Raw genomic sequence first — 130311 nt, 5'->3', positions numbered from 1 at the left:
AGTTTCTTCCCATGTGCCCCTTTACATGGTTTTCTTCCTTCTTTTCCAAGACACTAACCTCTCTCAGTAATAATAATAATAATAAATGTTCATTAATACTTTTTAAGTGTCTTCTATGCCTAAGCACTGTGCTAAGCACCTTCATGTATATTTTCTTACGTTATACCAATTGAATGAATGATGTCTCACTAATGAATAATCTCATAACGAATGTCTCACTATCCATTTCAGAAATACCCAGTGTCATACAGCTGGTAGGTGTCATCAGAAATCCGGGCCCATCCAAATGGAAGTTGGTGCTTATCCTACCAAGCACCCGTCAGTTGTGATGAGTCCCCTTGGTTTTATTTGTAAGTGCAAGCCTTTTTGCAGCACAGCATGGGTGGGCAGGATTCACAAAGGAATCCAAAGAGAGCTCATCACCAAGGAAATAATCTGCTACATTCTGATTTTTCAATTCTTCCCCCAAACCCTTCAGTCCAGAAATTCTTAGAGGAAGCGAAAGTATAAGCAGAACTCAGAACTTTAAAACAAACAGAACCTCGGGCTCCACTCTTGTGTAACACTTCACAGGACTACCTACCAGGCATTTGAAACAAATGCTACTACATGTCCTCTAAAGGATTCTTAGAGGAAAAACAGAATATTCCACTGAGAAGGCCGCCCCTACGGGGTAGGGACTGTCTTATACATCTTCTAATTCTGTGACACTATCCACATCACTGTATGAATAACAATTAGATCATGTCAACTGTTTTTAACTTAGACTTTTAGGCCATCTTTGATTTGGAAGCTGATAGTAAAAATGACTTAAACAAAACATACATTTTATTATGTGCAACTTTCAAACAATATTTTTCTTCTCTATATAAAAGCCATCTATGGTCACTAATTTAAAAAACCTACAGAAAATACTTAAGAGTATATTAAAAAAAAGATGCTCTCTGTATTATATCTGTGTTACCTTTTAGTGTATCTTTTTATTATTTTCCTCATTTGGATTATGTTATGTGCGTAACTTTAAAACTCATCATTTTCCCTCATTATCTTGTGTCAGTCTTGCTGGAAATGGATCTATTTTATTAGTCATTTCAAAAATGCACCTTCCCATTTGGTTTTGATGAATCCTCACTTATTGCTTGTTTTCCGTGTCCTTAGTCTCTGTTCTTTTTATTTTCCCCCTTCCTTTTTCTTGTCTTTCCGTGGTTCTTTTTGTGAGAACAAAGCTTTGAGTGGCAGACTTTATGAGGCATCTACCCCACGTCCATCCCTCCTCTTTGCATCTGTTCAAGGCAATCGAGGACCCAATGAGAACCCCTCACTTTGTTCCAGACTCATGAGAAGTGAGGCGCATGACCCAGATCTGAGGTGAATGTGGGTGGGAGTCTGCCGGGGATGCTGAGGGAGCATCCTGTCTGGAATGCAGAAGTGACATTGAGTGTGGCCCCAGCGATCTGAGGAGCAGGTAGCCAAGGTCCTTCCCACTCAAGTTGGAGAGGCAGGAAGATGGAAGAAGGAGTCTAAAACACTAAAAGTCCAGCCAAGTCACCACAGGAACCCTGGTGGCCCCTCCCTAAAGTTTGGGGCCCTGACCCAAAGCTGGGTCCATTTCACCAAGGCTTCTGTTCCTTTGTGCCATATGCACACGCTGGTACCCCTTGAGACAACAGGGATACCTCTTGTCATCTTCTTCGGTTTCTGGAAATGACATTTGCAGACAGGGAAAAAGCTAATAGAAATGGAGAGTGGGTAGAAAGAGGCCTGCTGACCACTCAATTTCACAACGAGTTTCTGACTCACTCTGGGTGAATCACTGTGTAAATAGGTGTATTAGTCATCCGATTCTGCATAGTGGAGTCACACACATCGAGGCTCTAGACAGGAGACATTTATTATTTCACAGTTTCTGTGGGTCAGGCATGGCCGTCGTATGCTCTGCATTTGGGAGCTCCATCAGGCTGCAGCCCGTGTTTCCAGCAACACTGAGGTCTCTCTGGGAGTCTTGTGGGTGGAAGGAGGGCCTTTCAGACTCACAGGACTCACTGGCAATCTTAGGTTTTCTAATCAGGAAGGGGCATTTCTTATTTCACCTGTCAGAAGGGAGTCACGTGTTCCATCCACAACTAAGGGTGGGACAAGGAGGGGGGACCAGAAGGAGGTGAATACCAGGATGTGGGGATCCCTGGGGGGGGGGGCATAACGTGTCAGCAGGAGAAGCTTGGGGAGTTACTACAGTTCACATTCCAAATCGTTGTATTTTTCATCCATACTCTTTTCTGGGGAAGTGGAGACAGTGGAACATCTTTCTCCATTTTCAGTCGCGCCCCAACTTCACTTGTTCCCAGGCCTTTCCGGGGTTAGCCACAAATATGACAAAGAATATATTCAACATCTAATATTTACCCAGCATCTTTAGTACCAGTCTAACACACTGGAAATTTGTTCCTTTTTAATTTAATGTCTTCCTCGCTTGTTTCTAAAATGAAGAACTAATCCTTTGTAATTTGAGATGAAAGGATATTAAGGTACATAACCCTCGAACTTATTTTTCACTCCACACACCAAAACCATTGAAGTTTCTAGAATATTTTTAGGAAAGTGGCAGAATCCTGGATTAACATTTTAGCCCGCTCTTAAGATTAAGAGGTTGGTGTCAACAGACGGGTATTTCAGAATTATGTGACGTGCTGAAATTTCTATCTTTTGAATATCCTGTAAGTTAATGACAATTTAAAACATTTTTTTGTACTCAACTATTGCCAGAAAGAATGATTCAACACTATTTATATTGACTTAACTAATGGTCTTCACAAGAATTGAAATAAATTGTTCAGTGTTTATTGCTTGGTAGATTTTTATTCTCAGTAGGAAAGAGATCTTTGCAATATTTATCCAGTTATTAGGCAAATTGTATAATAAGCAAAAGTTATTTTTGCACATTTGTGTATAATGTTATAGCGATCATAACTATGGCAAATATATTCATGGCAAGAATATTACTATAAATTAAGTAGTAATATTTCCTCACTGGTGGTAGGAATATAGGTGACTTTTTCCTCCTTTTTTATGTTTTCCACATTTTTTATAGTAAACGTATAATTTTGCACAATGGGGGAAATCATTTTTAAAAAAAGGATTGGAATAAATCAAAGATTTTCCTTTTCTCATTCATTTATTTTAGCATCAAAATGTTTCTTTTAGAGGAGGAAGTCTAATATATGAATCTGAGAAGAGTGATAATTATGTTTTGGAAAGTATTTTTTATTGTTTGTGGAACTCCACAACAGCTGAGGGCTCTTTGAAATCCTTTTTTAAAACCACCAGCCAGGATGGTTTTAGAGTTCTTTAAAGCAGGGTGTGGTGATAACAGGAATCAGACAGACCTGGGGGAAAGAATACTGGCCCCATGTCGGATATGTTCTGGGCCCTTTGAGCCTTCTCCTCACTTTTTTTCCCCCAGATTTTATTTATTTATCTGAGAGAGAGAGAGAGGGAACACAAGTAGGGGAAGCAGGCAGAGGGAGAAGAAGTCTGCGTGCTGAGCAGAGAGCCCTGGGGCTCGATTCCAGGACCTAGAGATAATGCCCTGAGCTGAAGGCAGTCGCTTAACGACTGAGCCACCCAGGTGCCCCGAGCCTTCTCCTCATTTTTAAGATGGGGATATCACCTGCCTTTATGACATTTTGGTAGCTGGCACAGCTGTGAGTTCATTAAATGGACTGTCATCGCTCTGCAATTATTACGCAAGCTCTACAGTAATAATCCCACGGAAAGTCCCTCGCTAGCCTCTCTTTCTTCGGTTTCTTCTCCAGGCCACCGTCCTTCACTTCTCTTACCTGGAGCTTCTCTGGCTTCTAGTATTCATGCTATTCTGTCCAGCGGAAATGGCCCTTTCTCCCCTCGGCTGCCACATCTTTGTTCCTTCTGTTTGGGTCGCTTTCCCTCAGACCCAGCTCAGACACCCCTTCTTGTAAAAGCCTCCCGTGATTCCCACGCTGTCGTAGAATCCTCATCACCTGTGCCTGATACACTTTGTTTTAAATCCTACTTGTCCCGTGCTGTGGTGATGTACATGTTTCTCTTACCACCTTTGAGGCAAAAGGGCACTGGAATTCCAGCTTCCGGTTGAGAATAGGGGAGGGAATAGAGAGGGTTGTTTGGGAGGAAAAAAAAAAAAAATCCCGGAGGAGTTAATGTTAGAAAACAGAAGTTGTCCTTATCGTTTCCTGAGAAAATGGTTCCCTGAATAATTAATTTTCTAGAGATAATTTCCAGAAAACCTTGAAATCAACACATGATAATTCAGTTCAGCTAGCACCTGTTTACAATCTGCTACGTGCAAGTTACCATTATAGTTTGTGTGAAATACAACAACCTCCACTCTCCGATTGACCCGGCCCCTGTTCTGTTGAGACAGCTCAGCCCAGCCCCAAACAACAATACTACAACATGGTTTAGGGCCTGTCCTCTGTTCTCGTGTGTGGAGGAATCACTCAGCTCTGATGAAGGAGAGAGGGTAGGACTTCATTTTTAATGGACTACATCCAGTGAGAAAAATAACTCCATCCAGCCATCTCCTTCTTAATTAAACTTTGCAGAATTGAATGGAAAATTAAAAAAATAATAATAATAATCTCAACTAGGCGTTTGTCAAGACTGGGAGCTAAGAAATGGGGCAGTCTCACCCCGAGCATGGCCTTCCCCTTTGCTCACTCTATACCTTTTCACTCCTGTACCTTCTTGCACATGCTCTTCCCTGTCCACGCCCCCAGTCCTCCAGGGATCAGTTTCCCTGAACTCTGACTCATTCCATGCTTTTTTGTTTTTCTCAAGCCTTCTCTGACCCCAATACGTATATTCATGACTTCCCACAAGTTCCTTCCATTATGCTTGCTTTGATAATAAAATCATTTTTTAAAATTCTGTCTTTCCTACAGTCCACCAAGGTCCGTAGCTGAAAGGACTATATCTTCCTGTCCCTGCTGTATCCCAGTTTTCACACAAAGTACCTTGCATATGGTGGATGCTGAATAAATATCTGATGAAGGAATCAATGAATAATTGAATGAATGAGCCAGAGAAGGAAAAGTAGATTAGAACTGTGTGATTCCTGTATGGATAAAAGAAAATGGATGTGATCAGGAGACTTGCCACCAGGGAAGGAGAGGACTAGCTTAAAAGAAATGAGCTCAAACACGGAAGAGAAAAAGTCATGGTCAAGGTGATAAGGTGATGAAAAGGTGCTGAGAGGAGGAAATGGTATCCTGGGGAGCCATGCTCCTCTGATCTCTTGGTCTACTTACAATCCTCCTCTTCTATAGATAAAATGAAGAAAACAAGCAAACAAACAAAACCAAAAACCCTCCAGTTAAGGTCTGGGCCTCGCTTGATGAACTGAACACCTTTGTTCAAATAACTGCTGTGTCCCAGGATTCCTACTGTGAAGGGTACGTTGCAAATACCTAGATCAGACCTTCCTTGAGAGGGAGGGCATTTCTGTATTATAAAGAGAAACCCCGTTGGGATCCCATGACTGCTGGTAAAGAGCCCTGGATTCATGAGAGTGGAAGTCTCAACTTCACTTAGTAGCATTCCCATAATCCTTGAGGTGAACAGTGCCCCCTAGGGCCATGCAGGGAAGTGGCCTTACTCACAGTATTTTGGGACCTCCCATCTCATTAGATCAGTCACTTTCTCCAGAGAAACAGAGCCAGTAGGAGATACATAGATAAAGTTCAGATAGATGATGGATGGATGGATAGATAGATATTGATTGATTGATTGTAAGGACTTGGCTCATGTGATTATGGAAGATAAGAGGTCCCAAGACACCTAGTCCAAAGGCCTTAGAACCAGGAGGGCTGATTGTATAAGTTCTAGTCCAAGTCCTAAGGCAGGAGAAAACCAATATCCCAGTTCAGAGATCCTCAAACTGAATGAATTCCCCCTTCACCTTTTCCTGTTCAGGCCCTCACCTGGCTGGATGAGCCCTACGTTAAGGTGGGCCATCTGCTTTACTGGGTCTACTGATTTCAAATGCTAATTTCATCCAGAAACATCCTCACAGACGCTTCCAGAATTTATGTGTAACCAATTATCACTGAGCCCAAATTGCCCAATTACCTGGGCAACCCATGGCCCTGTCAAATTGACATATAATATTAACTATGTATTAATATAGTATTATTGAAACCAGTTTCCTGTTATTTTAAGAACTTCTGGAACCTCAGCTTCTTTTTGAAACATGCTTCTTTTTGAAGCATGTCCCACTTGCACTCCTTTAGACTTCAGAGTTTGAGAGTGTAAAAAGATTAAGGCTAAAACCGGGGGATACTGGAGGCAAAGGGTGGAATGTCTTCAGGTAGAACTAAAACAGGTTCTCATCAACCAGTTTCTAAGATAATTAGAATTATCTTATTTTTCAAATGACATTTGAAGAGAACAATAGACCCTGGAAAATCACATTCAGCATATCCTGTCCTCATGGGCATACATTCATCCACAAAACTGAAGTTTGAGTCAATCTATTCATAGTGGTCAGGAATTAGCCAGAAGAGTATATAACAAGCATCCCCAGGAGTTAAGAGAAAGGTTTCAGGCAGATGTTAATTTAAATCCTGGACTCTGTCCTTTGTGAGATGTGTGACCTTGGCCAGTTTACTGGATCTTTGTAAGCTTCAGGGTCCTTACCCCTGAAATGCTGCTGATGATTTAGTACCTATTTTGTGTGAGGATTAAGTGAGAGAGACTGTGTAAAGTATCAGCTAGCACTGATAATGTGAAATGAACATTATTGTTATTATTATTAAAACCAGGATTTTGGGGCGCCTGGGTGGCTCAGTGGGTTAAAGCCTCTGCCTTCAGCTCAGGTCATGATCCCAGGGTCCTGGGATCAAGCCCCATATGGGGCTCTCTGCCCAGCAGGGAGCCTGCTTCCATTCCTCTCTCTCTGCCTGCCTCTCTGCCTACTTGTGATCTCTGTCAAATAAATAAATAAAATTAAAAAAAAATCCTGTGTTATAAATCAGCAAGAGTAAGTAAACTCTTTAAAAAACAAAACAAAACAAAACAAAAAACCAGGATTTTGTTAGATTGCTTTCTTTGAGTTGACCCAGCTTCCCATCGATCATCTGTGACTGCCCAGTCCTGGGTCTGTCTCAGCTGTGCTCCATCATTACCGTTTAACAACACTTCCGGTTAAATGTGGTATGTGTTTGTCTCAGAGCTCTCCTCCAAACTCCATTATAATGACAACAGAGGATTTTTTAAATAAAAGAAGCATAATACATAAAATAAAGACAACAGAGAAGGGACAGCAGTGTGAGAAAAAAAAAAGGAAGAAAACCTTAGAAGGATGAAAACGGATGAGTGGACACTCCTATATATACACACACACACGTGTGTGTGTGTGTGTGTGTATAAATACTACTGTTGAAAGTTTCTTATATATTCTTCCAGAAAAATGCTGCGCATATATAAATAATGTGTGTATGTGTATCTATACATATTTGTGTGTATGTATATATATTATATATATATATACACACACACACATATATAAATATATATATATTTGATCTCTAGAAGAATACACAAGAAATGTCCAGCTGTGGTCGCCATTGGATAAGGGAGGGGGTTGTAGGGGTGGGCAGTGTGGGGGTTCACCATCCTCTTGAATCTTTTCATTTGTGTACCTTGTATATGCATTATCTATTCATTCATGATGATGACAAATGTAACGAACACAGTGAAATACCTGACTCGTTGTTCTCAGAACTGAAATTGGAAATTCAGCTTGAAATCCTTGATATCACACCCTACCCAATGGCCCCAGGGGGAAGAGTCACCTGGAAAAGGAGGGATGGGTGGAGCTTGGACGCCCGCCAGCCTTGCACCCCCACCACTATGACCCCTTGCTCTGGGGGGCTGTCTCTGGTGAACACTGCTTTGCTGCTGGTGCCTTTGGGCCAGCGCACGGGCCTTCCCTTTGGGTTTCCACCCGGGAGCCACCTCATGGCCAGTTCCTAGTCTGCCTTTGGTGACCTGTGCTGCCTCTTGCCCAGGAAGGGAGTTCAGACAGATAAAAACCCTTGTTTTCCCTAGTTCCTTTCCTTTTTTATTTTTTTCAAAGTCATCTTATTGACTCAAGTGCCAGACTGCCCAGGCTCCATTCCTTGTTCAGTTACTTGTTAGCTGTGTGAACTCGGATGACTTTCCTAAACTTTCTATCAGTTTTCTTAGTGAAGAGGATCAGCTCTTGCCTTCATAGAGCTGTTATGAGGGTTCACCCAAATTACATTAAATACTAGTACAATTAATGATTGTACATGGCACATGGAAAGTGCTCAATGAGCATTGGGCATTATTTGCATATTTACATCATATCATACTCAGATATTTATTGAGCATGCCTACTTCACCATATGCTGGTGAGACAATGACGAATGGAGCATGATCTCTGCCCACAATCACAGTTTGTCAGAGAAAAGCCTGACAAAAAGTCCAACAGCATGCTGCAGGCTAAGCACTATGACACATACAGCATGTTCTATGGGAATCCCTTATACTCTGTGGGTGCCAACAAAAGGCAAGTTGACTTGGGCACGAGTAAAATAGAGAGGTCTGTGTGAAATAAAGTGGAGGAGAGAGACTGGAAATGCCCTTGAACAAAATAATTATCACTGAGCCCAAATTGCCATCTACCTTCAACTCTCAAGGTTTCCTTGGATGACATATAAATAAGACTTCTGAAGTGACCCCATGGGGAGTCACACCTTATTCTGGCTCATTAGCAGACAGAAGCCTTCCAACACTTCCTTGGTCTAATAGCTTAGCCTGTGCAGGCTTCTCTGAGAGGAAGGTAAGAAAGTGTTGAAAAAGGCAAGGGCAACTCAATTTTTTGCAACAAAAGTTAGATCCTAAATGCACTGGGGTTCACATTTCTGTAATCTAAATAGATATCTGATAGTCAGATTTCATAGTCTCTTGGGTACAAAAAATTTCATAACACAAACTTAGTATTTTCCTTCCATTTTTTCATCAAATATGTCCTGCTTGCTGAAGTCAACAGGGGTATAATAGAGTAGTAGTAAGGTACATAGATTCTCAAAAAATATTTAAATTTTTAAAACCTCCAACACTGAACTCAGCAGACATCATGATTTTCTCTCCCAGACTGACACTGTCCTCTACAGATGGGGCCAGAGAAAGGAGTCAACAGCTTGGTCTGTTTCCCTTGCACACTTTGTAAGCCTCTGGTTATCTTGAATCATGTAAAATGAGCAGCAAAGATTTGTCCAGAAATGAGCAGCACTGAGAAATAGAATCTGCCCTCCTCACACTGGTCTAGGATTCAGAGTGAGAGAAACCTTTAGACAAGGCTGTTGCACATGTCTTCCCCAGAATGGAAGAACCCTATCGGAGGACATGATTTGTAACTAAGTTTTTCTTTATTTTCGAGATGTCAAAAAATTCTACAAGAAAAGGAGAGACAGAGCCTTGCTAAAATCTGAGTTACCCAATCCTAGTCTCCCCCAGGGTGGAGATCCGTAGAAAAATCCAACACTACCTGTTATAACCTCACTTAAGAAGTTCTCAAATAAAACAGAGCTACCTTATGACCCAGTAATCACACTGCTGGGTTTTTACCCTAACGATACAAATGTAGGGATCTGAAGGGGCATGTGAACCTGAATGTTTATGGCAGCAATGTCCACAAGAGCCAAACTATGGAAAGAACCTAGATGTCCATCAACAGATGAATGGATAAAGAAGATGTGGTATATATATACAATGGAATACTATGCAGACATCAAAAGAAATGAAATCTTGCCATATGCAGCTACATGGATGGAACTAGAGGGTATTATGCTGAGCAAAATAAGTCACTGGAGAAAGACAATTATCATATGATCTCTCTGATATGAGGAATTTGAGAGGCAGGGCGGGGGGTTGTGGGGGTAGGGAAGGGAAAAATGAAACAAGATGGGATTGGGAGGGAGATAAACTATAAGAGACTCTTTTTTTTTTAATTTTTTTTAAAAGATTTATTTATTTGACAGAGAGAAATCACAAGAGAGGCAGGCAGAGAGAGAGGAAGGGAAGCAGGTTCTCCGCTGAGCAGAGAGCCTGATGTGGGACTCAATCCCAGGACCCCGAGATCATGACCTGAGCTGAAGGCAGCGGCTTAACCCACTGAGCCACCCAGGTGCCCTATAAGAGACTCTTAATCTCACAAAACAAACTGAGGGTTTCTCGGGGGTGAGGAGGGTAGGGATAGGACAGTTGGGTTATGGACATTGGGGAGGGTGTGTGCTATGGTGAGTGCTGTGAAATGTGTAGGCCTGATGATTCACAGACCTACTCCTGGGGCAAATAATACATTATATGTTAATAAAAATAATTTAAAAAAAGAAGTTCTCAAATACAGTGAAAGCGGGGGCACCTGTGGGGCTCATTTGGTTCAGTGTCTCATTCCTTTTTTTTTCCCCCCAAAGATTTTATTTATTTAAGAGAGTGAGCGAAAGAGAGAGCACAAGTGGGTTAAGGGGAAGAGGGAGAAGAAGACTCCCCCCTGAGCAGGGAGTCCAACACCAAGCTCAATCCCAGAACTCTGGGATCATGACCTGAGCTGAAGGCAGATACGCAACCAACTGAGCCACCCAGGTGCCTCAGGTGTCTCACTCTTGATCTCGGCTCTGGTCATGATCTCAGGGTCATGGGATCGAGCCCCATTTCAGGCTCCATGTTAAGGGTGGATTCTTTCTCTCTCTCTGCCCCTCCCCTACCTCCACTCGCAGGCACATTCTCTCTTTCTCAAATAAACAAAGATCTGAATCTTTTAAAAAAAAAATACCAAAATTTGGGTCATCATCTCAGGATTGTGAGATTGAGCCCTGTGGGATTCTCTGTGCTCAACAGGGACTCTCCTTGAAGAGTCTCTCCTCTGCCCCTCCCCTCCACTCATCCATGCCCTCTCTCAAATAAATAAATAAATCTTCAAAAAAAAATGAAACAAAAAATAAACAATAGCAAAAGTAAAAATGAACAGTGTAACCACCTCACATATTTTAGGTAGCTATTATCAAAAAATAAATAACAAAAAACAGTTTTGAGAAGGATGTGAAGAAATTAGACCTCTTATGCACTGTTGGTGGGAATATAAAATGCTGTATTCACCGTGGAAAACAGTATGGTGGTTCCTCAACAAATTAAAAATAAAATTACCATAGGATCCAGCAACCCCACTTCTGAGAATTACCCAAAAGAATTAAAAGCAGGGTCTTGAAGAGATATTTGTATACCCATGCTAATTACAGCATTATTTACAATCACCAAGAGTAGAAGCAATGAAGTGTCCAAAGACCAATGAATAGATAAACAAAATGTCATCTATACATACAATGGAATATTATTCAGCCTTTAAAAGGAAAGGAATTCTGGGGCACCTGGGTGGCTCAGTTGGTTAAACATCTGCTAAGTCATGATCTCAGGGTCCTGGGATGGAGCCCTATATCAGACTCTGCACTCAGCACAGAGTCTGCTTCTCCCTCTGCCCCTTCCTCCCACTCGTGCTCTCTCTCTCTCTCTCAAATAAATAAATAAAATCTTAAAAAAAGGAACAAAAGGAAAGGAATTCTGACACATGCTACAGTATGGATGAACCTTGAGAACACTATGCTAGGTGAAATAAGGCAGTCACAAAAGAACAAATGTGCATGATTTCACTTATATGAGCTATTCAGAGAAGTCAAATTCATAGAGGCACAAAGTAGCATGGTAGTTTCAGAGGCTGGAGGTTAGGAGAATGGAAAGGTATTTAATGGGCATAGAGTCTTAGATTTGCAAGATAAAAGAGTTTTGGAGATTGGTTCCACAACAATGTAAATATACTTACTACAAAACTCCACACACGAAAATGGCTACAGTAGCCAATTTTATGTTATGTGTATTCTACCACATTTTTATAAATGAATGTATCCATGGATTTAAAAAATTCAGCTGGATAAAGGTAAAGGTACCCACTAACTTCTTCATCCCTTCCTGCTGACACCTGTCAGCTACCCTAACGCAGTGTTTGCCCAACTAGGAAACCTCCCCCAATTGCAAGTGCTATTTCAACACACAAAAGAAAGAAAGGTAAAAACAGTTAGTTAAACTGGCATTTCTCAACCATGGTCTGTACATTCGAAGAGTCTGGGTGCTTTATAAAAATATCGTATCTAGACCCCATGCCTACAGATCTGCTTCAATTGAATTAGGGTAGGGCCAAGGACATTGGTACTTTTAAAAGCCTCCCAGGTGATATTTGGGGTGCCTGGGTGGCTCAGTGAGTTGGGCCACTGTCCTCGGCTCACATCGTGATCTTGAGGTCCTGGGATCAAGCCCCACATTGGGCTCTCTGCTCAGGAAGAAGGGAGCCTTCTTCCCCCTCCTCCTCTGCCTGCCTCTCTGCCTACTTGTGATATCTCTCTGTGTGTGTCAAATAAATAAATAAAATCTTAAAAAAAAAAAAAAAACCCTCCCAGGTGATTTTCACAGTGACTCTAGAGAAGTCTCTTCTTTCCTCCACTTGGGCTTTGGGTTCCATGGAAGTGGATGATGGGGGGCGGGGAGATGTATTTCATTGGTCATAGCCTCTCACTGCTGGCTCTTACACTTTCCTTCACTCCTAGGTCCTTTCTTTAACTCAATCATACTGAAATCTTTCCCTCCAGTAACTTGTGCCTAATTTCTCTTCTCCTTCACCAGTCTTCTTGAAACTGCTATTGCCAAGGTCACAAATGACACTTGTAATGCTAAATACCGCAGACAGCCTCACCCTATATTTCGCCTGACATCTGGCAGCATCTAGGCAAGCCTACTCCTCCCTAGCCCTCCTTCTTGAAATGCATCCTTTGTTTGGCTTTCAGAATATTCTAATAGAATCCTTCCTCTCTGATTGCTTCTTTTAAATTTCCTGGTAGGTTTATATCCTAACCCCTCAAAGTTGATGTTAGCTTTCTCCTGGATTCTGCCTGATGCTCTCTTTTAATATTTTAATATTTAAATTCTTCCATTGATTCAGTCGAGTTAACAAATGTTATTGAACACCATCATGAGCCAAGGACTGTGGAAGGCACCAGGAATTCACTGATGAATCAAACTAGACATTTGTTCCTGCCTTCATTACATGGGGTGGGGGAGGAGGGCAAGGAGGAGAAAGGAAGAAACAAATAAAGGAAATATTAAAGAATTATGAGTGTTATGGAAACAAGCAGGAGGCTGAGTTGAAGACCAACAGAATCAGAGACTACCTTAATGAAAATGACCTGAGGCATCTAATAGCTCTAGATCCTGAAGCTGGGAAGAAAGCACATTCTATATGGAGGGACCCATATGTGCTAAGTCCCTGGGGTGAAAGAGTTCTATTTCCGAAATGCTGAGAGAGGATTAGTTGGTTGGAGTATGGGTGGTGAACATGTGGCAAGTCAGGGGCAGATCACATGGGTCCTACCAGTCATGGTAAGAATGTTGAGTGGTCTCCTAAATGAAATTGAAAGCTATTGAAAGGTGTTGAGTTGTGGAGTGACATGATATGACTCACATTTTAATAAAGCCACTTGCTGCAAAGTAGAGGACAAATGGAGGACAACAGAAACAGAAACAGGGAGATCAGGTAGCAGGCTTTTGAATTTTAGGCAAGATATAATGAGGGCTGGACTAGAGAGCAACCATAAAAAGAGAAAGACATAGATAAGACCAAGGGCTTATTTGGGGAATTGAATTGAATAGACTTGGTGACAGATACAGAGCGTTAGGGATAGAGATGAAGTAAGAATGGCTCCAAGTTGTCTAGAGTGAATGGTTGGGTAGCTCACCTTGCCATTGACAAAATGGAGATCAGAGTGGTAATAGCGTGGGGGCAAGCCTGTGTTCTATTTTGGTTAAATTTGAGCTATCTATGAAACATTCAAATAGAGCAGTAAAGTAGGCAAGTTAAAAGTTCCAAGCAGAAGTTAAGGCTAAAGATACATATTTGAGAATTATCAGCATGAACATGGTATTTTTTTTTAAAGACTTTTAAAAATCATTTGAGAGAGAGAACAAGCAAGAAGTGGGAGGAGCCCGAATGACACAGGGCTTGATCCCAGACCCTAGGATCATGACCTGAGCTGAAGGTGGATGCTTAACTGAGCCACCCAGGCGCCCCACGAACATGGTATTTATTCATTTTCATGCTTATTTATTTTTCTAGGATCTTATTTTTCTTTTCATTAAATAATTAGTTATAAAAACAATACTAATTACTCACCATACATTTCACAAAGTTTCTAACTAGAATGGGCTATAAACATAATATTGTTTTAAAAGGGAGAAAAAAGTCAAGATCCACAGGAATTCTCTCTTTAGATCTGATCAAGTTGAAAAATGACCCAATAAACTAATTCTGTGATGAACTTGGGATCGCCTACTTCTATGCTGACAGAGTTAGTACACTTCCCTGGTCTATAACATGACATTTTTTTTCAATTTCAAAAAGAAGAGGGAGCTTTTAATTATAACATTAGTTTTATAACAAATCTAGTAAGTATCTGGCATCTCTCTTCAAACAATGTATAAAATAATACCTGATTCAGACTTAACAGATCACAAAGGAAGGAGAAATGTCCCCCCAGATTTCCAAGCACACATAATACAGAAATTGTTTTTTGTGTAAGTATCCTTCCAGTAATTCCTTCATAATCACCTAAAGTCTATTAATTAAGCACTTTGTGGGTATAGTTCTTCTTGAAACTTTTAAAAATATTTGACAAGAGAAATTTAAAAGGGGCACCAAGGGTAAAATCTGTTTAGGGTCACTGAGAAGCTTTGTGACAACAAGCACATATGACCCAATGGATCTGTGCTGTCTTGAGTTTGTTGTTGGCATCTTCAGCATTTTTATAAGCTCTGTCAAGACAGTACTGACAAAAGCCTCAACTCTAGATTTTTCTGTCACCAGTAATCAGCATACTGTCTCAACCACCTTCTTGAAAGTTGTAAGGTTTCATATTGTGCATGTGTTGGGTGTAGTCTTCAGCCCCATGGGTGGTATGGATGGTATCCTCATTTCTGACTCAACTTTTCGTGCCCTGATGGTGATCATTGCTGTCTTAGACAGGACTCCTTAGGGGTGATGGGTGATGGTGTTGATCATCCTTGTGATGGTACTTTTGACCTCAACACTCAACCAATGGATGTAGATCAGCTTTCTGTACTAATACAGAAATGACCTGCCAGAATTGCAGGAGTGACCAGATTCACAGATCTGTCAAATATCTGGGGAAGTTGTCATGTTATGATTGGTGTGTTCAGAAGAACAGGGTGTGTCCATTTGACCATTTACCTCTGGCTAGGTCCCAGCAATAGGTTTTGAGTTTGTAGCTTATATGGTTGTCATTTTTCTGTTGTGGTTCTTTATAGCACTTGACCCCTGGACACTTCTATCAGATACAATGGAAACTGAAATACCATAGAATGAAGAAAACAAAGTGAGGGCTAAAAAATGCATGATTATGGATGTTGATGGCTACCCAAGTGTGGTACCAGTTATGGTCACTGAGGTACAACATTTCCCATTGTTTTAGGCATTTTTGAGGGACACAGAGGAGGTGGCATCCACCAAAGTAGCTTAGGTTGGCTGATCACAGGAACTCTTGGAAGTGGAGTGACTGTGTTCTTCCCACTGAAAACTCACTCTCATTCTCTTTAGGCCTTTTTTAAATCTTTTTTTTTTTTTTTTTACTGTCTCAGTCTATGTGATATGTGTTGGCAGAAATGTTCTCTTAGAAAAATCATTCTGCTTCTTCTGACAGATAGAGAATATTTTGTGAGTGGTTCTTTGATATCCTGAGGCTTGGCACTGTGGGAAATGCTTGGTTGAAGACAGTCCAAAAGAACACAGTGGCTTGGATACTCTAAAGATCGACTTCAGAAAAGGTTACCCGATACCGTCCTGGCCTCCCCAAGCTTGTTCTCCCTGTTCCTCTCTGCCCTTATGGCAACCCCAGAGGACTGAGATTTTGCTGTCTGTCCAGGGAGAAATCTGGCTTTTAAACAAGAACAGGGAGGAAGCAAAACAAGCGCAATGACTATACACATCTTGAGGGGGAGCTCAGAAGAAAGCTGTGGCTTCCAAAGTTCCAGTTGGCTGAGGCTCTTCAGAGATTGTGCCAGATTCTCCGTTACTTGGCAGTGGACTCTCTGTCAGCTACTCAAGCAAAGAAGGCCCCACACTGGATCTGCTTCCTTCTTCATGCGCTGCAAGGTTGGTCTGGCGGTCCTCACTGGGCGAGGAGTGGCCCCCTGGATGGTAAAAGCAAGAGTCCCATTACCTGTCTTGTGGCACACACACCACAGGTGCTCCCGTCTGGGGTTTCCCGCAGAGCTGCCACGCAGGTGGGGAGGTGGCCCACAGCAGTCAGGGGCCGATGGGGTACCTGGGATATGGAAGCAGACTCTGACAAAAACAGTTCTTCCATAATCCATGTGTATTCACAGTCTACTGACACATGGGGGCAAGGCCCAGAGAGAAGTCCAGACACAACCAGAGAAAATCAGGACTCTGTATTGAGACCCAAGGTCAAGAACACAAAACACATAAAGATTTTGCGCATCTCTTAATCTGGTATTTCCTCAAGGAAGTTAAATCTTGCCTGATAAGCAAACTGTCATATTCAGAGAGTGGATACCTAGAGACTGTCGATCCCATATCCTTCCTTCTTGTCTGTTAGAAACTTCAAATCTCCTCTTCTGTCCCCACAGCTCAAGAGCCAGGACTTGGGGGTTTTGGAAATAACCCCTCAGGTGGAACATGGCAGTTGACAGAACACCATTTAGGACCATCTGGAATTCATTCAATTACAGGCCACGGTGTCTAGCATGATAGGAAATTATCCCTATTACCTTCTTGCCAAGAGCTGCTCCTGATTTCCAGGAAACTGAGGGAAAATAAGAGACAGAATCCTCTTTGAAATGTTGCAATTTTTATCAAAGCTGATGAGGTTTCTTTTCCACCTTATCAAGAAAATAAATGTGAATTACAGAGTTCTGATGGTCACAGCATTACAAGATTTCCATGTACTCCCTTTTATAACATGAGCAAACCCTAACCCATCACAACTGACATTTTCATGAGACGGGAGTCTCTCTAGGGACAATTTCTTTGCTTTCTCCCACAGCAAAGAGAAATGATGCTTTTCACAAGGATCTAGGGTTCTGTCCAGGACCACATAATATCTAGCTTTTCCCTTCCCTGAGTTAATATTCTAAGATTGGACAAGAGAGACAAATCATCAACTCACACATATTTGTTAATGGTTAACTATAAAGGGGATATAGGCACAGGTTAGTGTTGGGAGAATGTCTTAGACCCTTTGGACTGTTCTAATAGAAAGCCGTAGGCATTCTAGTAGATTCTAGTAGCTTTGGTAAGCCAAGAAACAACAAACATTTATTTCTCACAGTTCTGGGAGCCTGGAAAGTCCAAGATCAAGTTACCAGCAGATTCAGTGTCGGGTGAGATCGGGTGAGAACCTGCTTCCTGGTTCATAGACAGTAGTCTTCTTTCTGTGTCTTCACGTGATGGAAGGGACAGGAAGCTCTCTGGGGTCTCTCTTATAAGGGCACTAATTCCATTCACAAGGGCGCAACTTTCACCACCTAATCACCTTCCAAAGACCCCCACCTCCTAAGACCATCACACTGGGAATGAGGTCTCAACAGTATGAGTTGGGGGGGGTTGGGGGAGAGGCAAACATTCAGTAGAGAGCAGAGAGTATAAGGGAGTTTATGAAAAGTAGGGCAGGAAGATTTTAGCATCAACAGCTCCTGGTTAATTAACAGAAAGAATGGAAAAACTGAAACTCTGGTTAACTCCCATGCTATTTGGCTATCCTGCTTTTACCTCAGGGATTATGGGATTATGTGAGATTTCTAACAGCTTTAAGGAAATGCTATCTCAATGCAAAATGATTCTGAAATTGAGCTCATCAAAAATCATAGCCCGAGGCCATCAGAATCTCCCGGGATGCTCGCTGAAAGGCAGATTCCAGGACCTCAACCCAGCTCTTCTTAATCAGAATCAGAACCATGAGCCCAGAGGAATCTGTATTTTTGAATACACTCCCTATGTGGCTCTTACGCCCATCACAGTTTGAGAACCCTGGCCAAAGCCCCAAATCAGGAGCAAGACCGCGGAGTCTCGAACTTTCCTGTCCTTAAAGAAAACATAAAGTTAACAGAAAAGAGAGCATGATCGCTTTGCGGAGTTCTCTCAGACTCCGGGAGAACTCTGTGTACATGAACTGTAATCAGACCCATAAGGAGAAAGCTGTGATAGGAATGGTTTTCACTCAACCCACAGAGCTCATTGCATGAGATCAACAATCTTTGCCAGAATCTAATTGTGCAGGGACACCATGAATCACTCTTAATATTTTAAAGCCCCCACAGCACAGCCAGAACCCCCAGCCAACTCAGGGAGCCTTTCCCATGTCAGTGCCATCGTTCAAAATTGCTGCCTGTCAGGGACCCTTCCAAATCAGAAACTTTATTTACAGAATGCTAAGGAAATTCTAATACCAAAATATGTGTTGCACCAGTTTGCATAAAAGTTCCAGTGGAAGAAATCTCCGGAAACATTTTTATGACATCTATTTAGCCTTGACCAAAAACAGTGTTTTAAGGAAATTTTCATATTTGATATTTGGATACAATATGAATTCTCTAAGAAAAACCAGAAGTATGCAAGGGCAAATTGTAATATTACTATTTTTGGTTATATCTTCTTTTTAGTAAAAAAAAAAAAAAAGTTATATTAAGGGCAGCCATCCTACATCATGAAATTCACCAACTGCCCTCTGCTGATTTTGAAAACTATTACCGTATTCCTGTTCTCAGGAATTCTGACCTACTAGGGAACCCTGAGGAACAATTAACACCTTCAAACTTATACTATTTAACCTTATTGTTCCGTTATCCAGTTCATAAGGTCACTTGGGCAGTTTTTATTGGTTTGCCGTCTTCCATGCTGCTGGTCAAGCGGCCAGTGCCTGAGTCTCCCTCCCAGATTCTCATTTTACAGGTTCAAGGTGAGGCCCAGGCAATTAAAAAGGGCAATCTGGGTGGAGATGCCCATTTATACCTAATGGAATAGGTTTTCCCTAAGATATTAGCAGAAAAGAAGTTCTCACTAATACAGGGGCCTTTATTCTTCATAATTCAAGGGTTTCTAAATTAACATGTTTCAGCCTCCAATTTTGCCATGCCAACAAGCTTGTTGTTTTGCGCATCCCATAGTTAGGTAACCTAAGTCCCCAGCAGTCTCAGAGCCTAATGCTTCCTGCATCTACTAGGGTAACTTAGTGGCTCCAAACACAAAGGTGTGAGTAAAAAGGAGTGTGAGTTCTGAGGACCTCTGGAAGCGAGGCCAGGTTACATATGCAGCTTTTCGTGTGTTAAGGCACCGAACTAGCGAGACACGTGTCCTTGGTTAGGTCAACTGCACCGAACCTGACACATTGAGGTGCTCTGAAGGTAGGGGCGTCTGGTGGCTCAGAGCATCTGACTTCGGCTCAGGTCATGATCCTGGGGTTCTGGGATCAAGGCTGCAATCCAAGCCCCTGCCCAGGGAGGGGGCCTGCTTCTCCCTCTCCCTGCTTGTGCACCCTCTCTCTCTTTCTCTCTCTCTGTCAAACAAATAAATAACATCCCTAAACAACCAAACAAAAAAGGCGCTTTGAATGCAGATGAAGGGAGGGAAAGACCAAACGGAAGATGCCAGCTGTCTGTGTTTGAGGGTGTGACTCCAGAATTCTAGTCTCTACCACGTTCACCCCACTTTACTCCCTATCTACAACTAGTGGGTTCTCTCTGGTTTTGCTTCAGATTTCCTCTGTCTGGCATCTGTTCCTACCTTCCCCCTCCTTACCGAGATACTCTTTTCTCTCATCTTATGGGACTGTGCTCAGGTCTTCTCTCCGGTGGCCCCTCTCTCAGAAACTCGTCCCCATATTCAGGGTGGTTCTCTGATGAAGCTTTCAAATGAAGCATAATTTGGGGGCCTTCCCTTGCATGCGTCCCTTTTAAGCTCTTGGACAGGGTCCTAGCCGTGTTTTCACACAGTTGTGTTTTTTAAAATAAGATGTGCCAAAGAAAGATATTCTAACCCCAACTGACTCAGACTCTCTATTCCTACTACCCTTCCATTAAACTCCTTCTTGTGTTGTGAGCCCTTTTGGGAATCAGGGTAAAGGGACATTGAGTTCAGAATGTATTTGGTTGGTTTAATGGAATAATAGGTTTATGTGGTTGTCGGTATAGGTGTATCAGTCAGGGTTCAGGCAAAGAAAGGGGACCAGTAGGAAATATTAACATGATAGATGGATGACATAGATAGATAGATAGATGATAAATAATGTCTCTAGAGACATAAGGAATTGGCTTATGTAACGGGGTAGACTATCTTAGCAAGTCTGAAGTCCACCAGGGAGGCTATCACAAAGGGAAGATCTGGAGCAAGCTGGAACTCCATGGGCCAAAACAGTTTCCTAAAAGCAAGAGTTTGCCCCCAGCCCCACCCCAGGGAAAGCCTAAGCCCAATTCTGAGAGACCATTTAACTGATTAAGCCAGGCCCACACACGATAATATCCCCAACTTAAAGTCACCTGATTTAGGGACTTCAGTGACTTCTGCAAAATCCCTTCACAGAGCAGCTAGATTCACGTTGGACTGAGTACTGTGGTTCAGCCTCGTGAAACCATCATGTCAGTCAGCCACCTCGCAGCTTCAGGGAACGCACCTACCATCCACTGTATTGGATTGTCCAGCCCCCTGGAGAACCAGAATTGATTCAGTAGTGCGAGCATATCCTAATGTGCCCAGGATCCGTGTAAGTGGATTTAGAAACACTTGAAACATTTGGAACCAGAGGCTTGTCTACAGAAATTCCTCCACTTACCACAGGGAAGAAAACTGAAGGAGAAACTTCAGTTTTCATGCAACCAATTCAAAATGGAAGGGTGAAGTAAGGTAGCATATACACTTTACCTTTAAGTTGGAAAAATATTTTTGGAACATCTCAGAAAAACAACTGAGAAATTCTTTTATAATTCCTGGCAGACTGCACATTTGGATGTATAGACAGTATACCTTATTTTGTCATTTTAAAATTTATTCGTCAAAGGAGGCACCTGGGTGGCCCTATCAGTTAAGTATCGGCTTTCAGCTCACGTCCTAATTCCAGGATCTTGGGATCAAGCCAAACCTGGGCTCCCTGCTAAGTGGGGAAGCTACTTCTCCCTCTCCCTCTGCCTGCCCCTCCCCCTACTTGTGCTCTCTCCTTCTCTGTCAAATAAATAAATAAAAATCTTTAAAAAACTGTTAAAGAGGGGCGCCTGGGTGGCTCAGTGGGTTAAAGCCTCTGCCTTCGGCTCAGGTCATGATCTCAGGGTCCTGGGATCGAGCCCCACATCGGGCTCTCTGCTCCGCGGGGAGCCTGCTTCCTCCTCTCTCTCTGCCTGCCTCTCTGCCTAGTTGTGATTTCTCTCTGTCAAATAAATAAAATATTTAAAAAAATTGTTAAAGAATTAGAATAAAATACAAGTCCCATTTAAATTATTAGCTGATTTGATACAAAATACCAAACTCACCAAGCACTCATAATACACCATTATAAAAATGTCAACAAACTGATTAGTGATTATGACCAGATTCAGAGGTATTCACAACTACTTGTTACATACACATGCGCACGCACAGGAACTCAAATGAATGCCCTAAGTATTAGTGCTTATAGATGAATGAAATTCAAGAGGTTTTCCCATAGTTGACCTTAATCCTAAAATTTATACCACATTATCAATCACAAGTTAAAGAGTTAAACTATAAACTATGAAAGAATTTTTCAAAACTTTGCTCTATCATGCTGAAGACTGCATTATGTTTCTATTCTCTCTATAAAAAATACTGCACAACCATTGCCATTTAAAGGGGTGTGGTGGTTAATTTTACGTGTCCACTTGGCTGGGCCATGATGCCGGATATATGCTCAAGCATTATTCTGGATGTTTCTGTGAAGGAGTTATTTTGGTAAAGAAATGAAACAACTCACCTCCAGCAACCAAGACCCAAACTACATACAACTGCTCTTCTTCACCCTAGCTGTCTCTTCCCCACCAAAATATCCCTGATATTTTACTACTGTGTTTGGATATTTGTGTAGATACAACTGACTTAACTATTTGATTAATATAATTGAGTAGATAATGTGAGTGCAAATCTCATGCTCAGAACTGTGCCAAATGCGGACTGTCTGTCAGAAAGGCAAGACGCTTCATTCTGAGATACGTGTTTGACGTCCAAAATGTTTTCTGTGAATATGTGGCTCTGAGTTTAATGACTTTTGTAAATAATTTTTAAATCATGTTCTTTTATGTATTTCTCCTTATTTTATATTTCTAGTTCTCTCCTGTATCTTATGGGGAAAAAATGCATGTATTAGGAAAAGGAAATATACAGAGACTATACAGTGTATACATATATAAGGAATATATATGGCATATTATATATATGTATAATATATCTTAGTATGTGTAGTATATATGTATATATACTTATTATACATTATACAATATACAGTATAGTGTATATATAGCATATATATATACTATGTATAGAGATAGTATCTATATATGGTATATATCTTTCTATATAGGGTACATATACTATGCATACTGTATGTATACTATATATAGTATTTATTATAGATACTATAATATCGATTATATATAATATATATACTACAGGGGCGCCTGGGTGGCCCAGTGGGTTAAGCCTCTGTCTTAGGCTCAGGTCATGATCTCAAGGTCCTGGGATTGAGCCCCACATGGGGCTCTCTGCTCAGCAGGGAGCCTGCTCCCCCCTCTCTCTCTGCCTGCCTCTCTGCCTATTTGTGATCTCTCTTTCCATGTCAAATAAATAAATAAAATATTTTAAAAATATTTAATTACTATTATATATATATAAAATAGGCCTCTTATATATAATATAGACCTCTCTGCCCACCTGTGATCTCTCTGTGTCAAATAAATAAAATCTTTAAAAAATATTTACACAGTATATATAATATAGTATAAATATACACACTATATATCTATAAGTTATTATATATGTACTATGCATATGTATATCTATAATATATATCTGTATCTATATGATATACTATATATATAGTATCTGTAATACACTATGTATATATAGTATATGTCTATATATACTATATAATATATATAATAGATACTATATATGGTATATATGTGATATATGTATAGCATATATTAGTATATATGATATATATAGCTTATATTCCTAAAAATATATCCTAATATATGTATTATATTAGGAAAGTCATTCCTTTAGCATAGTTCACTACATACAGCTGTGATTCTACAGTCTTTGTTCCCACTGAAATTTCTTCAGATGGAAAATGCTTCATTCTTACCAAGAAAATAAAAAGCAACTTGTCTTCTACTGTTTCAAGTACGAGAGGGAATTGTTTGTGCTCAGCAACCTTTTCCGCAACTACCTGCCTCTCACTCCTGTTCCACCTGTTACTCATCTGAGTTGCAGTATTAGAAATTCCATCCTCATCCTACTCAATGTTCAGCTTCTTCATCTGTTTTGAATTACAAACTTACCTGGAAATCTGCCATTTTTTCCCCAGAAAACAACAACAAAAAAAGAAGGCACAGACACAAATTAGCACAGCATTATGTGTGTAATTTTTGGACGTTCCCAGACCTCATGATGCCATCTGAGTCCAGCCCTGGGACTGCAGGTCTTGACAAAGGCCAGGATGAGCTGACGGTGTGGTAGCTGTGTGAGATACGAAACCTCCCAAGTATTACAGCAACATTTTTTAAGACAAAAAGGAATGATTAATTACTAAAGTGAGAAAAAGATATTTAGAGACCTAACTTTCAGCAACAGCACCTTTGTTGAATTCTGACTTGAACCAGTGTTACAGGAGAAGATCTGGGGAAATTATGCAAGTCACTGTGGGGAAAAAATTCATTTTACACCAATTTGAGCAACACATCTCTCCCAAATAGATGGAGGGTTTAAAGAATTTCTCTACTAATCATATTATTTATTTTCAGAGTAAAGCATATGGTAAACAGATAAATAAGTCTTACTTAAAAGAAAATTGACATTTACCAAGATCACCAAAATACACATATATTAAAAATAGACCTTGTCTTTGATGTTTATTTCACATTATCTAAGTACATCCAGTTATGCAAATTTACATTTTTATTTCACATCTTTGTGTTCCTGATATACATATCACAGGACAAAGAACACCTTTGCAAGATTCAGCCCCGGAAACCCTGCTCAGAAAAAACAAGATTCTCAGCTGCCTCATTCTTTCTGCATGTGTACAAATAAAATTCTAAGTAACTGAAGTAAAAATCAAGACTGGTAAGCAAAAATAGTGACTACATTTTCATGCCACCTGAGGTTACCTGTACCTGAATTTTTAAACGGTCTTCTAATTATCAAACATTGCTTTGGGAGCTCCTTGATCTATTTCAGGAAGCTTAGGTCTTTGGGGTTCTTCTAACCCACGTGCAGTTGATCCTGGTTACACACCAGTGATGCTTAAATTTTAAGTTGGCATTCTTGCGCTCTGTGTTCACCTAAGCTATTTTTCAAGTGGTAGTCTGTATCCTTATCCCTCTTTCGTGAAAATCCCTTGCCAGACTAGAACATGAGCAATTATTTCTTCAGTTACGCAAAGAGAAAGGACAGGCCAGTTCACTACAGTACAAATTTTTAAAGAAACAATCACATTGCATTAAAGACCTTAACATTTTAGGTATAATGTTATGAAATTCAAATATATCGAAATCCCATTAGGATACTAGATGCCTGCGTGTTCATTCTGTTCAATGTTGCCCATGAGATCTTTCATATCACTAGTTCCTGGACTTGATCTGCTGTTAAAATAGAGAGTGTTTTCAAAAGTGCTTTCTTGAGGTAAAGGCACACGTCTTTTCTTATAAAAGAAATACGCTGCAAGGCCAGCACCCGCCACGATCAGGAGGACCACTATGACCACGACTCCTGCCACGCTAGAAGACGGTTTGGAAGGATCCATCTTCCTTGGGTCAGCTAGAAATAAACAAAATCATGAGGAAAAAGATGGAGAGAGGCAAAAGGTAGAATGCTATGGAGAATAAGACAACTTTCTTTTTGGAAAAGCTAAAATGCATAAATCTGCTTTCACGTCAAATATTCCTTGACATTTGTCAGACAGAAATGCAGGACATGAAAACAGAGTCCACGTGACCTAGAGGATTGTTTTAGGTGTTAAGATTATTATTCAGTTGCAGGAATATTCCATTTGTTAATCAGTTTTTTGTTGATGTTTTTTAAGGATTTATTTATTTACTTGAGAGAAAGAGAAAGTGAGAGTGTGAGTAAGAACAGGGGGAGGGACAGAGAGAATCTCAAGCGGACTCTGTACTGAGCATGGAGCCCTACACAGGGCTCAATCCCAGGACCCATGAGACTGTGATCGAAGCCAAAACCAGGGGTCAGGTGCTCAACCAACTGAGCCATCTAGGCACTCTGTAAACATCAGTGTTTTAAAATATGTACACCTGTTTCAAAATAATTTAATGGTGCTTACAAATACATCATATGAAGATAAATAGGTAATCATCATGATAATGATTTTTAAAAAGCAAAGGAGAAAACTAAGGAAAAGAGAAAAATAAGAGTGGAGGGAATCTGAACTCATGAGTATAATTAGTTAATAAAGAGCACCCAGGAGGCTGATAAGGAGATTGCAAGCAAACCATTAACGTCACTCTGAGTTTTTCTAGCTGCTGACAAAATTGGTGAAAGAAGATCAGTTACCTTCAGTTACCTGGTTCAAGTTGTCTATAAAAATAAAATTTAAAATATTGCTTAAAAGAAAAAGAAGAAAACCACAGGGATTCTGGAGAGGAATCTCTCCTGTGGTTTCCACAAGACACTTCTGTAATACAGCAATATTTTCAATAATATCTATGGTAAAAACCCCAACCTGACTCCCAGGCCCGCTTTCCTAGAGCATCATTCAAGGGAGGCTGATGACGTATTGACAAAGGTTAATGTAACTCAAGCAATTCTACTGAATACAAGGGATATAGGAAGGTATTATTAAGGTTTTTAAAGCAAACAAACTGTATTGGTATATCACCAGTACAGAACTTAAAATCTCATAGTGGTCTTACCTCTTGTTGTAATTAACGTATGTGTAGGTTCAGCGTCAACAACTGTTGGTGAAATAAAAAAAAATTAATCAAATACTTATAAAACCCCAGAATAATTGCATGCAGATAGTGACTATTATTTGGTTCACAGACCCATGGAATCCTCCATATTTGGTCCATGGTGATATGATAGAGGTAGATGATAGAGGATAGATAAAGAGAATTTAGAAGACCTATGTATGTATCCATCCATCCATCCATCCATCCTGTATCAACATCCTACAACTGTAGGGAGAGTTTGAATACAATGAAATTTCTGAAAATACAATCCACTGAGTTGCATTTGACCCACTGATACCCTCAAAATCTCCCAACCCATCCAAAAATAACGTACTCTAGGCTGTTTTGAAATTGGTCCACTGAAGCCTAAGGTACCACAAGGCACTTGAATGAAAAGTAAAATAAAACTCCAACACTCCACTGAAGTGTCTCAAATAGAGTTTTAGAAGACCAAAGAACAACATAATTCCTACATAATAAAATCTACTGGGGTAGAGTGTTAATTTACCTAATTTATTTATTTAATTATATTATCTAATTAATAACTTGATCTCTTGGGAAGGATATTATGTGAAGTGGAATGGCATGAAAATATTATTAAAGTCTAGAGAGTACTACATCGTGGGCATAGAACACTATTAATTCCCCCAGTTCCTGTATTTACATGATCTGCTGCTTCATCTCAGAAGGAGATTTAATTGGTCTTACACGATTTATTCCACAGTGAATTCTGATCCCTCTCCAGAACCCCAATCCCTTCTGGTTTGGTGGAGAGGGCAAACTTTACCCCTTCTTCCTTTTATGCCATAAGGCTTTGCAAGCTGACTCCTCAAACCACCTGCAACTCTACAGTCTATATGTCTGGGGATACCATCATAAATGCATGGATATATCTAAATCATTATGTCAGCTTCGCACACAGAGTTCGTCCCCTCAGAGCTGTGGATAACTGATCACCGGGGATTTATCACTTACATGGGGGAGAGCTTGTATAACCGGACCCGTAACCACATTATAATCCCACACCTGAACCCTTAATATTTGAAAGAAACTAGGATGCACTGTAAACACAGGTACTGCAAGGAGAATTCTTACTTACTTTTTGGTCTTTTACAAATATATCCTTTGTAGGAAGAGCAGTGAATATTATTCCAAAATCCAGAAGATGCAGTTAAAGCTACACAATCATTTCGTTCACCGGAAGGATCTCCTGTGTTCCAGTTCACGAAGGAGACTGGATTGTTGTTTATCCACAGCCATTTTCCTGATGATCAAATAAAGTCAATAAAATCAGACGTTAAAAATCAACCATCTTAAAATAAATTCCACTTATTCATGCAAAATTTCTCAACATATTATTTTATGCTATAATCAATTGTTGTTGACAACCAGACTTTTAGTATGCAAGATTATAATAACCAATTATTACAGAGAAAAAAGACTGAAAAGATTATGTTTCTTATTACCATTATTTGAAAACTGATTCCTAATTAGTACAAATATATATACTTAAGCTTCCCTATTTTTTTCTTCCTGGCAAAAGAGAGAAATTATTTTTTAACTCTTCTTAAACTAACTTAGCTACAAAAAACACTTTAAATCAACAGCTTTCAAGATAGCATAATATAGAGTCATTTAAAATTTCAGTTCTTATTTTAAATGAAAGTGTAAGTTTGAATTTCCAAACTCTTCACAAATTTATCATTATTTAAGGCAAGACTTTCCGGAACAGAAAACTTTTTTGGCACAGAACATTTTGAAATATTTGTGATTAAATAATTGTTCTGCAAACTTACCTTCAACATTTCTAAACAATCCTATCCAAAAATTGGTTTTGCTTTGAAGTGGCTCTACTCGATAAGACAGAAAACTTGATTCAGCAGCACTTTCAATGGAAACCAAAGAGGAGCCTGCAAAGCATAAAAAAAACCAGATGGAATGACATTTAAGTAGCTAATAATATTTTTATAATGACAGTATTGATAGTAAGAGCAATAAAAATCACCCAACATCTCCACTTAAGGGGAAGAATGTCAAAAAGTGGACATTTATCTTCTCAAAATTTCACTTTCCCTACTAAAAGTAAGATTTGGAGTGGAGGGTGCCTGGCTGGCTCAGTCGATTAAGTCGCCAAGTCTTGATTTGGGCTCAGGTCATGACCTCAGGGTCATGAGATCAGACCCTGCACTGAACTCTATGCTGAGTGTGGAGCCTGCTTAAGATTCTCTCTCTCCGGGGCGCCTGGGTGGCTCAGTGGGTTAAAGCCTGGGTGGCTCAGTGGGTTAAAGCCTCTGCCTTCGGCTCAGGTCATGATCTCAGGGTCCTGGGATCGAGCCCCACATCGGGTTCTCTGCTCCACAGGGAGCCTGCTTCCTTTCCTCTCTCTCTGCCTGCCTCTCTGCCTAGTTGTGATTTCTCTCTTTCAAATAAATAAAATATTAAAAAAAAAAGATTCTCTCTCTCCCTTTCCCTCTTCCCCTCCCCTGCTTATGCTCTCTTAAAAAAAATTTTTTTAAGCATAATTTATTTTTTGAATTAATTTTATTAACATATAATGTATTATTTGCCCCAGGTCCAAGAATCATCAGGTTTACACATTTCACAACACTCACCATAGCACATATCTTCCCCAATGTCCATAACCTAGCCACCCTCTCCCTAACCCCCACTTCCCAGCAGCCCTCAGTTTGTTTTGTGAGATTGAGTCTCTTACAGTTTCTCTCCCTCTCAATCCCATCTTGTTTCATTTTTACCTTCCCTACTCCCCAAAGCCCCCACCCTGCCTCTCAACTTCCTCAGAGAAATTTGAGGAAATTATGAGAGAGATCATATGATAACTGTCTTTCTCTGATTGACCTATTTCACTCAGCACAATACCCTCTAGTTCTATCCATGTCAGTTGCAAGTGGCAAGATTTCATTTCTTTTGATGGTTGCATAGTATTCCATTGTATATATATACCTCATCTTCTTTATTCATTCAACTGTGGATGGACATCTAGGTTCTTTCCATAGTTTGGCTATTGTGGACAATGCTGCTATAAACATTCAAGTGCACGTGCCCTTTCAGATCACTATGTTTGTATCTTTAGGGTAAATACCCAGTAGTGCAATTGCTGGGTCATAGTGTAGCTCTATTTTCAACTTTTTGAGGAAGCTCCATGCTGTTTTCCAGAGTGGTTGCACCAGCTTGCATTCCCACCAACAGTGTAGGAGGGTTCCCCTTTCTCTGCATCCTCGCCAACATCTGTCATTTCCTGACTTGTTAATTCTAGCCATTCTGACTGGTGTGAGGGGTATCTCATTGTGGTTTTGATTTGTAAAACAGAATGACCTTTGATTGTTCAGCCATTCTGACAGGTGTGAGATGGTATCTCATTGTGGCTTTGATTTTTACCTCCGTAATGATTAGTGATGCTGAGCATCTTTCCATGTGTCTGTTAGCCATCTGGATGTCTTCTTTCGAAAAATGTCTTTTCAGTTCTTAACAAGGTTATGGCTCAGGAGATAGCATAGATAGATGGATGAATTTGAAGAGAAAATAGGTATGATATGTAACTGACATGTCAAATGGAGAGAAGATTTTTTTTAAGTGGAGCTACTAAAGGAGAGCATGGAGAAAAAGAATTTAAGATATTGAGAAGTATAGGATTTCAAGTAGAATGAATAGAAAATAACTCCAAGAAGAGAAGGTATGAGAGAGGAGACAGAGAGAGGGAAGCCTAGAGCTTCTTCAAGAACGTGGCATGCAGATACATGGATTCTTCCATATTTGGTTCATGACGATATGACATAGACAGAAAATGGATAGATAGACCTATCTACTGGGAGGAACCTAGAGTGTTACTAGATGGCTCGTTTGGATGGACTACTCTGGTCAACATGTGAAAAAAGACTTGGGTTAGGCCTCTCTGCAGATGGAAAGAGATTGGTATTTAAGGTAGTGATAAAGAATACTTAGTTTTTTTAGGCAGCAGGATTAATTATTAATCTTGCTCTTAGGTATAGGACTGTACAAAGTAAAAAGAGAGAGGAAAACTGAAAGACTGGTTAGATTACTATGACATCAACATCTCTCATTACATTAGAGTTGATTCAGCATCAGCATTAGAGTTTATAGTAAAAATCTATAGCTTTATAATAATAACTAATATATTTTAAACACTTTATGCCAGACATTTCACATTGTGCATTACAAGTATGATCTCCCTAGAAATTTACAACTATCTTATTAAATGAGCACTACTGTTACCTCACTTTATAGATAAGGACCCCAAAGTACAGAGGGTAAGTAATTTGTCAAGATCCCAATGATAGTAGAGTACATGATGCAGGCATTCTGAATCTCAAAACCCTACACTTAACTGTATGCCTGCATCACATGGTACTGAGTCCTGGATGATCCCCTTGATGATTGTTTTTATTGCATGATTACATATTCCATTGTTTAATATATTTCAAAGATAACAACCAATTCAAAATATTTTGGACATGTTTTGATAAATGAGACTCATTCATTTTATTTATGGGAAAACATAGTCACTTAAATTGAAAACAAAATTTCTCCATATTTTTAAAAAACAAAAACTTGCATTAAAAGTTTGGATAAAGAGTAAGCTTCATGGTGTTTTAACTTGTTCTAACTTCATTGTCTTATCCTCAGCTCTCTGTTAACCTTAAAAACAAAGAGCACCCAAATCACAGTGAAACCAGCAGCCTAGAAGCCACCAGAATACTCAGAATGGGGTTGGAGCTCTTTCAAAGTCCCAATTCAAAGAATTTCCATTATTTTATCTGACAGTTCCATGGAAAGTCTCACTTGCAAAGTTTGGCTTTATTTATTCAGAACTAATTCAGAACTCAACAGTGTAAACAGCCTTCTTCCTGATGGCGTTTTTCAAAAACTTTCAGTGGCAATTGTCTAACATCACAGATGCCCGAGGCAGGGATAACAGCTGAGGAAAAGAGGATAACAAAGAAAAAAACTTAAAAGGAAAAATGGGAATAAGCAGTCCACAGGGAGTTCCAAAAAACTTCAATCCATTCTTGGGAATCCAGAAGGCCACAGACATGTACTGGGGCATGCATGCTTATGAAAATCTGAGGGACTCCTAAGCTCTCACCACTGGCTGACCTTGAGTGTCTACAGAAACAGGAAGGGAGGACTAAGGTAGAGTTTTAAACTACTTAAATGAATGTGGAAGGCAGTACCTTTGGGCAGAGTCCCTCAGGAAATCCTGGGAGACTTATTGGTTCTAGGCATTTAAGGAAATCTGTTCCCAATCATGAGCTGACCACTAAATTAAGTAAGCAGTGACTGCAGTGACCACACATGAAAAAGAATACAAGCTTTACAGAATTAGTGAAGGAAAATCACTAAACGAGAGAAAAAAACAACAAACAGGAACAACAGCATATTCTGTAGAATGGAAAGAATATCATTTTGAGAGTTGCCCATCATGTTATTTAAAATGCCCAGTTTTCAACAAAAAATATAGGAAATGGAAAAACAAACAAACAAACAAACAAGAAATTATGACCCATACCCAAGAAAAGAAGCATTTAATACCGACTGTTTCTGAGAAAGCCACACCTCTGATTTACCAAAGACCAAATCATGTATGTTAAAGAAATAAAAGAAAACATGTGTAAAGAATGGGGAAAAAAAATAAGTATGAGTAATATCTCACCAAATAGAGAATATTAAGAGGGAAACAGAAATTATTTCTTACAATTTTGGAGTTGAAAATAACAATAATTGAAAGGAAAAATTTACTAGAGCTGCCTAAGAGCAGATTTCATTAAACAAAAGAAAGAGTCAAAAAAATATGAAAGCAGGTAAATTGAAATTATCCAGTCTGATAATGGGGGGGCGGGATTGACAGAGCCTCAGAGATTTGTGGGACATCATCAAGTGTATCAAAATATACATAATGCCCCCTCTGCCCCCCTCCTCGCCTCCTCTGCCCCCCTAGACCACAGGCCTGGGTCGGGTTCTCTCGGAGGCCTCCTGGAGGGACATTTTGTAAATGGAATTCTGTCGTGTGGGCGTGTGACTTGATGTTTGTACCGCGATTTTGGTAATACCAAGCTTTATTAAACATACCGAGTTCATTTTTAACTAAAAAAAAAAAAAAATATATATATATATATATATATACATAATGGGGGTCTGAGAAGGAAAAGAGAAAAAGGCAAAAAGAATACTTGAAGAAATAATGATCAAAAATTCTGAAATTTGGGGTGCCTGGGTGGCTCAGTCATTAAGCATCTGCCTTTGGTTCAGGTCATGATCCCAGGGTCCTAGGATCAAGCCTCATGTTGGGCTCCTTGTCCGACGGGAAGCCTGCTTCTCCTTCTCCACTCCCCCTGCTTATGCTCCTTCTCTGTGTGTCTCTCTTTGTCAAATATATAAATAAAATCTTTTAAAAAATAAAATTTTAAAAATTCTGAAATTTGACAAAAAACATTAATGTAAACATCTAGGAAACTCCACACTTATCCAAACTCCAAGTAAGATAATTGCAAGGAAATTCACACCACAAACTGTCAAAAGAAAGAGATTCTTAAAATCAGCAAGAGAGAAGTGACTCATCATATACAAGAGAACCTCAAAAAAAACAACACTGATTTCTCAACAGAAACCATGAGGGCTAGAGGGCAGTGCATGAGATACTCAAAAGGCTGGAAAAGAAAATGATTGTTGACCAACAACTTTCTATCCAGCAACACTATCCTTCAGTAATGAGGGGAAAAAAAAATTTGTATTTAAACAAAAATGGAGAGAAATTGTCACAAGCAGATATACACTACAAGAAATACTAAAGAGAGTTTTTGAGGCTGAAGTGAGAGGATGCTTGACAGAAACTCAAATCCACATGAAGATATGAAAAGCACTAATAAAGGTACCTATCTAAGTGAAAATAAGAGACTTAATTTATTTTTTGTTTATAACTCATATTTTAATAACAAGGAAATTAAAATGGTACACTAGAGATTATCTATTTAACATGAAAGAAAGTGGAAATGGAGAAATAGAGGAGCCAAAAGACTCCAGATATATGGCAAATAAGTAAAGTGGCAGATGTAAATCCTACCCTATCAACAATTACATTATATATAAATGGATTAACTGCTGTAATAAAAAACAGATTGGCAGAATAAATTTAACAATTAAAATAAGAAAATAGAAATAAACTTTTTTTTAAAGATTTTTTTTTTTTGGTCAGAGAGAGAGAGAGCGAGAGTGAGCACAGGCAGACAGAGTGGCAGGCAGAGACAGAGAGAGAAGCAGGCTCCCCACCGAGCATGGAGCCCGATGTGGGACTCGATCCCAGGACGCTGGGATCATGACCTGAGCCGAAGGCAACCACTTAACCAACTGAGCCACCCAGGCGTCCCAAAAATAAAATTTAAAATTATCTAATTATATGTCATCTGCAAAATACACGCTTGAGATTCAAAGACACAAAAAGATTGAAAGTAAGAGCATGGAAAGAGATATACCATGCAAATAGTAACTTAAAAAAAGTTGGGGACGCCTGGGTGGCTCAGTGGGTTAAGCCGCTGCCTTCAGCTCGGGTCCTGATCCCAGGGTCCTGGGATCGAGTCCCGCATGACCTCCTTGCTCGGCAAGGAGCCTGCTTCTCTCTCTGCCTCTCTGCCTGCCTGTGTGCTCTCTTTCTCTCTCCTTCTCTCTGACAAATAAATAAAGTAAAAAATATTTAAAAAAAAAAAAAGTTGAAGTAGCTATACTGATACTGGACAAAATAAACTTTTAGACAAAAAATTGTTGTTAGAGACAAATAAGGACATGTATAATGATTAAATTTTCATTTCAATAAGAAGACATAACAATTATAGGCACATACATAACATACATATGTAAGAAGACAGAACAATTATAGACATATATATGTAACATACACATTATGTATGTTCCATACATATATTCTATATATATAACAGCTGTATATATATATATATATATAAACATATCTATAATATCTCTCTATAACATATCTATAACAATTATAGACATATATAATGTTACATAGATATGAAAGGAGAAATGAAGAAATAAAGAAACTAAACATATGATATATATGATATATATACCCTACGATAAAGCCCCCCCCACAAATGAACAAAGAACAGTCAAAGAGACTTCACTTGACTCAGAATTTGAAATCAAAACTTACAGCAAGGGACTAAGATGACAAAAGGAGGTTCCTGAAATGTCTTCCTTCAAAGACACACTAATGAACAGTTACACAGGGAGAAACTACCTCAGAGAAACCCAGAAACAATTGAGTTACTCTGACATATGGGGTAACTAAGAGTATCTCTACATCTAAAGGAGTAGGAAAGACCGAGACATGGTCTCTAAAGCCTCTCTCCAGTAGAGCACCACACAATCAAGAGGAATAGCCCACTCCCAGCTTTCCCCTGAAGAGAGAAGGGTTTGGACCACACCTCTAGCACTCCAAGTTTTAAAGCTTCCCCCTAGGGGCCAGGCCACCAAACTACCTTGCTCTGAAAACCAGTGGGGTTTGCAGCCATAAGACCTACAGGATGACAGAAAAACAAAGAAACAGTTCTTAAATGGGCACGCAAGACTTCACCACAACTGTCCCCATACCCACACTCAGGACTCAGCTAAGAGGAAACAGCAAAAATGTCAATTTTTCAGCCTTTTCTTGGAGAGGGACTGGGTGTATATTTTACAACCCACTGCCTGTGGTCCAGCTGCTAATTTGCATGCACGTAGGGGCAATGTGTGATCTTCCATGAAGTCTGGCGTATCTGGGGGGTACTGCCACCACCTTTTTTTCTCTGACCTGCCACAATGACAAAAGCAGGTCACCAATATTTCTCTGGAAGGAGCATGTGTACACACCTGGCTTACATATTTTCCTAGCTGCCACTTGAGAGTCCGGCTTCTAATAAGCCTGCATTTATGTGCTGACTGTGATTTTCTCCTTTGGGACATCACAGGGTCCTTGCACACCCTCAACTACTGGGAGCCACTGAAAAACAAAGATGGTGGCTCAGACCATCACAAAGGGTTGAGGGACAAACAGGAGGTTGGGTTGGGTTGATTGATGTGGTTCATCTCCTACATGACACCAGGCTTTCAAAACTGGGAGAGAATGTATTCGTTTTATCCAATGTGCAGCAACCAACACAGAGAGTCAAGGAAAATGAAGAAAAGGAGAAATATGTTCCAAACTAAAGAACAAGATAAATCTCCAAACGGATCTTAATGAAACAGAGGTGACTGATTTACCTGAGAGAGTGCAAAGCAACAGTTATGAAGATGCTCACTGAAGTTAAAAAAGCGATGCACAAAGTGAAAATTTCAACAGAGAGAGAGAGAAAAAATCAAGTACGAAACAGAAATCGCAGGGCTAAAGAATAATGGAACAGAAACATATAGGAGTGGGATTCAACTGCAGACCGGTAAAGTGGAAGCAAGAAATGGTGGCCTCCAAGAAGAGCCAATCAAATACACCCAGAGAAGCAAAAAGAAAACAGGTGGCAAGCTACCTGTTTTAGGTATCTATCTATCTATCTATCTATCTATCTATCTATCTATCTAATCTATCATCTATCTATCTCCCCAAGAACAATGACTACAGACACACACACACACACACGTATGTACACATATATACATATATGTATATATACATAAGTGTACGTGTGTGTGTGTGTGTGTGTGTGTATGGTATTTGACACCAAAAGCAAAAGCAACAAAACCAAAAATAAACAAATGGGATTACCACAAACTAAAAAGCTTCTGCAGAGCCAAGGAAACCATCAACAAAATGAAAAGGCAATCTATGGTAGGTGATAAAATATTTGCAAACTGCATATCCTAATAGAGGTTTCACATCTAAAATGTACAAGGAACTTATACAATTCAATAGCAAAAAAAAAAAAAAAAAGATTCAATTAAAAAATAGACAAACAGACCTGAATAGACTTTTTTTTTTCCCAAAGAAGATTTAAAAATGGCTAACAAGCACAGGAAAAAATTCTCAATGTCACTAATCATCAAGGAAATACAAATCAAAACCACAATGAGATGAGGTATCACCTCAAACCTGTTAGACTGGATATTATCAAAAAGACGAGATAAATATAACAAGGATGTAGAGAAGAGACCCCCTGTACGCTGTTGGTGGGAATGCAAACTCATACAGCCCTTATGGAAAACAGCATGGAGGTTCCTCCAGAAATTAAAGATAGAACTGTCATATGAGCCAGCAGTCCCACTTCTGGGTATCTATATATGCGAAGGCGATGAAATCACTTCTCAGAGGTAGCTCTGTACTCCTCTGTTCCCTGCAACATTATTCACAATAGTCAAGGTACAAAAACAACCTACGTGTCCATCAACAGATGACTGCATAAAGAAAATAAAGTGTGTGTGTGTGTGTGTATATATGTGTGCGTGTGCATATGGGATTGAATGGATGACAGGGTGACTATAGCTGATAATGCTGTACTGTAAAAAAAAATTGAGATTTACCAGGAGAGTAGAACTTAAGTGTTCCAACCAGAAAAGAAAAAAAGGGAAATATGTGATAAGTGATATGATGTATTAATTAACTTGATGGTGAGAATCCCTTCACAATGTACACCTGTATCAAGACACCACATTGTATACTTTAAATGTCTTGTAATTTTATTTATTGATTATACCTCAATGGAACTGAAGAGGAAAAATGCCTAAAAGTAAAAAGAAAAGGTCAAAACTCAAGGTCAACTTTTCAATGAATTTGAAGGAAATGAGAATATACCTCTTGTTTATACATCGCTGTTGGATAAAGAACACTGACTTAGAAGATAATCAAAATTTAGTATAAGAACAATTCAGTAATTTTTTAAGTAGGATTTAATTTAGTGGGGTTTTTAAATGCACTCTGACAAATTAACTTTATTTAACATTTTTATTTTGAGAGGAAAATGATCCATCTATGTCAGGTCTATTTGAGTTTTGTCTTGTTTTTCTTCACACATCAGATAACCCAGGCTACATGCTTTTCTATTCACAGTAAAGCAAAATGGCCCCTGGGCACTGTGGGACCTTGAGCTGTTGGGAGAAGAGGGGACAACTGAGAATGACAATCCTAACAATTTAGAATATTAGGGCAGAAAATAAGAAAGACTTGTTCGGCAAATGATTACTTTCTACTGTATTTCTTTAAAATATTGAGGCTACAGTGTTGTAAATTACACTGGGGGGATAATGTGGAGCATTTTGTTACGGTACAAATTATGGAGAAAAATAAACAGGTATCTTCACATTCCATATGGTTTAATGTACAGTGTTATTTGTATGGCAGTAGTCCAGAGTAGAGGATGATGGCATTTTCTGACATCAATGTGGCACTTACCCATCCGGAGGCATTCCAGAGAAGCTTGACCCCAGTTTCTTGTGTACGAAGATTCGATATAGTAGCAGTGACCATGGAAAGGAATCCAAGCCGTGTGTTCTGACTCTGGGCATCTGCCGGGCAGCTGTGGGGGCTCAGTGGCAGGGATTTCTGTTAATAAAAAGACAGTTCGAATAAAATAAAATGTAAAGTTTCTGTGGAGTGATAGAGTAGCAGCTAAGGAAAAGTCTATTGCCGATTATTTTTAAGAAGTTCTAATGGTTGGGGTGCCTGGGTGGCTCAGTGGGTTAAGCCTCTGCCTTCAGCTCAGGTCATGATCTCAGGGTCCTGGGATCAAGTCCCGCATCGGGCTCTCTGCTCAGCAGGGAGCCTGCTTCCCCCCTCTCTCTGCCTGCCTCTCTGCCTACTTGTGATCTCTGTCAAATAAATAAATAAAAATCTTAAAAAAAAAAGAAGTTCTAATGGTAATCACTTGGATCTGATGTTTTTGTTATTGCGTGTTCTTTTTACTTTATCTTTTCGTTTTCATTTTAAATATATTTCAATAGACTGCATTCCGATAGCGTACAAATCAATCACAGTCATCCCGAAGAAGGCAGATAGATAAATACTTACAAAGATGTTTAGTCCCTTAAAAAAAGTTCACCTAAAAACAATTTGCCAAGAAAGTCCCCCTTCAAGTCACTCTTTTCTGGAATCCTAACGCCTAGTAACACTTGTTAGCTATGACTCATGTCTGTGATATAACGAAATGGGGCAATTAAAACTCTAGGAATGTATCCTTGTCCACTTCTAGGACTGTATTCTAGGAAAGCTAAAACCATAATCTCACTGCCTCTGATTAATTTACATGCACCCTGATAAAAATTACTCTGATACAGATATGCTGTTGATATAAAAGGTAATCATAATTTCCTGACAAATCTGACAGAGGATAATCTCAATAATAAAAATTCAAAAATCGGGGCACCTGGGTGGCTCAGTGGATTGAGCCGCTGCCTTCGGCTCGGCATGATCTCGGGGTCCTGGGATCGAGCCCCGCATCGGGCTCTCTGCTCTGTGGGGAGCCTGCTTCCTCCTCTCTCTCTGCCTGCCTCTCTGCCTACTTGTGATCTCTCTCTCTGTCAAATAAATAAATAAAATCTTTAAAAAAATTCAAAAATCTAAAAAATGCAAATAAACTCTAGCACTGAAGAAAATTTTCTCTATCATTCAGATCTCTATACATTTGTTTATTCCCAAGTCAGTCTTTTTTTTTTTTTTAAAGATTTTATTTATTTATTGGATAGACAGAGATTGCAACTAGTCAGAGAGGCAGGCAGGGAGAGAGAGGAGGAAGCAGGCTCCCTGCTGAGCAGAGAGCCCGATATGGGGCTCCATCCCAGGACCCTGGGATCATGACCTGAGCTGAAGGCAGAGGCTTTAACCCACTGAGCCACCCAGGCGCCCCAATTCCCAAGTCAGTCTTTTGTTAGGTGAAGGGATAGGTTTTATTATCTTATTCTTAAATCTCCAAAACATGTTACTGTTTAATAATATCAATAGCGGTATGTATTAGCTTATTGAGAAAATGTCAAACCCCTTGATTGTTTTTGTGTATTCAATTACCATCTGATCTTTTGCAGAGAAAATAAAAACTTTCATTGCAAGATGCGGTCTTCCAGTAGCCATCGGAATCCAGATAAACGCATGCTGATTTCAGTCTGGGCTCGTCAGCAGCCCAGTTAGTGAACCTCATCTTCCATTTGTCAGTCCAAGCATACTCATTATTGGTCTGCAAGAAGAAAAGCCACCATTAACAGAAAGTCTCGCCTCATTTAGAAAACACCAAAAAGACCCAGTGAGGAGCAGAAATATATTTGAGACTACGATTTGACAGTCTCCAACATTTGGGAACAAAAAGTACATTTTCTAAATAAGTTCTACAAATTTAAATTCAGTAAATGTCACCTTTCTTTTAGAGAGACTCTCAGAGTTCCCCATAACTATACCCTTGGAAGCTAATTTGAAAAACACAGACTTCACCCACGTCTTATTCTATGAAACTCTTTCTTCACAGGTTTTCAGCTTAATACAAATTTTGTCTTTGGAACAAATAAAATGTTTATTATATTATTAATGAAATGATAATGAAAATTAAGTGATTTTCATTGACAGACGTTGGAGAGAAACACTAATCTCTTCTGATCTTCTCATTGGTTAGCTTTTGAAAAAGTATACATGACCAATGACAGGTGAGATCAGGTGGATAAGTAACAGAGGAGCCTAGGTGTCTTGCTTTCCAGTAAGGTGGTCTTCCAGCAAATCATGAGAGTAATTTTTACACAGTTGATTGTTTTATTCAATTTGTACACTTACTTTCTTATTAAATTTAGTAGAATGAATTTATGATCACATATAAATTAATTAATAACATAAAAATATTATTTATCAATAATATCCTCTTAACAGTCTGAGAGATTTTACAAGTAATGCCTAAAAATATGATATATAGTATTAATGAGATAAATGAATTTGAAATAATTCAAATAGCTCCCATTTTAACCACATTATTTCATTTACCAAGTCAATTACCAAAGATTTAATGACAAAATCAAAAGCATGTGTTATTCCAAGATAGGATTTTGTAGTATTCTATCACGTTTAATCACATAATACTTACATTGTCATTAATTCCACAGACATAAGGAAGTTAATACTACTGTTTTAATTATAAAGGTTGGTATAGTGGAAAATCTACTTAATCTTTCTAAAAATAAATAAAAGCCAGGGCGCCTGGGTGGCTCAGTGGGTTAAGCCTCTGCCTTCCTCTCAGATCATGATCTCAGGGTCCTGGGATCAAGCCCCACATCGGCTCTCTGCTCAGCAGAGAGCCTGCTTCCTCCTCTCTCTCTCTCTCTCTGCCTGCCTCTCTGCCTACCTGTGATCTCTGTCAAATAAATAAATAAAATCTTTTTATAAAAATCTGTTTTAAATAAATAAATAAAGCCTATTTTAAACTCATGAGAGATCTGTGACCACGTCTATAAGAAGAAAATGGGTCTCCCTCCCAATCCCATCTTGTTTCATTTATTTAATCTCACAAAACAAACTGGGGGTTGCTGGGGGGAGGTGGGATTGGGAGAGGGGGAGGGGGCTATGGACATTGGGGAGGGTAAGTGCTATCGTGAGTGCTGTGAAGTGTGTAAACCTGGCGATTCACAGACCTGTACCCCTGGGGATAAAAATACATTATATGTTTATTAAAAAAAAAAAAATTGGAAGGGGAGGCGAACCATAAGAGACTATGGACTCTGAAAAAAACAACCTGAGGGTTTTGAAGGGTCAGGGATGGGAGGTTGGGGGAACAGGTGGTGGGTAATGGGGAGGGCACGTTTTGCATGGAGCACTGGGTGTTGTGCAAAAAGAATGAATACTGTTACGCTGAAAAAATAAAATGGGGAAAAAAAAGAAGAAAATGGGTCTATAAAAGAAAATGAACTATCAAGAAAATTCATCACTAAAATAGAATCAACTAGACACAAAAATGTCTTGCCTAATTTTCATCACAGAAATCATTATGGAACCACTTACTTTTAAATGTTCACTTCCCTACTCAGGATTTACTCTGCCCATGAAGCGCGCCTTTTTATCTCTGCAGCACAGAATGAGAAGCTCTCTCAAATCCGACACCAACCCACTTTCCGTTTCTAACTCCTTCTGCCTTTTGTCTCTTCGTGGTACTCCTTCTCTATGGCCAACCATCCCAGACCACATCTATAAAGCCCATGTTCTCTGAGAAGCCTTCTTGACCTTCTTCCCTCACTCAACCCATCCCTTTTGTCTCCTGTTAGCACTTTTATACGCCTCTCTTCGACATTTTCGATCTTGTCCCTTAGTTACTTGCAGTCACGCTATTCTATTGGGAAGTCTGCCGGCTGGCTAGCTAAGTAGATGGAGGACAGATGACTCACAGGGCATCAGAGAAGACTCACTATCGGGATAGTTTGGCAACTTCATCACCACTCTTCATTCTGGGCCCACTGCCTCCGCCCACCACTCCAATACTCCACCAACCTGCCTTTTTCTTTTATGCAACACAGAGAATTGACTGCAGTGAAATTCTTCACACAACTTTAGGACTTATAACTCTAGGGCTTGCCTCGACAAAGAAAAAGTGCCTCGTGATCCAGGAATCATGCCCCGATCTGCTTTCTTAATTCCGATGGCATAGTTGTAATTGGGACACCAGGGAAGAGTAAGTTAATAAATAAAAATGCTTAGATGCAGAATCTAATTTTAATATTCAAAAGCAATATTAGAGTTAGTATAAGCTCTATAAATCTTAGTTTGATTTCTGACAGATATCACCAGCTTGCTAGGTCCTTGAAGGCACTGGGGTCCTTGCAAGATTCGGTCTAGTTCACGTTCGCATCATTCACATTGCCCGGCACAGTGTCTTACATGTAACAAATATCCAACAGAATGAACAGAAAGAGAATCGTATTTAATCACAATTTACCAATCACGTCAAGTCCCACATGTTCCCGGCATCTTACCAAGTTACTGTTCAGGGCGATCCACACGGGTTCATTAAATTTTTGCATTTGCATCCATGCAAATGCGTTACTATAGGGATCTAGAATGCTAGCAATAAGGGAACTGTGAAGCTTGCAATATTTCTCTGCTTCATGCCACTCTAACTTCAATTTCATGAGTGAATAGTTACTTTCACCATATTTAACAAAGCCATCTGTTGGAATTGTTGTTGGAGGATTAGGCAGGGAAGAGTCTGGAACAAAAAGATTCATTTTTCATTAGCATTATCAATAACCACTTCTTTGAGGGTTAATGGTACACGTCATCTACTACCATATCTCATACATTATAAAGATAATCAGGATAGCATAAATCTAAACCATCAGCTGTTAAAAATATTTTCATGAGTCATTTCACACCAAAAAACAAAGCTCTGTTTTTTAATCAGTATGGCTGGTTGAATGAAATAATTTCCAAACTGTATTTAGACCATTAATATAGATACGTAATCAAGTTTCTAAATTAAAAAAAAAACAAACCAAAAAACCAAAAGGTGAAAAAAAAACTAAAACCAAAGGCTTGCAAATTCAATGAGATCTGGTATCTGAATGAAAGAAACGACACAGTTTAATTCCATCGATTAAAGAATATCTACCATCCTGTCACTACTAATCTTTGTTTTATCATTTTGGTCATATTTCAAGGTCACCAACAGAGCTTCCTCCCTCTCCTCTGTCTGCTGCACCCTCTCCATGAATTTGCATCTCTTTGTATTTATTTGACTCTACCTGTTAGTAATGGACCTTCCAGAGCCTGCTTTAAGTTTTGGCATGAAGCCAGACACCAGTCCTGGGTCCTTTAACCCTTATCTCAGGATCAGGCTTTTCTCCTACTGATGATTGCTCACACCCTTCATTCAGAGCTCCGATATCTTGCCCAAACTGACTCAGGGGGTAGAGCCTAAAACAGAATCACTTTGGCTTTCTGAACTTTTTCCCTCAGTCTTCCAGTATGCGTTTCTAATGGCTGTTTAAACCCCACCCATCCTTTGTGCCCCTTACTGTCAACACCCCAAAAAGAGTTTCTTTCTGTGTCTCTTAATGGATGCCCTAAAGTGAGAGGTTAGCAAATGAGAGCCAGAGGGTGAAATCTGGCCTCTTGTCTGTTTTTGTAGCCAGTGAGCCAAGAACGGCTTTTAAATGGCTGACAAAAATAACAACAATTAAATAAAAAATAATATTTTGTGACATGTAAACATTGTATGAAATTCAAATTTGTGTCCATAAATAAAGTTTTATTGGAACCCAGCCACATTCACTTGTTTACATGTTGTCTGTGACTGCTTAGCATCATGTCAGAGCTGAGGAGTTGCAACAGAGAATGTATATTTGCAGCCTAAAATATTTACAGTGTGTCTCTCTACAGAAAAAAATTGCCAACTCCTGTTTTAGGGTTCTAGATGTCCTTGCCTACCAATTTTGTCTCCGCTAATTCTCAGACGTGTTCCACTATAATACCGACCTAATATACCATCTGCCTTGTTCTGTCACTATCCAAATGCCAAACGCGCTTTTGATTATGCCTAGTATGGTAATGACTTCATTTCGGCCAAGGCAGCTTCCCCTTTCTTCTGCGGTTGCTGCCACCTTGTGTTGGTAGAAGAATCTCAGTAAACCAAGACACTCGACCAGCACCCTCACGTGGTACATACAGCCTGGAGAGACTGAATAATCTTAACCATTTCCCAACTTGTGGAGGTCTGGGTTTGTCTTAATACCTGTGGAGAATTTGGGGACCACTAAAAGTGCCAAATGAGACTTCAAATAAAGCTTAAAAAAGTTTCACGGAAGGCTATATGCAATTAGGAAATAGCTCATCTGTCCAATTTGTTTATTAAAACATTCATAAAATGACTAAGGAAAAATTAAACTATTGAGAAGTTATTTTCAGGTGGTTGGACTGTGGGTAATTTTTCCTCCTTCTTTATGCCTTTCTGCATTTTCTAAAATGTCAACAAAGAACATGTGTTACATATTTTTTAAATGGGGGGTTTTATTCACATACATACATGAATATATATATATATATGAATAAAATCATTAAGGTATATGTGGATGATGATAAATACTTTTTATTTTTAAATAGTTGGAATAAGTGGAAAATATTCTATCACTTATGTTTATAATAATAAGAAAAAGATTTTCAAAAAGCTTGTGAGTCAGCATTCACTCCTGGAAGGATATCCTGGAAGGATATTCCCTCCTTTCCTCAAAACATGGGCACAGATGGCATGTGTACTTTTCTTGTGGCCTAAAATTCTGCAGCCATAGGACAGAGCGTAGAGGGAAAAGCAACAGGCCCTAGACCAGATTTTGAATTAATGAAAGCTTAGAATTTCTGCAGCACTTTTCAATCACCTGAAAATATTATCAAGCGATTTTCACTCATGGTCATGAGTTGACCGTAGTTGCCCGATTCCCTGGAGAGTGTAGAAAGTCAGTTTGATGTATCAGAACAAGTACCTTCTAGTTCAAACTCAAAGAGCTGTTCTCAGAATGAGAGCAGCCCACCCCACTTGCACCCTCCTCTCTAAACCACCTTTTAATTTCTGGCCCTCTTTTTGTGTAACTAGACATTTGTATTCTTCTTTCACCGGACACTAAAGAGTGTCCAACCATAATCTGGGCTCTCAGCAAATATGCACATTTTCTGTTTTATTTTTGTTTAACCGCAGGGCTTCCTAAGATACAAAGTGAAACACAAATCAGGTATTTTTAGGGGCATCTGGCTGGCTCAGTCGGTAGAACATGTGACTCTTGATCTTGCGGTTGTGAGTTTGAGCCCCACACTGGGTACAGAGATTACTTAAAATCGTAAAAAAAGACATCGACATTTTTAAAGGCACAGAATACAGAACCAATGAGGCATATACAATGTTCTGTGCCAATGGTTCTCAAACTACGCAAGCAGAACTGAAGTATTCTTACTGTGACATTGTTAAAAAGGAACAGGCAGGCAAATATCCTACATTTCTTATGAAGTTAGAAAAAGTTCCAACTTCAAGGGTAATCTGCACAAATTTTTTTGATAATGGATGAAGGGTTACACTCATGAATAGTTTCGAGAAAATGTCACCTTTTCTCTCGATCACAGGTTGCGGTGAGAAACAAACAATGTGCTTGGGGATGGCCATTCTTTAAATAAAATTTTATGTTTTTAGAGCAGTTTAAGGTTTAGAGCAAAATTGAGAAGGAGGCCATTTTTTTAAAATATATTAAGGGGCACCTGGGTGGCTCAGTGGGTTAAGTCTCTGCCTTCAGCTCAGGTCATGATCTCAGGGTCCTGGGATCAAGCCCCGCATCGGGCTCTCTGCTCGGCTGGGAACATGCTTCCCCCTTCTCTCCTGCCTGTCTCTTTGCCTACTTGTGATCTCTCTCTATCAAATAAATAAATAAAATCTTGAAAAAAATATATCTATATAAAACCACCCAGCTCTATGGGCAGACAAGGTCTGGCGGAACCTACCTGGGAGTGTCTGGCATATGTAACCTCGTTTACTGTCACACGTGTCGTCCATCCATTTTCCTGCATCCCTTGATTTCCCTCCAATAATAACCACACAGTCAGCCTGTACATTTGTGGAGAAAGGAAAATAAAAAGTAGTGTGACTCAATAATTGTTTTAATCGATTCATTAATAAGTCAGGAAAAAGCCTCACTCTTAACCACCAAATTTAAAGATGATCCTGATTCATTTACAGTCACGTTCAATTCATCCTTTTTTCCAGGAAACTGCTCGCACTTTCCAAGTGAATCTCTCACACTGAATTCTTGCTATTTTTAATTAAAAACCAGATAGATTGGGATGATTTTAGAGACAGGTCTGAGAAACTTTGCTATCAGAAATGGTATACATCTCTATCAAAGTTTAGCAATCAAATGTTAGGAGATACAATATCTTCTCCATATAAATTCTCATGACTCAAACCCCAAAACATGTATCCTACTGTTAAAGAGAAATGAGTATAATCTATATTTCTTCATTGTTAGTTTAATTTATATGATTATCATTATGGATTCAGAGCAAATGGCTGGTATGTAACTAGAAAGTTTCACATGTTATTTGCAAACGTACACGGACATATGCCAGGCTAGAAAGACTTTTCTATTTTTTGTTGTGGATATGTTTGCAATATCAAGCTTCCAGAGGACAGTCCATGAGCCAAATCAAGTAAAGAAAAACTTGCACCTGCCAGAGTTTTCATCCAAGGTCAGATGAAGTCTTTGATTTATCATGTGTTGCACTTCTTTACCTATAGGCTCTAGCAATTAGAGCTCACATCTATAATATCTGACATTGTACTAAGTGCTAGATGTGTATTAATTCCTGTAAACTCACAGCTATCCTTAGTGGTTGGTCCTATGCGGATGCCCAGTTCCCGGATGAGAGATATGAGGTGCAGGTTCATTGAGGCACAGGCTAACTTGCCCACAGTTATTCAGCTAATGAATAAGAGTCAGAATACAAACTGCAGGCATTCAGTCTCCTGGCATAGACCATAGCACTGCACTATCTTGCTTCTCAACAAATGAGGAATGCGAAGCGCACTGTGAGCAGGAGTGCTCCCCAGGAAGGTTTTCTTTTTGGTAAAGAGCCACAAAGGAAGGAAAGATTGGGTATTATCTTGAACAGACAGGATGACCTAAACTTCTCTCCCATGCCGCAGTGAAAAGCTAGGCCAGCAGGCCAGTGATGCAGAGGAGAAAGATGGAAAGAGCCCCAGCCCTTTGCTTTACCCCCTATTCCCTGATCCACCGCTCGTGCTCCTCTAAATGCCTTTGCAACCTCCCTGCCCCCAGCCTCATTATCCCATGAACTTCAACTCCTAGGAACTCCCAATCCCACATTTAGACGCTCCGTTCATTCCCATCTTCCCTCTTGGCTATTCTTATCTTCCATGATGCTAGCTTACAGCCCATGCTCTTCTCCAGAAAACCTGTACAGAGCAAGCATGTTTCCACTACAGAACCTGTACGAAGAGTTCTCTCACACTCTCTTTATCACACTGTAGTGAATCCTTGTCACTTTTCAAATCCTGAAATTGTAACAACACAGTATGTGTGTTTTGATTCCATTTTTGCGAAATAAACTTTCTATTTTTCACGCACTAAGAAAAAGTCTAGAAATAAATTCAACAAAAAATTAACAGTGTTTCTTTCCCAGGTGGTGAGATTGCAGATTTTTCCTTCCGTTATTTCTGCTTGTCAGTAGGTTCTCAAAACAAAACAAAACAAACTTGGGCAACAATAATTTTTTTTTTCTTTACACAAAATTCACCCCTCACACAAATTTTTCTAAGAAAATCTCACCTCACTCCATTCTACTTTAACTTCTTCAGTAAGTTTTTAGCCCTCATGAATGTAATGAAGATTCAAAGAATTTCTTGACAGAACATCACTGACCCATCATCTAAATGTATCTACCCTACACAGAGCTCACCCAATTAACTATCGTAAAGGTACCATTTTGATTAGGTCATTTTTCTGCTCCAACCTTTTCTCATCTGACAAAGTCCAAACTCACTCCTGGAGCAACTAAATTTCTCTCAATTCTGTTGTCAACCTTTCAAAGTTTACACCTACTCCTTTTCTGTATAAAAGCCCTACTATATCCCAAGTCATTTACTCCTACCCAGACCCACCTGGTGCTCTTTTTTTTTTTTTAAGATTTAATTTATTCATTTGACAGACAGAGGTCACAAGTAGGCAGAGAGGAAGGGAAGCAGGCTCCCCGCTGAGCAGAGAGCACGATGTGGGCCTCAATCCCATGACCCTGAGATCATGACCTGAGCCGAAGGCAGAGGCTTAACCCACTGAGCCACCCAGGCTCTTTTCTTGAAGACTTTATTCACCTTGCCCACTTTGCATGGTCTTCCCCACCCCACATACCCAAGTTCCCTGATCACTGTCTTAAGCCTCTTGAGGAAAAGACCCAGAGCTGATTTTTTTTTTTTTTTTTTTTTTTTGCTCTCAGATTCCTTCTCTTCATTAAACGAGAGCCTCCCTAAGTAAGTACTGACTGACTAGACCCCTCCATCCCACAGTAAGCTTCTTTCCTCCTGCCTACTACAGGGCTTTATAACTGATCCTGACATCATACAATCACACTTTGTACTCTCTTCTTTCCCATATCAGACTTGCGGTCTAACATAAACCTACGCTTCTTTAATGTCAGAACAGAAGCTGCTGTTCCTTCATGTTTTTCTCAATACCTAACATGGTGTTTAACATGGACCAGTTGACTGTTCAATGATGCCAGATTAAAAGTAAGAAAATAACCACCCCTCTGTCTCTTAGGTTAACGTGTAAGAGCAGCTAGCAGTGTTTGGCACGTGGTAAATCCTCTATGAATGGCAGATAACTTCTACCTTTAGAAGGAGTCGTAGTTGCACTAATACTACAAGCTTCAAGAGTTTCGAGGCAGCTGATACGAATAAAATTGGCAACTCTGGGCTCAAGTGTACATCCTGACCCAAACACAAATCCGGAATGGAGGTGGTTTTCCCATCCCTTGAGACCGCCACCACCTACCCCACAAGTCAAAGAGTTTGTAATTGAATTTATACCCTTTCCCTCAAGGCAGGCTGAGTCTGAAACACTTAAGATCTACAAGAGTGAGCCAGAGCAAGAACTCTGGGGGATGTTCCGCAGATGAATCAATAATCCGCTGCCCTTCAGCAGGCTGACCGTTTGCAGAGAGGTGACCTGAAACTGATACTTACGTCTTCATAGGAAAGACTGCTCCTTCTTCCTCCAGGATAACCCTTCCCCCAGTTTGTATAATGAACTCCTCGCCCATCCGTCCAAAGGAACGTGTGCTCTGAATTCACATCATTCAGCCCAGTCCAGGCATTAAAAGTGGAGTCCTTCATATGATAGGTAAGAAATGCTGAAAGAAAGTTCCACAAGATAATTTTAATCTTTGGGGGGAAATACTCAAAATACAGAAAATATTCAAAATATGTAAGTTTAAAATACTGAGTACGTGATTAAGGTCTTTATTACTGTTTAAAACCACTTACCATGAAAACAAACACATTCTAACCTTACATTCACCTTATCACTTCAGTTTGTTTAGCTGGACAGGCTAGGCCTTGCCCAGGGGGAGTGGGGAACTGGGACAAGGGTGGCTGAGTCCATCCCTTGCCCCGAGAGTGCCATGTCATGCCCCCTTCCCCCAATCTGGGCTGGGGTTGCCTGCCAGCCTGCAGGAAGAGCCAGTGTTTCTAATTCACACACACTCATCCCATGAGTTAGTGGGTTTGCTGATTGTTTAGATAAGATAACCCCAGGGAGGCAAACAGCGCTCTTAACCCAGAAAACGCCTAAAAATTAAACCTACTTGTCCAAACAAGATGCTTGAGGCTGTCAAGTTATCACTACACTGGATTTCCAAACCAAAAGAGCTACCCAATTAGAACTCCCTTTGGCAGCAACCCCTAAGGGCCAGCGGCATCCACCCCATGTGCTTGAACCCGGAGGTGGGGCGGGGAGGCGGGGGGGCATCACTCGCATCATTAAGAGAGAAGATCTAGAAAAACGCAGCAAATGTAGAGCTAGCGTGGCCTTTTGCTTCCTTGACTGTTCTGTGGCAGAGAGGATGGTGGCAAATGCCCAGAAGCTGTAAAATGCTTCAATGAGCACGTGCCCCATCCCATGTGCATTTGTCTGTGCGCATGCACAGACCTCCCGGCCGCCCACAAGGCCAGCAGCCTCTCGGGCCAGGAGCCAAGGCTGCCCAGGTGAATGAGCACCAGCTGGACACAGCAATTTCCCAACACCTCTGCTTACACCCAGGCTCCTGAATGCGAATGGGAAATGGAGTGACTAAGACTTCGGGTTACTCAAAGAAAACGCAAAACCGAGAGAAGCTGTTTATTCATGAAACAAACAATTCCACGGAAGGGCCACTGTTACATGTTTGTTCTCCTCTTAGAGTATATTCTCCCTCTGCTCAGGGATTTGCTTATTTCTAAACTAAAGGTTAAGAAAAAAAAATTTTTTTCAACATTTTTCAGGGGGAGAAGAGCATGGCTAGATATTTATTTTGGTTTTGTTTTATTTCCTAAATAAGATCTTAACTTTCCCCATCCCCAAATTAAAATGAATGTGGAAAAGCACTACCTGCCAATATTTCAGCACTGACTTTTTTTTCTGCCAACAACCACAATAAGAATTCAACAACGTGTGCCGGTTTTGCCAGGAATAATGTTATTGTATCTGAAAATTGTTTCCTTCTGCACATCTCTATTACCCAGGTTCTAATTCTGTGATGCCAGGAATCAGCACTTTGTGGTTAAGAGAAGAAATCAATTATTATGTTTCTCTGCTGGGTAGTTAAGCCCAAAATATGGTAGTCCAGTTAGAGAAATATTCTATTCTATTCTATTCTGAAAACGTATCTATTGTGTGTTATGATTTAACCCTTTTCTTTCAGGGTCTGGCAAGTTGCTGAACTTGAGAAAGGCTCTCAGTGAAACCTTGGTTGATTTATTGAATCTCATGTTCCAAGAGAGACCATGACGGCATTTATAGAGGAGAGGAAACATTTGAGTGAGGGCTATAGAAGTTCCCTGGGTCTTTCTTCTTTGTATATTTTCGGAGACATGTAAATGATTCTGGAAGTCAAAGAATCCCAAAACCAAAAGGAAGCCTGAAATTATGCAGTTCCTCATCTCCCCCTCAAGATCTCACATAAATTCATTCGTAAAAATATTTACTGAACATCTTTCATACTACGTACCAGTCAGTCTGTGTGACTCTACAGCAGCCAGCTGAGAACTTTCCAAGGTAAGCTTTTTCACAGCCCTTTAGAGAACTTAGAAAGCAGCTCATTTAATCAGTTCTAATTATGGGAATGGCCTCCCGATTTGGAGCCTAAATCTATTTCTTTGTAACAGCCCTTCAGGGGTACTAAGTCTTCATTCTGGAACAATACAGGTCCACATTCTTCTCTTTTCAAAGCCCGCACCCTCTCTTTTCCAGGCTGTGAAAACTGAAGGTCTTTCAAACATGCCTCACTTCCTGCTGCTGTGGCTTCCAAACCCTCTACAGATTTAGTAACATCATCTGGCTGGTCTGCTGGTGGTTAGTATCGTCCTTCAGGTGACGAGTCACTCATTTAGCTTAGTCTCTATTTCCGGTAAGGTGGCCATGAAAATACCATGCAAGATTGGTCAACTATCTTTCTCTTGACCCGCTATATGGATATGGTCCGTTTTCTCTTTCAATATTTTCTTCAAACTTCTGGTTTATCCTTAATGTTTTGGGTTTTTTTTTTGGGGGGGGGAGGTCTCCATTTGTTCAATGTTCCTATTTAAAATTAGTTTTATTGCATTTTAAGGTATGTGATTAAGTGGTTAGAAGTACAATAAATTAGCAATTTTCCATTTCACTCCTAGAACTACTCTACTTCCTTGGCTCTTTGGGGAATAAACCAGTTTGGCCAAAACAGAACAGAATGTAAGTCGAAGAGCCAGTCTGATTCCTTAACAACGGGCTCCCAGAACACCACTTCCTCACTCAGAGGTGGGGTGATGATAACCGGCTTCACAGAATTGTCCTAACAATGGAAAGGTTCTTTTCAATGCCCAGGGCGGTGACTACAACTGAATAAAATTATTCTCCCTGTGTGCTTCGGTTTTCTCCCCTGCCTAGTGTTCACTCTGGAAAACCAAAGTATCATTTACTATCAGCACGGGGAAAATTACATATTTAAATGCATCACTAGATGTACAAGTCTGCATACCTTGCTCTTTTTCATTGCGGATCGATACCAGATTTCCCCCAAATCCTATGCAAGCTTTCCGTGCCTCTTGCCAATTTTTTCTTTCTTCTTCAACAAATCCAAAGATTCTGAAACACTTGGATGAAAGAGGAGAAAAAGGGACTAAATAAAGATACCAGTGTTTGTTCTAAAGAAATGAAAATTTTTCATGAAGCTGATAGCTACGTATAAATTTTCTCCAACCAAATAGAGATCCAAAAGGTTAAGTGAGATTTGTCACCCATGAACTTCCTTTGCAAAGTTTTTTTCTTCCTTAGAACCAAGGACACACCCATTTGGAGACTCTCTCCAAGCATACTCTCCATTTCCATAAGAAATTTGACATAGGAACCTCTATCTATTCCTGCCTAAAATTTTCTGAAGTCATTGGATAAGCCAGTTACCTCTGAGCTGAAAGATGTGCACTGTCGCTCTCTGTATTGATCAATGCCAACTCTACTACTAATTTTCTTCGTACCTTGTTATTGTAAAAACTCCAGCCTTCCTTGCAACCTCCTGGGACTGAAGGCACCGTTGGAATAACCGTGGCATTGATGCTGCTGTTATGTCTCTGGCAGATGAAGGCATTTGGATAACCACAATTAATGTCATTCCAGAACCCTGGCAAAGGACAAAGTAGCCAAGTTAGACTTACATATTTGCATTTTAAAACATTCTTGTAAAAAAACATACTTATGTTTTATAAAGATTCTCAGAAATGGCTGAGACTACAAACATTTTTACACAAGTGACTAGAAAGATCTATGCCCTATTCTTTTGTTCTTTCGCTTAAACTGGTAATAGTTCAACTTTCTAGAGAGCTTCCTATGGGAACAGAATAAACTCAGTGTTGCAGATGTATTATCTAAATAATCATTAAGAGCTAATAACAATAATCTAATAATACCTAAAATTAGATATACCAAGCATTTGCTTAGTGTTTTGGGTATATTACATCTTTAATCTACTCAACAACAGGTAAGTTCTGCCATGATTCTCATTTTACAGACAAAGATATGGAAAGAGATAGATAAATATTTTGGATATTTTGCTCAAATCAAAATATGAAGAAATGTTACATAAAATGAGAAGTGAGATGTCTGTGTCATATAGTAGAGCAAATGTCAAGCTTCCATTCTCACAAACCAAACAGTGATGCTACTGAAATTAAACTTCTTTTTCTCTGCTTTTCTTGCCTGTTTGAAGTGCACGACTTGCTACCTTTAGCCTAGGATTAGGGTAGGGTTGACACAACATGCCATAAGGCAAACTCAAGATTTTTATAGTTTACCTGAATTTGAATACATGGTCACACAGTTTTCATCGTCATTTGCAAAATTAGGTTCACCTGTGGCCCAAGCCACATAATCCACTTTGCTTCCATCCATCCAACTAGAAAAGAAAATTCAGGCAGTTAGTAATAATTATCCAAACATTAGGATAACTGGCTACAGCTTGGTGGGGTGAATGGATTAGTCAATGAAGATGAATAGGGCACAGTATTTTAAGCAAACAGAAGAGAAGATTCTAGAGAGACCAGCAGGAAAACTCCCAAGTGGTTGGTGCTTCCTGTGGCCTTTTGCTCCTCTTCAGTAACCCAATGTTTTGGCTAGTCTGTCTTCTTTTTCCCTCTCTGGAAGAAGCTACCTTTAGTCTTGAAGTGAGAAAGGTCACAGAGATCCCAGTTTCTTTGGAAGGGGACCAGAAGCAAACAGCCTCTCCAAGTACTTATTAGGCATGATTCCCACAAAACAAAACCACCCATAGAGAGAGATCAAGAATTCAGAGTTTCTCATTAAGCCCATACTCTGATTTTCATGTTTATTGTAGGTTTCTCCTAAGGTATGTGGGCTGATGTTTATTTTCATAAATTATGGAAATTCAGGGACTGTGAGCTGGAAAGAGAGCAAGAGATCATCAAATGCGACCCTCTCATTTTAGAGATGATTAAAACAGTACTTGCCCAAAGAAGCATCAAGCATTTCTGATGCTTAAAAATAATGAGTGTGAGTTTGGATCTCTATCTCAAAAATGGCACTTAATGGTCACACAGAATGTGGCTAAAACATCTGTGCCTGAGCCAGGAAGACATATCTCCTCTTCAAACTCAGGAGAACATGTGTATTAATGAACAAGGAAAGAAACCCCAAAAATGTACTAATTTCCTCCCTCCCACAGCTTTTCCTGGCCCCTGTATCTAATAGAAAACAGTACAGTCATTCCTTTGAAGGAAAAGCATTTCAAGCAGTTGAAAGGGTATTTCAAAGTAATGCTGTGAAAACATAAGTGGGGCAACATAAAAGGACCCTTTAATTCTGTGCACCAAGGATGGTCCAAATGGGAATCATAATTTTCCAAAATTAAGTTTAGTATTCATATATGTATAACACATCTTCTTAGTAGATTACTGGCTAACATGTGATGATACCCTAAAACAAAGATAGGTGGAATTATGCAAGATTAAATCTTGAGTTAAATTTGAGTTGTTTGAGAATTATGATGTTGAAAATATTTAACAGGATTTTAAAAAAATTATTTTCATCTTTTTAAAGACACTTTTTAGGCAAAATAGATTCTCTGCAGACTGACAAAGAGGTCACAGTGAAGAGATCAGCCCCCTCCAGTCACTCTTGGCAGGATCCCATCAAAATGGTGTCACCAGCTGGGCTGTGTGCAAGCAACCTAGATGAGGGCCCCACCACTCCAGAGTGAGTCCTGCTCCAGGGAGAGGGGAAGAGAACCACATGCCAGTCTGACTGTCACCCCAGCAGTGGGCTGGGAGCAGGCAGCTGGTCTGACTACAGGTCCCACCCAGCACCCAAAGCTTCTCAGGGGACCACACGGGGAGAGTGCCTGCAGTTTGATGCTACGTCATCTCTGGTAAACTCCCAGTCTGACTCAACTCAAGCCCAAGGCAGCCCCCAACTGGCCCACTAACAGGGACCAGACTCTGCCCACAACAGGCAGAGAGCCATCACAGACTGGACCAAAGGCAAATATAGCTCCGCCACAATGGTAGGAGCCCCTGTAGTAATACACATAGGCGACACCCCCGAAGCACCATTTTCTGGTGAAAAGGAGACATTGCACTGCGGGACCTCTTCTTCATAAAGCCACTACTTTCAAGTGTGGGAGGCAGAGCTGACTCTCCTAATGCAGAGAAACAGACATAACAATAGACAAAATGAGGAGAGAGAGGAATATGTCCCAAATGAAAGAGTGGAACAAAATCACAAGAGACCTAAACAAAATGGAGATAAGAAATATGTCTGATAGAGAATTTAAAGTAATGCTCAAAACAATACTCAATGGACTTGAGAAAAGAGTGCAAGACCTTCATGAGATCCCCTGCTAAGAGACAGGAGATGTAAAAAAGAACGAACTAGAGCTATTGGACTCACTAAATGGAAATAAAAATAGACCACCTGGAATAAATAGCAAACAAGAAGAAGTAGAAGAATGGATCAGCCACCTGAAGGACAGAGTAATGGAAAATAATCAAGTTGAACAGATGAGAGGGGGGAAAACACACAAAATGAGAATAGATCCAGGGAATTCAGCAACACTGTCAAGCATAACAGTCACATGACAGGGATTTCAGAAGGAGAAGGGCAAGAAAAGGGGGCAGAAGATTTGTCTAAAGAAATAATAGTAAAAACTTCCTGGGAAAGGAAAGAGAAATCCAGATCCAGGAGGCACAGATAACCCCCAACAAAACTAACCCAAAGAGGTCTGCACCAAGACGTAAAGTAAATAAGTTAGCCAAAAGTAGTGATAGAGAATTTTAAAAGCAGCAAGAGAAAAGAAAGCAGTGACATATAAGGGAAACCTCATATGGCTATCGGTGGGTTTTTCAGCAGAAACTCTGCAGGCCAGAAGAAAGCAGCATGATAAATTCCAACTACTAAAAGGAAAAAAAATCTACAGCCAAGAATACTCTATGCAGCAAGGCTTTCACTTAGAATAGAAGGAGAGATAGAGTTTCCTAGGAAAACAAAAGTTAAAACCAAAACCAGCCATGTCACTGTCACACATGATGCCATCAGTCTGTGGGTCCCAAATTCACAATCCAGCTGCCCTCCTGCCCGAGTCAGCATGCACAACCTGCCACCTACTCAATGCCAGGTTAACACACCTTCACCTCAGATTGCCAAGGGCTCAAACTGACACTCTTTCCCTCAAATTCCAGCCCCTATGCTCAAGTTTGTGCACAAAAGTCAGCCTTATTATAATGGCAGAATGAAGCAACCCAAACAGTGATACTAATTCTGTGGAATATACAATGGATAAAAGGAGTGTGCTAGGCTGAGAACATTGCCAACAAGCACACCAAAGAACAATATATGCAGTATGATTCTGGTTAGTAAAAGAAACAAACCTGGGGGGGGGGGGGGGAACGGACAAAACAGGATGAAACCAGAGAGGGAGACAAACAGTAAGAGACTCTTCTTAAGCAAAGGAAACAAACTTTGGGTTGTTGGAGGGAAGGTGGGTAGGGGGATGGGGTAGCTGGGTGATGGGCATTAAGGGGGTCACTTGATGGAATGAGCACTGGATGTTCTATGCAACTGATAAATCACTGAACTCTACCTCTGAAACTAGTAATACACTACATGTTCATTAATTGAATTTAAATTAAAAAAAGGAAACCCACAAAAAAAAATAAAGATGCTTTTCAGATTGAGAATTCAGTAGGATTTTTAAAAATGTATTCAGCAAAACTAGTCTCAAAGTAACTCTTAGATGTTTATCAAATCACTCTCTGAAGCAAAGTTGTTTCATTTTGATGTACTTACATAAACTTTTTATCCAAGCTGATCCGTAAGCCAATAAAATATGCTGGTTGTGCATCATTCCTGTTTACCTAAAAGGCAGAAATTTACATATAGTTCATTCCTGACTTATACAGTAAGTAAATTCTTTTTTTTTAAGATTTATTTATTTATTTGAGAGACAGAGAGAGTATGAGCAGGGGGATGGGCAAAGGGAGAGGAAGAGAGAGAATCTCAAGCAGACGTGTGCTGAGTCAGATCCTAGTGTGGGGCTTGATCTCAGGATCCCAAGATCCTGTGCCAAAACCAAGAGTTGATGCTCAACCAACTGAGCCACCCAGGCACCCCTATAATAAGAAAATTCTTAAGTAAACCTTACTTATTAATGAGGCAGCCCATTTGGGACATTTTCTAAGGGAGGATTCATGCAGAAATTTTGTTGTACATTCAAAGTTCTGTTTTTCATAGAAATAATAAGAAAAATATTGTGGTGCTTGGTTAAGTCAGAGGAGCATGTGACTCTTGATCTTGGGGTTGTGAATTTGAGCCCCACGTTAGGTATAGAAATTAAATATGCTTTAAATAAAAGAAAAAGAAAAATATGCACATCATATAAGAACCTGAATTTATAAAACAAATACCTCAAATCATTCTCTATAATACCAAATTCTTATAGTAATTAAATTATTGAAGATATTCTTTTTATTTTTTTTTATTTTTTTCCCCATTTTATTTATTTTTTCAGCGTAACAGTATGAAGATATTCTTTTTAAAACAAAGTAATCATTTGGTATTTTGCTTCTAAGGAAAGACTTCATATGCATATATATTTGTACAATATAAGGAAATATCCTAAAAATTCCAAACCAAGATATACCCACAAAGATGAAAATAAGTCAGGCTACTCTTTAATACCTTTGTAAGCAAATGAATGTTTATTCATTCATTATGTTCACCTTATTTTTTGTCTGCTCTCTCTCTTACCTCCCTTCTGGTAAGCAGCAAGGATTCCATGAAGATTTTAAAAAAGAAATACTGAGCTAAGTACCTTTGGAAAGAATAAACTATGCTCTACTATGTGACAATTTTGGTACAACAAAGAAAGATGTTTATATGAATAATCAAGCTGTACTTTTAACCAACAATTTGGTCCAGCTAAGATAGATATTTAAGTAATCAACCTACACTAGACACAAAGGGTCCAGGATTGACATATAACAACTAGTTAAGAATTATGATCTTCGAAAATCAAATTAGTGAACTCAAAGCCATCATGTCTGGGTCCTCACAAAGCCTCAACTAAAAACATTCCAGGTTTTATGATTCTGCACTGAATATTTAAGCCATCAGGTCACTCATTTCTGTTACAGCACCACCCCTCCTCCTTTGGGATGGACATCTTTCTCCTGACCTGAGAAAATTCAAATTCAGCCCATAATTTGAAACTACACCATCAGGTACCAATAGTAGACATTATATATTTTTTAATTATGTCACTGTTTCATTCTTCAATTGATCAAATTCTTACATATTTCCATAGAAACTTCTTTTTACTTTCACTTTGAATAGAAACAAGATCACCAAAATTCCTCTTGCAAAATTCTCGGGCATTGTCCATGGTTTCCTTCTCTTTGCTAAAATAATACTGGTAGTCTTTGTAAATAACCCACCCATCTTCGGTGACTGGTGGATCTGAAAAATTAATGAAAAAAGGATGATGAAGTTTACTTAGACAAATTCCAGAATCTGGTTCTTGTGGTACACAAAAGTGGAAACGATAAAGTAGCTTTGTCAGCAATATCTGCAACTCTGAGAGACCAGAATAAGCAGGATAGCTATGACAAATACAGACTGAATTACTGAAGGCCAGATAGCTGCTTGGCACCAACTCCGGAACTTTTTCTCCTCAATTAAGTTCCATGTATGGTCATTGGGTAAAAGAAGTCCCAATGTTACTTTTATCAATGGGATCGCATAGCTGGCAGGACTTACATACCTGCACCTAATATGTTCTGAGGTCAAGAGGTGGAAGCTGGGAGAAATCAACTTTCGTCTCAATATAACAAAGAGCCTGTAACAGATGGACTTGGGCACTTCAGCGTATAAATGGAGAACAAAGGAATTCACACACCAGGCGGGCTCCTAAGCCTTCTTCCAAACCATGGTGTTCCACAGTCTGGGCTACTGTAGGCACAATATGAGACCCCAAAGATATCCATATCCTAATCTCTGGAATCCATAAATGTTACCTTGTATAGAAAAGGGCACTTTGTACACGTGATTAATTTACGGGTCTTGAGATGGAGAGATATCCTCTTATTATCCGGTGGGCCCTAATGTAATCACAAGCATCCTTTAGGAAGGACATCTGACTACAGAAGAATGTAATGTGATAAATGAAGCAAGGTGTTACACTGCAGGTTTTTCAAGATGGAGAAGGGGTCCACGAGCTAGCAATGCAAGGAATGCAGTTCTAGAAGTTAGTAAAGGCAAGGAATCAGATTCTTCCTTAGAGCCTCTGCAGAAAGCACAGTCCTGCCAATGTTGGCCTGGTGAAACTGACTTCATATTTCTGAATGAGTGTGCGTTGGTTTAAGGCACTGAGTTTCTGAGGTGTGCCTGGGTGGCTCAGTCAGTTAAACATCTGCCTTTGGCTCAGGTCATGATCCCAGGGTCCTGGGATCGAGCCCCGTATCTAGCTCCCTGCCCTGCCAGAGGCCTGCTTCTCCCTCCCCAATGCCCCTGCTCATGTTCCCTCTCTCACTGTGTCTCTCCCTGTCAAATAAATAAATAAAATATTTTTTTTAAAAAAAGGCACTAAGTTTGTGGTAATTTGTTACAGTAACCAGTGGAAACCAATACATTACTAAAAAGAGGAGATCTGCCCCTGGGATATGATTCAAGAGCCCTTGAGACATTGTATTAAAATGGCTTAGGTTTGTGCATAAGATCCACACTTCCTGTCTAGAGGAAAAGATCCACACTTCCACAAGATTCTCAAAGATACTGAAAATTCTGTTCTTCCTAGGTATAAGTACATTTCATAGAGAGAGGAGAGAGAAAAAAAACAGATTATCAGTATGCAGATCACAAAATAAGGAAACACCTACTGTCTTGAGGAGCTGGTGTTGGCTCAGGTTTGGGTGTTTGTCCTGGAAAACAAAAGGAAATCAGATTTTAAAGTGTGCTTGAACTTCTGCAATCACATGTCCTTCTAATTTTACTATTTTCATGGGTCAAATTATCTAAAAACATAACTGTTCTCTCTTTCTCTTTCTCTCCTTCTCTTCCACTCTCCATTTCTCCCATCATGTCATGGAGTTGGAGAAGGAAGGACAGAAGAACTAGGTAAGTCATTGCCACCAGAAATTGGAAGATACTTTTCAGGCCCAACAAATGGTGTCATAGAAAGGAAAGAAAGGAACACAGGTGTTGGATTCAGAAAGCTTAGGTTCAAATCCCAGATGGGGTTTAAATTGCCTACCTTCAATTCTGTCAACAGCTAAAAGGAATTAGTCATATGTGTAGAGAGGTGGGGTAAAATGTATGTGTTACTGGTATGCAGAAGGTACTCAAAAGATGTTTGGTTGAAGTTACGCATCTTATAATTCTCTGTGAAACTACTTAAAACTTTATTATAGAGATGAACTTTTTATTTATAAAATATTTTCTTCAAAGAATCTTATTTCTATTAAATGTATGTTTTACTAAACCTGAACAAAATATTTTTCTTTGTAAGTAGTCAATATATCTGGATGTTGCGAGAATCTGATAAAAGGCAGGTTCCCCAGTTTGGCTTCATGCCGTTAACACCCGTAAATATAGAGCTACCAACAGTACGTAGAGAAGCTAGTCATCGGTGGCGTGGAGATCTCTAAAGAAAAACTGGCCACTACTTATGTCTTCATTCTGAAAACTGTGAAAGCACTAATCTGTGAGAAGTGAGGAAAAGACTCAGATGGACAGTCCGAGAGCAACAGGGTCTTTAGCAAGTAGCCAAGGTCCCCAACAGCAGAGGGCAATGTGGTTCCACCGAACTGTTTACAAAAGAGGAAGCTTTTGTACATGGTGGTTCCAGGCAAGATCTGTTTATTCCTTGATCCTAACCTAACAACCTGGATCCTTGGACCTCAATGCCTGACTTGGGTTTGTGGAACTTTCTGAATCTCAGATCATGACTGACAGCATGCAGTGATATTTTTGGGCCACCAGTCACATGCTGGGAATCACAGCACCAGATGTCTCAAAATGGTGCTTGTTCTTTGTGCTAAAAACATTTATTTAAGAAATCCATATTTAGACTATTTGGGAAACTTTCACCTATCGAAGGGCTGACATAGGTCAGAGAGTAAATATTCCAAAAAAGGAATGGCGTTTCCATGACTCTGCTTGCCGAGTAGACTACCCACCCACTTCCGCCCCCTATAGAACCTGAGCCAGAATCACAGCTTGTGAGAACAACTTTAGAGGACGTGACTCTTGTCCAGGATTCCCGGGTGGCCTTTTGATCTTCTGTTCCTTTGGAACATTTATCTGTACTCAGTGACTTCATTCTTATCCTGTGAAATGATGGCCCCTGCCAGTTCCCTTATTTAGTTATTTTGTTTGTTTGGTTCTGCTAATAAAGGGAAAATACTGGGATATCAGGAGGTTAGTTCTCCAACCTGAGATAAAATAAACGACAGGTTACCATACCTTTTTGTATCTGGCAAATCCAGTTGTTAAGATGTTCACAGTTAATATCATTCCAGGACATACCAGAGTCCCCTTTCAACTCACCACAGTATTCGACATTTTGATAATTGTTAGGTTCTCCATAAGCCCAATTTTCATATGAAACCTATGTCCAAAATATTACATTGCAACTATTAATCATTTTTATCAGGCCATTTCCTATCATTTATCCAAGTAGGAAAGGAAGGTTTATTAATATTTTGTTTTAATTCCATTTACTTTTCTTTGCAATAGCTTTGTTTTGAAAACAAGGTTTATGAAAATGGATGAGAAAGAAATAGCTTGCCTTACATGGAAATTCTCAAAGTTGAAGAGAATATGCTGTTACTATACTATAAAATCCTCTTTGGTCTTATTCATAGAATGGATCCAGGGTCACAAAAGTGGGATTTACATATGGGAAAAACTTGGCAAAAAAAGCCCCACTTCTCAGTGTTGGGAGATCCTAAATCTCTAATATCCCTAATTCTTAAGGGCTAATATTTCAGTGTGTTGTTGGAAACTTTTCTCTTCATTAGACAGAGAAGTACAATTATTTCTTCTTTTAAAGGAAAAAGACTTATGAAATACTGCTAACCAAGCGACCAGCTTTCATGTAAATTAACAGTGGAAATCAACGGAGGGCTGGGTTCTGGTCCACTTTGCAGTTTTCAGTGTGGAATCAGAGCCAACCGTTTTAGACAAAGTATTTTCCAGAAATATCAATATGAAATCCGAGTGTCAGTGGAGCTATCAAATAAATCACTTTACTCAAGGGCCTTGAAAAGTTGCTGATGGTTTAGAAGAGGAGGTAGAAGTGAAATTACATAAAATCACTTCCTGGGATGACTAGAACACTAAGTGTTGCCGGCATGTGCCCAAGCCTCTCACTTCTCCATTCCCGAGAATGGGGAAGGCTGACAAGGCCCAGGGGCTACAAGTAGATTCTCAAAAGTTGTTTCCAGATCTCCTGATCTATAAGAAGCTATAAAACAGTATAAAAAAATAAAAATCTATAAAAAATTTTATATAAAATACAAAAAACAATTTTTATATTGTTAATTATAATTCTAGTACAGTTAACATACTGTGTGATGTTAGTTTCAGATGTACTATGTAGTGATTCAACAATTCTACACATTACTCAGTGCTCATCAAGGTAAGTGCACTCTTCATCCCCTTCACCTATTTCCCCCCTCCCCCACCCATCTCCCCTCTGGGAGCACGACTTTGTTCTCTATAGTTAAGGATCTGTTTCCTGGTTTGTCTCTCTTTCTCCATTGCTTGTTTGTTTTGTTTCTTAAATTCCACCTGTGAGTGCAATCCTACGGTATTTGTCTTTTCTCCGACTGACTTATTTCACTTAACATCGTACTCGCTAGCTCCCTCCATGTTGTTGCAAATGGCAAGATTTCATGCTTTCCTTATGGCTGAATAATATCTCATTGCATATAGGTGTATATAGACACCACATCTTCTTTACCCATTCATCTATCATTGGGCAGTTGGGCTGCTTCCCTAGTGTAACTATTGTAAATAATGCTGCGATAATGATAGGGGTTCATGGGTCCTTTTGAATGAATGTTTTCATATTTTGGGAGTAAATACCCAGTAGTGCTATTGCTGGATCAGGGGATAGCTCTATTTTTAACTTTTTGAGGAACCGCCATACTGTTTCCCAGAGTAGCTGCTCCAGTTTGCATTCCCACCAAGAGGGCACAAGGGCTCCGTCTTCTCCACATCCTCACCAACACTTATTTAGAACGCAACTTTTAAGAAGTTTAACTACTTGCACACCAGTTTTGCAATGACAGAATGAAAACATTATTTTATTTAAACAGTGAAATGAGTTTCCTAATTTTTTTTTCCATCCAGTCCACCGTGCTTATAAGGTTGGGTGAACAGGAGAACGATATCAGGGCAGGAGCAGAATAATGATCCAAAATAGCATTTACTTTTGCATAGAAAAATGGTTGTAGCTATCACAATAGTCTGTCTTACCAAAAATTTGGATTAAGCCCAAGGATAATATCAAAATAAATACATGATAGAGTGAGAAAATGATATATTAAATCAAATTACTCACAGGAGAACCATCACTCCAAGTAAAGCCCTCTGAAGGACTTCCATATGTCAGTCCCAACCAAAACAGCTCATGGTAGCTTCCGCTAGCCCTGCAATTTACAAGACATAAAGAAAGCTTATGCTGTTGGAAGAAACAAGTCTGGTTACCTGTAAGAGCTAATCAAATTGAGAATATATACTTGGAAAGCACTGAAAGACCGTAATTCATTTATTAGCATTTATTTAACGTTTAATAAGATTTATTGAGTGCCTTTTACTTTTATTTTTTTTAAGATTTTATTTATTTATTTGACAGAGAGAGAAATCACAAGTAGGCAGACCAGCGGGCAGAGAGAGAGGGGGGGAGCAGGCTCCCCACCCAGCAGAGAGTCCGATGTGGGGCTCCATCCCAGGACCCTAGGATCATGACCTGAGCCGAAGGCAGAGACTTAACCCACTGAGCCACCCAGGCACCCCATGCTTTGTACTTTTATAGAGCAATTCATCACAGGATTTATACCTATAAAATTAAAGCATATGGAAGTGAAACCAGATCAAAAATTTCCTTTGGATTTGAGATACAATATAGGCACTCCCAAGTAGCATTACGAGCTGATAATTTCAAAAACATACGAATTCTCTCAACATCGTTAGCACCAAATAGGTAAAAGAAAGGAGTATCACACAGAAAAGACACTTACGTTATTAATCGCCAAATTGCTTGCTGTTCTTCTTTATTATTGATACTAGCTAGGTCACCGCCCAGAGCTTTACAAAAATCTCGAGACTCAAACCAGGTTTTCTTCTCATGTTTTCCTTTTGCAAACAGCTAAAGATGATATCATTTCAGAAGTTATTTTATACTCGATTGCTTATCAAATCAAGAGAAATAATCATTTACTTTTGACAGGATTTCACTCTATCGAAAGTAAGACACTGCTGGGGCACAAAGCAAGGTAATTCTCTTGGTTGAAAAATCAATTTAGGAGTAAGTATTTGGGTCACAAAACATGTGGGATGATATTTTGTTGAGAAAACCTTAGAAAATAAAAGGATTTTACAGCAAAGGAGAAATTAGATTAAAATCTTAGAAGTTTCAGGCATATGGGTTAGATATACAGCTCATTGTAGAAGACAGGATTAGTTTGGTTAAGTGTTAGGTGGGAAAGAGAGAAGAACTTTATTATTATTATTATTATTATTATTATTATTATTATTATTATTTTAGAAGGAGAGAGAGAAAGCATGTGCCAGCAGGGGGAGGGAAGGGACAGCGGGAGAGGAGAGAGGATCTTAAACAGCTCCCCTGATCTGAGATCAAGAGCCAGACACTCAACTGGCTGAGCCACCCAGGGGCCCTGAATAACTTTTGATACAGAGAAACACAAATAAGGAAAAAACTTCCAACCAAACAAAAATTGTGCCACAGTTTGTTATCCTGTTTAGGTTAAACAATGAATAACTGGTCAGTCTTTCAATACTTCGTTGTTAGTGCCTTTACTATGGTCTTGTCTTTTTTCCTTACAGTTGTATATTTTAACAACTATTGGAGCACATGCCACAAAAGACACTTACTTGGCAAAGCATCTAAAAAGGTTATAAGCTGAACTAAATTTAACAGATTATATAAATTAGGAAGTGTCTCATATTATCATGAGGTCTGTAGTGAAACAGAATTCCAGACTGGGAAATACCTATCTTTATGCAAACAGTATAGGAGGCCATTGTATCTACCAACTTTTGTAATTTTTATTTATTGCTTCTCATGAGTCATGGTCCCCACCATCACAGGTTTGTGGGAAATGGGATTTGCTCACAAAAGACTATGGCTTCCCAGCTGTCACTAAGCAACCCAAGGCAATCTTCACCTTGACCCTAACTTAAGCCATATGGACAAAAGTATCTTGAGCAAGTTTCCAGTAATTCCCAAGACTCCTGTGAGAACTTCAACCTACTCCACTGTGACATAAGATTTTCTTTTCTTAAATAAATTTACCATCACCTAAGTTTTATAAATAACTCCCTTATCTTCATACATACAAAGATAGTCCATATATTTCCAAATGAGCCCTACCCCCGTATCTCTAAAACCATATAATTTTCTAGTGAAGCACATATTCCAATTTGTAAAATATCCACCTGGGCAACATCTCTACCAGAACCCCGTTCGCTTCACAGCTCTGAAGAATTCTGCTACTTCTCTCAAAACCCTGCAACAAATCTGCTCAGCCTACCACCTTGGGGGAATGACTGTGCATAGGATGAGACTGGCCTTTGTGTAGTCAATGCCAAAGTTTCCAGATGCCTCAACAAACACCTGACTTGCTGTGTGTTCATGCTCAATTTACCCATTTACAGAATCCTCTCCTGTCTTGCTCCTATACATTCCCTTCTAGGTAAATTACATGTTTACTCGAAACTGCCTAACGAGGATTGAACAGGTTATCAGTCTCTATGGCTAGCAGTGGGAGTGACTAAACCGACTAGCCACACCCCTTGAGTTACAGAAGACTAACTACCCTCATTCTTTTTTTTTTTTTTAAGATTTCATTTATTTGAGAAATAGAGAATGAGAGAGAGAGCGCATGAGAGGAGAGAGGTCAGCAGGAGAAGCACACCCCTGCTAGGCAGGGAGCCTAATGTGGGACTCGATCCCGGGACTCCAGGATCATGACCGGAGCCAAAAGCAGTCGCTTAATCAACTGAGCCACCCAGGTATCCTAACTACCCTCATTCTGATACACGTTAGGAATTTCAGTTTTTCCTCAACTTGAGCTATCTTATAAGGCATGCCGTGGCCATATGGCACCGAAGGGACTGAATGAAAGAAGTCCTGAGAGTGGGACACTAGAGAACAGTATCATTAAGCAGGAGATATGCACATTTCTGTATTTGACTAAAACTAACCTTCTCCAGAAAGGATATGACTTATAAGAGAAAAAAAAAATACCCCAATGCATAAATCACTGAGGTTTTTGTCTCATTGGTTTTGGTCAACTTGACTCCCTAAGGAGAGAATAGATGGTGTGACCTTGGAATGGATAAAGTGAGAACAGAATATCAAATTATCATTTAAACAGCACAGAACAGCCATGTGCCCCTACCTAGCTGAGCCTTCCTCTCCCAGCAGGTGTAACAACCAGGGGCTAAATCAGAACAGTGGAGCATTACCTCTAGGATGCCTACAGGCACGATCCGTGCACTTACCTAAAACTTGGCCTCTAAGAACAGGGTGAAATGAGATGCAGTGGGAGAGCACAAGGGCAAACAGAAATGTTCATTAAGACACAAAGAGCTGGGAGCTCAGACTAGGCCGAGGAAGCTTGGGAGAGAGAAAAGACAGAGGGAGGGTGATGAAGGCAAGCGAGGGAAGAAAGCTTCTGTGAGTCACGTTTGTTGGTCAAAATGCAATTTTTTCATTAGTGTGAACCCAAGGAGAGCTTTTTAAAGAACTGAAGCCCAGATCACCTTCCAGATGAATAAAGTTGGAATTTCTGCAGGTCGAGCCAGAGCCCCATGGTTTGGGGTTCTCTTTGGATTCCTCTTGTGATTCTTTAGGTTGAAACACATTCCACATTCTTTATTAGCTTAGCAATCGATACTCACCTTGAAACACAAGCTTGTTTTACCACTGCTGCCCCAATCCTCTGGACATTTGGGTTCGGGGGTTGTCGTGGGCTCCGGCGGGCGAGTGACTCCCTCTGCCCAGTGTTTGCACACAAATTTTGCTTTTTCTTCACATCTCAAAACATCCCACAAGCCCCCTGCAACTCCAGTTCTCATGGCAACGCATCCCGTTTTCCGCCCTGTATTAAATACACAAAGCCGAAGTCACTTAACGGGTGCTACTGATGGCTGGCCGGGCTCGCAGAAGACAGTACACACCGGGCTATGAACTACGTGGTGGAGTCTGCACATGAAAAGGGGTGTCTGGGGGGCTCAGTGGGTTAAGCATCTGCCTTCAGCTCGGGTCACGATCCTGGGATCGGGTCCTTCGTCAGGGCTCAGTGCCTCAGCGGAGTGCCCGCTTTTCCTTCTGGCTGCTGCACCCCCTGCTTGTGCTCTCTCTTTGTCAAATAAATAAATAAAATCTTAAAAAAAGAAAGCCTGCATATGAAGAGAAAATATAGAGGAGAAATCTGGCAGCGTTTGGCAATTCATTTATGCTATTTTGACCTGTTATCTACCTTTTATTTGCGTGGCCCACATCCCTACCAGAATTTTGATCCCCTACCTCAGGGTTTTGATAACATTTTATATTTCTAACATCTGTCAGGGTGCTTCCCGTATAGATATCTAACAATACAACGATTTTAGTATGACAAAATTTACCATAATGGCAAAAATAGTGGTTTAATTTTTTTAAAAAATTTTAAGAGCCATTTCCCCCCCATGGGGCCCTTGTAGGTCTCTCAGAACAGAAATTTTTCACAGACTTCAAAATGAAATACAACTGAGCTAGAGATTTTAGTTATTTATTGACTTTGCAACTACCTTGGACCTGTTTCCTCACCTTCATATGCAAATATAACTACCTATCTTGGAGTTGTGATGAGGGCCAGCTGTAGTGGATGAAAAGGCACATAAAATAAAATGAAGACTATAGTCAGCTAACAGTTTATAAATCTGTTTTACAGTTGTGATTATTTCCAAATAGGAATTCATTAAGATAGAACTTGGAAAACACCAAGAGTCTATGCTGCTAGCATGAGATAATCTTTTATTATTATTCTTTTAATGGACATTCAGTGTTTAGAGGTAACTCTCAAAGTTCTGAGGAGGCACATATTTCCCAAAACATTTTCTCTAAGATCTCTGATTCTCTATGGCTCTGATATCATCCATTTTTATTCCCTAAGTACATTCCAAAATTAATCTCTCAGCATCTTACCACTGAATGAGCAACACCAGTAAAAATAAGGAGTTTGACCTAGAGAGTAAGAATTACCACTTCTACCGATGCTAATATATATATATATATATATATATATATATATATACTTTTTCTTAATATCCTGCCCACTTAATTTTATTTTATTTTTTAATATCCTCCCCAGTTAATTTCAAAATAAACTGAAATCCTACTGCCTTTCAGAACATTCAGTAATTCACCAAGAATCCCACTATCCAAATTGTTGATCTATTTTCTTTGTCAATAATTTGAGAATACAAATTAAAAGAACTTCTGAAGATTAGGACTTGTTAGGCCAAGTAGTAAGTTCATGCACTTGAACTAACGGTCTTCCTTTAGCTTTTTGCCCAGACACAACGAAACATTTGCTATTAAAGATGTGGAATTTTCGGAAAGTGTCACAGTGAATAATGTCACATGCTGTGATGCCAGTGAATAAAGAAGGCAAACAATCATTTGGAGACTATTTCCAGAACTACTTACTAGGGAAGGTAAATCCAAACTGATTGAGAGGCATGGCTGTGTTCACCTCAAGCGACACAGATTTGGAAATCTCACAGGCTAGTCTAAGCCCATGCCTAGACTATTTCTAGTCACATACGTTTTCTGAGTTCTAGTTTCCTCATCTTAAAAATGAAGATCCTTCAACTTACCTGTCAGATTTCTTTAAAAAGATAAAATAAGATCCGGACATATAAAAGGCTAAGCAAGGCAGTGCACACAAGACCGTGAAATAATACGTTCCACGCAAACATGGCTCCTTGCCCTGCCACCAAAGACCACTGATGGTTCTATTCATCGTTACACTCAAAAGTTTTAAATCCCTTTCATATAGTTTCAAGGGTACAGGAATAAATTAGTCATTTAGAACATCTGTGGCCATTTAGGATTTCCTAAATATTTTTCAAACAGAGAAGTAGCAGACAATGAGTACTTTTATCTTCCTTATTTTCTTAGACCAATGTGAACTAATTGGACAATTTTAAAAAATAAAGTGAAATACAAAATGCTGAGGACATAATTAATGTACACAGTCTATCTGGAAAGGTACATAGAAAGATAATGGACTGGTGGGGTGAATGAAAACCTCAGCCCCAAGCAATTCACATACCTGGCATATCTGAATTCCAGTGGGTGAACTGAACCTTTTCCTCAATGGTCCATTGAAAGGTCCCTTTGTTTTGCACATCTGAAAGTCCTGTCCAAAAATACCTTTCAGGCCTCAATCCAACAAAACTGGTCAGAAAGGCTTGTTCATATCTTTGGGGGAAAAAATTAACTAAATTTTAGAAATGTGAATTTTTCCCATTAGCCACATGAAATGTATCTCAGTTTTATGTTTAAGTTATGATTTAGTTGGTAATCCAAACACCTTGTGTCCTAGGGATAGGTCATTTAAATTATGCAAATTTCTACTAAGGAAATGAGGGAAAAATACAAGAGAGCTGAGTCAATAAAATCGTTCAAATATACTCAAACAATTTCTCTCTATTCCTCACCAGCCCCTCTGACCCTCCTCAAAATGTAAGAGAATTGTGAAAAAGCAAAGGAGAAGACTACAGCATTTCAAAATACATTGTTTAAAAACTTAGTCCAATTTCCAAATATTTAAATGTTCTATACAATTCTTGGTTAAGAAAACTGTGAGGTCATAACATTATCAAGGATGATACAGATGGAAAAATCTGTTGGCTGTCCCCCACAATTTTATTGTCATCTCAGGTCTGAAACAGAAGAGAAAATTGAGAAAAATAAAGAAGCAGAGATTCAATCTCTAGAAAGAACTAGAAGCAGAGTCACAAATTCCCACATTTAATCTCCTTTTGGATCTCATCCACGTATTGGCATAATCTGGTAATGACACAATTTGGTTAGTAAAGCAACCAAAGTTTGTCTTCACAGACAAACATTACACAATAAGGCAGCAATGTAGGCAAAAATCTTTCTTTGGAGCAAAAGAAAAGTGAGACTCAAAGTTTCCAGGAACAAAGAGAGGTGGATGGCTCCAGAGAGAGTAGAGAGGGAAATGGAGAGGTTACCATAACAGAACACTGTATGACCTTAATCTGAGTAATTTCATTCCCTAAATTGAACAAACAAAAAAATTTAAAAGTCCTAAACTCAATATTTCTCAAATGTCTAGAAACCAAATTTGACCACAGTTTGTGAGCTCCTGAATATAAATATCAAAGAAAACACAAAGGAAAACAAACCTAAAATATAAAATATAGGGAAATCTCTGCTCCAATAAACCAAATGATCCACTACAGGGCAGCTCAGAATATGTTCCCATAGTACTTACAGAGGTAAAGTTCATCTTGTCATAAGATAATAAGTATCTACATTCAGATTTTCAGGCATTAGCATTATATGAGTGTGCTACAAATATTAGACATTTTATCGTATGTGAAAAAGGATATGGTTGAATTACAAGCACTTTTACCGAGACTATACAAATTCTATGATAGCTTTCTTTTTTTGGTTTTATCAAAGGATTTTTTCATATCAATAGTATTCTCTATATTTTATCGGGTGTGTCTTGAAAGGCCAATGGACATAATATTTTGTATTTAAACTAGATACATTTTCCCCTTTTTATTACAAGTCAAATGCACATTTTAGAATTTAAGTATCTTCTGTGCCTAATCCAGTGCTTTGAAAAGATTAAGGGAAAAATAAATAAAAACTAAAACCTTAAAGATGGCTGGGACTCCAGAAGTAAAAATTATATAAAATGTTCTATGTCTATGTGATTTTGATTTTTCTGACCCATCAGTCTAGTAAACCTAGCAATGCACACACACACACACACACACACACACACACACACAAAAGCAAACAAACAAACAAACAAAAAAGCAACAAAAAAACCCAGAAGAATGTAAAGGAATAATAAAATTTCAGTAAATCTCTCTACTAGCTTTTTAGGTCGAGATAATGGTAAAGATAGAAAGTGGCATTTTTTAACTAATAAATTTTACTGACTTTCCCTGCTTGAAAAAAAAATCGATACATATTAGGTCAGAAAAAGGATCCACACTATATTTGCTAGAGTACTAATAAACTATTCTGAATATTGCTTTATAGTTCTAAAAGTAGCAAAATATTTTATAGTGCTTGCAATGAAGAATCCAAATAAGGATATGATTTTTAATGCTCCTACTTTTGCAAGCCATACTTCAAGATGAACAGAAATTTACAGTGTGTCGATTTATAGAATTTAGAGAAATTTACAGAAATTTAGAGCATGTTGATATTTAGGCTTCTCTGAAAACATTTCATTATTTGACCTACATTCAAATAAAATTAAAATGGTTGCATACCTGTCTTCAACAGTTGTTAAATAAGCCTTCTCATTTATACAGGTTTGGTTTGCTTCCATAAATGTTGAAAGTGTGTGTCCAATCATATAGCAGTAGAAGCCATGTCTTTTCCAGCCCTATTAATGTTATCAAGGAGATAATCAGGGATATTAATTAAACAATATTATTTTAATAATTGATCATGAAACATAAATTGATAAATGACAGAAGTATGTAGAGAACACAAATATGGAAAATTTGAAATGCAATGAAAAATATTTATATGAATCGGGGTGCCTGGGTGGCTCAGTGGTTTAAGCCTCTGCCTTCAGCTCAGGTCATGACCCGATCATGACATGATCCCATGACCTGGGATCGAGCCCCACATCGGGCTCTCTGTTCAGCAGGGAGCCTGCTTCCCCCTCTCTCTCTGCCTGCCTCTCTGCCTACTTGAAATCTCTGTCTGTCAATTAAATAAATAAAATTTTTAAAAAATATATTTATATGAATAAAGAAAACAGTAGTACATTGTTCCTCTTATGACACAAAACTGGGGTCAGGGTACTCGTTCTCTCCCCTCCCGATACATCTTCCAACAAAAAGTGACTTGTGAAATGCATACTGAGGAACCTGAACAGAATGGCTAAGATTTCTGTATTAGAATAGGGAGCCACAGGAAATCGTTTGCTGAGTAGCTAACCTAGTGGTCTCCTGAAGCCAAAAGTAGATAGTGACCATAAAGCTGAGTCATCTGGTCCTGGGAGAATACTTAGCAAACTTCTGGCAACATGATGCGGCACGATTCCTCTCCCATACTTCAAATACACAGAAATGCTAAATAAAAACATAACATTAAACAAAAAATCCATACTTGAGGTAATCTTCAGGTACCAAAAACATATAGAAAACTAAAACACTGGAATGGGAAATGCTCAAGCCAAGCTTTCATTGTCCTGTCATGTACCAGACCAAGACTAGGGTACTAGGCTTTAGAGGCAAGGGTACTAATGTCCACACAAATGAGGGTATTTGGCCATCAGTCTACCTGAGGCAGGGAAGGGGGGCTGAAGTCCTTACATAGAGATGATCCCCACTGGGGAACCTGAATGGCTCAGTCAGATTATTGGCTGACTCCTGATTTTATGATTCATGATGTCAGGGTCCTGGGATCGAGCCCCAAATCAGGCTCCAGGCTCACTGAGGAGTCTGCTTCAGGATTCTCTCTCTCTTTCTCTGCCCCTCCCCCTACTCATGCCCTCTCTCTGTCTCTCTCAAATAAATAAATATATCTTTAAAAAAAAATGATGATACCCACTAAGGAAAGTCCCTCTGGGAAAGGAAAGTGAGAAAACTCTATTCACAAAACCAGGCAATAGCAGATTCTTGTCATCTGCTTGGGGTTCTAGGTGCAGGGAAATAAGAAATCATTCTGTTAAAAATAAATACTGATTCTGTGCCAGAGATGGGTGCTGGTCCCAACTTGACACTATTCACGTGTATTAGACTCCACAGCCAGAAACATAAAATAAGTCTTGGTCTACAAAAGGAGAAATTCCTAGGCACTCAGAGAAGTAAAATGCAGAACCACACAATAGAAATATTTCCACAATACAGGTCATGTAAGACTATGACTTTTGAGGGGCACTTGGGTGGCTCAGTGGGTTAAGCTTCTGCCTGCTTCCCCCCCAACCCTGCCTGCTGGTCTGCCTACTTGTGATCTCTCTGTCAAATAAATAAATAAAATCTTTTAAAAAAAACACTATGACTTTGAGGCTTAGGGTGGGTATGGGATTGGGACTAATCACAGTCAAAATTTACAAACCACCTGAGGTTCATTTTAAGGGAAAGTCAGCAATGCAACATAATAAAACAATCTGGGAAAAAATACAAAAATAAGCGTGTTTCAGGGGTGCCTGGGTGGCTCAGTCAGTTAAGCTTCTGCCTTCAGTCTGGATTGTGATCTCAGGGTCCTGGGAATCGAGCCACATGAGCTCTCTATGGAGTGGGAAGTTTGCTTCTCCCTCTCCCCCTCCACCCCACTTGTGCTCTCTCTTGCTCTCTCAAGTAAATGAATAAAATCTTTAAAAAAAGTATGTCTCAGATGATTTAACGAAAGAAGACAAAAAGGGAATCAATAACTAAAGATCAAAATGCTATGAACAAAGAACAAGAGGACCTGAACACACAAAAAATAGAATTTCCAGAAAAGAAATCTATAAAGTTAAAAACCCAATGGCCTTATTAAATATAGAAAATGTGGTTTCAGAAAGATTAGTCATATGAATGAATGTAGCAGAGAGATGAACATAGGAAAGAGATTTTTAAAAACATGGAGAGAACACAAAATATAGAATGAAAAGGTTGAAAATCAACCTAAGAAAAGTTTCAGAATCACCAAATAAAATTGCTGACTGATAATTTTCAAGAATCAAAAGAGACAAATTCTAAACTGAAGAACATTGAGTACCAAACAAAAGTTAATCCAAATCTCAACATACTGTGCTAAAAGCTAGCAGAATGACAAAGCCAATGAGTAGATTTTAAAATCAATCAGAGAGAAAATACAGAGGACCCACTTTCTAAAAAAGAAGAATTATCCCAATAACAGGAATTCCAATGGCAAAATAAAGGCTAGGAGAAAATGAAACATTATATACACAGCATGGTCAGAAAATGGCTGTCAACCGAGCATTTTGAAGCAGCCTACCTAAAATTATTACACAAGGTGATGATGGAACAAGACATTTTCAGATAAAGATGGGAGTTTTCCATTCCCGTATTACCAGTGGAGAAAAAAATCACAAAAAGATTTACTTTGGCAAGAAGGAATTTTAAGTCAGGAGGAATAAATGGACTCAAAGTCACACTGAACAAAGAAACCAATAAATGCCTTAGTGAACAGGTCTAAATGTACAAATAGCAAAGATAACTAATTACAGGTGGGAAGTTAAGGAATGGGAAATTAACAAGATGTATAGTTTAGTTAATATTCTGTATCCATGTCAGTTACCTAGCTGTTTGCACTCTTGCTACATAAGAAGCTCTCACTGGAGGGAAGAAAGTACATGGCATGGGGGAATTCTCTGTACTTTCTTTTTCAGTTCCTTGTGAGTCTAACATTTCTAAAATTAAAAAAAAAATTCATGTTTAAGTGGAATAATGAACTTCATTTTGTTTAGGAAGCAGAAGAGATACTGCTTAACTTCAAGTCAGAAATGTATGTTAAATATCTAAGGTTAGGGTGCCTGGGTGTCTCAAGTTGGTGAACCGTCTGCCTTCAGATCAGGTCATGATCCCAGGGTCCCGGGGATCAAGCCCCGAATCAGGCTCTCTGCTCAGCGGGAAGTCTGCTTTTCCCTCTACCTCTCCCTACTGCTCGTGCTCTCTCTTTCTCTCTCCCTCTCTCAAGCTCTCTCTCTTCTCTCAAATAAATAAATAAAATCTTAAAAACAACAACAACAACACCTAAGTTTAACCATTTAAAAAAGTGAAATGTATTATTCCCAAACCTGTAGAGGAGGAAAATGTGATCAAAACGTTCAATGGGGCGCCTGGGTGGCTCAGTTGGTTGAGCGACTCAGGTCATGATCCCGGACTTCCAGGATCAAGTCCCGCATCAGGCTCCCAGCTCCTTAGGGAGTCTGCTTCTCCCTCTAACCTTTTCCTCTCTCATGCTCTCTCTCACTCATTCTCTCTCAAATAAATAAATAAAATCTTTAAAACAAACAAAAAAAACATTCAATAGGACCAGTGGAATGAAGGAAAGGACAAAAAAGAGAGAAAAGAAATCAGAACAGTAAATAAAATAGAGCTCAGAATAAGATGGTAGGAACAAAGGCAAATATATCAGTATGCAAAAAAACAAAACAAAACCCAAAAACAAAAACAAAAACTAAACTCGTGTTTGCCAATAAAAAGCCAGAGTTCTTCAAATTAGATAAAAAGTAAAAATGCAGATAAATATTTACAAGAACCATTCCATGATATAGAATGATTAAAAACAATTTGTTGGAAAAAGAGATTCTAGGGAAATACCAAGCAAAAGATACCTACTGTGATATTACTGATATTATTTAAAGTTGACTTTATGGTTAAAAAAACATTATGAAAAAGGAAAGTAATTATATCATTAAAGAACTGGTGTATCAATAAAATACATCAGATCAAAGTATATAAAACAAAGATTGAAGAATATATAACACAGTATATATACAAAGTACATATAACACAGATCAAAGTATATAAAACAAAAGCTGACAGATTTGCAAGGAGAATATTTTGTCGAGCAGACAAAATATTAGGAATATAGAACATCTGAATACTATAAATTGTTAAGTTTCTTCTAGTTAACATATATAGACCCCAAACTGAACAATCAAAGGTCATTCTGTTTTACAAATCAAAACCACAATGAGATACCACCTCACACCAGTCAGAATGCCTAGAATTAACAAGTCAGGAAATGACAGATGCTGGCGAGGATGCAGAGAAAGGGGAACCCTCCTCCACTGTTGGTGGGAATGCAAGCTGGTGCAACCACTCTGGAAAACAGCATGGAGCTTCCTCAAAAAGTTGAAAATAAAGCTACCCTATGACCCAGCAATTGCACTACTGGGTATTTACCATAAAGATACAAACGTAGTGATCCGAAGGGGCACGTGCACCCGAATGTTTATAGCAGCAATGTCCACAATAGCCAAACTATGGAAAGAACCCAGATGTCCATCAACAGATGAATGGATAAAGAAGATGAGGTATATATAAACAATGGAATACTATGCAGCCATCAAAAGAAATGAAATCTTGCCATTTGTGACAACATGGATGGAACTAGAGGGTATTATGCTTAGTGAAATAAGTCAATCAGAGAAAGACAATTATCATATGATCTCCCTGATATGAGGAAGTGGAGATACAATGTGGGGGATCAGGAGGGTAGGAAAAGAATAAATGAAACAAGATGGGATTGGGAGGGAGACAAACCATAAGAGACTCAATCTCACAAAACAAACTGAGGGTTGCTGGGAAAGGGGGGGTCAGGAGAGGGTGCTGGGTTATGGACATTGGGGAGGGTATGTGCTATAGTGAGTGCTATGAAGTGTGTAAACCTGGCAATTCACAGACCTGTACCCCTGGGGCTAATAATACATTATATGTTTATTAAAAAAATTTAAAAATTAAAATAAAAGTACAAAAAAAAGTCGTTCTGCTCAACCCCACTGAAAATTTACTAAAGCTATGAATTAGACCATAAAGAAAGCCTCAACAAGTAACAATAACCACAACTATATGATCGCAATGCAGTGAAATTAAAATCAATAGTTTCTAATTATTTAAAAACTAAAATACAAAATTCCCATCACTACCACCAAAACCCCCACCTATCAACACACACACACACACACACTTCTAAATAATTCAAGGATCAAAGAAATCTTAATGGAAATCAAAAATATTTGGAAGTGAATCATAATGAAGTACTTGATAAGAACACTTGGTTGGTCCAGTATGAAAATACTTTCATTTCTGTAAGTATTTAAAAACACATTCGTTTGAATGTCACATCCATTAATCTCACCAGCTAAAGCTCCTGGTAGTAGATTCTATAACTTCAAGATTTCAAACTCATCCAGGGGATTCCTCGTCAGCTGGGTAAAAGGAACTTCTATGTAAAACAGCTTAACATTTGTATCTGTCAGACATCCTGGAATCTCAGAGGCTCAGGACCACTTTACCCCAGATTGCCCACAAAGGTAGCAATGAATTGAAAACTGAATGCCAGATCTGTATAATATACCTGTGGTTTTGAATTCTCAAAAAGGTCCCCACACCACCAAGTGCCTAGACCCAGACAGGAAAAAAAAAAAAAAAAAAGAAAACAACCCACATAAAACAAAAGAAACAGTCTTGTTATCTTTCTTTGCTAGTGAATGGATTTTTTTGTTGTTTTTCGATGTTCGAGTCTTCCCAGTCCTCTGAGCCACAGGAGGTATTTTTAAACTGACCAAATTATTTAATGTCTCTGAGCTTCAGTTTCCCCTCCTGTCTAGTTAGGAACATAATGTTTATCCTTTAATATCATTGGCTGCATAACACTCAACAGACAGTTATGGATATTATCTTATTTATCTTACTACCACCCTACGATTAAAGTGGATTTTATCAGACATTACAGATATGACAATTACTAGATCATATATATATATATATATATAACTTGGATAATCTGTATAACTGTTATGTGTATAGAAATTTTGATCCATTGTATAGAAGTAATCACATTTAAAGATTATTTCTTATTTATAGAAAATTACAATAATATACACTCTCCCATACATCCATGTGATTAGACAAAGGAAAAGTGAACACACTGGCAGTGAACTCAGTAGTCTCAGTGTGAGACGTGGGGTCAGGAGGCCAGGGTTCTAGTCTTGTTTCTGTCATTCCACAAAAGTCATAGCTTCTCTGGGCTGAATTTCCAGAACATGAAAATTAAAGGGGGCATTTCAATTATCACAAAGATCCTCTATATCGTTAACGGTCTCCAATTTTGCGTCTGCTCGATGTTTCTTGACGATTTATTTGGACAGTCTTAAATTATGTTTCATGAACTCTCAGCCTTCTGGTGTTTGTGACAAGATGATCTGATCACAACATGACGAGCTTGGAAAGAGATTTAGTTTCTATTTTATTTTTATCCAAGAGAAGTGAGAAAGGAAAAAAGAGGAAGACAAGCAACTCAGCAGTTAAACAGGAAAATGATAACCATACACCCTGTATTTTGGAGTTTCTTTCTACTGTTAGAAATTGTTTCACAGAGACCCTTTACTTCAATCTCAAAGTATTAAAAGAGATACAGGGAGCGGTGACGAACTGACATACAGGCAAGGATGACACACGCTAAGACGGCATGGCTTGACTCCATGGTTACCACCAGCCACCACCAGCTAGTCTCATCTGCCTCCCCCTGAAGGGATCTCCTGGGAGGAATCCCCACCAGAAGCAGCGTCCTCAATGGAGGCCATCCTTATAAATGGAGGAAATGATAGGATAGTTTGCTACCTGAAACTTAACAGTTATCTCCTGGATATGTTTCCACCACCCATAGGATCATCGGCTACCAAGGCCTCAATGACCCTTTTCCATGACCATAACCCACCTGAATCTTGTTACCCTCACCAGGCTCCACAGGCATGTGGTTTTATTCTCTGTTCTCGTTCCCCCATTGGGGTAGGAGAATTCCCACAGTATTCTGAAAGTTGCTGCCGACCACATGCACCCACAGTAACTGTAGAGAACACCCAAAGAGGCCTTCAGGAAGAACAATGATACCAAACCCTAACAAGAACCTGTGGAACATTTAAACAGCTGGAACACTTGGCTACCTGTGACAATAATAAAGCACGTTCACTGCCAAAAAATAAAGCCAAGAGATCACATAATATTTTCGGGTCTGAACTTATCGTCCATGCTCTATACTCACTTTCCGGCAGCCTTGTTCTACTTCCACTGTTCCCGAGGGTTGGGTTTGAGATTTCATCTTACAGATGTAGTTAAGAGGCCGCTCGCAGGCCCGATCTGCCCAGTACCCATCCTGTGGAAAGCAAAGAGAGAGAAAAAAAGTGATTATCAGATATTTGACTCTGAGGGAGTTTTCTTGTAATTGGGCCTCAGGAAAGAAAAACAAAGGTTGTTAAGAGAAAAATGGCATCTCTGAAAGGAAAGGTAAATTGATATTTTATAAGTCAACAGCAAATTTTGTTCTGGCTACAAAGATGTGAAAGAGATTGAAGCTCCCCAATATGTTTTTATATTTTAACTATCCCTGCCACTGTGTAGAGGAATCTAGAGAGAAACTAAAAAAGCTTGTCAGCCTTTAAGTGGTGGTGCCAAAAGAAGGTTTACACTCAGTCTTTCCTATCGACTGTTTTCAAGTTAACCAGGTACATAGAAAGCCATCCCGAAGATTCCCTCACCCAACACACCAAACTTGAAAACACACCTGAAACCAGTTATCTCTCCTCCCTTTTCCAATTCATATTAATGAGTGTCCTCTTGGGTCTAAGGCACTATCTCCCACTCTGCTTCAGATGGCACCTACTCGGCCTTCCTTAGAGACCTCACGTCAAAACGGCCTCTCTTCTCCTTCACAGAACTACTAACCACCTTGAAAAATGTTTTCTGTATCGTCTGCCTCTGATCCCTCTTTTCTCACTCAGTCACAACCCACTGCCATCTGGTACTCAACCTTCAGCCAGAGTAATATTTCTAAATTGAAAAATTGGTCTTGCCACTCCTGGACAAAGGCATATTTTTTTCCACCTCAATAGTTGCTAGTGATCTTACCCACCCTTCCACCTCTAACTCTGGGCTTTCCACCATATTGTCCTTCAGTTTTTCACAAGAATGATGCTTTCTGGTTTCCTCCACACTTCGACCTACCCTTTCAATAGTTAACACTTACTTTTTTCTTAAGCTTTCAATTAATCACAATGAAAACAACCCCATGATGAAACAGAAGCTAATAACTACTGAACAATAGGTTTAGGTCAGTCATTGCGCTTGTTATATGCATTAACCCATTCAATCCTTATATCTACCATTAAGCTGGGTACAGTTATTATGCCCATCTTATAAATGTGAAAATAAGCCACGCATCAAAACCCAGCCTCTCAACCACCATGTTCATTACCATTAGTGAAAGATAATTTGATGATATTCTTCCCTCACTAAAATCATATATAGGACACAGACACAATTTTTTCAGATGCGACATCTCCATGTATCTTAAAAGAACATACGTAACCCTCCAAACACAGACTCCAGAATAGACGTAAGGACATCAACTCAGAGCAACCAGTCAAAATGGAACCAAAGCTCTTGTTTGCTCAGTCAAGCTCTATGTATTGCCCTTTAGAACTCAGCACAAGAACAGTATGAATATGGGTCACTGGTTAATTTTGTCCTTGAGCTGAAAGTTTCTCTCTGTTGATTTTCTAGTCCTCTTGAAAATGTGACTTTGCTAAACAATTGAAATATAGATAGAGCACCTAGACTAATACCAATTTAAATGATGATGTGTAGTGAGTGAGGCAGGAAGAAAAATACCCTCTGGCTTTTGCTAGGTATCAGCAAATAAAGTTGCCTTACCTTGCCTTTCATTACAACACAGTCTTCCTGCCTGTTGTTTTCATGGCTGGGTTCCCCACGGAGCCATTTAGTAAATGTGACAGGGGTCCCATCACTCCACTCAAAATACATTTGAATCTTGATGTCATTTAAGCCAATCCATAACTCATCATTTGGCTCTAAACAGGAAGAAAGACACAAAAGTAATGTACATATGTTTTCTTTCCAAAAATCGGGAGGTTATCAGGAAAGGAAGGCCCCTGCTTTATTAACAAAAGTTCTACTCCCTTATTATTATAATGGATAAAAGACCATCCTCTTGAGTGTTAATCTGAGACGTCAGCTACATTTTACGTTGTCAATATTAGTTTAATTGCACAATGTACTATTTACATTGTGAATGCAACTTTATTCTTTTATTGTGGGTGTATAATATATCTCTTGGCAGTTGGTAAAATGAGTCTGAAGTTGGTCCTTCATTATCCCCTATCTCGTGAAGCTCCTTTTTTGTTATAAACAACTTTCCATAACAACTGCACTCACAGTGTTAGAAATATGTTAGCTATTACTCGATTTGACTATTATTAAATCTCATGAATATTTTAAAGTATTATTAAAAACCACTTCTATTTTATTACTGTGTTGTGATTAACAACATTCTAGGTGTTTCTGTTAAAACTCAATATCTGCTTGGATAACTGAAAAAATAAAATAAAATTTTAAAAAACTCACACAAAAAAGCTCAATATCTGTAATGGAGTGAGAACATACATAAACTGAGGGTTTGAGCTGTCTCTCCTGACATTTGGGATTTATTTATTAGTATATAAATATAAATGAATCTGTAACCATTTTCACCAGAAAATACCAGAAAAACTCAAATAACAAATAAAAGTTAAAACAAAAACAACCAGGTACAGATATAAAATGTGATCATTTTTTGTTTTATTCTATGAAGATTACTGACCTTACTTGAAGTTAGAATTCTAAAAATTCTAAGTATTATAACTAATGGGACAAAATTTAAGGCCTAAGTTTTCATGGTTAGAAACATATATTTGCAAGTTCAAAAAATTAAAGAATACACAATTCAATATCTATTTAATTTGTACTATTGGAAATTTCATCATGAATGACTGATTTTTGTTCTTTAAATGGTAAAAATAAAACTACTTGTCAAAGGATTATAAAGATGATGTTGTAGTAGAAAATGAGAAAAATGCCACACTATATAAGAATTTGCCTAAATGCGGGGTGCCTGGGTGGCTCAGTGGATTAAGCCGCTGCCTTCGGCTCAGGTCATGATCTCAGGGTCCTGGGATCGAGCCCTGCATCGGGCTCTCTGCTCCGCAGGGAGCCTGCTTCCTCCTCTCTCTCTGACTACTTGTGAGCTCTCTCTCTGTCAAATAAATAAATAAAATCTTAAAAAAAAAAAAAAAGAATTTCCCTAAATGGTTTCATCTCTTCCTCCTAAAAGTTGTCACTTAACTTTGCTTTTGGAGAAGTCCCTGATTGGCTCATTGCCAGCCCCAACAGATGTTTCCAGTGCCATGAGGCATGAATGACATTGCCAGGATGATCCCCTTTTCCTTTCACTTAATATGGCAGATCATGATCTTTTGGGCAGCAAATACAGGCTTCAAAATGACCTCACATGTCCTTCCAGGATTTAGGTTTAAGACTAATAAAAACCTGAACCCTCAGGTCCCACAATTAAAATAAAATATTAAGAATTCCATGGGGTGCCTCGGTGGCTCAGTTGTTAAGCCTCTGACTTCGGCTCAGGTCATGATCCCAGGGTCCTGAGATCGAGCCCCACATCAGACTCTCTGCTCAGTGGGGAGCCTGATTCCCCCTCTCTCTGTCTCTGGCCTGCCTCTCTGCCTACTTGTGATCTCTGTCTGTCAAATAAATAAATAATATCTTTAAAAAAAAAAGAGTTCCCTATAAATATTTTTTTCTCACTAAATTGTGCTCCTTCATCTAGTTTTTGTAATTCCTAAGCACAAGCTAGACTCCATAAAATATATATAATACATGAGTGTAAAAAGTTGTTGGCTCAATTGTTATGAGTCGGTTATGGAAGCTGTTTTACTTGAAGCAGTCATAACTTACATGTGTAAGTCCAAATTTCTCCACTGTATTTCCACAATTAATATAAAAATATTTTAAAAAGATACTATCTCAACTACCTAAAAAGTTTTTCTAGGCTTTTGATTTAGAAACAATAATTTTATACTTTTTTTTAACTTTAGCAACAGTATTTTCATTGTTTTAAATAAATAAGCTTTATCAATGATCAAAAAAGGGAATATTTCCCTAGTGAAAATTTATTAATTCTTAAGTTGAACTTTAAAGCAATCTTTGCCAGAGATGGTTCAAGATGGCTGCATAAGAAGACCCTGAACTAACCCTACAACAAATCTATAGCTACATATGGAACAATTCCCTCTGAAAGGAAACTGAGAATTAACTGAACAACTGTTCTTCAACAAAGGATAAAAAGGCTATGCTGAGATGGGTAGCAGAAGCAGAGACCTAGTCTGGCTAAAAATCCTACCAGGGTGTAGTGACCCACCATCAGGAGGGGGTCTCATAAATGTGGATTTCCTTCCCAGCAAGTGAGGGGATTGTTTCTCACATCAGGCACCCCAAGTATCAGGGTGTGTATTATAGATGAGTCCCCAAAAATCTAGTTTTGAAAACCAATGGGGCTTAAATCCAAGAGAACCAAAGGGCTTAGGGAATAGAGATTCTACTCTTGAAGATCTGATATACAGACTCACTCACCCCAAGACCCAGGGCAAAAGCAGCAGTTTGGAAAGACCCTAGGCCATATGCAATTGAGATTCATTTGCTAATCTTAAAAATTCTGCCAGGGGCGCCTGGGTGGCTCAGTGGGTTAAGCATCTGCCTTTGGCTCAGGTCATGGTCTCGGGGTCCTGGGATCGAGCCCCACATCAGACTCTCTGCTCAGCAAAGATCCTGCTTCCTCCCCTCTCTCTGCCTGCCTCTCTGCTTACTTGTGATTCTCTCTCTGTCAAAAAAAAAACCAAAAAGTTCTGTCAGAGGGGCAAAAGTCTACTGGAACTATCTCCAGAGAAAACTGCAAAAAGTCACCATTTTTGCATTCTTGCTCTAGTTTGCTAGTGGCGGCACTAGTGGGCACTATTTTTGCACTATCGATCTAACCAGCTAGTGCCTACCCAACCACACTGATGCTGAAGCCCTGCCAGAGGCAGGTGAGGGCCCCATCCCCCCAGCCACTACTGCAGTCCCCCACAAACAGCAGGCCGCACTCCACCTCTCCACAGCTCTTCCAAGCACAGCCTACACAAGGGGTGCCCGTTGAGTCCTGGGCTTCGGTAAGGGAGGACTAAGTTTTGGGCCCCGTTAAGTTTGAAACAATTGGAGAAACAGTTCAAGAAACAACTAATGACTACCACAAAGTTAAATGGTAAGGATCATTGCTCACACAGGGACACCATTCTAAGACTGAGAGAGATAGCTGTTTCACCTGATGCATGGAATCAAACACAGAGAGTTAGACAAAATGAGGAAACAGAGGAATATGTTCCAAACAAACAAACAAACAAAAAATCCAAGACAAAAATCCCAGAAAAAAAACTTAAGGAAATGGAGATACATAATTTACATGTAGAGAACATTCCATCCCAAAACAGCTGAATATACATTCTTCTGAAGTGCACAAGGAATATTCTCCAAGATAGGTCATATGCTAGGCCACAAAATAAGTCTCAATAAATCTAAGAAGGCTGAAATCGTATCAATCTTCTTTTTCAAACACAGTGGCATGAAACCAGAAATCAACTACAAAAAGAAAACTGGAAAAATCACAAATAATTCGAGATTTTAAAGTACGCTACTAAAAAAATAAATAAATAAATAAAGTATGCTACTGTACAACCAATAAGTCACTGAAGAAATCAAAGAAGAAATAAAAAAATACCTTTAGGAAAATGAAATATAAAAAAACATATCAAAATCCATCTGATTCAAGAGGGAAGTTCATAGCAATACAGGCTTAAGATTCTCTCAGGATGCCTGGGTGACTCAGTTGGTTAAGCATCTGCCTTCAGCTTGGTTCATGATCCCAGGATCCTGAGTTTAAGTCCCACATCAGCCTCCCTGCTCAGGGGGAGCCTGCTTCTCCCTCTCCCTTTGCTGTTCCCACTGCTTGTGCTCTCTCACTCTCTCTCTCTCTGACAAATAAATAAATAAAAACTTAAAAAAGAAAAGACACTCTCTCTCTTCCTCTGCCCCTCCTCCATTAATACTTGCTCTCTCTCTAAAATAAAAATAAAATAAATTGTATTATCATCTCAATAGAGACAGAAAAAACAATTGACAAAATCAGTATCTATTTATGATAAAATCAGTCAATTGGGAAGAGACAGAATGTACTTTAACATACTAAAGGCCATATATGGTGAGTCCACAACTAATATACTCAATGCTGAAAAGCTTCCAGCTTTTTTTTTATCCTTAAGGATAGGAAAAAGGCAAAGATGACCACATTTGCCATTTTTTCTCAACATAATATTGGAAGTCCTAGCCAGAACTTAGGAAGGAATAAAAAATAATAGGAACTTAAGTTAGAAAGGAAGAAATAAAGTTATCACTATTTGCAATGACATGATTTTATAGACAACCCTTAAGAATCCACCAAAAAAACCTGTTAAAACTAATAAACAAATTCAGTAAAGTTGCATGATACAAAATCAACATATAAAACTGTTTCCTTTTTATATACTACAATGACTATAAGAAAGAGAAATTAAGAAAACAATCCCATTTTCAACTGCATCAAAAAGAATAAATTACCTAGGAATAATTTAACCAAGAAGCTAAAAGACCTCTATACTGAAAATTATAAGACTTGATGAAAGAAATTGAAGAAGACACACAAAAAAGAGATAGTCCATGCTCATGGATTGGAGAATTAATGTCAAAAAAGTGTCCCTGTTACACAAAACGATATACAGATTCAATGTAATCCCCACCAAAATATTAATGGCATTTTTCACAGAAATAGAACAAATTAAAAAATTTGTATGGAACCACTAAAGATCCCAAACAGCCAAAGTAATCTTGAAAAAGAACAAAGTTGAAGGTATCACACTCCCAGATTTCAAACTATATCATAAAGCCAAAATAATCAAAATAGCATGGTATCTGCATAAAAGCAGACACAGAACAAAGGAACAGAATAGATAGCCCAGAAATAAACCCACACATATATAGTCAATTAATTTACAACAAAGATGGTAAGCAAACAATGAGGAAAGGACACTCTCTTCAGTAAATGGTGTTAGGAAAACTGGAAGCCACTTACAAAAGAATGAAACACCTTTACCTTACACCATACACACAAATTAATTTAAAATAAAGACTTAAATATAGGTCTGGAAGCCATAAAACTCAGAGAAGAAATATTAGCAGTAAGCTCCTTAACATTGTTCTTGGCAGTATGTTTTGAGATTTGACTCTAAAGGCAATGGCAACAAAAGCAAAAGTAAACAAAAGACTACATCAACCTAAAAAGCTTCCACATAGCAAAGGAAAGCATCAACAAAATGGAAAAGACAACCTACTGAACGGAAGAAGATATTTGCAAACCATATATTCATTAAGGGTTTATATCTAAACTATGTAAAAAATTCATACAGTTCAGAAACAACAACAACAAAAAAAAACCAACAACAAACCAATCTAATTTAAAAATAGGCAGAGGATCTGAATAGACATTTTTCCAGAGAGTACATCCATATGGCTAAAAGACACATGAAAAGATGCTCAAAACCACCAATCATCAGGGAAATACAAATCAAAACCATAATGAAATATTACTTAACACCTGCCAGAATGACTATTATCAAAAGGACAAGAAATAACAAGTGTCGGCAGCAACATGGAAAAAAGGGAACCCTCCTGCATGGTTGGTAGGAGCATAAATTGGTGTCACCACCTTGGAAAACAGTATGGAAGTTTCTCAATGAATTAAAAATAGAACTACCATATGATACAGTGATTCTACTTCTGGGCATTTATCCAAAGGAAAAAAACACTAACTAAAAAGACATATGCGCCCTCAATGTTCATTGCAACATTATCTACAATAGCCAAGATATAGAAAGAGCCGTAGTGTCTATCAATGGATGAATAAATGAAGAAGATACTGCATATATATATATTCCAATCTCTACACACACACACACACATTAGGATACTATAAAGCTGTAAAAAAAGAATAAAATCTATCCATTTGCAATGACATGGATGGACCTTGAGGACATGATGCTCAGTGAACTAAGTCAGAGAGAGACAGATACCATTTGATCTCACTTATACGCAAAATCTAAAAAGCAAAACAAATGAACAGAAAAAACAAAACTCATAGAAAGAACAGATTTGTGGTTGCCAGATGTAAAGGAGAGAGGGGGTGTTAAGGTGAGATGGGTGAGGGGAACAAGAGATAGAAACTTCAGGGGCACCTGGGTGGCTCAGTAAGTTAAGTGTTAGGTCACAATCTCCGGTCCTGGGCTTAAGCCCTGTGATGGACTCCCCACTCAGTAGGGAGTCTGCTTATCCTTCTGCCCCTCCCCCACTCGTTTTCTTTCCTCTCTCAAATAAATAAATAAAATCTTTTTTAAAAAAGAAGTACAGGGGCGCCTGGGTGGCTCAGCGGGTTAAAGCCTCTGCATTCGGCTCAGGTCATGATCCCAGGGTCCTGGGATTAAGCCCCGCATCGGGCTCTCTGCTTGGCTGGGAGCCTGCTTCCTCCTCTCTGTCTCTCTCTGCCTGCCTCTCTGCCTACTTGTAATCTCTATCTGTCAAAAAAATAAATCTTTAAAAATAAAATAAAAAAATAAAAATAAAAAAGAAGTACAAACTTCCAGTGATAAAATTAATAAGTTGAGGAGATGTAATGCGCAGCGTGGGGACCATAGTCAATATTGGTAGCTAGGTATATTGTGATCATTTTGTGGAATCATTGTGTTATATACCTGAAACTAACAAAATGTATGTCAATTATACTTCAATAACTAAAGGCTACCTTTGTCAGCCAACTTCCCTGTATAACCAGAGCAATAAACATAAGAGCTTTTCCTATTACTATAACATGTTACGGAAAGTAAAGAAAATTTTGCACTTTGGCACTACAGCCCCTTAACTAATCTGGTCTCCAGTGATTCATTTGCAAACTTTATTACCTGCTGTAAGCATTATGACTTGTACGCCATGATATTATTCAGACACATCAGTCCTGCTTACATTATTACCGTCTGGTCTGAATTCTCCAGAATGGGTAGGCAGAGAATATCAAGAAATTGTTTACAGGCTGCCGCAGGCTATTATCAGTGTCTATTAAACCGAGGGAAGTACGCAGAGGAGAAAGAATCCCATTTGGCACGGGTGTTAGATGTCCTGGTGTTTTGGGGTCTTTGCAACTGCTCTCTGCGACTATGCTGCTAATTCCTGTCTATCTGTCAACTGCATTTTTCTTCCCCCATCCTCCCCCCACCCTGACTCCTATCAATTTTCAGGCAATAAACGTCAGGAAGCTGTCCCCACCATCGCCACCATCCATTTCCTCTTGTTTTGCTGGCTGGAAATGAACAGCTGCGGCTCGTCAGCAGGCTCGAGGGGGAAGCAGAAAATGATCATCATGTAACCAGCAGGTACCCCGGCTTGCCAGTTAGCGTTCTGTTCCTCCTCGCCTGCCTCTTCTCCGGGAGGAGTTGTGCCTAGCTCGTTTTCCCTGGTTTTGTTTTTGGGGTTTTTGTTTTGCTTTGTTTTGCTTTGCTTTGCTTTGTTTTGTTTTTGATAGAACTGATTTTTGAAAACTTTACAATATTTTGTTCAGTACGTTTTCTTTAGAATCTTTACATACCTAAAATTGAGGCATACATTTCTTTAAAAGTTTGAGGCCAACACCTAACCACCCCAATAAACTATCCTGTTTCTTCTACTGCTCAACACTATAACAGCGGTAGCTAGGTTAATCAAGAAAATAAAGTCCGGAGTATGAGATGGTTCATTTAGAGATGCTTCTGGTCAGAGAAAATAGGGCATTGAAAAAGAAAATACAGGGCGCCTGGATGGCTCGGTTGGTTAAGCCGCTGCCTTCAGCTCAGGTCATGATCCCAGGGTCGTGGGATCGAGTCCCACATCGGACTCCTTGCTCAGTAGGGAGCCTGCTTCTCTGTCTGCCTCTCTGCCTGCTTGTGCTCTCTCTCTCTCTCTGATAAATAAATAAATAAAATCTTAAAAAAAAAAAAGAAAATACATACATACCAATACTACTAATAAATGGAGTAGGATTAACAAATCTAAGGTAGACTGCTCTGAATGCAGATTATATAGAGAAAAATCACATTTTTAAAACTGTCAATTGATTTCATATTAAAAGAAAAATAAGTCAAATCATCTCTTGGATAAAAATTTTTTAAATTTCGGGGTGCCTTGGTGGGTCAGTCAGTTCAGTGTTCAACTCATGATTTCAGCTCAGGTCATGATCTCAGAGTCCTGGAATCAAGCCCCGCATTGGGCTCCATGCTTAGTGAAGAATCTGTTTGGTGTTCTCTCTCTCCCTCTGCCCCCCACCCCATGCTCTCTCTCTCTTTCTCAAATAAATAAATATTTTTAAAATTCTATAAATTTCTAAACAATTTTTACTTTTTATACATGATTAATATTTATTGTATGCAGTAAATAATCTCATTAATTGTATTAAATTAAAATTATTAAATTATTAAATTTGTGATTAAATGGATAATGATTAAATTTCAGACATGGATGGAGAGTTGGGGAGAGGGAAGTGTATTACTATTGTAGGTTTCTCACCATATCCCAGTTGGGAGATGATAAAGTCAAATTCCTCAATGCTGTGGATGCTGGCTAGATCGCCACCTTCCTTCCGACATGCAGTCAAGGCATCTCTTTGGATTTTCTTCTCCTCTCTGTGAATCTTGTAGCAGTGACCTGCGTATGGCCACCACTGACTTGGACAGTTAGTGGGTACATCGCTTTCTAGAGAAAAAAGAGTTTTAAAAATTATAACAAAATTTTCTATCATTTGATATACAAAAAAATTCATAGTAAACATTTAAAGGTAATATTTATTTTTCTTTTTTGGCATGTGTATTCACAAAAGATAAACTAGGTGCGGGCAGAAGAGCCACCAAAAACCCACAGAAACTACCAGAGCATGAGGTGGCCGCCTGTGCCTTTACATGGCCTCTGGCTCGCTCCTGCAAGATGACGTATGATACTGTTGTGAGTGAAGGGATTTAGATTCAGAAGTCTTTTGAATTTGCCACAGGTCATGTGATCCTGGGCAAGTCACATGACAGGAACCAAAGGATCCGTATATGTAAAAACGTTTCACTAATATTGATAGCTATATTAATAGGAAGCTACTTATCCTCACTGTGTTGTTCTGGACTAGAAACCGTTTGAGATAATGTCACTATAAATTAAAAACACCACAATAATTATTATTAAGTCAATGAGTAATAGTGGCCAACATCCTAATTATTGCTACTAAGAGTTAGGGTTAAATCTCATTAATCGTGATTTCACGTTGCAAAAATGAACTGTAATAGTAATGAACTGGAGAAAGGGAAAGGAAAGATATTTGAGGGCAGAAACTCACGTTATTCATCCTTGTATGCCCTAGGACTGGCACGGGGGTTGGCACATGGCTGGTGTAATGAACGTAGGTTGAGAAAATATATTGGATATGCAACAGCTTATCATTACCATTTATAGATACTCTTTCAAACTGCAAGTTAGCAATGCACCTTGCTTAAAGAGGGACTCTATAACCACATGAATGTTAATTTATACATGTTTGGTAATGAATGTTCTCAGCATGCTACCTTAGCAAATGCGCAGTATGGTAAATGTGTGTTATTCATTTAATGAATCCCTTAAAGCCCTTTTTCTTTATAGAACAGGACTGTCTGCCACGTGTTTGAGACCCGGATTCTGTTTACAGGAGTCATGTAAGGAAACAGTCACCCATGATGACCAAACACTGCATTGTCATCGTAGAAAACATGCACATGCTTAAAAAATTCTAGCCCCTCAATACAGTTTAGATATTCTACACTGCTACATTACATTTAAAAAAAAAAAATTACTATAACTCTGGAGCCCTCTGGTGGGATATTTTGATCTTGCTACCTGGGATGCTGAAAATAATGTCAGTAAGTGCTGAGGTCTTCAAAAACTGAACCGGTGACCTTTAAAAATATCTTAAAACATGAAGACAGCCAAGGAAAAGGAGCTCCAAGGAGCAGCCAGAAAAGACCTCTCGTTCCTGTGGAGCAACACTGTCTAACAGAGATACGATGTGAGTCACGAATGAGAATCACATACACGGTTTTAAATTTGCTGGCACCTGTGTTAAATAAAAGTAAAAAGAAACAGGCATATTTAATTTTAATAATTTATTTTATTTAACCCAGTATACCCCAAATATTATCATTTCAACATGTAATCAATAAAAAAGAAGTCACGAGATATTTTTACTTGTTTGTGTGGGAAGTCTTGGAAAGGCCGTATGCATTTTAGACCCTTAGAGCACATTTCAGGTCAAACTAGCCCCATGTTGTGCTCTCAGTGGCCACTTGTGGTTGTGTGGTCATGTGACAGTGTGGTTCTAGGATCCCAGGAATTATGGCAAACAGGGTAGCATTGCAGGGACCAACAGGGTACAAGGTAGAATACTTGCCCCAGGGGGCCACCAGTCATGTGTATTGCATAATTTTAACTCTCACAGGATTTTCCTCTGTGGTTTATTTGAGTTTATAGATAAGACAGAATGATTCATCCAGGAAATACAGAGAAATCCAAAACTCCATGTCAAGTGAAAGTTAGCAAGTGAAATGAGGTGGGGCATAGTAGAGAAATTAGGCTAATTTATGGAATGCTTGACAGTATGAACACATTTTCACAGGAAAAACAGGGATTAATATTTCCCGTTACAGATGAGGAACCCAAAACTGGGAGTTAGGTAACAAGGCTAAGTTCCAGAATTCTGCTTCCTGTACCAGGGAAGCTATTTAAAAAAGCATTCTCATCTCCCCCTACATGGTAATTCCAAATCTTCTGAAGGAGAATTGTATGACTTTTTCCAAAGAGAAAGAATTATACTTTTTCTCCTATGGGAGGAATAGAGAAGATGAAGTACAAAATGATTTAGGTCTCCCAGACACATGTTTATAGTCATAATATCGTCAAACCCAAGAACCAGGACCATTGTCTTTACCCACTGGAGATCGTGACCATTTCTATCTCTATTAAAATTGCAAATACAGACCTGTACCCCTGGGGCAAATAATACATTATATGTTAATAAAAATATTTTTAAAATTGTAAATACACCTGCTCGTTGGTCTGACAACTCCACTTCTGGGAATGATCACATACATGAAATGACATGTGTATAAAATTATTCACTGTAGCATTGTTTGTAAAAATAAAAAATCAGAAGAAAATTGAAGGTCCCTTAATAGGTGACTGGTCAAAAATATACATGGTCTCTCTCTAATGTCTATTGTGAGTCATAAAAATAAACCAAAAAGCTATTTTTGTACCATTGGAAAGACGTCCACATTTTTTATCTGAAAAAGGTAAAGAAGATATGTATTGTGTGCTGCCATTTGTATAAAGCAGACATAAATAATCATAAACATATTTGTTTATATATTTATAGACTAACCAGATAAGGATAAATACCCAGAAACAGTTATTTATCAGGGACGAGAACTAGGTGTTAGAGGTTAAGAGGTAGGAGGAGGGGGTTATGGACATTGGGGAGGGTATGTTCTATCATGAGTGCTGTGAAGTGTGTAAACCTAGGGATTCACAGACCTGTACCCCTGGGAATAAAAATACATTATATGTTTATAAAAAAAAAAAGAAAGAAAGGATGAACACCCAACTTTTGTAACAACATGGACGGGACTGGAAGTGATTATACTGAGTGAAATAAGTCAAGCAGAGAGAGTCAAGTATCATATGGTTTCACTTATTTGTGGAGCATAACAAATGACATGGAGGACATGGGGAGATGGAGAGGAGAAGGGAGTTGAGGGAAATTGGAAGGGGAGGTGAACCATGAGAGACTATGGACTCTCAAAAACAACCTGAGGGTTTTGAAGGGGCGGGGGTGAGAGGCTGGGGGAACCAGGTGGTGGGTAATAGGGAGGGCACGTACTGCATGGAGCACTGGGTGTTATGCAAAAACAATGAATACTGTTTTGCTGAAAAAATGTAAAAATAAATTAAGAGGTAGGAGGAAAATACTATTACTTTCTATCACTTTGTAAATTTTGATTTTCCAACCATGTCAATCATATTTCAAAGTAAACTTTTTTTAACTTTAGAAGACAAGGAGAGAAGTCAAGAATGCCATACTGTCAGATTTCTCAAGCAGAATACACACATACACACATACATCCCTCTAAAGTATTGTCTCTCCAAAAACAGCTGATAGTGAAAAAAATGTGGGTTGTCTGCTTTTTGTCCATTTAAAAAAAGGTGCGTTCTTGCGTTAGTAACTTAATTATTCTATAAAATTATAAGAGAGAGCATAATTGGCTTCTTTCCCCAGAGTCTAGCTGATATATAAAATTCAGTTAGTATTTTTGGATGTTTTATCCCATTTCTGTGAAGACTTCCACTGAAGATGCTAAACGTGGGCAAGAGAGCCCAGATAAATCCTTAAATAGCCAGATTATAATAAAAACATCCTTTGCAGATATTTATTTCCTAGTTTGGATTCCTGTTTTGTCACATGTGCAAGTTTTATATATCCTCTGAATATCCTCTTCCTTGTCGAGAATGTGTGAATAATAATGCCTTGCTCATAGGGCTGCTATGAGGCTAGAATTCTTATTTATGTTCTTTCAAAGGCTTTGTACATGCCTGAACACCACAGGGCAACTCAGGAAATGTTAGTGACCATTATGAGTAACCAACAAAAAGAAATTCCGTAGGACTATGACTAAGTTTACTCCATAAATTATCAACAAAACCCATCATTTCATACAGTTATGCTTGTCTATAATTTTCTCCTTTCAATTATATTATCTTCTACACTTCAGACCAAATAGATCACTTACCAGAGGGAATCACAAAAGAATTCAAACTTGTGTTGCCCTTTTTACAAATATAGCCTAGTCTCTGAACACATTCCAGATTTTCCCATTTAGCATTTTTCCCAGGATTTAGTGACACACAGCTTTTTCCAGGTTCTGTTGATGGACTTCCTTTGGGCAAAAGGAAAAATCAAAGTGGGATTATTATGGTAGTGCAAGCAGTTACCTCCCAAAACCTCACAGCTTCATCCTTGGGATTTAATTGGATCCCATTCTGTCTCTGGCTTCGTAGTCACCAATAAATCTTTATTGACTGCAGTGCAAAAGACACGTTGAGTATCTATTTCTTTTCTTATTGTTGGGTCATTCCAGTGTCTAAAATGTTGATTATACAAGTTCACTTTTCTTTGAAATAACTCATTTCATAATATTGACAATAAAGCTAGACTTTATAATCCTAAACAATCTTCACATTGGGTTTTGTTATGTGTAATCAATCTAGAGGTAACTAACAAAATGCAAAACACACAATGTTCTAAACCAAACATATTAAACATTGTAAATACCTACCAAAAATCTATGTAAGGCTCACTGTGAGCAGCAAACTAGAAAATTTCTGAACATGGGAAAATTTTCTCCAACTAGAGAGAGGAGATGGAAGAGGAAGACAGCAAAGAGGAGAAAGACTAGGGAAGGGGAGCTTGAGAAGCAACAGGACATAGGAAACACTGATAAAGTCCACCCAAACTCAGACTCTTCCTCACGATTTTCAGCCGAGCCTACTGAAGATTTTTAACCACTAACCCATCATCCCATATCTTCCTGAAAATTGATAAAATAACCAGATGAAGTCAACTTTGGGTGACGCCTGCTTTCGGCTCAGGTCATGATCTCAGGGTCCTGAGTTCGAGCCCCACATCAGGCTCTTTGCTGAGCAGGGAGCCTGCTTCCCCTTCTCTCTCTGCCTGCCTCTCTGCCTACTTGTGATCTTTGTCTGTCAAATAAATAAATAAAATCTTTTTAAAAAAGTCACCTTTGGGAATGCAATGGATACAATAATGCCCACATTTCTCATGCCTTTTCACTAGTTAATACAGGATTTTAAAACCAGTGTTCTGAAAACTAGCACCATCTCTCAACTGAAGACAGGTTGATGAACCACCTTTTCTTTTCTTTTTTTTTTTTTTAAGATTTTATTTATTTATTTGACAGCGAGAGAGAGATCACAAGTAGGCAGAGGGAGAGAGAGAGGGAAGCAGGCTCCCTGCTGAGCAGAGATCCCGATATGGGACTCGATCCCAGGACTCCGAGATCATGACCTGAGCCGAAGGCAGCGGCTTAACCCACTGAGCCACCCAGGCGCCCTGAACCACCTTTTCTTAATGACTCTGTTTTGTGACCTCTGACATGTATATAACCTGGACCTGGACCTCACTTTGCCTTCCGCTAGATGGGAACCATATCTCCTGCTCCATAAAACTTTGGTCAACATTTTTTGAAAGTTTTGGAAGAGCGTACAGTGAAAAACATTGCTAATGATAAGGACTTAAATATATCAATGAGTTGTCAACCATAGATAAAGATTTGAGTTCACACTTCTCCGGTGTTTGTGTAAAATACCCTCACCTTCAATGTGAATGCATTTTAATAGATGTATTTCTTGGCAAGTACACAACTGAATGCTTCATCGAATATTTCATGCAATAACAGCTTCTAATATTTCACAAGGTTTCTGATTTTAGTTTGAAGAAACTCTTCAGAGAGTTTCAGATTATTTCAGAAGGTGATTTAACCTTGTGACTCTTATTTCTCAGGCATTTGGTTTAATAAGGGAGAACATTTCTTTTCCTTTCTCATCAATATTCCAATTACATTCCTCATTTTCACTGCTGTTGGCCCCCCAGTTTTCTCACTGAACCCATAGAATGCAAGTGGTTAAGTATACAATAATTATTCCGAAACTGCATAATAAATAAAGTGACTTGCCAAACATGCAATAATTCAGCAGCAAAAAATAAACTCTAGTTCCTTAAAAAAAAGTCATTATTATTTAATGATCTGATTGAGCCCAACTGACATTCTCTAATTTAATTTGACTGAGTGGGCAGACAAATCAAATCCTCACCCACGAGAAAGACATTTTATATTCCTCTGCAGTAATGTTTAGTTCCCGTATCGTAGAGGAAAACAAAGCTGACTCTAGTGACAGCCCTGTTACTATGCACTGAAGGAATGCATTGGATGTGGAATTTCATAGGAAAAGTGCATCAGTTTAAACCAAAATATATCCTCTAAAATTTCTCTTTTGTGTTTTGGCATCTATTCTGAGCTAGCTAGCTAGCTTGCTTCCTTCTTTCTTTCTTATTTTCAAAGTTTTCATTTTCTTTAAATACCATAAATTAGTAACATAGAAGAGAGTTTAGTCTCCTAAGCCCAATGCAAAAACCATTCAGTGGCTTTTAAGAAAGAAGTCTGACCATATGAAGAAACACTACATCAGTATTTTCTCATAGCAGAACTAGTAAATGAAAATGTGACCCATCTTTTCCACACCCATGCAGACATTAGTAATCATTCATCATTATACTCTTTGCTAATAAACCAACATTAGTATGGGGTGGGGTTGGAAGTGGGGGTGCGGAGTTCTGAATCACACTCCATAGAGCACATCAAGCACAAAAGTGCTAATGAATTATTATGCTAGCATGGAATATTATCATCTATATATTATATATATATATAATATTATATCTCAGGCCTCAAGACAATGAGAAATCAACCAGCCCCAAATAATTCATATTCACTTAAATTCACAGTATGTGTGTGTGTAAATAAATACATACACAATCTTTGAATATACTATATAGCATTATATAGTATATATATATATATATATATCATAAGTATAAATTTCATATATAAGCACTTTCAACTGGAACATTGTAGAAGTTGAAAATTTGATTTTGAATATAATAGCTAGCAAATCAAGGATATTCAGAGAATGTATACTTTAACCGAGTCCTGTATTGATTTGTGTCGTAACTCTGCCAGACAAATCTCTAACCCAGGAAGCAGGTATAACTTTACGGCTTTATGATTTGCAAATCTAGTTGGCAGATTTCAAAGGAATGTGAGAAACAGACTATATTTGGTAAAGTCTCCCCATGTGAGATGATGAAGATCCCTTTGGTATCCAGATCGATTACATCTAGGTGTATTTATCCACAGACAAGCTGGAACCTACCTGGTAACCAGTTCAAGTACCGGAATGGACTACCACCGCCCCACTGCCATCCAGTGTTGAAACTCAGGCTGTTCAGTCCAATCCAGAGTCCTGAGGTCAAGGAACTGGTTAATCCTATGGAACAAAAGCAAAACCAAACAACAAACAAAACTGACATTTTGAAAAGACAATGGAATTGAATTCAGAATTAAGTGCTTGGATCAAAATGTCTTAGAGAGAAGTAATAAAAAAAAATGCCTAACATTTCTCCTTGGATTCTCCTAAGGTAAGGACAACTACTACCTCCATTGGCAGATAAAGAAACAGAGAAACAAAGAAACAGAAACAAAGAAAGCCCAAGTAAGATTCTTAGTGAGCTCTAGTAAGATTCTTGCTAAACTTCTAACCCAGATATAACCAGGCTGCGACCCTATCATCTTGGAATACTCCTATCAGATGGTATGAGTGTGCTTTTAATTTGGATAAGACTCTATCAACAAAAAATAATTTTACTTCATTTTAGAGTACAAATAAGATTTTTTTAAAAAAGATTTTGTTAATTTATTTGAGAGCGCACGAATGAGCAGCAGGAGGGACAAGCAGACTCCTTGATGAGCCGAGAGCCCTACATGGGCTCCAACTCAGGACCCTGAGACCATGACCTGAGCAGAAATAAAGAGTCAGACACTTAATTAACTGAGCCACCCAGGTGCCCCTACAGTACAAATAAGATTTATTATGAAAAAAATTCCAAGTTTTCTATCATAAAATGTTTGATAAACATTTCAATCTCTCATTCTCATAAGTTATTACCTAACCTTCCAGAACGTAGTCTACGAATTTTATCTCATGACATTTTTTAAAAATAAATTTTTCTTTTTATTAATATTTTGCGTAAAGTCTAAGTGAAATTCTTTGGCTAACATGAACAATGCTTTGTTTAGGCACTTCATAAATCATAGTTATAATATTTCAAACTCTGTGCGGTTGCGGGGGGTGGTTTGCTGGAGGTTGATGTAGAATAAAAAAACAAGCCACATGGACATCAGCCCTGTGGTGTCAAACACTCTGATTTGTTACCTACCTATACTTTTAAAAAAAAGATTCTCTGTTCTTCTACCTTGTTTTTAGTTGATTAAAAAGAGGACCACGGGGCGGGGAGGGAAAAGTGAATGGGAAGGAATCAGATAGGGAGACAAACCATGATAGACTCTGGACTCCGGGAACCAAACTGAGGGTTACTGAAGGATGGGGGTGGAGGGATGGGGTAACAGAGTGATGGGCATTAAGGAGGGCACATGTGGTGATGAGCACTGGGTGTTATAGGAATTGTTGAACACTACATCAAAAACTAATGATGTACTATATACTGGCAAGTTGAACATAATAAAAAAAAGGGGGAGGTGCATAAAAAGCAAAACTATCTTTTGTCTTAAGTAAAATACCAAACTTAAGTTGGTATGCTTGTCAATGGCAAGAATTCCCACTTACTCTATTCAGAGCACTGTGTGTGTGTCCATTTAATCCCGCAAACTATGATAGGTGTCTCGTGACACCAATGCCCAGGCTCTACAGTTCTCATGTAACCAACTGAACTATCTCAAAATCATTAACATTTTCCACAATTTCTCATGAGCTCACATATGCATATATTCATGTCACCAGTTCAAATGAATGGAGGTCACAGTGACTCAGTGCCAAATCATCAGATCTCACATTTATTGCATCCACTTCCATTAAAGTGCAGACAATGGTCTTAGAGGTCATGGGGCCTGAATGTTACACTGAGTACATTCAGAATCTGGAAGCAAGGCACTCACAAAGGGCGGTCCAAATACCCACTTGAGGGTGTTGATTAAGTTGATATTGATTAGGTAGACTGATGCTTAATAAACTGAACTGAATTCGATACTGGAATTACTTAACTGAAAAGTACACCCTATTGTGTGATTACTTTAAATAAAATAATAAAATAATGGTGGGATGAAATTAAATACTAGAATGTAAAAACCAGTGAAAATTAATTCAGATCCACTCATTTTTATCAAACGTTCTAGAAAAATTATTTGAGTTAGCACGGTTCTTACAAACAGGTGCTTTATGTACCTTGGGAGGTATCTAGTCCAATCTCTTCGTTTTACAGAGGAAGTTATTAAAGACAGAGAGATTAAGAAACATGGGGAGAGGCAGAGGATTAGCAGATCAGGTTCAATGTGGTTTTTCCAGTGGATTCAATCCCAGTTTAAAGTAATTTTGCCTGTGAGTTATTACTATAATATGCTTTCTAGATAACTTTAAATATTACAGCACTTTTAAATAAACAACAATGAACCAGACAGCTATTTCTGATACATGTCATTCCTCTCCAAACAAAAGCCCATGCCAGAACTTACTCCTAACACCTGTGAAGACTCAGCTTTGGGTTCTCCAAAGTTGGAATCTTAAAAAAATAGAAATGTTTATTGTAAACTCTACCAAGGAGATGAGATTATCAAAAGGGTAAGTCTTTGTATTTCTGTAGTCTTAAATCTCTGGGATGAGCATCACCAAGTATGACTGCACTTATTTAAAATAATAATAATAATGTGATTAAAAATGCATTCATTGTGTATATATACCACATCTTCTTTATCCATTAATCTGTTGATGGACATCTAGGTTCTTTCCATAGTCTGGCTATTGTAGACATTGCTGCTATAAACATTCGGGTACACGTGCCCCTTCGGATCACTATGTTTGTATCTTTAGGGTAAATACCCAGTAGTGGAATACTATGCAGCCATCAAAAGAAATGAAATCATGCCATTTGCGACGACGTGGATGGAACTAGAGCGTATCATGCTTAGTGAAATAAGTCAATCGGAGAAAGACAACTATCATATGATCTCCCTGATATGAGGACATGGAGAAGCAACATGGGGGGGTAGGGGGATAGGAGAAGAGTAAATGAAACAAGATGGGATTGGGAGGGAGACAAACCATAAATGACTCTTAATCTCACAAAACAAACTGGAGGTTGCTGGGGGGAGGTGGGATTGGGAGAGGGGGAGTGGGCTATGGACATTGGGGAGGGGAGGTGAACCATAAGAGACTATGTACTCTGAAAAACAACCTGAGGGTTTTGAAGGGTCGGGGGTGGGAGGTTGGGGGAACAGGTGGTGGGTAATGGGGAGGGCACGTTTTGCATGGAGCACTGGGTGTTGTGCAAAAAGAATGAATACTGTTACACTGAAAAAATAAATAAAATGAAAAATATGGGTTAAAAAAATGCATTCATATTAATTTTGTAATTATTTATCTTATCAATGGTCACCTTTTATTTTTTACATATAGTTATTAAAACTATTTGAGTACTATACTATTTAGTCTTTAGGATAAATTAAAGAAATCAACTAAAAAGTTATGTCTTATCTCATTTATATAATAGGTAACTTATGATGTGTCAAGTGGAAATACTTGTCTACTTCTCTGTGCCTTAGAAATGTCATTCTGGGATCAGTGTCACACTGACACTACATTTTCTGTTAGTAATTATTCCATTAAATACTATTGAACACTGAACGACTTTTTTCATAAATTACTCAAAGTGGTAGTCACCTGACTAATAATCTCTGTACATAGAGAGGGGTATACTAGAGACAATGATGCTGAAAGTAGCATTCCACAAATGCTTAATATAGCTATTCCCCCAAATCAAATACTCTTGCATTTTAAAAAATTTACTCATTAAGAAAATAAGCATTTATAAGTTTTCAAAACTATAAGTAATTCACTGACTATAGAAAGAATTAATGTAGATTTGTTCTGATTGCTGAAATTACTGTTTAGCATAACAAAGCAAAGCAGATAGCTTCTGTTTTTATTTATTTATTTATTTATTTATTTATTTGACAGACAGAGATCACAGGTACACAGGCAGAGAGAGAGAGGGAGAAGCAGGCTCCCCGCTGAGCAGAGAGCCCGATGCGGGCCTTGATCCCAGGACCCTGAGATCATGACCTGAGCTGAAGGCAGAGGCTTTAACCCACTGAGCCACCCAGGCACCCAGCAGATAGCTTCTTAAAGGAATTATCTGTCCTCTGACATCCCTCGTCTGCTCTAGGTACTTGTAGGCTTTTTTGGAAGAATTGAATTAATAAATACTTTTTAACCAGGGCCTAACACATAATCTGTGCCCAATAAAAATGAGCTATTATTATTATTACTCTTACTACTATTATTACTCTATGTTGAATCAGGTTGGCAAAAAGTATGATTAGAAACAAAATTCAAGTTTTGTGTTAAATATATCTTTACTTCAAGCAAATGAGCACCATCCACAAATTTCTTTCTCTAACGTGCTTTTGTAATGTCATAGAGAGACCAAGAGTTTTTTTTTTAGCATTATAACAAAAAATATCAATTTCACAGGCTGAACTTTTTAATTCTTGCTTTTTCTGCATGTATTATCTGAAATGGTTATGCACCTACTTTCAAACCTAGTTATAACAGAAGATATACTTGGGTCCAACGTTGCCCTTTGCTTTCATCTCTTCCGCATTGTGGTCCAATTTATTGTCCAGCCAACATCAAAAACAATCGGGGTAGCAAGCCAGCTTTCACTTCCCACATCTTATTTCAGTTCTGTAAATCCTAATCCTGCACATAGTGTAGTTATAACTTTGATTTAGGAATTGAGGATTAAATAGTTTCCCAACATTTTGGGGGTAGAAACAGAAGTGAGGATGATGCAATGACTGTGAATGATGTGAGAAGTCACCACTGGACAGACACTAACCCCTGCAGACAAGAGGGAATCAGAGTGTGGGTTTAGACTAAATTCACCAGGACAAGGAGTGGCTCACAACTAAATTAAGGTTTCCTTTAGTGCTTTGGGGACCACCAGATCCTCACCTATTTCGTGAGTGTGACCCAGGCAATCAGACAGTGCTCAGTTCCAATCTAACTATTTTCTGAACAGGAGGCATTAGGCAAGTTTCTAGCTTCTCCCTGTTATTTCTTCTGTAAAGCGGAAACAATAGTATTCATTTAGGAGGTTGATGTGAGCTTTAGAAATAAAGCCCAGGGGTACCTGGGTGGCTCAGTGGGTTAAGCCTCTGCCTTCATGGTCTCGGGGTCCTGGGATCGAGCCCCGCATCAGGCTCTCTGTTCAACAGGGAGCCTGCTTCCCATACTCTCCCTGCCTGCCTCTCTGCCTACTTGTGATCTCTCTCTCCCTGTCAAATAAATAAATAAATCTTGAAAAAAAGAAAGAAAGCCCAGTGCCTGGTACACAGCAGCTGATCAATAAGTAACAGATAAATGGAACTGAGTCATAAAAATTGTTTACATCTTTAAAAAAAAGAATATTTACACTGCTCACAATCCTCACATAGAATAAATCTTATTTTAAAAAGATAACTATTTATGGGCATATATTTTTTATTTTAGTGGCATATTTCCCCAAAGAAGGTAGATCACAATCCTTTACTTACACCATTATTTTCTAGATTCTTCCCCCACTACATCCCAATAAATCCTAAAAGTCATGAGTATCTTCCCTCCAAAAACCAGACTTCTGCTTCACTTTATGAATTTCCCCGTAGGCTTTTTTCCCCCAATGCATGGTATTTTTTACTTAAAGAAAAGCAGGAAATACTGCAGATCTCGTTAATGAAATCATTCTTATCCAGATTTCAGTTAAAATTTGCTGACTAAAATTCCAGAGGCTTGGATAAGTTTCAAATGAGTATCTGAGGTGAACTCAGCCTCAATCTCTTAGGGCTTGTTTGCGCTCTTGAGGGACACAATGATAACACTGGTTGATTAAGGAAGCATTTCCTGCAGTCCGAGCTGGAGCTGCTGTCCTGCCCACATCACCCCTTTCCTCTAGACAGCTGCTGAAGGTAGGTAAAAAGTAACCTGGGTTCTCTCCTGTGGCTTCCAGAAAGCCAGGAAACAAGAAACTTGGAAAGTCTGGAAGAGTCAACTTGGAAAGAGTCAAGATAATACAACCCACAAATAGATTCCTTTAAAAAAAAAAAAAAGCCAACTGAAACCATTTCAACTTTTTTTTTCTTTTGAGTTTTAATTTTAATACATTACCTTCTGCTCACCACCATAAATGCCCTCCTTAACCCCCATCCTCTTCCCCTCTGGTGACCAGCAATGTATTTTCTATAGTTAAAGTCTGTTTCTTGGTTTGTCTCTCCCCTCACCCCCGCCCTCTGTCTTTTCTCTTTGCCCTTTGCTTGTTTGTTTTGTTTCTTAAGGCTCCACATCTGGGTGAAATCCTATGGTATTCATCTTCCTCTAACTGACTTAGAAACCACTTCAACTTTCATAGAACTTTCTCTCACTCATGCCAGCACGCCCAGAAAGCACCTGGGTAGTCTTGAGTCATCTTTTCTCTTCCTTGGTCATCTATAGGAACTTAGTTTTATCTCTTTCTGTGATTTCCATCCTGATTTTTAGACATGGTTATAAATATTAATCACTCTGATACTATGCCCCAATACTAGTGGCCCCATAGACCAACGCAAAACAGAATAATTGAGCAGACTTGACGCATAATTCCTTCCCTGAGTGTACGGATACACGGTGAGGTCAGAGGGCTCGTCTCCTGTCAGTCTCGGTAATAATAATAGAAAGAAAATGGCTAACTGCTGCCTCTGCTGAGAGGAGACAATAAGTAAATGTTAAAGATTTCATTACAGTGGAGCAGTTCATGCTTTAGTCCTCAGGAAGAGAAGAAGAGTAGAAAAATGCATTTCGCAAGGTTGTGCTAAAAAATGTGTGTTTACTCTTTTCTCAAAAAAAAAAAGAATGCAATAAACAACTGAAAATTCAATTAAAAGTAATTAAAAATTCAAATAAAAATAATAACTTACAGGAGAAACATGGTCCAGTTAATGAAGAGTATCACCCAGAAAGAGAAAAGAAGGCCAAGGTAGGGACACGCTCTATCCCTCATATTGGTTCACATACTCTCCCCTTTAACAGATGAAGTCACTGAGGCCTAGAAGCTTCACAGCATCAAAAAGCTGAGACCCAGGCAGTGGGGTTCCAGCGCTGACTCTCTTTACTCCTGCACTCTGCTCCCTGGGGGCTAGTGAGTTGGAATGTGTAGGCATGGCTGACGCAGTGGACACTAACATGGGGGTCCCTCAACCATTTGTCCCAGAGTCACCTGGAAGGTTAACAATATGCAGCTTCCTGGGCCCCAGGAAGAGGGTCACATCCACCAATCTAGCATCTCTGGAGTCTGTGCCCACACATCTGCATCTTAACAAAGTTCAACGGTGATGAATAGGCACCTTCTCATTGAAGGACCACAGCACTTACTGTCTTCTTGCCATAAACTGACCACCTCTCCACACATGAGGCTGAGTTTCTAAATAATCCTTTTTATTGTGTTCCACCATCATTTGCCAGTCAGCAAACATTCTTAGACCCTTCCTTGGAAGGTTCTGTGTGAGTCTCCTTGGGGGTTGGGGAGCATATACACTCATAAAACATTCCTGATTTTCAGCCACTTGCCCCTATAATCCATTCTCCACACAGCCTTCAGTTTCCTTTCTACATAGCACTTACTAAAATTTGTATTTGTTTGTTTTCTTGTTTCTGTTTGTTTTCCCCACTGAACTTTAAGCTCCTTGTAGATAGGACATGACTAGCTTTGGTCACCATTGTGGGCGTAGGACCTAGACCTCACACACAGACACCAGCCACCATGTTGAATGAATGAATGAGCAAAAAATAAGTGAATGCATCTCTAGTCTTAGTGGAAGGGGGACATAAATGTATGTAGCTATTATAAAAGCTGCAAACAAGAGAAATGCAGCTAGAGATGGATAGGATTACATTTCAGCTGTATGAAATCTGGGGAATTCCTGGTACATGGAATGGCATGGGAAAAGATGTAACGGTGAGAAAGTATTAGAGAAAGAGGAAAACCCAAAACTCTCCTGTCAAGTCTGCAACATGCATGAAGGGGAAGAGCAGCCAGGGGCAGATGACAGCCTCTGAATGCCAGGCAGAAGTGTTTTCTTCATTATTTGATGAGAAATCAGCCACTAAGAGTTTCTGAACATGGTAAGTCATAGATCAGAGATCTGTTCATTGGCAGCAGTGTCCGGGTGAACTGGAGGAAGGTGATTCTGGAACAGGGGCCTGAGGATGCCTTGTCTCCCTGCTCTTTTCTGCTCCTAATCTCTCTGATCCCCAAGTGTGGATCTCAAAGCTACAACAAATACTTTCATACCAAGCAAACATTCATTCTTTCTGTCTTTACAATCCTATGAGAACAAACGCTTCAAATGCAAACACGTCGTGAAAAGAATACCAATAAGACATGAAACCCTGTACAGCCTGCGAGTTTGAGAGAGATGAAGCCAAAAGGAGGCAGAGTTTCCAAGCTGCTCTTGACTCAGCCCTGGCTTTTCCTTTTTTCCTTTTGATGTCTGTGATGCTGATGCAAAATCTTTGGCTTCAGATTAGACCTGGAATACACGACCACCACAGTCCCCTTGCCCTGTCTAAGAACATAACCTATTGATTGCAATATCTTCTATTCTGAGCCTGGATCAAGTCTCAGAATCCTTCTTAACACAGGTTCTTGAGACTGTCACAACCGATGGAAGAAAGTTGGCTCCTAAGACAAAACCTATTTGCCATTCCAGGGGCAAATTTGTCCTCCTCCCCCTCCACCCCCCACCCCCCACGCCCCGCTTTGTAACACCTGCTCCTCAGGACTGACTCTATCCTGATGTCTATAATCATATGTGCGGTCTGCTTCTAAACTAAACTGGACCAAAATACAACCATCATGATCTTACTCGCAACTTTGTTTTCTTTTCCCGTCATTACCTGTCAAGTACGTTTGCTCGTGAATCTCCGTGATACTCAAGAGTTCAGCATTCTGCTGTTGGCAGCTTCTCCTCGCCTGGTGCCAGGTTAAAGCAGATTTGGAGTTTATCTGGTAGGCAATGCCAGTCAGTGGGTCTTTATTCCATAAGCTTTCACTGCCTTCAACTATAAAAGAAGTCAAATGCGATTGGCTGCATTCGGCATAGAAAAGACGTTCAGGTAACAATATTTCTTAGATGAGTCTAGGAGCATTTTTGCCTGAAGCATATTTGTTTTCCTTTCTTTTCCTTTACTTATTTTTGAAGTGCCTATGAGATTTTCTTCACTCCTCTGATGAACAGTGGGAGTTTTCAAAAGATCAAATGTATCTCATTCTTTTCAAATGCCTATGAAAGGAAAGAGAGGCATTGTCTTCCTATTTTTGTGTTGGGATGTTTGGGATCAATTGAGTTGGGAAGTGAGGCAAATGAAAATACTAAGAATAGAGATGCTAACCCAAATTCCTTAATCTAGAAAAAATATAGGGGGAAGAGATAATATATAAATCTTCTCTGAACAAGTGGATATTTTGTCTTCACATTCTAGATGGGTCTTTTTAGACCAAAAGCATAGGTGTTAGAAGGTAAATTCATAGACTCCACCACCGGGATGACTGGACCTACACCCAGGCATGGTCACTCACAACTGGTTTGTCCTTAGTTCTGAAGCCTCATATCCCCATCTCTAGGATGTATTAAATCTGTGTATTCCCAGGTCCTAGTAGACACTGATAGATTGTTATTTACAGAGTCAAAACTTATTTTTGCCTTTGCTATTTTATGATTCCCAATCTACAAACTTAGTTGTACCTATGAAAGTCCAATAGTGTCAATGGAAAAATATAATTTATAGTGTGTTACTTCTAAGATCTTTGGGACATTAGCCAACAAATCAAGTATTTCTGTGTGCTTGGTGTTATAAAAGTGTCCCTTTTCTCTTCTTGATAATATAAAATTCTACTTAAAAATTCTAGGGAGTAATAATCTCTTTACTTATTTGTAAGGAAGAGAAATAATCATGTAATTTCTCAAATTTTCTGAGACATGTTCAACCTGCCAAGAAGTTGGCCAGCTTCCCATAAGCATATAGCCTATGCTGCCATGAATCTTTATATGTGACAAGGAAGTGACCTTTTTCAGACAGACAACACACACTATGATATGAAACCTGTGGTTCCATGGCACATCAAAGAGGAAGAAAAATAAATCAAAATTCCATTCAGGCAATAACATAGAAATTTCTAAGGTGTTTTCATTATAAAATTACTATATGATTACATAAAAATAAATTTGAATTGGTAATGTTTAATTTCAGTGATGACAATCTGAGATCTTACTAGCTCCATACCCAAAAGGATTCTTCTCCACGTAAGTGAGATCATTTAAATGAGACTGACTTGAGGGCTTTTTGAAGACGGAGATGTTTTAAAATACATATTTGTAGAAATTTGGAAGTCTAATATGGTAGAAAATGTGAGACACAAAACAAACAAACCAAAAAAAAAAAGGGGGGGGGGATAATTTTCTTGCCCAGGAATGGAAGAGAGAGGATACACAGGACCCAAGAAGGAAATGCTATTTGACTCTTCTCTTCATTTAAAGAAAGTATATTTTGCACTTTAGATCAAGGAATTAAAATCCATTTCTTAATGTAGAGGTTTGCTGACCCTACACCTCCCCCAGATTGTTCCAATTCCTGCAGCAAACCAGCACAACCGATTTGGAGAGCTAAAGTTGCAAGCTATGGAGAACTGAGAGAAAGGGTTTTTTCCTTTTCCTGTTCTCATGATACTTTAAAATAAATGTCTAAACAGAAGGAAAACATTACAATAAACAATACAAAGGACCACAAAGAGCACTTATTAAAATGTCACTAGGTCAATAACTGATACCTCATCTTCCCGTATTAAACGTGCTACTTTAAGGCTAATAGGAAATAAAATGTTCTTTTTTTTTTTAAGATTTTATTTATTTATTTGACAGACAGAGATCACAAGTAGGCAGAGAAAGAGAAGGAAGCAGGCTCCCTGCAGAGCAAAGAGCCCAATGCGGGGGTCAATTCCAGGACCCTGGCATTATGACCTGAGCCTAAGGCAGAGGGTTTAACCCACTGAGCCACCCAGGCGCCCCTAAAATGTTCTTGGAAAGGAACACAGAGCAAGGAAAATGAAATAGATTGGGAAATCACAAAGCCCTTTAAGAAAGGCATGAAATCCTATATGTTTATAAAAAAAAAAAAATTGGAAGGGGAGGCGAACCATAAGAGACTATGGGCTCTGAAAAACCACCTGAGGGTTTTGAAGGGGTGGGAGGTTGGGGGAACCAGGTGGTGGGTTATAGGGAGGGCACGTTTTGCATGGAGCACTGGGTGTTGTGCAAAAAGAATGAATACTGTTATGCTGAAAAATAAATAAATTAAACTGTAAAAAAAAAAGAAAGGCATGAAATGTATACAATGTGCTTTAAATTTTTAATGTATATTGAAATCAAACAATTTTTTGATTCCCTACAGTTATTTTACTTTCATATTTATAGATAAATGTAAAAGTAATACATATATGTAGACTTTAAAGACATATAAAATATGAAGATATATATTAAATAAAATATATATATAGGCTTTGAAGACATAAATTAGAAGTAATAATACTAAAAGATTATTCAAGAAAATACTCAGGATACAGCTCCAACACACATTGATCCCAAGGTTGTGAGATTTTTTTTTGTGGGTGTGTGTGTGTGTGTGTGTGTGATTAGTCACTAGCTATTTGTCTTCCACTTACTGATTGATTAAATCGTACATACCTCCAACAACTCCTTCATCAATACCACTTAAGTGTGAGATGCTATAGTTAGGCCACAAAATCCACACTCCCAAGAAACTTCATGATAATAGATTCAGAAAATACCCTTTCTACTAAGTAAAGGTGAAAGATAGTCCTTAATCATTGGAAAACAAGTATTGCTTTATCTTAGGGGAAAAATAGCTTGATTTCAACAAAAAGCCATCCAAAATGAGGTTGGACATCTATAAAACTTTCACAGGAATCAAACCTCTAAGAGTTGTTATAAGAGAGACAAGTACAATTAATTTACCCAAGAACAGGAGAGGAGTGTCACTATGAATGGGAAAGCCTCTTTTTGTAGCTACTCACCCAGAACATAGGGACTGCACAAAGGACAGAATTATAATAAATATATGGAGCTGAAAAATCAAATTTATTTTAAGTGAGATTATAAATCAAAAGAGAAAAATAAGTATGATTCTTAGATCTTGGGATTTAACTTAAAAAACACTAAAACATTTTTGTGAATTATTTCACAGCAGTGCTCGGAATAATGTGACTGTATGTGGATGTGTGGTCCCCACAATTCAGTTGTAAGCAATGCGCTTGCCATTCCCATGGCCTTAGAACCATCCCGGACTACATCTTCACCCAGAGTCTTCCCCAGCACCCATCCCTCTGCAGGCCAGCAGGAGAAGGTTCTGGGTAATAGCACAAAATGGGAGCTGCTGTGATCCATAAAGTCTGAAGGAGCAACAAGAGGGCAGACAGTAAGAACTTCAGGGGGTAGAAAAGGAAGGAGCTAGCTGGCAGCAGGCTGTGATGTAGGGTAACAGGGAAAGTAGAAGAACCCCTCCCTTGCCTCCTTCTTGAGTCCCAACCCCTTCTCCCAAGGCCGATGCCCTCCTCCACCGCACCCAAACCTGTTACACTGTTTCTTTACAGATTCTTTTCTTTTTTTAAAAAAAGATTTTGTTTATTTGAGAGAGAAAGAGAATGAGAGAGTGAGAACAGGAACAGGAGGAGTGGCAGGAAGAAGGATAAGCAGACTCCCCACTGAGCAGGGACCCTGACATGGGGCTCAATCCCCAGACACTGGGATCATGACCTGAGCCGAAGGCAGATGCTTAACCAACTAAGCCACCCAGGCGCCCCTCTTTACAGATTCTTGAGTGTGGAAGGAACAGAGGAGAATTCTTATGTTCTGGCTGCTTTCCCATCAATACCATGCAAAGCTACTTATTTTGTATTACTGCAATAATAGGTTTTCATTTTAAAAATCCCTTCAAGCATAAAAATAATCTACTTCCATTTGATTCACAGCTACATTAAATTAAATGATACTGTTCTTAAATTAAATTTAAAATCATTACTATTCATTACTATGACTTTCAGGGAAAGAAGTCCTTTTCATTATATTGGCAAAAACTCAGGAGTCCCTCATATCTCTTTTGTTCCATCAAACTATATGCTTGTTTAAATTTTAATTTTGATCTATGGCTTAATAAAGGTAAACCCTGGGGGGATATTCAGTATATATTGCATCATATACAGTATAATTTGCCGTATAGTCTTAGAAGCAGAAAATATTGAGGAAAGAAGCAGTTGGCAGAAATAAAGGGGTCATGTGATGCAGCGTAGGGCTGAGGGTCAGAAGACCTGTGTCCCGGCTTCAGCCGATATGGATCACCTTCTCCATTATAGAGTGGGACCATGCCATCTGCCTAGGGTTGTGGTAGAGTGTGACAAGTCAATAAATGAGAAATAACTCTGAGGGGGAAAATGGTCTCAATAAACACAAGGTCTTTCGCCACGGTGCTGTACGAAATGGGGCAAACTTTTCTTGGAGATAACGTTACTTACATTTCAAGGGGCAATATCCAAATAGCTTGTCCGCGTCATAGTCTGCAGTGGTCCCACACCAGAGCCATCCGTCCGACCGCCCAGCACTTGTGCAGTCTGCATACCACTTGTTTTCAAACTTGAATGGAAAGGCACACGTTGCCCCGTTGGCATTGCCCAGCAGCGTGTACATGTCTAGAAGAGATACATTGATCACACTTTCAATGTCAGTCAATCTTCTGACCCATGGCTTTCCAATAAGAAGGATGCTGAAAGAATGGGGTCTTCCTTCTCTGACCACATTGGATGTCCCCCCACGGGGAATTCATTTCTCTCTGCCTTCTCTCTCTCTATCCCGTCTTTTGCTAAGTACACACAGCATTCTGTATTAGGAACAACTCGAGTACCACCTCATGTCTGCTGTCTTTTAGGACAGATTTTCCTCTTTCTTCACGTGAGGCAAAAGTAGCAAGTTCTACTGATACCTGTCTTGACTTCTGCATTTCTCCCAAAACAGGGAAGAGGGCATTCTTCCTCTTGCTTGGACTTAAGGAATGAATGGCTCTCTAGATGGAAAAATAGCATTACAGCTGTGTAACTCAAACACATAACTGAAAGTTAAATGCCCCCCCACCACTTCCTGTCAAGCCAACCTCTACTGGAGTCCCTCAACAAAGACTATGAGAAAGGGTCAGAATTTGGATGTAACTCTCTAATCCACGTCATGGAAAGAAAGCACTCAAAACCATTGGATATCATTGACAGTCAATATTTGTCTTTCTTAAAACTGAATTCAGACAGAGAAAATGGGAATCTCTGGGTTTTCCTAAAAGAGAAAATTGAAACAAATAAAAAAATCATCATTGATTATAGTTTGGCTGAAGCCAAAGGATTAGAGAAGCTCAGATCTCCACCAAAACAATACCACCCCCTGTAGCCACATTCTCCAAAATATTTACTGTCTCTGTCTCTGCAGGGACACCCCCTGGAGAAAACTTCTACAGAGAAAATTTGTCCAGGATAAAAACACTCTTTTCTCAATTAAGTTTTTTAGATTCTATGACTTTAAAAAGTCCCCCAAAGACATCTCAAAATCCAATTTAGACAATATAAAATTTGTAAAACATACAGCACAACACCTATCATATATTAAAATCATAATGCACATTAAGTTCCTTACCCTCTTTCCTTTCCCTTTCCTCGCTGTACTTATCCAGTCCTCCTGAAAAGCGAGGTTTATTTTCATTTACCACAAAATCAATTTTTCGCCAATTAGCTAGTTGTTAGGAACTTCAAAATGCAATTCTGGCCTTTGTCCCACTCCGTTACAGGACCAGTTTTCCAAATCATGTATTGTATAAGGAACATCCTGGATTTAGATATAATTACGCCACTCTTAATCACTAGGTCTTCTGTTCCTTCATATGAAAAAAATCTGTTAAGACCACCTCAGGGCTAGTTGTACTACTGCTCATTAAATTAGCCAAGAAATTTTCAGTGCTTGTTTATAGTTCTCAGTCAGAAATGGCCTTTTCAGGAGTAACCCGACTTATTAAACAAAGTCCGGATGAGGCCTAAAGAACCAAGGTCTATTCCAACCATTTCACTGACAAGTCATGTAACTGCAGTCAATTTTTCTTCCTTTATGGTCCAAATTCTCGGACAACACTCAGATCCTTCTAAGTCTGCAATTCTGAGTCCATTTATTCTAAAATAATCCCTGGCCACCGCCAGTTGTCTTCCTCAAGTTTTCTTCAGAGAGACAGACTCTACATAGACCCTCTCTACGTCGTCTTCAGATCAAAGGTGTATTCCAATGAGTAGATTCCAAGACCACTCTGAAGTGCTAGACCTTCTAGCAGAAAAATCTTAAGTAAAGAGAGATTTGGGGAGCAGGCAAAATGTGGTCAGTCTTCTTCCAACCACCCAGGTGCTCATAGAAATAACTCAATAGACTTTTAGACCTCTTCCCCTCTACCCCCATGTCCTTGGGAACCTTGGTATCTGCACTTTTGACAAGATTTCCTGGTGATTCTTAAACGTGTAGTTTGAGACCCACCATCCTAACCCTATGCATATTCTTCTCAAATTAGGAGAGCACAAAGGATGGTGGGGATTAGAAATGGGGTCTCTGTAACTTCAGTGATATATTTTTAAATAAAATAAGAAGTCCAACATCTTAATGGCAATCTTGTTTGGAATCCCTCAACTAGGACTACTGTCCTCTCTGTGGAATTTGACTTAGTCAAGTTTGATTCACTCTTGTCCTGCTAAAGTTTTCTATCAGGTTTCCCCTGTAAGGTTACACTACTTAGGCTGCTTCCCCTATAACTTCTAGACCTTCATTATATTCAAGAAATGCCTCAGGATAGCTTCTTTCTGAACTTGTCTTCTCTCTCTTCTTCAATGCCTACTTTTCCTCCTCCTCATAAAGAAGGAAAATGGAATGCTGACAAATTGTGGCCTTACGAAGATCTAAACTCCCAGGCTCTGATGAGCTATGACAACTAGGCTCAACCAATCTTTGTAGCCTCAGTAACACAGTAATTTTGGAAACAGGTAATCTCTTCCTCTGACCTTGAGGTCGTTCTTGATATGACTTCCAAATAACCAAGTGTCCAAACCTGGAATGTGGTTATAACGTCATCTGACACAAAGAGGCTTTGTAAAAGGCTTCCAGTTCTGTTTTATCTGTGTCATGTTGTTTCCGTCAAGCCACCAGAGAATGAAATTTGGTCAAGAAAAGAGAAAACTAAATACTCTGGTTTTATTTAACTTTCAACAGCTTAAGGAACCAAATTCATATAAAATTATTTTCTGCCCACAGGTGTTACCACTTTCTAAAATGGTGGACTATGTTGCATGTTAATCTTCAGGCTAATTCCTTAGCCTTTCCAATCTTCTGGTTAGTCCATTCTTTTAATACCCATAAGGTGACAGAGAAACACTGAGAAACTTAAAAGATCAAGGAATGTCAGGATTTCATTTTAGGCAGTCTGACTTGGGAAAGAATGATTTTCCATGGGTCATTTCTCTAGGGATAGCTTAAACCAAAGGAAAAAAGACATCTGGTTAAATTCATTTATCACTACAACCAGATAATGTCAAATAGGAGACTTTTGGTCAAAGGCCAGAGTGAAAATTCATTTTTAAAAATCATAATCCATAGTTTAAAAAAAGCCTTAGCAGAAGTTAAACACACACACACACACACACACACACACACACACACACACACACACACAGAGTCATTCCATTAATTATAAACAGCTAAAGTATCATTCAGTACTTTTTACTATATTTATTCACTGTCATTTTCTCATAGCACACAGAATAGTTTAAAACACAATGAGTATTTCTAGCACAAACTAAACAAGAATATACTTACTTTCTTGAATTAGGTTCCAACTAAGAAAGATGAGAAAAATTTGACAGAAAGTCAAGATAGTCCATGCGTCTTACCTTCATAACCTCTAGAGCATAAATCATCTGTGGTCCCATAGATTTTCCATCTGCTCCATAAACCGGAACCCTTGTAAAGCATAATATTCTTTTCTTGTTTATTGCCATAGTTAAAAAATAAATCTTCTCCCTTGATCCCCAAAAGTGTGTCATTTTTGCACTCCCACTTCTGAAGTTCACTCTTTGGGTCACAGGCATACAGAGTGACAGGTACCCAGTCCGTTTTTGATGGTACCCCCAAACATAATTTAAAAGCAACACTCATAAGCCGGGATTCAGACACCCATCGGAATTTCTGTGCTTCATTGTCTTGGTTGCAAACCGCTGTTTGCACTGCACTGGGACTTAATGCTTCCACACAGCGCTTGTGATCTTCATTATATATTAAAAATTGCTTAGTGTCTGTTTAAGAAAGAAAAAAAGAACAAGAAAAGATGTTTAAGTGGATACATGTGACAAAGAATATTTCAGGTCAAAATTCCCAAATTTTCCATTTTCAGAAAACTTATGATCCCAGGAGAAGGGCGGATGTCCTTGAGACTGGAGAGAGAGAATGGGATGAGGGGCCTCTTCCCAGGAGGCCCCAGCAACTGGCCAGAAATCCTCAAGACATCCTAGTTCATTATGGGAGCATTACAAAAGGCCTGCCTTAAATGCACACAAATTGTAGTGTAGTAAAACATAAAAGGTCGAGAACAGAGAAAGAAATAATAACCATCTGAGTAAAGAAAAAAAAGGCCTTGGATGCCTGGGTGGCTCAATGGTTAAGTGTCCGCCTTCAGCTCAGGTCATGATCCCAGGGTCCTGGGATTGAGCCCCATGTTGGGCTCCCTGCTCAGTGGGGAGCCTGCTTCTCCCTCTGCCTGCTGCTCCCCCTGCTTGTACTCTCACGCTCTCTTGCTCTCTCTCTGGCAAAAAAAATAAATAAAATCTTTCTAAAAAAGAAAATTTAGATATGAATACATAAGCTGTAGAATTAGATATATGTGTACCCTAGAATAGAATTTTGAAATCTGATTCATTCCTACTCTCTTTGAGATAGAGGAAGCTCATACATAATTATTCTAATTATAATATTGGTGAGGTTTTTTTGTAACTTAAAAGATAGTTTTATTTTAGGAACTTTTACCCTTATGTTCAACAAATTTTTGAACTAAATACTTTCTGGAGAGTCCTGCTAGAGAAGTGTTTTGTTCTGGTTTCCCTTGCAACAATAGATAACTTAATATTGTAGCATCTAGATCTGTAAGTTAGTATCTCTTATATAATTTTAACTTTCATTTCATTGGCATACTCATGCCAGACTTTGTATAACAAAAAGGTATAAAAATGTACTTATAAGTATAATAATTTGTCAAGTTCACAGTAAAGATTAAATAAATATGTTTTTATTTCATTTGGGGTAATATTTTTGACAATAACTACAAATAACAGTGTTGTTTTATACTTATAATTTGGGGCTGGTAATTTATTTATTTATTTTTTACATTTTATTTATTTATTTGACAGACAGAGATCACAAGTAGGCCAAGAGGCAGGCAGATAGATAGAGGAGGAAGCAGGCTCCCTGCTGCGCAGAGAGCCCGATGCGGGGCTCGATCCCAAGACCCTGAGATCATGACCGGAGCCGAAGGCAGAGGCTTTAAACCACTGAGCCACCCAGGCGCCCCTGGGGCTGGTAATTTAAATAAATATGTGTAGATGGCTTATATTTAGAGTAGGTAGCTGCTATCTGGCAAAACTGAACTTCCTCTTGCCAAAAGAAAAAAAGAAAAGAAGGAAGGGAGGGAGGGAGAAAGGGTGGGAGGAATGAAGGAAAGAAGAAAGAAAGAAAGAAAGAAAGAAAGAAAGAAAGAAAGAAAGAAAGAAAGAAGATAAATAAAAAGAAAAGGATCTGGTAAGCATTTTTTTCCCTTAAAACAGAATTCATGTAAAGGTTTTTCCTTTTTGTTTATTTTTTAAAGAATAGACAAATGAAAAGAACAGACTTTTCATTTTATGACATAAATATCAACTATTACTCCTAAAGATTTACTGAATTTCTTCTATACAAGTGTTCTTTCAAAATGAGCTGGTAGAATTTCAGATATTCGAAGGTCTGAGTAATTAGCTCATTATTTTAAATCAAAGCATCCCTGTGAAATAGAACAAAGTCATCAAAGTACCACAGCAGAGTCCTTCACCGTTTACAAAACATCTTCACAAGCCATATTCTACTTACTGTCCTCAACACGCCTGTCAAATTAGCGCCATTACGTTCTGAGATCAGTTCTTGGACCATCAATTTAGGGCTTACGAAGATCTGTGCCTTCAAAGATTATTTTTCCCTGCCCTGCTCCTGCCTCTGCTCTTGTCCCACACTTGTTAGAGACCTCCTGCCTCTAACCTATCTGGTTTCCTAATTTGGAGCCACTCTGAAATTTAGCCAGGCTTCCTCGGAATGGGGTTCTCATTTCTCTTGGTTTGATTTCTTGGAATTGGGACTCAATAGAGTCTCAACTCATAACACCTGCTTCTGTTGGCATCTCTGGAGTTGACATCTGTCAACTGAGCATGCGATGCCCCTTCCGTCTAGCTGAACTCCTGCCCAGACTTGATCTCATCTTGTTGGTGCTCATGTCCTCGTGTGACAAGATGAGTAACTTTCTGCATTGGCAATAAAATCAAAATATTAATAATATGCTGTTTTGTTCATAATAAAACAGGAGATAGGAAAACAAAAAGTTAAAAAAAAAAACCTCAACTGCTATGATCATTTACCTCACTCACATAAATGTACATCTAGGCTCTTCTAATTTAAATGGTAATGAAGTCTGAAAATTTTGTCATATAGATCTGTAAACTCAACTATATGGCCCTTTACATTTAATTTGTTTTCTATTCTGCCAATGGTTTTCCTATTGAGACTTACCTTCCACTTTTTAGATAGTTTTGCTTAGTAACATCTCATCAACAGTAATATCTTCCGCATCATACATCAGCATCACTGAACAGCCAACATTTGTTCATTACCCAAATTCAGTCATACAACCATTTGGTCACCAGCCATTTAAGGTAAGGTGCTTGAAAGTTTTCATGCACAAATAGTGTTCTTCCTTTGGAGATTTGTACACTTATTTGACTTTCATTTCATGTACTTAATTTTCATCTGTAGTTCCATCTTAATTTTTCTCTAAATATCATGGCAAACATCCAATCTTCTGTTTTTCATTAATGGTGACATCATCCACTCATATCCATAAGCCAAAAACCTAGGATATCCTGGATACCCAGCTCTCCTTCACTTTCTAGAACAAAAGCAGAATCTACTGGCTCTACCCAAAAATATACTGTGACAATTTTACGTGTCAGTGTGGCTAGGTCATAGTACCCAGATATTTGGTTAAACAGCAGTCTGGATGTTGCTGTGAGGATTTGTTTGTTCATTTATTTATTTGATAAAAACTAACATTTTAATCAGTCAACTTTAAGTACATTATCCTCTGTACTGTGGGTGGGCCTCATCCAGTCAGTTGAAGGTCTTTAGAGATAAACAGACAGAGGTTCCCGAAGAAGAAAAAACTCTACTTCCAGATTGCCTTTGGACTTGAGCTACAATATCAATTCTTTCTTGAGTTTCCAGCCTGCCAGTCTACCCCTGTACATTTTGGTCTTGCCAGCCTTCACAACTGCATGAGCCAATTCCTTCAATATCTCCTGAGAGACAGAAGATGACAGATAGACAGATAAATAGATGATAGATACGTATAGGGATACACTTACATATAAACACATTCACATACCCTGTTGTTTCTATTTTTCTGGAGAACCCTGACAAATATATATATTCTAATCCATTATTTTCTCTCTTTCACTATGGCCAACACACTAGACCAAGCCAGGATAGTCTCACTCTGGTCTTCCTCTCTATGAAATGAAAGCATCAAAGAATATGACCCTTGAACTCCCAGCTTCCTAGGTGAGATGGGCCTAATTTGCCACCTGACTCCAAATTGCAGTACCTCCCTAATGTAATGGGTTGTTTCCACTTAATGATATAGAAGAGTCAGATTTCTTTGTTTTAGCAGATTACCTGTGATATGCATCCCATTCTGGTTGAGTGCTTATTCCACCATGATTTTTTTTTCTTTTTCTTCTACCTTGATGAGAGGTTTTCTAAGTTGGGAAGAGATTTTGTTTTTAACTGTATTTTCCCAAAACTTTAAATCCTTTAAGAGTGTGCTTTTGTACACAAGAGAAAAACATCAACCTCCACATCCTAGCTCCCTAGGGAGGACATGATCCTGTCCCTGCTCTCACTCACCACCTTCCAGCCACAAGGCTTTTCTGTTCCTCAAACCCTTCATTTCCACTTAAGAAACTTCATAGTTTAAGTTCCCTCTTCTTTGGATGCTCTTTAAGGTCCCAGCTCAAGTGTCAAGTCCTTAGTGAGCAGATGATCCAAATTTTGCTCTTTTTCTATATAATGTTCATAACCATCTTAAAATATACTCTTTTTAAAAAATCATTTAGTTTTAAATTGATTCTCCCTGATGGCTAGTGATGATGAGCATTTTTTCATGTGTCTGATAGCCATTTGTATATCTTCATTGGAGAAGTGTCTGTTCGTATCTTCTGCCCATTTTTTGATATGATTATCTGTTTTGTGTGTGTTGAGTTCGAGGAGGTCTTTACAGATCCTGGATATCAACCTTTTGTCTGTACTGTCATTTGCAAATATCTTCTCCCATTCTGTGGGTTGCCTTTTTGTTTTGTTGACTGTTTCCTTTGCTGTGCAGAAGCTTTTGATCTTTATCAAGTCCCAAAATTTCATTTTTGCTTTTGTTTCCTTTGCCTTTGGAGACATATCTTGAAAGAAGTTGCTGTGGCTGATATCGAAGAGGTTATTGACTATGTTCTCCTCTAGGATTCTGATGAATTCCTGTCTCATGTTGAGGTCTTTTATCCATTTCGAGTTTATCTTTGTGTACGCTGTAAGAGAATGGTCGAGTTTCATTCTTCTACATATGGCTGTCCAGTTTTCCCAGCAGCATTTATTGAAGAGACTGTCTTTTTTCCATTGTATATTTTTTCCTGTTTTGTCAAAGATTATTTGACCATAGAGTTGAGGGTCCATATCTGGGCTCTCTACTCTGTTCCACTGGACTATGTGTCTGTTTTTATGCCAGTACCATGCTGTCTTGGTGATCACAGATTTGTAGTAAAGCTTGAAATCAGGTAACGTGATGCCGCCAGTTTTGTTTTTGTTTTTCAACATTTCCTTAGCAATTCGGGGTCTCTTCTGATTCCATACAAATTTTAGGATTATTTGCTCCAGCTCTTTGAAAAATACCGGTGGAATTTTGATCGGAATGGCATTAAAAGTATAGATTGCTCTAGGCAATATAGACCTTTTAACAATGTTTATTCTTCCAATCCAAGAGCATGGAATGGTCTTCCATCTTTTCGTGTCTTCTTCAATTTCTTTCATGAGTGTTCTGTAGTTCCTCGAGTACAGATCCTTTACCTCTTTGGTTAGCTTTATTCCCAGGTATCTTATGGTTCTTGGTGCTATAGTAAATGGAATCGATTCTCTAATTTCCCCTTTTGTATTTTCATTGTTAGTGTATAAGAAAGCCACTGATTTCTGTATATTGACTTTGTATCCTGCCACGTTACTGAATTGCTGGATGAGTTCTAGTAGTTTGGGGGTGGAGTCTTTGGGGTTTTCCATATAAAGAATCATGTCATCTGTGAAGGGAGAGAGTTTGACTTCTTCATTGCCAATTTGGATACCTTTTATTTCTCTTTGTTTTCTGATTGCTGTTGCTAGGACTTCTAATACTATGTTGAACAGGAGTGGTGAGAGTGGGCACCCTTGTCGTGTTCCTGATCTCAACGGGAAGGCTGCAAGCTTTTTCCCATTGAGGATGATATTGCTGTGGGTCTTTCTGAGATATCACCTTACACCAGTTAGAATGGCCAAAATTAGCAAGACAGGAAACAACGTGTGTTGGAGAGGATGTGGAGAAAGGGGAACCCTCTTACACTGTTGGTGGGAATGCAAGTTAGTGCAGCCACTTTGGAGAACAGTGTGGAGATTCTTCCTCAAGAAATTAAAAATAGAGCTTCCCTATGACCCTGCAATTGCACTGCTGGGTATTTACCCCAAAGATACAGATGTAGTGAAAAGAAGAGCCATCTGTACCCCAATGTTTATAGCAGCAATGGCCACAGTCGCCAAACTGTGGAAACAACCAAGATGCCCTTCAACGGATGAATGGATAAGGCAGATGTGGTCCATATACACGATGGAGTATTATGCCTCCATCAGAAAGGATGAATATCCAATTTTGTAGCAACATGGATGGGACTGAGAGATTATGCTGAACAAAATAAGTCAAGCAGAGAGAGTCAAGTATCATATGGCTTCACTTATTTGTGGAGCATAACAAAGAACATGGAGGACATGGGGAGATGGAGAGGAGAAGGGAGTTGAGGGAAATTGGAAGGGGAGATGAACCATGATAGACTATGGACTCTGAAAAACAACCTGAGGGTTTTGAAGGGGCAGGGGGTGGGAGGTTGGGGAACCAGGTGGTGAGTAATAGGGAGGGCACTTATTGCATGGAGCACTGGGTGTGGTGCAAAAACAATGAATACTAGGGGCACCTGGGTGGCTCAGTGGTTTAAGCCTCTGCCTTCAGCTCAGGTCGTGATCCCGGGGTCCTGGGATAGAGCCCCGCATTGGGCTCTCTGCTCAGTGGAGAGCCTGCTTCCCTTCCTCTCTCTCTCTGCCTGCCTCTCTGCCTACTTGTGATCTCTGTCTGTCAAATAAATAAAATCTTTAAAAAAAAAAAAACAATGAATACTATTACGCTGAAAATAAATTTTAAAAAATCATTAATTATGTTTTGTCCATGTCCTTTTACTGGAATGTAAATCCCACAAGTAGAAAGACTTAATCTTTCTGGTTCAGGACTGTATCATCTCTTTTTGGAGCAAAATATTCTGTCCACAAATATTAGTTGAATGAATGAAAGGATATAAGTTTAATCTGAAGCATCTTGACTAATAACCCAGGAACATTAGTTTATTTAATAACTAATGAATGGTGACGGGTGTATTTCATGTTACTTCTTCCCCTGAAAGTTTATTTTTACCAAAAAACACTTCATAAATTGTTTATACAAGGAGTACTTGGAAATGAAAAGTTTCTATTTCAATTCAACCTTATCTATTCTGGTTTCCTTTATTTATCTTTGACATTAGGGAGCAGGGAAAGTTTGATATTGTCTTTGCTAGACAATATAAGGAAATGTAACATTATCACTTTATGATTCCACAGTAATCCATTATTCCTCTTCCCCACTAATAATCAACACGGAGTTTTCCTTTTATCATGGTCTCTGTGCAGTTGCTCTGATTTCTTCCTCTAAATAGAGTCAAGGCCTTGACCAAAAGATACCTAGTGGTATTTTTTTGATTTTTTTTGCCACTATTAACCATACCAATGTTTTATATATATAAACATTCTGTTCTCTGTCTATACTAGTTATGTAATTATAATAGAAACAGCACAAAGCTAACAAATGAGGACAGTAGAATTGTTATATTCCTTTCTCTGCCATCTCAATTATGGGATTGAATGTGTGTTTTTCTTTCTGCTTTTTAAATACCTGTCAGAAATATATTTACAGAATTGGGAGCTCCTGGGTGGCTCAGTGGGTTAAAGCCTCTGCCTTCAGCTCAGGTCATGATCCCAAGGTCCTGGGATTGAGCCCCTCATCTGGCTCTCTGCTCAGCAAGGAGCCTGCTTCCCCCTCTCTCTCTGCCTCCTCTCTGCCTACTTGTGATCTCTCTCTGTCAAATAAATAAATAAATAAAATCTTTAAAAAAAAAAAGAAATATATTTACAGAATTGAAGAGACCCATCTTTCATCTTTAACTTTATCTTCCTCAACTCAAATTAATTTTTCTTATTTTTTTGACGATTTTATTTATTTATTTGACACACAGAGAAACAGTGAGAGAGAGCACAAGCAGAGGGAGCAACAGGCAGAGGGAGAGGAAGAAGAAGACTCCCTGCTCAGCAGGGAGCCTGACATGGGTCTTGCTCTCAGGACCCTAGGATCATGACCTGAGATGAAGGCAGATGCTTAACCAAATGAGCCACCCAGAGGTCCCTCATATTAATTTTTTGATAAATATGTACCAGGTACTGTGCGGGTGACATTGTAAGGACAAACCAAAGACAACTTCTGTGCCCCACTGAGCTCATACTACCTGTAGCTAATTCAAAGGCAGAAACCTCAAAGGTCAAAAAACATACAAGGAAAGAAGCAATGATAATAAGTTTCAGTTCAATATCTCAAGTCAAAATAAGGGAAGACCAGGTAACCAATAACGTAAGTGTGAATATTATTTTTTTAAAATACATTCCACACCCAGCAAGGAGCCCAATGCAGGGCCCAAACCCACAACCTGAGATCAAGACCGGAGCTTAGATTAAGAGTCAGACACCTAACCAACTGAGCCACCCAGGTGCCCCATGAAGGTAAATATTCTTTTAAGCATGTTTTAATGGTTTTACATTTTTCCATAACATCAAGCAAATACTGAAATTTCTAAAGTGACTAGCAAAGAAAATTAGGTTATTAAATTTGACCCTCTGGAGACAGAACTATTATATGCTCTATTTCCTTATACATTTGTAGACCTTCCCCACTATTGATAAATGAAATCCTGACTTGCAAACATGAAAAACGATCTTTTGCAAGATAGAAAAACTAGATACAATGAAAATAATTGGGTATTTTGTAGCAGGTGCTGCCAGAACCCTACTTATTTCTTCTTGCCTTTTGCCATTTCAGTGCAGGCAACCCCACTCCTCAATGTCAGCACAGCATCTCTGGCCCTGGGGTGCATCAGAGGCCCCTGTCCTCACATGCTGTGAAGGCAAGAAGGGTTGGAGAATGAAGGCCCCCAGGAGGAGCTCTTCACCAGTGACTGATAGCAGCTGATGAAGAAACAACCCCAATCCCTGGCATATTGGGTGGGCTGCCTTATCACCCAGAACACCCCAGCAGGGCTGAACTCCAGCTGTCCACAGTGGCCATCAGCTCCTTCCCTTCCCGTCTCACCTCCCCACTCCTCTTCATGCCAATCACCATCAGAGATAGTGTCTTCAACAACCCGAACCAAGAAATCTGTCCCTAAAGCCTCAGTAAATGAAGGTAAAACCTACAGAGGTGTCCTCCAAGGACCAAGGTTAAGAGAAAAGCAGGTATTTATCATACACCAAGTACATGCAAAAGAACTAAGCCAAGTACTGGGGGCAGGCGCCAGACTAAGGATCACAGTGTTAGGTGTGGCAATATCAAATAAAAGAATAAAGGAAAAATTGAGAGTTATTTTAGTTTTCACTCTGATCCTTCATTTATTCACCAAATCTTCAGAGAACCTAATACTTGAAGTCACTGCATTTGGCCATTTGGGGAGGTACAAGGGTGAATCCAATATGGGTTATGACCTCAGAAGAAAGGTGATGGCAGGAGTAAGAAACTTCTCCAACTTCCTGTCTCATTTCCTAAGATATGAATAGCTACACCCTTCCTGATTTTGTTCACTCTTGTCTCAGCAGGTCACCCCAGTCTGCTGATCTCTTTACCTGTGTCCTGGATGCTACTCCCTTCTGTCTCTCAACTTGTTCTCTTTCTTTCTTTCTCTCCTAGATCTTCAACCTCAGATTGCCAGGCCCTCCCCCAATCCTAGGACAAACAAGCAAAATCTGTAGGTTTTGAACCTACACCACTCTTTCTTCTTTCTTCTTCCCCTCACAGTCATGCTAATTAATTAGTCTTTATGTATCATGTCCATATGACCATGTCATAATCAGAGCTCTGATGCTCACTGGCTATAGGACTTTGGTCAAGTTTCTAAACTATTCTGTTCTTCCTTTTCTCCATCTGAAAAATGAGGGGAAAATAATAGAACCTGCTCGTTGTTGTAAGGATCCAATGAGATCTTCTAAATAAAGCGCTGAGAACAGTTCCTGACCTGTGGAAATTACTATATACATGTTAAGTATTATCAGTAACGGGAAAATCAGTCTTGAAGACAGCATGAAATAGCTGAACAGAGGATGAGACTAGAGGAAAATAGAGCTGTTGCAGCAGCCCAGAGAAAGGCACAGAAGAGCAGAGATGATGGAGACTCCAGAGTTTCCAAACTCAAGAGACAAGTGATGTGGTGGAGAAAAGTACATTCTTTGGGGTCAGCAAACTTGTGATCGGATTTTGCCTCCACAATTCGCTAGTTGTATTGCTCAGGTAAATTAATAATTCTTGTCTTGCTTTCCCAATCTGTAAAATAGGAATAATAATGCTCCATGATAGACTTGCTATGAATTTCTGAATGAGATAATTTATGTAAAAAAACCCAGCATATCATTTTGCATTCAGTAAATATTGCAGGGTTAATGCCCTCCTTCCCCTCCCTGAGTGAAAAGTCTAAACAGTTGATACAAATAGAGGGACTAAGTCCTTTTTTGAAATACTGCTGTTTTGAGCACATTTTGTGTCTTTCCTTGTCAACACACTCCAGCTGGCAAATTCTTAGCCAGAAGACAATAGTCAAGAATCAGCTCTGGTCCTTAGTGGCTAGCTGACTTCTGAGCCTGTTTTCTCATGTAGTAAAAGGTGGGTGGTAACACCTACCCATCTTACCTCATGGGGCTATTGTGAAGGATCTGAAAATGATTGATGAATGGAATGAGGGATCTGAAAGGGCTTTGTGACTTTAACTTGGTTTGTAAGTGGACAAATTTGTCTTAGAATGCTTTCTCCTTCCGATCTCAGTTTCAATTCTTTTTGAAAGGGTCCTTGCTTTCTTACCACCTTTACTCTCATTTGTGTTCTGACTGATTTCTACTAGTCACCTCTATGGCCCAAACCAACCACATGATGTTCCATCCAACAATGCTTGATGGTGGCCAAGAGGAAGAGGACGTTAGTGTTCTCATTTTAACATCAGTTTGACTCCCTCTCAGCTATGGAATATGCAACTTCAGAAGCTGCTTTCCTTTTGTTCCACTCCTCTTGCGGCCTCTGTGACTTCTTAGTTCTCCCTTAGCTGTTTGCCTTCCAGTCCCAGAGGCCAGATCTGAGTGTTGAAGGATGCCTATGGACTCTAGCTCCCTTTTGAGGGCAAGGGGTTTTGTCTTTAACTGAGGTTGAGCACATATGACCCTGTAAAGTTCACATTTAACCAATGATGACTCCTCCTACTGAGAAATTAAGTTCAGCGTCCTCATAAGGTGCTGAATTGTCATGTAGCAAAACAAGTGTCATCTAACCATTAACCACAATATCCTACATATGCAGAACTCCATTTTTCAATTTCAGAAATGTCAGATGACGTTTCGAACAATAACAGGAAAAATAGACAAATATAAGAACAATGGAGGCAAAAAAACGATGACAAGAACTTGGTTTTGCTCAGTAACTAGATAAAGTGTGTCTTAAATCTGGTATCTAAAAGAAGTCATATGTAAAGGCAGAAATGAGGAGACTAGAAATAAAGAAAAATAGAAATATCATAAGGAAAATTTCATAAAAATTAAAATGACAAAGGGAATGGCAGTGGGGAATTGTTTCTTGAAGAATTTTAGATTGGTATTAACCAATCACTCATTCAGCAAGAAAACACATCGTTTCTCTTTAATAGAAAGAATACTCCCTTGGGAGTCAGGACTCCTAAGCACTAAATGGGTTGTGCTATTAACTAGTTGTGGTACTCTGGAAAGATCACTTAATCTGTCAGGACTTCAATTTTCTTACCTATAAAACACAGAGGTTGGATGCTGCATGAGACTGAGCCAGGGATCACGTTCACTGTATTTGTTTTACACTCATTGGCTAGTGAGGTCCTATTGTTGGCATCTTTTCCAACTCTGCCTCCCGTGACATAGCATTCGTAGTTTGAAATCAACCGTAGCAGGAATCTTACACCATGGAAATCACTAAATGCCCCAACTCAGTGCTTTTTTTTCCTCTTCTCTGAGAATCGATTGTTAAGTTTACTAACACACCATTGCTGATGAGCTAAGCCATTCCATTTTAAGCTGAAGATCTCAGCTGAGGTCTAACCTCTGTGTCTGAACATCTCTCACTATATCACTAATATGACTATATCCCCACTGAGATCTAAACATTAGTGCTGAATGCAACTCTTCCTGCTAACAGATAGCAGGGCAAGAGAAGCAGAAGAACTCCATGTACCACCCTCCCCACCCCACCCCACCCCCACTTAAGCTTGGGCTCCTAGCCCCTCGAGGTATGACGTGGGTACTCCCAGCACTGATGATGCGGGATGCACTACGGGAGGTAGGAGAAAGTGTTCTGAGTTAAAAATAAATAAATAAATAAATAAATAAATAAATAAATAAATAAACCACAGAAAGTAGGGAGACATTTCTGTGGGTTTTCTTCATGGGTTAGGACCCAGGGCAGCTGGTGCAAGAGGTGTGGGAATTCAAATACCCTTTGTTCTACTGCTTTATTATGAAGCCGTAACTAACCTCTGTCCATGTGCTGTGTGAACCAAGAAAAGGTAAAATCAGAATTATAGACTTTCAAGTTAGAGAAAAAAAATTTGGAAGGGGCTCCCTTACCCATTTTTTTTTCAAATTCTCTGAGTAAACACATCTTTAGCACCTCCCTGCTTCCCCCATATTTGTGCCTAAGAAGAGGAAGACATTCATCAGAGCAAGGCATCCTGCTGTCTCAAGGAGAGAAACTTTCCTAAGCAAATTGAGAAACATTTCTTGCCCCAAAACATTGAGTCAGTTTAAAGAAAATTAGTACCTACGCTGCCCAATATGGTGGACATCAGCCCTGAGGGTCTATTGTACACTTCAAAAGAGGCTAGTCTGAATTGAAATGTGCTCTAAGTACGAAATACATACTGGATTTTGAAAATTTAATGTTTAAAAAAAATCAATCAAAATGTTTAAAAAAAATCAAAAAAAAAATATGCCCGTATATTTTATCCTGATAAAATGATCAGGTGATATTAGTGATCTTCACAGAAAATATTTTGGATATATTGGGTTAAAAGAAATACATTCATAAGAATCAATGTCACCTGTTTCTTTTTACTTTTTTAGCATGGCTATGTAATTTAACCAATGATGTTTCTATTGGACTGCCTGGGTTAGAATCCAGGTCGCATACAGAGCCCTTGAATTGTTCATCGAGATTCTCTTTAAAGACCTTCAGTAACAAAGAACTCACTCCTAAGCAGACTATCCTATCTGAGACAGCTCAACTCTTAGATTTTCACTGGTCTTAGTTTTGATTTTTGTTGTTGCTTTTTTTTTAAGATTTTATTTATTTAACAGAGAGAAAGAGATCACAAGCAGGCAGAGAGGCAGGCGGGGGTGGGGGGGATCAGGCTCCCTACTGAGCAGAGAGCCCTATATGGGGCTCGATCACAGGACCCTGAGATCATGACCTGAGCTGAAGGCAGAGGCTTAACCCTCTGAGCCACCCAGGTTCCCCTCACTGGTCTTAGTTTTAACCTTTGGGGCCCTGAAGCCACAAGACAGACTAGCAAGTTGAACACTGTGTTAATGTCTAACCCCAGGCTGTGGTCTTCTCCCACTTGGGTTAAGCATCTCTTCCTCCAGCACCCCTTACTTACTGAGAGATATGCTTTGTCCAGCAATAAGGTAAAATATCTTTTCAGGCTCCAGGAACCTTACGGTTCTTTGGGAAATCTCTCCTTTAAATGCTTAATATACTGCTTTTATTGGATAATTTGTTACTGCTGTGGGAACAAGAAGTCACTACTTTTAATAGCTGGCACTTGGGAAGCCTTCCTATGGGCCAGACTATGTTCTAAACATTTTCAATTTTGTAACTCATTGAATCCTTGCAAAAACTTGGTGCAAGTAACATTATGCTCCCCATATAAACAGGGAATCTAAAACACAGAGTAATTAAGTAGCTCCCTGGCAAGAGCACGGGTCTTTCACTTGAGCTTTTGTACTCACTACTACTTCTTTTTCCTTTTTTTTTTTTCCCCAGTAGTCTCCACACCAGCATGGAGCCCAACATGAGGTTTGAACTCACCATCTAAGATTAAGACCTGAGCTCAGGTTAAGAGCCGGATACGTAACTGACTGAGACACCCAAGTGCCCCCATATAATCACCTCTACTTAATGCTCATTATGATTTAATATTTTCTGTGGTCAGCACCCTCTCTGGAAGTCTCCCGGTGGTGGGCATTTCTGTGTTACTGGTGTGCCCCAGTCCCGCCTGCACCATTACATGGAGAGTGTGGAGTGCCCTTGGAACAGAATGCACACATATGACCTGTGCTCATTTTGGAGAAGAGAAGAGAGATCAAGACCAAAGTTCAAAGTTGAGATCCCTTCCATCTCATTTCAAAAGGGAATGAAAATTCTAATGGGTACTCTCATTTGGAATTAAACAGGCTGAGTCTAAAGGACTAAAAAAGAAAAGGGAGACTCGACAACATCTTTGAGAATTGAAAAGCTATGATTTTGTTCCTTGTGAGTAACCACCAGTCTCCAGGAAAAAAAAGGCGGGGGGGGGGGGGGGAACAAGTGTAAATCAGTTGAACAACTTAGAATACTGATGAACTTTGTAGCTGTAAAAATCTATGGATGATTAAAAGGTTTGTTCACAGAAAAAGACGCGTTGTGAAAAACCTCATGGAATCTGTCCTTGGAGGATGATCTATGACCTTGTCCTTAGACCCACCATGAAGAAAGAGAGCAGTGCCGCCCTCCTTTTGGCCAAAAACATTCAGAAGATATTTCTTGGTGCTTAGACAGGAATATTGTGAATTGAAAACCAGAACGCACAAACTACAGAGGAAATGCCTCTAAGAACAGAACAGGGAAGGAACCATGGGATGTGAAAGAAGTCAGGAAGAAACAGGGGTTCTGTGGGGCTGGGGGCCAGGTAGCACCTCTGGCCTGAGAAGCCGCCTCCCTACTCCATGTTCCCGGCTTCCAAGAGGAGGAAAACTGTTTCCCCCACAGACCTGGTGGTGCAGGGGACTTTTGCTTTCCTCCTCACCACAGTATTAAAAGGAATCCATTAACCTTGACCCAAAAGGGAAGGTGTGCCATCTCCCCCAGGCCCCAAGTTAGAAAGCTTCCGCTTCAGTCAACTTACCCAACAGCTGTACAGCGACTGGAATGAGAGGGAAGAAAACCAGGAGCAGGGACAGCCTCATGTCCCACAGTTTATCCTTCACTTGCACTAATGGAGAGGAGGGGGGAGGAAGGAACCAAAACAATGCAGGCACCCAATCACCCCTTCTCCTACTCTGGTCTCCGAGCTGCCCTGCTGAAAAGAGGTGTGGAGGAAGCTCTCACTTTTAAAGGGCTTCTGAAATTAGGGAAAACCTCCAATAAGGAGATATCCTGTCACATGATGGTAGTTGGAAAAACAGGAATTCAAAGTTACAACTTTGCTTTGTAAGCTAACTTCTGAGAAGAGCAGACACAGAGGAAGGGAAGAAAGGGACACATGTGGGAGAGGGGTGAGGAAGGGAGGGTGGCGAAAGGGTGATGGTGAGAAACGCGGAGCCAGGCTGGCCTGCAGAGAAGGGAAGAAGTGAAACAGCTGTGTGGCTCAGGGCTGGCTCAGTAGGGGCTGTGTGAAAAGCAAGCAGGAGGCCATCACCTGGCCTAGAAAGTTGGGCCTCCCTCAGTGAAGCGGCAGAGCCAACGGCCTCTCAGCAGACAACCTCACTGTAGAGTGACAGAAATGGCAACACTAAAAAGGACAGTTTTGTGCTGGAAACGTTTTAAGGGCTGAAATGGATTCCCCTCATTTTGTATACTCAGTGCTTAGAGTGTCATGTTTTTTTTTCTTAGCTTCAAAAGACATCGTTCTCACAAAGCTTTGTTCCTTCAGTCAGAAGAAAAGTGAGAGACTAAACCTAAGAGGGAATCTCCTCAAGGCTAGGAAGCAGATAA

General features: G+C 39.1%; 1 protein-coding gene across 1 annotated transcript; it reads right to left on the bottom strand.

Moving 5' to 3' along the window:
* Nucleotides 1–24164: 24164 nt before the first annotated feature.
* Nucleotides 24165–129660, bottom strand: MRC1 (mannose receptor C-type 1). The gene is made up of 30 exons (XM_046013581.1): nt 129503–129660; nt 114314–114715; nt 110873–111046; nt 106186–106350; nt 97360–97473; nt 94140–94286; nt 89851–90036; nt 81004–81161; nt 79337–79447; nt 71875–71990; nt 69663–69811; nt 67246–67445; nt 64341–64468; nt 63662–63749; nt 61558–61702; nt 59973–60014; nt 58391–58554; nt 56887–56954; nt 53382–53482; nt 52569–52711; nt 52073–52187; nt 49047–49213; nt 45791–45893; nt 42286–42518; nt 39356–39521; nt 37748–37897; nt 28140–28253; nt 27443–27607; nt 26305–26346; nt 24165–25195 (listed from the first exon to the last, which is right to left on the bottom strand). Exons 1-30 carry the CDS (start codon nt 129561–129563, stop codon nt 24945–24947), a joined length of 4368 nt encoding a protein of 1455 aa, XP_045869537.1. The 5' UTR covers nt 129564–129660; the 3' UTR covers nt 24165–24944.
* Between the last annotated feature and the right edge of the window lie 651 nt (nt 129661–130311).

The sequence above is a fragment of the Meles meles genome, chromosome 7 (assembly GCF_922984935.1).
Source record: "Meles meles chromosome 7, mMelMel3.1 paternal haplotype, whole genome shotgun sequence".
NCBI classification, from domain to species: Eukaryota; Metazoa; Chordata; class Mammalia; order Carnivora; family Mustelidae; genus Meles; species Meles meles.
The sequence above is the reverse complement of the archived record's forward strand: the minus strand, read 5'-3'. Positions and strand labels throughout refer to the sequence as shown.

Coding starts and splice junctions, on each gene's coding strand:
- MRC1 (XM_046013581.1), bottom strand. CDS start 129,563: ATGAGGCTGTCCCTGCTCCTGGTTTTCTTCCCTCTCATTCCAGTCGCT. Junction 79,448..81,003: donor GTGTTGTAATGAAAGGCAAG/GTAAGGCAACTT, acceptor TGCTTTCCACAG/GATGGGTACTGGGCAGATCG. Junction 52,188..52,568: donor GGAGTTTTTACAATAACAAG/GTACGAAGAAAA, acceptor CTTTCATCCAAG/TGTTTCAGAATCTTTGGATT.